This window comes from Carcharhinus amblyrhynchos, unplaced genomic scaffold, assembly GCF_965287045.1.
Source record: "Carcharhinus amblyrhynchos unplaced genomic scaffold, sCarAmb.v2.hapA chromosome_152, whole genome shotgun sequence".
In the NCBI taxonomy this organism is placed as follows: Eukaryota; Metazoa; Chordata; class Chondrichthyes; order Carcharhiniformes; family Carcharhinidae; genus Carcharhinus; species Carcharhinus amblyrhynchos.
Genome location: NW_027649892.1, coordinates 202985 through 307781, shown reverse-complemented (window position 1 = coordinate 307781; position 104797 = coordinate 202985). Strand labels below are relative to the sequence as shown.

The 104797-nt window shown below is 44.3% G+C and overlaps 1 protein-coding gene and 1 long non-coding RNA gene across 2 annotated transcripts; both read right to left on the bottom strand.

Moving 5' to 3' along the window:
• Positions 1-22290: 22290 nt before the first annotated feature.
• Positions 22291-33852, bottom strand: LOC145338709 (uncharacterized). Its single transcript, XR_013885863.1, has 3 exons — positions 33737-33852; positions 31989-32101; positions 22291-23650 (listed from the first exon to the last, which is right to left on the bottom strand). It is a non-coding gene; the product is annotated as an uncharacterized LOC145338709 (long non-coding RNA).
• A 3610-nt stretch (positions 33853-37462) lies between these two features.
• LOC145338712 (lamin-B3-like) lies at positions 37463-79372 on the bottom strand. The gene is made up of 7 exons (XM_080183111.1): positions 79272-79372; positions 74207-74377; positions 53785-53910; positions 48844-49064; positions 46442-46655; positions 41736-41843; positions 37463-37792 (listed from the first exon to the last, which is right to left on the bottom strand). Exons 2-7 carry the CDS (start codon positions 74330-74332, stop codon positions 37463-37465), a joined length of 1125 nt encoding a protein of 374 aa, XP_080039237.1. The 5' UTR covers positions 74333-74377; positions 79272-79372.
• Positions 79373-104797: the final 25425 nt, after the last annotated feature.

Below are 104797 nucleotides of genomic sequence, written 5' to 3'. Positions count from 1 at the left end.
CATCAGTCACCTCAAAAGCCATAGAATTGGTATGGAAGAAAGCCATCTCAATCCTGAGGGACTGCCTTAGCAGAATAATAGATTGAGAGAAAAGCTTCTCTAATACATATTTTTTAAATTTGCTTTCTGCACCCAATTAGACATTCAATTAAATATTCGAACTGACATTTCCTGGTTCAGAGTCTGCGCTGCTCGTTATCAATTCTTTATTCAGTTGGCTCAAGGAGCGACACTGCTGTCTGCCCTGTTGAGGCAGGTCGGAGATCTCCAGTAGAGGGTGCTGCACGGCTGCTACTCTTTATAATTTACTGCAAGCTCTAATGCAAAAATTCCAAAGCAGGTCAGTGAGCAAGCGTTAAAGTGTAATGAATAACTGATGCCATTCATTCACTGCAGGGAGTAACATCCAGCCTCCAATATGAAATCGTTCAAAATGCACCCCACAAAGAGTTACAACAGTAAAAACATACTTGCCTACCGCAAAACATCCATTCCCAAAGGAGACTTTAAAAAAATACTAATTTTTTAAAGAGTTAGAGCTGTTAATAATTAGTGTTGTGACATTTTTGTCGCAAATAAATATATACAAATTCTGGACACAGTTTCACCACCTTGGAAAAAAATGGATAAATCTCTATCCAAAAATATCTACTTCCGGTCTCAGTGGTGCTGAGCCTCTCTTTCTTGAACCAATACAGTCCATCCTCATCCAAGTACACCCACAGAGCTGTTACAAATGGGGTCCCAGAATTTTGAGCCAGCAATAGTGAGAGAACAGTGATATAATTGCAAGTCAGGGAACCTGGAGGAGACCTCATACAGGTGGCATTCCCATGCATCTGCTGCTCTTGCCCTTCTAGAGAGGTCACTGGTTTGGAAGGTGCTGTTTTAGGAGGAATGGTGGTGAGCTGCCACAGTGTATGCTGTAGGTGGTACACACTGCTGCCATTGTATGTTGTTAGTGCAGGGAGTGAATGTTTAAGATGACAGAAGGAGTGCCAGTCAAGTGAACTGCTTTATCCTGGATTGTGTTGAGCTTTTTGAGTGTTGTTGGAGCCACACTCATCCATGCAAGAGTATCCCATTGTGCTCCTGAACTGTGCCTTATAGATGGTGGATGGGCTTTGGGGAGTTTGGGATAACCCTGGTGATTATAGACCAGTGAGTTTGACATCGGTAGTAGGAAAATTATTGGAAAAAATTCTTAGGGGTCAGATGTATGAGCATTTGGAGCATTGCGATCTGATTAGGGATACGCAACATGGCTTTGTTCGGGGGAGGTCTTGCCTTACGAATCTGGTAAAATTCTTTGAGGAGGTGACAAAAACGGTTGACGATGGGCGAGCCGTTGATGTCATCTATATGGATTTCAGTAAGGCATTTGACAAAGTCCCTCATGGTAGGCTGGTAGAAAAGGTTAAGGCACATGGGATACAAGGACAGGTAGCTAGGTGGATTGAAAACTGGCTGGGCAATAGGAGGCAGAGAGTAGTTGTCAAGGGGACCTTTTCGGGCTGGAGGCCAGTCACCAGTGGTGTGCCGCAGGGCTCAGTACTGGGACCTCTCCTCTTTATAGTATATATAAACGACTTGGAAGAGAGCGTACGTGGTGTGATCAGCAAGTTTGCGGATGACACCAAGATGGCAGGATTGGCAGATACCGAGGAGGAATGCCAGGTGACACAGCAGGATATAGATAGGTTGGTATATTGGGCAGATAGGTGGCAGATGGAATTTAATCCTGACAAATGCGAGGTGATGCATTTTGGAAGGAATAATGCAGAGAGGAGCTACGTGATAAAAGGTAGACTGATTAGGAGTATAGAAATACAGAGGGACCTGGGAGTGCAGGTTCACAAGTCTATGAAGGTGGTGACACAAGTAGAGATGGTTGTGAGGAAAGCTTATGGAATGCTAGCCTTTATAGGAAGGGGTATAGAGTATAGGAGCTGCCGTCTAATGCTTCAGTTGTACAGAACGTTGGTTAGATCGCATTTGGAGTACTGCGTCCAGTTCTGGTCACCTTACTACCGGAAGGACGTGGAGACTCTGGAGAGAGTGCAGAGGAGGTTTACCAGGATGTTGCCTGGCATAGAAGGACTGAGTTACGAGGAAAGGTTGGAGAAACTGGGACTCTTCTCCTTGGAAAGACGGAGATTAAGGGGGGACATGATAGAGGCATATAAAATACTGAAGGGAATAGATAGAGTCAATAGTGGTAGGCTGTTCCCTAGATTGGGGACAATTACGGGAGGTCATGATCTAAGGGTGAGGGGGGAGAAGTATAATTTGGATATGAGAGGAAGGTTCTTCCCGCAGAGGGTTGTGGGGGTATGGAACGCGCTACCGAGTAGGGTGGTGGAGGCAGGCATGTTGGACTTGTTTAAGGTTTACTTAGATAGACACATGAGCGAAACAAGGATGGAGGGTTATAGTAGAGGGTATTAAATAGGGTCAGAGCCTCGGGACGACACCGGAAATGTAGAATTACATGTTAACGTTTTTGTCTTTTTATTCCGCAGGTGTCGGTCCACCTTGTTGTCAAACGAGGGGCATGCACACGGTGGGTCGTGCGTGGGCTGCTCTTCGAGGTTCCGGGAGTGGCCTAGTACTTCGTGTCGGTGTGTGTGCTTAATCCTGGACCAGTAGACAGGCGCCGCAACAGCTCAGTGACTATCACTGCTAGCTGTGCAGATACATGGATTTGGGCCTGTGTCTGTGGGAGTTTGCACATTCTCCCTGTGGTTGCATGGGTTTCCTCCGGGCGCTCCGGTTTCCTCCCACACCCCAAAGATGTGCTCTTAGGCTGTTTGGTACACCAAATTGACACTATTCTCCCCTGAATCTGGCTAAGTTAGGGGTTCCACTCACATACACACAGGGCTGGGTAGGTGTAGGAGGATGCGGCGGCGCGGGCTCGTTGGGCCGAAGGGCCTGTTTCCCGTGCTGGGCTGTTCTTTGAGTTGGGCAGTGAATTACTGACCTCAGAATTTCCAGCCTCTGACCCGCTTTTTAAAGACACAAGGTGGGATTTTGCAGCCGCACTCACTCCAAGGTGTTACAGCCAATACGTCACGTACGTATGCTTATTTAGCTCGATTATTCTGTCAAATCTTGTGAATAAACTCTTCAGAACAGCAACGGGTTTCACATATAGGGCAGCGGCTAAAGCTTCCCACAGCTCCCACTGCAGTTTAATCATGACACATATTGACACAATTATAGGTCCTTTCCTTTCCATTCCTTTCACACTGTGGATTTACCTTTCTGATTGCCCCAATATTGAGCCTCCAATGGCCAGCATCTGAATGGACCACCAAAACCCCACCGTCAAAGTAGACTGACTTTATTTGATGTCGGGGAGCAGCTCAAATAGCCTGTTCTGGTTCTGAGGCAAAAATCAGGTTACGCGTGACACAAAATAACTGCGTACCAACCTATAACTCAGATCTTTTTATTCAATAAAGTTTAATTATTAGTGCCACAAGTAGGCTTATATTGACATTGCAATGAAAATCCCTTAGTCGCCACACTCTGGCACCTGTTTGGGTACACTGAGGGAGAATTTAGCATGGCCAGTGCACTTAACCAGCACGTCTTTTGGACCGTGGGATGAAGCTGGAGAACCTGGAGGAAACCCTCACAGACATGGGGAGAACGTACAGACTCCACACAGTAACCCAAACCGGGAATCGAACCTGGGTCCCTGGTATAAAATCCCTGGTCCTCAGTATAAAAGAAAGATACATTTCTATAGCACCTTTTCAAATAGGAGAATATCCCAAAGCACTTTACAGCCAAATAAGTACTTGCAGATGCTGTCATAAGGCAGGAAGTTCTCACAATATACAATCTGGTGATTCTGTTACAGTGACATTACTTCAATGATAACTATTGGTCTGGGAAGTACTGGAAGGGAACTTGCACCTATCACCTTCTGATACAGAGATAACAATGCTACTAAAAGGAACCACATGTACCTTGAAGTTGTTATTTGTGAATATGTGGTTATCACAATACATTCATTTGTATTATAGTTCAAAAGACACATGCATACGCAGAGGGATTGGGGTGGGGGTGGAATTTCGAACTGAAACACTAGGCTCCAGACAGCAGCAAGAGGTCTACATGGAAAGGAAATCTCACAGGCATTTCTCATGTTAAAGAAATATTTTATTGGCAAGTCTCACGATATTCTAGTATGTAAATTGTACGTATCGGTCATGTTGCTTTCAGTTGTATAAGCTAGTGTTGACACTTCATAAGCCTTTCCCCCAACACTTCATCAAACTTTGTCAGTAAAGCCTTCTCGTTCTTTCTTCCTTAATTCTAACTTCAGATTTGGAGTTTAGATTTCAGAAAGAATGTTCCCCTTGGTGGCGGATTCAGAATTAGGGGTCATAGTTTGAGAAGAAAGGGGAAAACCTTTTATGATTGAGGTGAGGAGAAATTTCTTCACCCAGAGGGTGATGAATTGTGGGGAATTCACGACCACAGAATTCAGCATTGTGAGATTTCAAGAAGAAATTAGACGTGGCTCTTGGGACTAAAGGGATCAAAGGATATGGGGATGGGGGTGGGGGTGGAGGAAGGATATTGAATTTGATGATCAAAATGAATGGTGGAGCAGGCTTGAAGGGCCGATTGGCCTACTCCTGCTTCTAGTTTCTATGAATGATTCTAGGTTTCCACTTAAATGTGTCGACGCAATTCACCTCGACTATTCCTGTTGAGTGAGTTTGACATGCTAACCTCTCTGCACAATAATGTTCATTTGCTGAGCTCATGTTATGACATTTATTCATTTATAGAGTTAAGTAAATTGAGGGATCCAACTTGCTGCTGGCTCTTTATTCCTATTTGATAATATTTTGCTCTTTGAAGTGTACAGATGTTAATTTTAAATAAAATTGTGGCAACGCCGCCCTCACAGCAGGCAGTTATGTTTGGAGGAGCTAAAAGAATCACAACTGCAACTCCAGCCCCTACTCAGTGAGAGCACCGGATCCTGTAAGGGGCATCAAATCATCGAATTGCCGCTTTCCTTGTAAGTGACAAAATCTATAAACTAAAGGAAGACCTGACTGCAGTTTCAATCTCCAAATCCTCGTCATGTTACTATGTGTGTTAGTGCAGAATTAAATGCTTATCACTGTTCACAGTGTAGTCTAAAACTGGGCAAACATCGCAAGCTCAATTCAAAAAGATAACTTCACGCTCACTTAAGCTTCCATCTATTGGAATACTATATCATTCCAAATAAAGCTAACGCTTTTAAAAACTGTTGGACTTTACATTTGAACATCAATAAAGAACAAACAAGATAATTGATCATTGATTAGAATTATTAAAAGGTATCAGCCTGGATTCTGATAACACTCAACAAGGGTTCAAACTCCCACTTCAGAGATAAGCACCATAACCTATGCCGGCAATTTAAGTTTAAAGTTGATTTATTAGTATCACAAGTAGGCTTGCAGCAACACTGCAATGAAGTTGTGCGAAAATCCCCTAGTTGCAACACTGTTCGCATATACTGAGGGAGAACTTAGCATGACCTATGCACCTAACCTGCACATCTTTCGGACTGTGGGAGGAAACCAGAGCAGCCGAAGGAAACCCACGCAGACATGGGCAGAATGAGCAGACTCCACATAGGCAGTGACCCAAGCTGGGGATCGAACCCAGGTCCCTGGTGTTGTGAGGCTGCAGTGCTAATCACTGTGCTACTTCAGTGCAGATCTGAAGAAGAGTTCCACTGTCTTAGAGCTGGTATCTTTTGAACCTTGAAAGCTTACATTGAAAGTGACCGCACATCGGTGAAAACCTCATTGGCTGTAAAGTGGTTTTCATAACATCTCCAAGCCCTGAATAAAAACTATCTCTTTCTGAAAAAAAACCTAACACCACCGGATGGAGCTGTGCATATATACTTAAGTACACATGTGGAAAGTTATGCGGGCAACCATAAAACAGTGTGCAGCCAGTAGCGTAAGCTAGTGCTGTCAGTTCGGTATAAGTGCCAAAAGATGGACAAAACAGTAAGCAGCAGTATACAACGATTATCACTTCTAATTTTATCACAATTAAATGCAATACTGTCACTGCTTTTAAGACAATTACCAACAAGGTCTCCCAGTTCATCTGGGCATTCAACATAAGCCTCAACACGGTGACACAGTGGTCAGCACTGCTGCCTCACAGCATGAGGGATCCGGGTTTGATTCCTAGCTTGGGTCACTGTCTGTGCGGAGTCTGCACGTTCTCCCCGAGTTTGTGTGGGTTTCCTCCGGGTGCTCTGGTTTCCTCCCACTGCTGGAAGGTGTGCTGGTTAGGTACAATGACCATGCTAAATTCTCCCTCGGTGTACCCGAACAGGCAGCGCAGTGCGGCGACTGGGGCATTTACACAGAATCTCCAGTGCAGTGTTAAATGTTAGTCTACTCGTGACACTAATGAAACAAACAAAAACACGTCTTAACTCAACATTGAGAAAAAAAGATATGTTTTCTGCACCGCCCATTCCAAGTAAGATTGTCAAATAATCCTGATTTGGAGAAATCAAATTCTAATTCAACAACATCGTAAAAAAAATTAACTTCTTAACATCACCGCTGGCATTGAGTTTTTTTTTAAATTCACTTGTGTTAACATTTGTTTCCCAGCCCCAAAAAAGTTTTATCTTTAAAACACAGTCAAGACCAGTCGCTGTTCAAGCTTCTATTCTGTGGGTGCAGCGTCCTGCCCAAAGTGACAAGACTTGAGTCTGCTTTCCAACCACCGCAAGCTGATGAGGAAGCAACAGTCCCGCTGGTAAATCCGAAGCTTGCAACCCGGCCCTGCCATTTTAAAACAGAAAGGCGTTCATCGCAGGCAAGGCAACACTGAATTTGCAGATAGCGTTCCCCATAAAAGGGAGAGCAGCGCTTTAGGTTGAGAAGCCGTACCTGTACACAGTGAAACACACACGCCAGGGCATATATGGCTATTTGCTCGCTTATCCTCATTTCCAGAGCTCGGGTTTCAGCCTGTGATTGAAATTAGAGAGAAAAGAAAAACCCACATCAATACATATTTTATCCTTTGGCCAAGGTACAGTCAGAATGTGAAGTTTCCAGTCGTAAGTTGGAATTACTCGACACACATATAGCAGTGGGCTGAAGATATTGGGGAGAAGCCGGGCGAGGGAGACTATCAGTGCTCCCCTTTCGCTTTCAGAAGGTGCTTCGCTTCACTGTCCAAAGAAATCAGATAAGTTGTAAAGCATCAGCGCCCTGAACGAGCCCCTTCATGCCCGGTGCACTGTCCAGTTCATTTCCCATTTAAACTTGCCCACACTCACTCACACACAAATATCATAGGATCGACCCGGCGCTGCTAATAAATCTCATGTCAAACAGTCCGTGCAACCAAATAAATGTTCACCACCACCCCCCCCAAAAAAAACAGAAACATGGCAAAATAAAAAACTTTCTTCTTTCACTGTAACCGGGAGCTTTTCAAAGCAATGCATTGATTTATCCAGGCTTTCTTCCCCCTACAGTTTAAGGCTACAGACTGGCAGCTGCAGGCGAAATTATCTCAAGTGCAGTTTAGGACAAGGGGGGTGGGGGGGCAAGGAATTCCTTCCAGGGTTCACTGTCACTTTCCCATTCTACCCTCTGCTGCACCGAAACCACTCAAAGTGCAAACCAGCGACCCCTCCCTCACTAACCCAGCTACTCACTAACTAACCCACCCCAGCCAGCCTCTCACTCAGTGCCTGCAGATTCTGAAATTGGCTGGGTGGGTGTTACAGCCACAGACCCGTCCTCTTTCTGCCTGCCGCCAACAACCCCCCCTGAGGTTCTGGGCAGAGTGCAGCTCCAAATCCAACCGAGGAGTTATCTAAAACGACTACACAACTGGAAATATATTCCGCCCAGAAACAGCAAGAGGAGAGCGGATCACCCGGCGTTCACACTGCAACAGCAAGGTTCGGAGGAATGTTGATTTCAGAAGGAGAAAATAACAAGTCATTTCACTCCCCTTGTTGTGGAAATCCAGCCCACTGCCCCGCTATTGTTTTTTTTGCAGCCACAATAAACACCCAACCTGCCCCTCAGCAAATGATTCATTCCTCCAGGGGAGGTTCATTATAGGGAACTCAGTGGATTGATATAAATCTTTGGAAAAGTTGCCTGCAGTAACTGATTCTTCCAGGAGTTTATTCCTCTCTTAGCCCTGACGCTTTCTGCCACTCAGCCCAAGCAGCATCTTGGCATGAAAAATGTTGGGAATACTTAGCGAGTCAGACAGCCTCTGCAGAGAGAAAGAGAGATAGAAACCGAGTTTACCGCTCATTTTCCGGTCTCCTGATGGCCGGAAACGGCGTGAACGACGGATCAGGGTTTGACCCCATGGCCTTTTCCACCCGGGCAATTCTCCTGAACCCGCCAATGGCTCCGACTCTTGAGTTAGAGACAGAGATTTTTGGACAGATCCAACTTCCAGTTACACAAGAAAAGTTCAATGAAAAGCCTGACGCTAAATGCTGGGGAATTAAACAACTGACCCCCACCCCCACACTGACAACCCCTCCCACACCCTGGCTGAGTGCTACCTCAAACCACTTCCTCCTTCCCTCACTCCTGTACACCAATTTCAAACCACCTCCCCCCCCCCAGCACTGCCACCCAGACTCCCACTTGAAAGCACTCCCCCCCACCCTCCACTGTGATTCCCCCCCACCACCCACCGTGACTCCCTCTTCAGAGCTCTGGCCAACTTCCCGAATCCCCACCCATTCTGACCCATCTACACACTCAAACCTGCCCACTTACAGGCTCACCCATTCACCATCACTCACTCACCAACGATAACTCACCCACGCTCACTCACTTACTTCCTGGTGCATGGTCCCTAAATCCCTTCCCCCCTCCCCCAGCACTCACTCATCACCCCCTAGAACCCTCACTGTCCCCTCCCCCCCCAGCACTCATTGACTTGCACACCCACCTGCCCCCCTGCTCTCTGGCACAACCACTCTCCTGCATGCACTGGTACACACATTCCCTGGCACAGTCACTCCTTGGCACAGTCCTTTCAACCCAGGAGCACCAAGGCTAATATCTTAGCACCTCTTCTTGCCACCTTGCTTAGCGAAGCAAACAGCACAAGCAAATAATCCAGCCTGTCTTATTCTAGAGTTCCATGCTAACTTCCTCAATCACCTCATGAGTGAGCTGAATAAACCCTCTTAACAAAATTCTCCTGTAATAAGCAAGTGATGGTATCATTATGAGGAACGATTAGACAGACTAGGTTCATATTGAGTTTAGAAGAGTAAGAGGTGACTTGATTGAAACATGTAAGATTCTAAAGGGTGTTCTCAGGCTGGATGTGGAGAGAAAGTTTCCTCTGATGGTAGAATCTTGAACTAGGGGTCACTGTTTAAAAATAAGGGGTTGTCCACTTAAACCAGAGATGAGGACAATTTCTTCTCACCTCGGGCCATGAGTCTTTGAGACTCTCTTCCTGAAAAGACAGAGGAAGCAGAGTCTTTGAATATTTTTAATGCAGGACTAGATGTACTTGGTAAGCAAGGGGGTGATAGGTTATCAGAGGTAGGCAGATTTGAGATTATGAGATCAATCACGGCTCGAGGGGTTGAATGACCCACTCCTGTTCCTTGTTCAGATATTTCTGTAAGTGATGTCCACCTCGCAATTTTCCCCTTCAAAACCCTTGGTCACTTCAGAAAATTATGACAACATGTTTTTCGAATATTAGTAAATTGCAACATTTTGAGCTGTCAATTCCAAGTAGGTATTGCTGGCCCAATACTGCCCATAGTTCAGGGCCAATTTCACAAGCTCACGAGAATTGTTGTGAAAATTGACACACTTACATTTAGAATGCCCCGCATTGATAATGATGCTGAAACATACAGGTTAAGTTGAGAGGAACAAGTGGAAAATATTCCTTTCCCCAGCAATAACTTGCCATTCCTAAAAAATACATTTAAGCATTCATGATGCATGTTATTGGAAATCCAATCAATCCACCGACCCCTTTTTCTCTAAGCCATTTTCATTATCTCGAAAAGCAAATACATCCACAGAGGTATGTGTTTTAATAACAATGGATGGCCATAATTCTCCCATCTCACATGCCTCGTTACCGCTGCCAGCGAGAACAGAGAATTTGGCACTCAGCCAAATCTTCGTTCATTGCAGCAGGACCAGAGAATCCCAGCTGCAGACAAGGTCGGAGAACTCCAGCCGCGTAGAAACTAGAAGCAGGAGGAGGACATTTAGCCTTTTGAGCCTGTTCCACCATTCATTTTGATCATGGTTGATCATTGAATTCAATATCCTGATTCCCTCCCCCTTCCTTCCATATCCCTTGATCCCTTTCGCCCCAAGAGCTGTATCTAATTTCTTCTTGAAATCACACAACATTTTGGCCTCAATTACATTCTGGAGTAGTGAATTCCATACATTCACCACTCTCTGGACGAAAAAGTTTCTTCTCACCTCAGTTCTAAAAGGTTGATCTCTTACCCTCAAACTATGACCTCTAGTTCTGGACTCCCCCACCACTGGGAACATGCTTTCTGTATCCACTCTGTCTAATCCTGTTAGAATTTTATGCGTTTCTGTGAGATTCCCTCTCACTCTTCGAAACACCCGGGAATACAATCCTAACTGATTTAGTCTCTCCCCATGTAACAGACCTGCCATCCCAGGAATCAGCCTGGTAAACGTTTGCTGTACTCCCTTTATAGCAAGGACATCCTTCCTCAGATAAGGACACCAAAACTGCACGCAATATTCCAGATATACCTTCAACATGGTCAGCTAATTTTATAATTGAGTCACACAAAAAGAATTGCAGATGTTGGAAAGCTGAAATAAAACACGGAAAGTGCTCAAACACTCAACAGGTTGTCTCTGGGGAGAGAAGCAAAATCGAGGGGCTGAATTTCACCAGCCCCTAGGAGGCAAGGTTGGAGTTAGGGAGACCGAAAAACTAGTTTTCCCCCTACCTGCTGTAAGCTCCAGGCCTTCTGCCTACCTTCTGATTGGACCAGCACCTCAGGGGGCAGCAGCCATCTTTAATTGGATGGTTGCCCCGGCAACAGAGACTGAATTGACTCCCATCATAAAATATGGCCATGGCTTTCACTGTCCATCAAAAGCAGGGTCATTGCCTCCATAGACCACCCCCACCCCAAACTGCCCCACTGCCCATCCCAATTTTGCTGACTCTCTTGGCAGAATCCCTACTGCCCCCAAGAAAATCACTAACAATTTTTCAGCTCAATTGACTTTCAAAATTGGGGAATCCTTAACAGAGGCCAAACAATGACGCCACAGTCCTCTCGTTGGGGAAAATTATATCACTGAACAATAATCATGTAGTACTTCTTTTCATCACAAATCGGTGACTGATGGAGGACATATTAGAATCATAGAATCGCCACAGTGCAGAAGCAGGCTATTCGGCCCATCAAGACTGCACCAACAACAATCCCGCCCAGACCCGATCCCCGTAACCCCACATATTTAACCCATTAATTCCGCTAACCTACATTTCCCGGGACATTAGCATGGCCAGTGCATCTAACCTGCATATCTTGGGACTGTATGAGGAAATCGGGGCACCTGGAGGAAACCCTTGCAGACATGGGGAGAATGTGCAATCTCCACAAAAAATGTTGCTGCCAACAGAATAGCAATAAATTAGATTATCATCACCACAGTTTCTTCATACTTAACAATGGGCTAAATATATTTTATAAAAACATTAATGCACTGCACTAGTACTGTACAGAAAACAATTAACATTTTTGGATTGAAAACAGGAGTGCTGGAAGAGCTCAGCAGTATCTGTGGAGAGAAAAGCAGCATTAATGCTTCAAGTCCAATATGACTCTTCCTCAGAACTACTTGCGGAGTCACTGGACTCGAAACATTTACTTTGTTTCTCTTTTGCAGATACAGCTGGAGCTACTGAGCTTTTCCAGCACTTCCTGTTTTTATTCCAGATTTCCAACATCCGCAGTAATTTGCTTTTACTTATTTTGAATGTTGTTTTTATTTTAAACGATAATTTCAACTTTTAACTTTCTTTCCTATTTTCTTAAAGAGATGTTGGGAATGAGCATTTATCCTTCAAAATCTAGAAGAAAATAAGTGTGAACCTTTCATCTGGTTATACTTCTGGCCAGAGGTGAACGATGTAAAACTATTAGAAAAACAGAAAGTGCTGGGAAATTTCAGCAGGTCTGACAGCATCAGTGGAGAGAATAGAGTTTATTTTCTTTATTCGCATCACAAGTAAGTTTACATTAACACTGCAATGAAGTTCTTGTGAAAATCCCCGAGTCGTCACACTCTGACGCCTGTTTGGGTGCACTGAGGGAGAATTTAGCACGGCCAATGCACCGTAACCAGCACGTCTTTCAGATTGTGGGAGGAAATCGGAGCGTCCGGAGGAAACCCACGCAGACACAGAGAGAAGGTTCAAACCGCAACAAATGTGGTGGAGGCAAGGAACTGAGAGAATGGGATGGAGACCTTACAGGATATGGGCTGTGAAGTGCTGTAGTCAAGGTAGCTATGGGAGTCGGTGGGCTTCTAATATTAAACTGTTTATTCTTTCTTGGGGGTCTGCTGATGTCTTGTGAGTACCAAATGTTTTCTGTTTTATTTCATTTTTTTCAGCACTTAAATTCTGTTTACTGTTTCATATCTTTTGGTTCACTGCAGGCAACTTCCACCTGTTTTCAATATTTATCCAGTTTTTCAATAAAGCCAATTTAACCCATTATCTCCCCATCCTCCATACAACCTCTTGAAATGTACACAAAAACAGCCAAGTTCTATCCACGATTAGTAACTCCAACCTCATTGTTTTCGATCTTACAGTAATTCTCCTGTTCAGAATACATGGAGTAAATAACTTCTGGATTATAGAAGGACGTTAGCATGTCTAATCACAAGTGTGAGAACCAGAAAACATCGCAGCAAAAAATATTTACCTGATGTATAAAAATGAGAAAACATTATAAAGCAGTGATTAACTATGTGTCACTTAACCAAATAACGGATCTTCCTTGTTATTGTTGCACTGCTTCTTGATGTTGTAAATTGTTAAGACACCCATACCATACACCTCACATTTTCTTCAGTGAAAAACCTTCATTTAGTTTCTTTATGATTTTCATCTTTCACTTTGGCAATCCTTGGGTCTACTTAGAAGCAGCACTGGGAAGAGAGAGGAGTGGGGAGGAGAGAGAGAGAAAACAAGAGAGAAAGAAGGAGAGATAGATTGGTAGACAGAGACCATCAGAAAGAGAGAGAGGGAGAGTGAGGAGAAATAAATTGAGTGGCTTTGCAACCTCACACTGCATTTTTCTACATTACATATTCATCACTTCAGATGAGTTGTTGCCTTCTGTATTTGTTTCAGCGTCCAAATGGTCAAGTGATGAGTCGCTATGTTAACTCCAAATATTTGTGGGAAACTGGTGTTTCTGGACCGGAGCCATCTTGGTGTCCTGAGTTTGCAAAGCCGTGTTATTAGGATTCTTGTAGCTAAAATTGGTAGCTAAAATCATAAACTAGAAAACGAGTATAATCCGGGCACAGATTAAATTTACTGGTAGAAGAAGTAAAAGCGATGTGAGGAAATCTTTTTCACCCACTGAGTGATTAAGGTCCGGAGTGCACTGCCTGAGAGTGTAGTGGAGACAGGTTCAATTGAAGCATTCAAAAAGGAATTAGACTGTTCTTTGAGAATGAAGAATGTGTTGGTTACAACAAGAAGGCAGGAGAATGGCACTAAGTGAATTATTCATTCAGGGAGCCAGTGCAGACACAATGGGCCGAATGGCCTCCTTCAGCACTGTAACAATGTGATTGAGAGAATATAAATGATATTGAGTGAGATGCAAGAACAGAGAAACTCGATGGTATATGTTTACAAAGCTTTGGAGGAGGCAGGGCAGGTTGATATGGCAGCTAAGAAAACCTGAGAGATACTTGGCTTTGTAAATAGGGACATTGCACAGAAAGGGAAAGAAATTATGCTAAACCTTTACAAATCTCGAGTTAAATCTCAACTAGAGATTTTTGTTTTATTCATTCATGAGATGTTGGTGCCGTTGGCTGGGCCAGCATTAGTTGCCCATCCTTAATTGCCCTTGAACTGAGTGGTTTGCTAAGCCTTTTCAAAGGGGCATTTAACATTCAACTACATTGGTGTGGATCTGAACTCACATGTAGGTCGCACTAGAATTTCCTTCCCTAAAGGACATTAGATGGGGGTTTTACAAAATTCGAATTTCACCATGGGATTTGAACCCAGGTCCCCAGAGCGTTACCCTAGGTCCTCTGGATTACTGACCAGTGACAATACCACAACACCACCACCACATCCCCCAAAAATTGTGTACAATTCTGAGTGCCACACTTTAAGAATGGTATCAGGGCCCTAGAGAATGTACAAAGGAGATTTACTAAAATTACAGCCAATGATATGAAACCTTGCTTCATATCAAAAAAAGCACTTTTGAATTCACTGGCTGGAAACTCCTAGTTAATTTTTTTTAATACTAAACCCACATTCCAGTTCCTTAGGATCACAGTCAAAGATAGCTGCACATTTGCATCTCTGTATTTTCTACATTCCAAAACCTTGTGTGCAAAGCCACACCTGGAACAATGGCCTTGGAGGACTGAGAATAGGGACCATCTCCTAATCCATTGAAAAAGCATCCAGACAATCACATGGGCACTCAGCTGGAAACAAACCATTAGTTGTAATAACTTTTACAATAAAACTGTGACTGAGAGAGCAATTTCAAGTCATGACCCACTTAAGGTAATCGGAATACACTAGCTATGACCATATTTATATCACTGGACAGTTGGCGGAGAGAGCATCATCTTGACAAATGGGCTCTTTTGTGTTTAAGTAACTGTTTTATTTCTAAAGCGAATGACCAACAACTAAGATACTGAAGGAATGAATCCTGAGTGAGTTCCCTCTCTCTCCCTCTCTAGCTTGCAAGTTTTGAACACTGCCTGATGATTTTGACTGTCCAGGTGCCACAATGCATGATTTTAAGAAGAATTCAAACCAGTGCTGCTGTCTCCAGAAGAACATATATCTGATCCACCCATAATCCTAAACCACCTCAACACTGAAAGCAGTAGGATCATCAAGTTTAGCTTGAAGTCAGCTGTGTTACCAACCTTCAGAATCTGCAAACCTCTTGTATTTTACTGAAGACTAAATTACTTAAACTTTCACTGTAATCTATTTCAACTTCAAATGTGTGTGTGTGAAAGTCAGTGTATTTTACTAAATTATTTTTCTTAGGCTGGGTTACGTACAACAAAAATCCCTTAATTTTCAAAAAAACTCCAGAAAACCTGTCTGTTCATTTCTTTTATGGTCATGGCATGTAAACAGTTAAAGACTCACAGAATTGGCAAGTGTATCCTTTTTAAGCCACCCTGTGGCAGTCAAAAGAGGAGTGGGAAAAGAGGGCCATTCCTCATCTGGTCGCAGAGTTTTGTTACACAGAGAGTTTGGAGAGGCAGAGGTTACTCTTCCTGGAGCAGAGAAGGTTACAGGAGACCTAATGGATGTATTCAAAATTATGAAAGGTTTTGACTGCAAGTAGGGAGAAGCTATTTCTTTGTGCAACCAGGTTGGTAGCCAGAGGTCGTAACTTTAAAATAATTGGCAAAAAGATCTAGGAGGATAATGAAGAGAAATGTATTCACACAGAGGTCGTAAATCTGGAATGGACGACTGAAAGGTTGGTGGAACTTTAAAAAGCAATTGGAAATGTATTTGAAGAGGACTAATCTGAAGTATTATGCTGGAGAGTGAGATTAAATTGGACAGCACTTTCAAAGAGCTAGCACGGACATGACGGCCCAAATAGTCTCCTGTAAGATTCTATGATCTGTTGGTATTCCCAATTTAAAGCATATCAATTAATGGGAAAATATACCTAAACATTGTATTCATCTACTCACTTCACAGAAGGAAACAATTAAGTAGCTCTGGATACAGGGCATTTACAGATGATGAGTTCTTTCTTCAATAATCCAATTCCCAATCTTCAACAACCAATGAATCCCAAATTGCATGCCAGCCAAACATGTAGTATTGCAGGCCAGCACAGTGGCACAATGGTTATCACACCAGCCTCACAGTGCTAGGGATCTGGATTCAATTCCAGCCTTGGATCACTGTCTGTGTGGAGTTTGCACATTCTCCCCGTGTCTGCGTGAGTTTTCTCTGGGTGTTCTAGTTTTCTCCCATACTCCAAAGGTGTGTGGGTCAGGTTGATTGGCCATACTAAATTGCCCCTTAGTTTCAGGGAGATTAGAGGGTAAATATAGGATTATAGCAATGGGATAGTCTGTTGGAGAGTTGGCGCAGACTTGATGGGCTGAATGGCCTCCTTTCGCACTGCAGAGCTTCTACAATACAAGTATATAAAGTTATGAGAAGCAATAAAGTATGAAATCATTTTTAAAAAAATCATTCTAGGGATGTGGGTGTAGGTGAGGTGGATGAGCACTTATAGCTCATCCCTTATTAACCTCAAGAGACTGATAGTGAGTCGCTTTCTTGAACCGCTGCAGTCACTGAGGTGTAGGTGCACCCACAGTGCTGTTAGGGAGAGTGTTCATAACGTTGACTCAGTGAAGGAACAGCAGTGTGTTCCTCATTCTGTAATCAGATCAATTTATCAAACTATCTCTGGATCAAATTATTTGACTTGAAATATTTAAGGCTTTAATCAACAATTAAAACGGGGGAGGGAGAAGTTCTGGGGATTATTTTGGATACAGTGTCACACTAAAACAACACGATCAGGAAAATATGCTGTTGGTTTAGTTTTTTTAAACTTATTCTTGCCTGACAATGATGCACAAATCAAGACAAGATCAGTTGCAAAGTTGTTTTTAAACAAAGGACTTTAAAATTGCGAATGCCTCCAACCAACATTGGAGCTTGTCGAGACATTGAACGAAAGTGACCAAGAGATTTTGTCGGGTTTCAACACCTAAAGGGTCAATCAACTTTAACTGATCTTCTCCCCACCCTATCAAGCGAAGGGAGATGTGGCCACAAATTTCTCGAGCACAAAATCTTTTAACATGGTGTTTAACTTCCCCATCATTACATTGAGAAATGTTAGTCCATTCTATTATAGAAGCTATATATAAAACGGGCAGTAATTCCTGCACCGACCGTGCAAAATGCTTTACCCATTATAAAAAAAATGAATTGGTTAAAAAAATACAATCTTACCAGGTGGCTTTCGAAGAATGGAAAATGCGAAATCTGAACGGTGTTTGACAGAAGCTAATGATTAATGAGCTACTTCAAAATAGAGAAAACAGCTCTAACTTTGTTTGGGATAAGAGATATTCACTTCACAGCTTCCATTTCACAACAAGTTCAACACAAAACGAGAGGAGAGTGAGTACGATTGTCACACTTTTTAATTACATGTCATTGCCTTACATTTAAAAGCACATTGACCTTCAGCCGAATTCCTGTAATGTTCAGGATTTGGGTCGACGTTTCTGAGCTGCCTGTCCTCTGAGCGCCCTCTGCCGCTGAAATCCACCAAACTCTGGAAGGAATCTTATTAATTCTATTCAATAAGGTACAGTTTTGTCCGGTGGGCACACGAGGAACTATTTCTGTTTAATCCACCTGCCTATTATTTGGGAAAAGATGGCAGGAGGATGTGTCTAGGGCGGTGGATAGAGGAGAGCCGGTGGATGTGGTCTTTCTTGATTTTCAGAAGGCGTTTGATCAGGTGCTGCACAAGAGATAATTACAGAAGGTTAGGGGGCATGGAGTTGGGGGTAGGGTGTTAGCGTGGATGGGGGATTGGCTGTAAAATAGGAGGCAGAGAGTGGGGGTCAACGGGTACTTATCTTATTGGCGGTTGGTGACTAGCGGGGTGCCCCAGGGGTCGGTGCTGGGGCCTCAGCTATTTACCATTTATACAGATGATCTGGAGGAGGGAACCGAGTGTATGGTGTCGAAATTTGCTGATGACACCAAGATTGGTGGAACGGCAAATTGTGCGGAGGGTGTGGAAAGTCTGCAGAAGGATCTAGATAGGCTGGGCGAATGGGCCAGGAATGGCAAATGGAATTTAATGTTGGCAAGTGTGAAGTTGTCCATTTTGGTAGGAATAATGGTAGGAAGGACTATTACTTACATGGCGAAAAACTGCAGCATGCGACGGTGCAGAGGGACCTTGGGGTCCTTGTGCATGAGTCGCAAAAACCCAGCCTGCAGGTGCAGCAGGTGGTCAGGAAGGCGAATGGGATGCTGGCCTTCATAGCGAGGGAGATTGAATATAAAAGTAGGGAGGTCTTGCTGCAACTGTACAGGGCACTGGTGAGGCCACAGCTGGAGTACTGTGTGCAGTTTTGGTCGCCGCACTTACGCAAGGATATTTTGGCCTTGGAGGGAGTGCAGAGGAGGTTTACTAGGCTGATACCGGAGTTGAGGGGGTTGAACTATGAGGAGAGGCTGAATAAACTAGGCTTGTACTCGTTAGAGTTTAGGAGAATGAGGGGAGATCTCATTGAGACATATAAGATGATGAATGGGATGGATAGGATAGAGGTGGAGAGGCTCTTCCCGCTCAGAAAGGACAGTAGGACTAGAGGGCACAGCCTCAAGATAAAGGGGGGGGGCGGTTAAGAACGGAGTTGAGGAGGAACTTCTTCACTCAAAGGGTGGTGAATCTCTGGAATTCTCTGCCCGTTAAAGTGGTGGAGGCTACCTCGCTAAATATATTTAAGACGCGGGTTGATGGGTTTTTGATAAGAGAGGGGATTAAGGGTTATGGGGAGAGGGCGGGAAAGTGGAACTGAGCCATGACAGATCAGCCATGATCTTATTGAATGGCGGGGCAGACTCGAGGGGCTAGATGGCCTACTCCTGCTCCTATTTCTTATGTTCTTATGTTGTTCTTATGTTCCCATTGCATAAGGATCAGGGGCAGTCAAAGTTTGGCACTAAATCACACAAAGAGCGATTGGAGCAGATGACCAGAAGTTTGGGAAAGATGTAGATTTAAGGGATGTCTCTTCAGGAAGAGAAGGAAGTAAAGAAACTAAGGGAGGGAATGAAAGAATGGAGGCTAGAATGGAGGAATGCAAACATCACAGAGGAACCATGATGTGGAGATGCCGGCGTTGGACTGGGGTGGGCACAGTAAGAAGTCTCACAACACCAGGTTAAAGTCCAATAAGTTTATTTGCTAGCACAAGGTTTTGGAGGGCTGCCCCTTCATCAGGTGAGTGGAGGATTGGGCTCACAAACAGGGCATATATAGATACAGACTCAATTTATAAGATAATGGTTGGAACGTGTTCCTCCACTCGCCTGATGAAGGGGCAGTGCTCCGAAAGCTCGTGCGACCAAATAAACTTGTTGGACTTTAACCTGGTGTTGTAGACTTCTTGCTTTACCACTAAGGAGATGTAGTAGATCCCACAATTCATACATAGCATTTTTCGTCCTTTTAAATTCACTTCTGGGAGAGGGTATCACTGGTTAGGCCACCATTTGTTGCCCATCCCTAATTGCCCTTGAGAAGGTGGTGGTAAGCTGCCATCTTGAACCATTGCAGTCCATGTGGTGAAGGTACACTCACAGTGCTGTTAGGGAAGGAGTTCCAGAACTTTGGCCCAGTGACAGTGAAGGAATGGCCAACATATTCCCAAGTTACAATGGTAAGAGGCTTGGAAGGGAACTTCCAGGTGGTGGTGTTCCCATGTATCAGTTATCCTTGTCCTATACGGTAATATTTGTGGGTTAAGAAGTTTCTGCCTAAGGAGTCTTGCTAAGTTCCTTTCGTGCATCTTGTAGATGGTACATGCCGCTGCCACTGTACGTCAGCGGTGGAGTGAGTGAATGTTTAAGATGGGGGATGGGGTGCCAATCAAGTGGGTTGCTTTCTCCTGAATGGTGTTGGCCTTCTTGAGTGTTTGAGCTACACTCATCCAGGCAAGTGGAGAGTTTTCCATCACAGTCTTGACTTGTGCCTTGTAGACGGTTGACAGGCTTTGGGGAGTCGAGAAGTAAATTACTCACTGCAAGATTTCTAGCCTCTGAAGCATTTTTATAGTTACAGTATTTATATGGCTGGTACGGTTCAGTTTATGGTCAATGATTTATCCCAGGATGTTGATAGGTCTATCCTGAGGCCTATCCTTATGTGGTAATTTTCAGCCTGTTGGCCTTCAGTAGATGGGAAGTATAACAGAGAGTTCTGATATTTCTCTTGCTTTGGTCTGGATCAACATGGACTTCTGTTTTTCTTCTTCCTCATCCTTGAAGTTGTTCAGAAAGTGGGACTTGTCGACTTATCCATGCTACTGTGTAGATTGAAATAACAGAGTTTATCTTCCAGAATCTCATTGTATTTGTTAATGAAGTTAGGACTTTATGGGAAGGAGGTTATCGGAGATAAGGAAGGATCTGAGCACTTTAAACCATAGCTGAACATTTAATTTTTAGAATTGAAAGGTCACTTGCCAATGCCTTGTAACAGCAGGGCATTCATTAATGAGATGTGGGCATCACTGGCATGGGGCATCATTGCTGTGGATCTGGAATCAAACCAGTTCAGGACACCAGGTTTCTTTCCCTAAGGATTATTAGTGAACAAGATGGGTTTTTAATGATCATCATTAGACTTTTAGTTCCAGAATTTTATTGAATTCAAATTTCACCAGTGGCAGGTCCCCAGAGCATTGCCCTGGGTTTCTGGATTACTAGTCCAGGAACAATGCCAATATGCCACCATCTCCTCATTGACACTGTTTCACACTGTTTCTGGGGGCATTCTGTTCCAGTTTAACGCAATCTTCATAACGAATGTCATTGAAGTTATGTGGCATTGAAGACAAACACGGGCAGATTTGTGTGTTTGCTTCAATTATTGCGAAGCAAAATCTTACCATGACTAAACTAAACGTTAATACTGCATCTGCGTGTGAACCTGCATTCAGCTACAATACACCCTGGAAGAATTTTAGGAACACAGAGAACAATTATTATTATTGACAAATAAGATTGTGGCTGGAATTCTCCCAGCCTGCCCACCACTGGAATTCGGGGCGGGGGTGCGGCACTTGTCGGGGGGCGGGGGGGGCGCGGCACTTGTGGGGGGGCGCGCGGCACTTGTGGGGGGGTGGGGGCGCTCGGCGGGGGCGGCACCTTGAAATATTGCAGTCCATGTGCAAATCGGTGGGTGGGGGTTGGCACTTGGAGGGGGCGTCCCCCCCAAGTCACAGGGGTAGAAGAAACACAGTGCCTTGTCTCACACCTCTTTCTATATATTAATTGTCTGTAGATTAGTGCTTTGACAGCAATGTTCAATTCCCAGAGATACTGCAAGACATTCAGCTCCTCATCTATGTAACCAGTTCTTTGAACTGTTGCAATTCATACCATGTGGGAGCTTTCAGCTTTTGTTGTGATCTATGAATCACATGTCCTCATACTGGTATTTGGTGTTGCCCTGTATTTAAATGATAGATGGCAACACGACAGCTCAGTGACTAGCACTGTTTGCTGTGCAGATACATGGATTTGGGCCAGTGTCTGCAGGAGTTTGCACATTCTCCCCGTGATTGCGTGGGTTTTCTCTGGGTGCTCTGGTTTCCTACCACACCCCAAAAACGTGCTCTTCGGCTGATTGGTGTAACAAATTACCCCTAAATTAGTCTTCCTTCAATCTTCCCCAATAGGCGTAGACAAAGGTCATAGGTAGAGGAGGGCACTCAGAATGTTAAAATGGTGGTGCAGGCTCGTTGGGCCAAAGGGCTTGTTTCCCGTGCTGTTTTGTTCTTTGTTATCGGTACAGAACAAAGAAAATTTGACTACTATCCAATAGATAAATGCTGGACATCAGATGTAACTGTAAACTGTACAAGGGTATGAATCTCTAGATTAATTTGAGCTTGGTGCATAAGGTTTGATTTTTGTATTGAAATTGGTTTTGTCAACACCTCTGTCTAATGGAATGAACCCACCAGCTCCAGTGCTCCACATTGTCACAGGAGGTTTAACCCTTCATCTCCTATGGTATGCTTGGATGCATAAATAGATGGATGTGGGAATATCAATCTGGACATAGCTGAACCATTTGTATCATTTTTACCAAGTTGGAGCTACACGTAATTAAAAAGGAAAACAGAATCAAAACACAGTATAATCATAAAAGCTATTTATTTTAGAATACTGATTGTTCAATTAAATTATTCAAATTTGTTTACCATAAATCAATTTTCATATAAATTTATTCATAAAGGTTATAGAAATAAGACATTCTAATCTTAAAGCAATGACAATGTGCAAGTAGCAGTACAAGTGGATTTGTACAATCAAGGCTCTTTCTGTTTATTTCATTGACAAATGAGGAGAAACAAAGACAGAAGAGGAGATTGGGAAGCTGGGGTTTTGGTAAAGAGTAGGCATCAAACAAGTGGACAAGCAAATACAAATCAGGAGCTGGGCAAAAATTGAAATATCTGATTGCTGGTGGACACTCATGAAGCTGTATTTAAGAGTTGATTGATTGGTTATGATTACAGCTTGATGAATCTGGAGATTTTAGCCAAATGATGACAGGATTAAAGAACCAAAAAGTGTTCGGCGCACAACTTCTAAAATTTTGATAGCTGATAGATGGAAGCTGTGTGTCAGGGTGGGAGAAAGAGTAAAGAAAACAGACCCAAATGAGAATAAAATTACAGGTTTGACATAATTGGAGTGGCCTTCAAAAGTGTATGTCAAAATTCACATCATTTCCCCACAGTTGATCACATCACTATTGGAGCACATTAACATTTTATGGCACTTGCATATCATTTCTGTTTGATCAGACATCCCAATGAATCATAAGCCAAAAGTTTAAAAACTTTCTGAATTTTACAACGCAGCAGTATTTTGACAAAAGTGTGCAATGAGAGGCTACTTAAAGGGACCCCATTACTGAGAACATCTATCTAAAGGAATGTTTACTTGGAAGGATTCATGTCCTTCGTATCTGAGGTGGAAAGTTTAACGGTTTACATTGAGATGTTAGAACTCGACTCCAAATCTGATTGTAATTGATTCAATGTTAGATTGCATTACCTGCTAAACAAAACTTTCAACTGGAGATGTCCAAAGATCAGTGCTGTTTTGCTCTAGAATAAGCCAGTGCTAAGTAGAGTTCTCAGAAGCTGGAATTACAATTATTGAAGCAGATTCTTGTTTTTAAGAAAAAATTGTTTCTGAACATATTAAATAACTAGATGAATACAAGTTCTTGTCGTGCTTACAGAACACTTCACACAAGGAAGTACTTTGTTAACAAACCTTTTGATGGCAAGATTACTTCACAAGGTAAACAGTCCCAGTAAGCAGTCTCTCGTTTTCAAAAAAAGAAACATTCCCTCAAAACATTTTATGGTCCCAAGATTAGTGTCACATTCGGTCATTAAAAAAGATAATGAAATATATTCATCTGTTGAAGAATTCAGTTGATCATCTGAGGTTTACACTGTGTCATTATTGTGCAGCCTGGGTCTTCATTCTCAATATGATTCTGAAAATCAAATCCACAGCACATAGTTACATATTTACAACTGACAATACCGACCACGGAACACTGGATTGAATTCGGGTAGCACAGTGGGTTAGCACTGCTGCTTCACAGCTCCAGGGACCCGGGTTCGAATCCCGGCTTGGGTCGCTGTCTGTGTGGAGTTTGCACATTCTCCTTGTGTCTGCATGGGTTTCCTCCCACAGTCCAAAGATGTGCGGGTTAGGTTGATTGGCCATGCTAAAATTGCCTCTTAGCGTCCTGGGGTGTGTAGGTTAGAGGAATCAGCGGGTAAATATGTAGGGATATGGGGATAGGACCTCGGCAGGATTATGATTGATGCAGACTCGATGGGCCGAATGGCCTCTTTCTGCACCATAGGATTCTATGAATTGAGTTAACTGATCAGAGCAGGAGTAGAATGAAAGGCTCATTCGTCTCAGTGGCCCGAATTTTAGCGCCCCACCTGCGATGGCAATCGGAGCGGGTGAGAGGTGGGACATAGAAATGTCTGTTGACCTCGGGTGGGATTTTACAGTTTTGGGACAAGCGAGGCCATAAAATCCCACCCGTACCTGGGCGGCACGGTAGCACATGGTTACCACTGCTGCCTCACAGCAGCCGGGACCCAGGTTCGATTCCTGGCTTGGGTCACTGATGTATGGAGTTTGCACATTCTCCCCATGTCTGCATGGGTTTCTTCCGGGTGCTCCGGTTTTCTCCCAAAGTCCAAAGATGCGTGGGTTAGGTGGATTGGCTGTGCTAAATTGCCCCTTAGTTTCAGGAGGATTAGCTAGAGTAAATGCATGGGGTTATGGGGATAGGGCCTGGATGGGATTTTGGTCAGTGCAGACTAGATGGGCCAAATAGCCTCCTTCTACAGTGTAAGGATTCTATGATTCGTATCTCTGGATCAGAGAAAGGCAGGAATCAGCTCAATTTGCAGCTCTGGGTGACCCCTGCTGGCCAGCACGCAACTTAACATAAGAACATAAGAAATAGGAGCAGGAGTAGGCCATCGAGCCCCTCGAGCGTGCCCCGTCATTCAATAAGATCATGGCTGATCTGTCGTGTCTCAGTTCCACATTCCCGCCCTCTCCCCATAACCCTTAATCCCCTCGCCTATCAAAAACCTATCAACCTGCGTCTTAAATTAGCGAGGCAGCCTCCACCACTTCAACGGGCAGAGAATTCCAGAGATTCACCACCCTTTGAGTGAAGAAGTTCCTCCTCAACTCCGTTCTAAACCGCCCCCCACTTTATCTTGAGGCTGTGCCCCCTAGTCCTACTGTCCTTTCTGAGCGGTAAGACCCTCTCCACCTCTATCCTATCCATCCCATTCATCATCTTATATGTCTCAATGAGATCTCCCCTCATTCTTCTAAACTCTAACGAGTACAAGCCTAGTTTATTCAGCCTCTCCTCATAGCTCAACCCCCTCAACTCCGGTATCAGCCTATAAACCTCCTCTTCACTCCCTCCAGGGCCAAAATATCCTTGCGTATGTGCGGCGACCAAATCTGCACACAGTACTCCAGCTGCAGCCTCACCAGTGCCTTATACAGCTGCAGCAAGACCTCCCTACTTTTATATTCAATCCCCCTCACTATGAAGGCCAGCATCCCATTTGCCTTCCTGACCACCTGCTGCACCTGCGGGCTGGGTTTTTGCGACTCATGCACAAGGACCCCGAGGTCCCTCTGCACCGTCGCCTGCTGCAGTTTTTCGCCACGTAAGTAATAGTCCTTCCTACCATTATTCCTACCAAAGTGGACCACCTCACACTTGCCAACATTAAATTCCATTTGCCATTTCCTGGCCCATTCGCCCAGCCTATCCAGATCCTTCTGCAGGCTCTCCACACCCTCCGCGCAATTTGCAGTTCCACCAATCTTGGTGTCATCAGCAAATTTCGACACCCTACACTCGGTTCCCTCCTCCAGATCATCTATATAAATGGTAAATAGCTGAGGCCCCAGCACCGACCCCTGGGGCACTCCACTAGTCACCAACCGCCAATCCGAATAGCACCCATTGACCCCCACTCTCTGCCTCCTATTTGACAGCCAATCCTCTATCCACGCTAACACCCTAATCCCAACTCCATGCCCCCTGATCTTTTGTAATAACCTCCTGTGAGGCACCTTGTCAAACGCCTTCTGAAAATCAAGAAAGACCACATCCACCGGCTCTCCTCTATCCACCGCCCTAGACACATCCTCATAGAACGCCAATAAATTTGTCAGACACGACTTCCCCTGAACGAAACCGTGCTGCGTCTGCTCTATCAAGCAATTCTCCTCAAGATGCCTCGCTATTTCCTCCTTGATCACGGATTCTAACATTTTACCTACAACAGACGTTAAACTAACCGGCCTATAATTCCCTGCCTTTTTCCTGCCACCCTTCTTAAACAATGGCGTAACATTAGCCGTTTTCCAATCTTCCGGCACTTGCCCGGAATCCAGCGACGTTTGGAAAATAACCACCAAGGCATCCACTATCACCTCCGCCATTTCTTTCAGAACCCTTGGATGCATTCCATCCGGTCCTGGGGACTTGTCCACAATCAGTCCCTCCAGTCTTTCGAGCACCGCCTCTCTAGTAACAATAATGTCATTCAGGCCCTCCAGTCCTACCATCTTTCCATCACTAACACCTGGCAAATTATTCACGTCCTCCTCTGTGAAGACCAAAACAAAAATGTTATTCAAGGCCTCAGCCATTTCCCCTTCCCCTACCACTAAGTCCCCCCTCTCATCCTTTAAGGGTCCAACGTTCACTCTAGCCAGCCTCTTCCTTTTTATATAATTTATAAAAACTCTTGCTATCCTTTTTTATATTAAGCACTAACCCAGCTTCATAGTTAATCCTACCCTTCTTTATCAACTTCTTTGTCATTCTTTGTTGACATTTAAACCTCTCCCAATCCTCTTCTCGCCCACTACTCTTAGCTACTCTAAATGCCTCTGCTTTTAATTTAACACTTTCCTTCACCTCCTTCGTTATCCACAGCTGATTACCTCTCCTCCTACGATCCTTTTTAACCATCGGAATAAATTTCTGCTGAGCACCAAGAAAGATCTCCTTCAAGATCCTCCACTGCTCCTCAGCAGACCTACCTTCCAAAGCACCCCCCCAGTCAACATTTGCCAATTCTTCTCTCATCCTACCGTACTCCCCTCCATTCAAACAAAGGACACATGTCCGGGAACCCACTTTCTCCTCCTCCATCTGCACCAGAAACTCCACCATACAATGATCACTCTCCCCAAGAGGATCCTTCACCGCAAGGTCCCTAATTCTACCCGCCTCATTACATAACACCAGATCCAAGATAGCTCGCTCCCTCGTCGGCTCCAACACACACTGTTCAAGGAAACTATCCCGGCAGCATTCCAAGAACTCCTCCTCGAGCCCACCGCGTCCAACATGGGTCGACCAATCAATATGTAGATTGAAATCCCCCATAATTATTGCCGTCCCATTCCTGCACGCCGCACTTATTTGTGCGTTAACAGCCCGCCCCACCTCCAGATCATTATTCGGGGGCCTATAGACGACACCCACCAGCGTCTTCCTCCCTTTGCTGTTCCTAATCTCCACCCACAACGATTCCACTTTCTGCTCTTTGATTCCTATGTCATCCCTTGCTACCACCCTGATGCTATCCTTAATCAGCAGAGCTACGCCCCCCCCTTTTTCCTCCCGCCTATCCTTCCTAAACACTTGATACCCCTGGACATTCAGCTCCCAGTCCCTGTCACCTTGCAGCCACGTCTCTGTAATGGCCACCAGATCATATCCATTTGTGCTGATCTGCGCCACCAGCTCATCCACTTTATTCCGAATGCTTCGTGCATTCAGATAAGTGCCTTCATCCCAGCCTTCACTTGGACCCTATTTGCCGGAACGCCACCAACCATACTCACGCCCACTACTCCCTTTATTATTGGGACATCCTCGGCCTCTTCCCTTACCTGTACCCCTCTCCTTAACTTTAGACCCCGTAATGTCACCTACCCTCGCGCCCTCCCCCCCGCCAATTAGTTTAAAGCCCTATCTACAGTCCTATTTACACGATTCGCCAGGACTCTGGTCCCAGCACGGTTCAGACCAACCCCATCCCACCTGAACAGGTCCCACCTACCCCAATACTGTTGCCAATGCCCCATAAATTCAAACCCATTCCTCCCACACCAATCCCTGAGCCACCCATTCACTTCCTTAATCTTATCAACCTTGCGCCCGTCTGCACTCGGTTCAGGCAGTAGTCCGGAGATAACCACCCTGTCAGTTCTACTTTTTAATTCCATTCCCAGCTTTTCATACTCCCTCCCCAGATCCTCAGTTCGCATTTTGCCTACGTCGTTGGCACCCACATGTACCACAACGACCAGATTCTTACCCTCCCACTCCAGGTTCCTCTGCAGCCCAGATGTGACATCCTGGACCCGAGCACCAGACAGACAACACACCCTTCTGTGCACTTTGTCATTGTGACACAGGACAGTGTCAATACCCTTAACCACACTGTCCCCAATTACTACTATGTTCCTTTTCACCTTCTCTTTGCCTATGTCCTGTGTCTGCATCACTGTACCGTGTGCAGTTTGCTCACCAACCTCACAGCAACTTGCAGCTGACTCTATCCTTTGCAGCAATTTGGTAAAAAAAGTGCCCAGGAAAATACCACTAGCTGAGAATGTGGGTCAGAGTAAGAAAGAGCACATAAACAGCATGACATAAACCATGCAACTTCAGAAAAATACGCAGAAACGTAAACACAAACAAAGTTACGTACAGTTCCCAGATCAGCCCTCCCACCACCCATTTTAATGAGTAGTTCAGAAATATCACCGCAGTCTCTAACAGCAGAAAACCCAATGAGAATTGAACTTCGAGTGGCGTTTTCTCTTTTTTTTTGCAGAGTGGCACAGTGAGTAGGAAAAACTTGGAAGCCACCACAGAATCACAGAAACCATACAGTGCAGGAGGCCATTCAGTCCTTTGAGTCTACATTGACCACAATCCCACCCCAGGCCCTATCCCCACACATTTACCTCGCTAATCCCTCTGACCTACACATCCCAGGACACTAAGAGGCAATCTAGCATGGCCAATCAACCTAACCAGCACATCTCTCATACTGAGAGAGGAAACTGGAGCACCCGGAGGAAACCCTCGCAGTGACCCAAGCCGGGAATCGAACCTGGGTCCCTGGCGCTGTGGGGCAGCAGTGCTAACCACTGTGCCACTGTGCCGCACCAGCACCAAGGGCAGCTTCCTCTGCCCAGTTTTTAAGATCACGGAGTAAAGTTAGGGGGTGTGTCCATCCCACAACGTCATGCTCGCAAAGTAGCAGCTTAGTCTGTGAAATGTCAGGTGTTGACATGGATTGACAATCTTACAGCGGGAAGAGGGTGGGGGTGGTTAAAGCCTGATAATAAATGCATTCAAATAAAAGCAACCATTTTGCTGGAAAGCAGGATTCTCATTACACCATTGGTGGGCTGGCAATGACAACTGAATCATTGAACCCTACAGTGCAGAAAGAGGCCCTTCGGCCCTTCGAGTCTGCACTGTCCACAATCCTACCCAGGCCCTATCCCCATATCCCTACATATCTTACCCACTAATCCCTCTAACCTACGCATCGCACGACACCGAGGGGCAATTTTTTTAGCATAGCCAATCAACCTAACCTGCACATCTTTGGACTGTGGGAGGAATCCGGAGCACCTGGAGGAAACCCACGCAGGCACGAGGAGAATGTGCAAACTCCACACAGACAGTGACCCGAGCCGGGGATCAAACCCAGGACCCTGGAGCTGTGAAGCAGCAGTGCTAACCACTGCGCTACTGTGCTGCCCCCGTGTCTGCGTGGGTTTCCTCCAGGTGCTCCGGTTTCCTCCCACAGTCTGAAAGACATGCTGGTTAGGTGCATTGGCCACGCTAAATTCTCCGTCAGTGTCCCCAGACAGGCGTTGGAGTGTGGTGACTAGGGGATTTTTGCAGTAACTTCATTGCAGCGTTAATGTAAGCCAACTTGTGACTAATAAGTGAACTTTAGCTTTAGTTGGGCAAGGTACAGGTGGTGAAGAACATCTGTTTGACCATAGTCCAGCATGAGCTGGTGTTAGAAAATGAGTTCATAATGACAAATAAAGTTAATATTCATTTAAACTATTTTGACGGTGATTTTGTGAGAACTTTAGTGGGGCTTTGATTTAATTGTCTCTCTTCTGACTGTTATCCACAGAAGACTAGAAAAACACGATTCTGCAGCAAAATGTCACGCTCAGCTTTCAACTCTGTCTCCAGAGCAACTTACTCAGTAGAAAAAGAAATCTAATGTCAACAATTCAGGGAATGCTTTTTGTGATAACCTTGGAATAAATAGGCCAAACATCAGAGCAGAAAATGAAAACGATTTAGTCGATTCTATTTCATACATGATGAGGGTAACAATGTCTAATTGATTTTTAATTTCAATGGCTCCAAAGTTCTCTGAGAACCACAGATGCTGTCAGACCTGCTGAGATTTTCCAGCATTTTCTGGTTTTGCTTCCTCGGCGGTGCAGTGGTTAGCACTGCTGCCTCGCAGCTCCAGGGACTCGGGTTCAATTCCGGCCTCAGGTGACTGTGTGGATTTTGCACATTCTCCCCGTGTCTGCGTGGGTTTCCTCCGGGTGCTCTGGTTTCCTCACACAGTCCAAAGCTGTGCAGGTTAGGTTGACTGGCCACACTAAATTGACCCTAATGTCAGGGGGATTAGCAGATAGGGTTATGGGGATAGGGTGTGGGGAGGACTGTTATCAGTGCTGGCCTGATGGGCCAAATTCTTTCTGGTTGTGTCACAGCTTGGTATGGCTCCTGCTCTACCCAAGACCGCAAGGATCTACAAAAAGTTGTGAATGCAGCCCAATCCATCAGGCAAACCAGCCTCCCATCCATTGACTCTGTCTACACTTCCCGCTGCCTCGGCAAAGTAGCCAGCATAATTAAGGACCCCACGCACCCCGGACATTCTCTCTTCCACCTTCTTCTGTCAGGAAAAAGATACAAAAGTCTGAGGTCATGTACCAATTGACTCAAGAACAGCTTCTTCCCTGCTGCCATCAGACTTTTGAATGGGCTTACTTCTCATTAAGTTGATCTTTCTCTATATCCTAGCTATGACTATAACACTACATTCTGCACTTTCTCGTTTCCTTCTCTATGAATGGTATGCCTTGTATGTGCAGCACACAAGAAACAATATTTTTCACTGTATGTTAATACGTGACAATAATAAATCAAATCAAATGGCCCCCTTCTGCTCTATAGAGATTGTACGATCTCATCTTTGGCTCTTTTGCCAATGATCTTACATCTGTATCCACAAGTTTCTGATGCTTTGCCAATTGAAATGGTTTCTCCATTTATCTTATCAATAGCCTTGGTGATTTTGTACAGCTTCATTAAATCATTCCTCAATATCTCAGATTCAAAGAGAAAAATCCTTTCTTATCTGATTTTGTCACATAACTGAAGCATCCAGACCTAGTACCATTCTAGTCAATCTCTACCACACCCTCTCCAAAGTCTCAAAATCCTTCCAAAAGTGCAATGCTTGGTGTGTTTGTGACCTCGTACGATAGGCCTTGATGACTAAAGGAAGAGCTCGAGTTTCCAATCCTCCACATCTGGCTCTACCCAGGAGGTACCCATCCTCCACATCTGGCTCTACACAGCCTACGCCCAGGCATTGGTGTATCATTTGAACTTTGGGGATGTTGGGAGGAATGTTCCCATAATTTTCAGGCCAAATCTTCAGCCACTCTGGTAACAAGCAACCAGTCCAGGGGCATAGGGCCTGATAGAGCTAGTAAGGCCAGCTCCACAGAAATTGGGACGCCATCTTAAAGGATCCCCAAACAGCACTGAACTTGATCTCCCCCACCCTATCAAGGCATGGAGGACCCCACCGCCACCACAAGCAGAGGGGTGACACCCCTAACCACCACCACGAATGTATTGGGGGCTTCCCCTTTGACCACTCAAGATATCCAGGGATTTTCCACCTCCTCCCTTCTCCCACCCAGAATTATTCCATATCTAAACGGGAATGTACATAACACTTGGAATGTAAATATAAGGTACATAAGTATTTGATGCTCACCCGCTTTGATCATGGCTAATTAGGATTACTATTTCAAACTTATTCTTTCTTTTGGTTACACATGGTCTTATACTTCACTGCATTTCAGAATAGCAGAACAGAAAGATCCACTCCATATACCTGCATATTAAAACTGGGTCATATTATCAAATTTGTTTTGTATTACATTTTATATACCTGATGATAGACAGCTTTCGTTTGAACCTTCAAACTGTTGGACTGTCGTCGTCATTGCCTCTTCGAGATCTACTTCCCAATACTCCGCGCACAAGAGTCCGTCTGGCCATCTCCTGTGAAATCAGCAGCGTTAGCTGAAGCAGGGTATTTTGGCCAAAAAAGTCAGGCATTCCACAGAGCTATGAACAGGTTAAAGGCAGTCCCTAAAGATGCTATTACACAGGATCTTGTTAAATTATCCTCACGGAATTCTTGTCTGTTTTATACCTAAAAAAGGGATTTGTAGCTTACCCAAGCCCAGAAATGAATTCCAGGCTTTCAATAACTCTAGTCACTGTAAATTTCTAATACAATTTTACTTTGGCCTTGAACAATTAATTCTCGTGGCAGAATTATTCCCCACAGACATCAAATTACGTGAAAAGGTTAGTCAGTGGAGACACACGTTTCAAATATTTGCTTCTTATATTAGAGATTTTGCAGGGAATCTTAAACTGATACAACGTCATGGTAAATTACACACAATTTTGTAATCCTCACTCAACCAGTTACATATTTATCTCAACTGATTCTTCCCTGCCTTAAATCTTGCACCTTTGGTCACTGGCTCGTCTAGGTTGCGTGACACAGCGGCAACATTTTGTTTGATAATGCTTCTGCAATGTTCCTTGGGCCACTATACTGTATTTGTGTAGTTAAATGCTGCAATATCTACCTCTGTTGATATAGTGTGAAGCTATTTGTATGAGAATCAGGAAAATAGTGCATTGATTGAAGTAAACCAGAAAACCATCAAAGAAATCAAAATTCAACTCGACTGCTGACCCCACACCAACAACTTGTCAGGAATGGGTAGCCAAAAATAAAACCAGCCGCCCAGCTTATTTCTATATTCAGTCCGTAGACCTCAAGATTACTGCTCTTGAGATGCGTATCCACATACCCTTTCAAATGTTTTGAATATTCTGCCCCTAAGACTCTTTCAGGCAATTTCAGACCATGATCATTCCCTAGGCAGATTTTGTTCCCTCATCTCTTCCCTAATCTAATCTTACTAATCCACCTCTTTAAATCAATGCCCCCTAGCTACAGACCTCTCTGCTAATGTAAATCGGTCCTTCACATCCACTGTATCCAGGCCCCTCGCAATTTTGTACATGTTTCTATAACAGGAGGAATGGTTTCATACATTTTATTAAATCAGGCCTATTAAGCTCTTAGGGTTTATAGTAATTGAGAATTTGCATTGGAAAATAGGAGCAACAAATTTCAGGTTAAAAACGCAAGTTTTCCCCGTTAAACCTTTCTCGGAATTTAGAATTGATAATTTCTCAATCTCTTGCTAAAAAAAAGTTACTCATAGATTCTTGTACAATCTCACTACCAACTCGGAAAACTAGAGGATACAAATATTTCTTTTATCACTTTATTTTGACTGAAGGTACCAATAATCTGCTCTGGTACCAATTCAGTTATGCTCTCCTCTGCTATATTCCTATTACTGGTTGTTCATTGCATTCTGTAAAGATATTATTAGCAGACTGTAGAATCTCCTTTTTCAAAGTGCCACTGAAAGGTTTGCTGGTTGCGGTGGTACATCAGACTGGATATAAAATGAATGCTGTGTCTCTTAAAAACAGATTAAGAAAGCAAAATAGGGCGGTAATGTTTGAGACCGAGTTACTGCAAGCAGTGCATTTATATCAATACATGTTGCTTTGCATTAATGCACCATTTATTGCACACACCTCTCCACTGGAACTGAGGAGAGTCACACGGATATCATCTCCTGTTCCCCAGGATCTCTGATCGCTCCACACCAAATCAGTCGGGGAACGTTGGGAAGCACGAGCACTTCCAGCCCAGATCTAAAAAAGAAAGATAATAAATTAAACAATGTTACTTCAAGATCCGCACTGTTAAATTTGCGCTGCTAACGAAAAGCACAATTCTAACAAAATGTCAAAGCCATTGTATTTTTCTGTCACAAGTAGGCTCACATTAATGCTGCAATGAAGTTACTGTGAAAATCCCCTGGTTGCCACACTCTGGCTCCTGTTCGGGTACATTGACGGAGAATTTAACATGGCCAGTGCAGCTAACCAGCACATCGTTCAGACAGTTAGAGGAAACCAGAGCACCCAGAGGAAACCCATGCAGACACAGAGAGAATGTACAGACTGTGCCCAAGCGTCCCTGGCACTGAGAGGCTGCAGTGCTAACCACTGTGCCACTGTGTAAAGTACATTCGAATCCCCATCCAACAAGTCAAGGAGTTCACAAGGTGAGTGTAGGTGACTTGCACTGCACTTCTACCTATACACAAATTCAAAAGTGTCCATTTACATGAGGTGGCTTAAAAGCAGGTTAACTTGAAAATTTACCAGCATGGTGCATTCAGACAGATCCTACAGGTTAAACCAGCCACATCAGCAGTAATGGAAATTGAATGTTATGTTAAACTCATTGATTTCTCATGGTAGAGATTCTTGAGATTGCAAGTCTTCTTCTTCCCTTTCATCCACTTGTTCTAGTGCTTATTCACACTGTCCCCTCCTAGCCCAAACACAGCTTTCCCTATGAATGTCACAATGCAGTCTCTTCTTCTGACTCTGTCTCACACTTGGATTGAGAGCAGCAAACGTTGCAATATAATTGGAGTGAAGATAAAATTAATTAACTTTAGATCAGCAAGTTTAGTCGGAGAATGGGTCGAACCATTATTCCCACAAAGTACAAGCTCTTCAGAGAGTGTAAACATGGTTTTGGGAAAAGGTAACAGATATCTAATTAACCCAAGAGCATCCATAGAACTCTGAGTAGGATCAGCTGTTGGTATATGGCAATGATGTCTGATATGGCTTCATACAGTGATCAATATGTGACATTACAGCATATGGACCACATTGCATGAACACAAAGAGGATACAAGGTGAAGATTATAAGAGGATCACTCGCAAAAAGTGATACCTAGGGAGAGAGTCACAATAAATTACCTAGATTTAGGATTAGACAGGAGAATATCCACATCACAGAAAAGTTTCTGTGAGAAAGTACAGTGAACTGCAAAAAGTAGAATATTACAAAATAGGTTAAGCAGATTCATGGCTGATGCAGATTAAGGCAGGCCATTCTAGGATACAGATGGCACGGGGTTACAGTTGAAATGATAAAGGGCTAGAGTATAAAGCAAATAACAGCGATGGTGAACAGCAGAAGGTAAAATAAAATATTAATAGTTATATCGAGCACATTCATATCATCCTCAGGATACGGGGTTCAGTTTTGGGTTCCCTATCTTAGAACAAAAATACACTGTCCTTGGAGGGAGTTTAATGACCACAAGGAGAATACCTGGGAAGGAAGTGCTCAACTATGAGAAACCTGTGATCTGATTAGTTTTTAAATGAATGAAGAGAATTACCTGAGTGATAGACTGAGAATCGTCCAAAATAGTAATTTCATTAAAATTAAAACCACGCCAATTGTAAGTGAATTTCCCAGAAAAAAATCCAACCTTACAGGTCTCAAAAAAAAGGGTGGCACTAGCACAGTGGTTAGCACTGCTGCTTCACAGCTCCAGCGACCTGGGTTCAATTCCCGGCTTGGGTCACTGTCTGTGTGGAGTTTGCACATTCTCCCTGTGTCTGCATGGGTTTCCTCTGGGTGCTCTGGTTTCCTCCCACAGTCCAAAAATGTGCGGAATAGGTTGATTGGCCATGCTAAAATTGCCCCTTAGTGTCCTGCGATGTGTAGGTTAGAGGGATTAGTGGATAAAATATGTAGGGATATGGGGGTAGGGCCTGGGTGGGATTGTGGTCGGTGCAGGCTCGATGGGCTGAATGGCCTCTTTCTGCACTGTAGGGATTCTATGATCTATGAAAAAAACATGAATTATGCTCCAGAGGTCGGAGAACCATTTGGTGATAGTTAAAAGGGAAGATTGATCTTATTTCCAACTAATCTCCAATGTGAGATATGAAAATGAGCGGGGAACTGCAGTAACAACTAATTTGCCAAGATGAACAAAATGCAGAGTAGATATTGTTGGCGAAACTCTCGTTCACAGAGTTCTGAAAAAAAAATTCTCCTGCTTCCCATCTCCTGGTTTCACCAAATGACTCTGACTGGTTTCATTTTTTTTTAAACCTGAAGTTCCTGGAGTTTGATAAAACCAATGTGCCCCAAATAGGGGATAGATACTCACTGAGATGGTGCGGGAATAAACTGCCCAAAAGTCACAAGATCACATGCACACAAGGGGCTGGGACTCAAGTCTGGAAAGAGTAAAGGACTTCATATAGGAGAAAGTGTGTGGGTTATTGGCATGGGATGAGCAGAGGGAGCGCAGCACACTTTATGTTGGTAGATGCAAATGGTGAGGGTGCTTTTATGAATGCAAGTATTCCAATGGAGCCTGAGTCCACAGAGAGAACAGGAAAATGTTGAAAACATTTCAGGACTGAGTTCAAGAGCTTGTACATCTTGCACAGAAACTCAGAATAGGCTTTAAAGTACACAAACCATATACATGCATGGAAAAGCTTAAATGCAGCATAGGCAATAGGTGATGTACAAGGAAAGGAGGCACATGCAGTGAAAAATTGGTGCAAGACATTTGAACATTAAAACTCAGTGCATTTTAAATGAACTGCCTTGATTTTACATTAGAAAATTGGTTTTTAGAGAGAGATATATATTGGAGCAGGTGGAAATTCAAAAGGAGGTTAAATTCTCTCTCTGGCCTGACCAGTCCATTCTGGTGGCTTATGACTGGCTAATAGTAATCCTGTTCAGTACGAGAGGAACCGCAGGTTCAGACATTTGGTGTCTGCCTCACCACTTAAAGTTAGGTGAGGAAGTATCGTCAACAAACTTGGATACATTACACTCATCCCGACTAATCTGTAAATAGCAGAGTCCCAGGCTCAGAGCATTGTGGTAACCAGTTATTATAGTGTACCACCCCAAAAATGTCAACCTAATCATTCCTACTCTGCTTACTATCCATTAACCAATCCATACTCATGTATTACCTCCAATCCAATGCATTGTAATTTTGTGTCATAAAGATGAGGACTTCATTGGGGCAGTCTTCATTAGGGGAGGTGGTGGCATTGTGGTATTGCCAATGGACTAATAATCCAGAGACCCAGGGTAATGTTCTGGGGGACCCGGGTTCAAATCCTGACACAGCAGATGGTTAAATTTGAACTCAATAGAAATCGGGAATGAAAAGTCTAATGATGGCCATGAAACCATTGTCAATTATCACTAACGCAAGGTTCACTAATGTTTAGGGAAGAAAATCTGCCATCTTTACCTGGTCTGGATTACATGTGACTTCAGATTCACAGCAAACCCCCTCTGAAATGGCTGATCAAGCCACTCAGTTCAAGGGAAATTAGGAGTGGACAACAAATGCTAGCCCAGCCAGGGACACCCAAATCCTGTGACCGAATTAAAAAAAAAACCTACAGAAGTAAGTTGATGGATAGGCACATCAAAATTTCTTGACAGATATTGGGAAGCCTGGCAGAAAGACGGTAGTCAGAGTAGCACAGAGCTCGTGAGCCCTTCCTGTTAGAATGGAAATAGTAGTCAGTATTTTTTGCACACTGGTGGAACCAATCATGACACAGCTTCTGTTGCAGCGTCAGCAGAAACCACAAAAGGCCTGAATGTTGCCTGGGAGCTGGTGCAAGCTCCGATGGATTGTACTGTGCCTGTAGATCGATGTGCAAACGGTCGTCAGAGCACTCCAGCAGTCCGTCTTTCAGCAGATTACTTGGATAGCTGACGTCCTGGGGAAATGGCAGTGACTCTACGGAGAATCATAGAAACCTACAGTGCAGAAAGAGGCCCTTTGGCCCATCGAGTCCGCACTGAACACAATCCCACCTACGCCCATATCCCTATATATTATACCCACTAATCTCTCCAACCTCTGCTACCCTGGACACTAAGGGGCAATTTCTTATCATGGCCAATCAACCTAACCCTCATATCTTTGGACTGTGGAAGGAAACCAGAGGAAACTCACGCAGACATGAGGAGAACGTGGAGATTTTCAGAAGGCGTTTGATAAGGTGCCTCACAAGAGATTATTACAGAAGGTCAGGGGGCATGGAGTTGGGGGTAGGGTGTTAGCGTGGATAGAGGATGGGCTGTCAAATAGGAGGCAGAGAGTGGGGGTCAATGGGTGCTATTCGGATTGGTGGTTGGTGACTAGTGGAGTGCCCCAGGGGTCGGTGCTGGGGCCTCAGCTATTTACCATTTATATAGATGATCTGGAGGAGGGAACCGAGTGTATGGTGTCGAAATTTGCTGATGACACCAAGATTGGTGGAACGGCAAATTGTGCGGAGGGTGTGGAGAGTCTGCAGAGGGATCTAGATAGGCTGGGCGAATGGGCCAGGAACTGGCAAAAGGAATTTAATGTTGGCAAATGTGAAGTTGTCCACCTTGGTAGGAATAATGGTAGGAAGGACTATTACTTACATGGCGAAAAACTGCAGCATGCGACGGTGCAGAGGGACCTTGGGGTCCTTGTGCGTGAGTCGCAAAAACCCAGCCTGCAGGTGCAGCAGGTGGTCAGGAAGGCAAATGGGATGCTGGCCTTCATAGCGAGGGGGATTGAATATAAAAGTAGGGAGGTCTTGCTGCAGCTGTTTAGGGCACTGGTGAGGCCGCAGCTGGAGTACTGTGTGCAGTTTTGGTCGCCGCACCTGCGCAAGGATATTTTGGCCTTGGAGGGAGTGCAGAGGAGGTTTACTAGACTGATACCGGAGTTGAGGGGATTGAACTATGAGGAGAGGCTGAATAAACTAGGCTTGTACTCGTTAGAGTTTAGAAGAATGAGGGGAGATCTCATTGAGACGTATAAGATGATGAATGGGATGGATAGGATAGAGGTGGAGAGGCTCTTCCCACTCAGAAAGGATAATAGGACTAGGGGGCACAGCTGCAAGATAAAGGGGGAGCAGTTTAGAACGGAGTTGAGGAGGAACTTCTTCACTCAAAGGGTGGTGAATCTCTGGAATTCTCTGCCCGTTGAAGTGGTGGAGGCTGCCTCGCTAAGTATTTTTAAGATGCGGGTTGATAGGTTTTTGATAGGCAAGGGGATTAAGGGTTATGGGGAGAGGGCGGGAATGTGGAACTGAGACACGACAGATCAGCCATGATCTTATTGAATGGCGGGGCAGGCTCGAGGGGCTAGATGGCCTACTCCTGCTGAGAATCGAACCCAGGACCCTGAAGCTGTGAAGCAGCAGTGTTAACCACTTTGCTACCGTGCCGCCCAGAATGAACCAAAGGTCCTCTTTGAAGAAGAATGCGTGCACACTCTCACTCCATCAGTGCCTTACTATTGCCTGTCAGCCAGCCTAGGTTGGGCATGGAAGGACCACACCAAGGTGTCCAGGGCTTTTCTCCAAGGCCATGTGCATCCTCCCTCACTGAAAGTCAGTTTTTCATTAGCAATGCTACTGGGGTATAAATGTAACAGTGTTAGGATAGGAAAGGGCTGACACCAAGGGAACCAGTTGATAATTAGTTGACTTATTCCTGAAATACAGCATGATTTCATTTACAAATGTGGTTCAATATCTCTGTCTGGTAGAAACATTTATTTTTTGCATTGTGCTGATGATGTGATGGTCATTGATGGAGGAGTTTGGAGTTATGGGACTTCTAATGAATGAGGATTGTAGTTCTTGATATCGCACTCAGATGGACAGCCCAGACACAGAGGCACGTTCTACGTTCCCACCCACCTCCCTTTACCTTGCTCCAGCAGTTTGCCTACTCTACACATCCTCTGTTTCATTCTAGTGCGCTAGTCTGTTATGCACCCATATCTGGGAGTAACTGGCTTGTGCTTTGAAGTAGGAATTGAATTCCTGCAGCACTTGCCACACTGCTTGCTCCAGATTTCAGCAACTTACAAAAAAAAAAATCAGAAAACACCAAACACTGTTAGAATGGTAACAACAAGCAAAAGAAAATTAACCAAGTAGTTGATGATCTGTTTAAATAGGTGAAGTCCCATTGTGACAATACTGTGCCTTTAAAAAAATGTATTCCTATCATGCTTCTGGTGGGGAGTAGGTTTAAAATTCAACTCTGTTTACGCAATGCTGCACCAATCAGCGCACATGTTGAGAATGCAGGCTTATAATTGATCTTAGTTGATAGGGTTTTTGTTTTAATCTGAGTCAATGCATTTTTATTTTTTTTTCCTGCCTGGGGTTTCAAAGTCAGGTTCAGTTAGGCTGCTTAAAAAGAGACAGATGTGCTGACGGCCTACAGGGAAAAGGAGGCAGTTTCGACTTGGTTCTAAAAGAACCAAGTGGTTTTTCACTCTTTCTCTCTCTATGTCTGGTGGCTACTGATTTGGAGCTGTCAGAAGACAGGTGTCTCTCTCTCTCTGGGTTTGGGGGAAGAAAACATAAACCTGTTTTGTTTGTCAACTGATTTTGAAGAGGAATTTAAGTCTCTGTGGGGAACACTGTTTAAGTTGGAACTAATAGAGATAGATTAGTAGTTTAAAAAAATGTATGTTGTCATGTTTTAGTATTTCAATTGATAAAAGTTAAGCTGAGATTTCATAGAATCCCGAATGCAGAAAGAGGCCATTTGGCCCATTGAGTCAGCACAGACAACAATCCCACCCAGGCCCTATACTGTAACCCCACATGATAACCCCTGTAACCTACACATCCTGGGATACTAAGGGGCAATTTAGCATGGCCAATGTGCCTAACCTGTGCATCTTTGGACAGTGGGAGGAAACCCCCACGCAGACACAGGGAGAATGTGCAAACTCCACATAGACAGTGACCCAAGCCAGAAATCATCCCCAGCACCGTGAGGCAACAGTGCTAACCACTCTGCCACTGTGCCGCCCCTAATTCATTCATTATAATTCAACTCTATCGTTAAAAAAAGTTGATTTCATAAAGCTTCCTAGTGTGTCAATAGGATCATACTTGGAGTGAAACACCTTATCTTCAACTAGTGCCAAGATAAAAAAAAGTTTTAGGTAAAGTCAGGCTTCAGAACATACTTTGAGGTTTCTGCTCAGATAGCCGAACCCCACCCTGCTGCTGAATATCTGGCATGTAAAAAAAAGTCAGCATTTAATCAAATGTACATGCAATGGAAAGGAAAGGACCTCTTTTCTGTGCTGTAAAACGGAGTCAGCATGCTTTACATGCTACAGACCTTTCCTGGATCAACAAACGTATTTTCATTAGAGATCTCTCTTTTTTAAACACATTTTCTGGGTGGGTAGTCACTGCAGAAGCACTAATGCCCACACACGTGCCACTTTGGAGCTTTAAGGACACTTGCAGCACACAAAAGAATGGGTGCCAACAAGTCCAATCCACTGCTATTTGATTTTTGTAAAAGGTAACAATTTTTGACGAAATTCCCACGTTACAATCTTTTTTACAATTACAAACCCCCTTTCTCATGTTAGGCAGCTACTGGGGAAAAAAAAAGGCTAGGAAAAAAGATGCAAGGAAATTATTACAAGATGAATCCATCTAAATTCAGTTGATAGTTGGAAACTCAGGGAAATTCATCAGTTACCCTGATACCTACATTACTCACAGCATTCTTGGAGCGTGGAGTTTCCATGCAATTGAACAAGTGATTGCTCTCACGTTTCCATTAAAGTACATTGTATACTGCTAAAAACTGTTTGCATTGAAAGCATTACAGCTCTCGGTGAATACTTACTTTTACTGCTTGGCCAGCTTTAAGTGTAAAATGTGGAGGAAACCTGTATGTAAGCGCGGGCACATCGTCGAATTGTCTTACTATGGTCCATCCACTTAATGACTGATCCTACAAGGATATAACAAAATTTGGAAGTTTAATGTTTATTAAAACAATAACAATTTCAAAGAATTCTTCCAGTGAAGGAGGAGGCCATTCAGCCCATCTAGACTGCACCAACTCTCCAACAGAGCATCTCACCCGTGTCCTGTCCCTGTAACTCTCCATATTTATCCCGCTAATTCCTCCAGCCTATACATCTTGGGACACTAATTTCTGCGCAAGACTAATTTTTCACACAGTTTTCAGAGAATATAAAATACCTTTCATTAAAACTTGTAATGTGTTCTAATTTTTTAAAAAAATAACTCAATTAGAGCAGGCATGTTACCTTTGTTACATGTAATGTGTAATAGTTACTTTACAATACTCAAAAAACAGTATAGCTTCTGCCATTGTACTAGATAGCAGTGTTCAAGACACAAGTTATTGGCAAAAGCTCATTTCACCCCAATCCCATAAGAACATAAGAAGTAGGAGCAGGAGTAGGCCATCTAGCCCTTCGAGCCTGCCCTGCCATTCAATAAGATCATGGCTGATCTGAAGTGGCTCAGTTCCACTTTCCCGCTTTCTCCCCATAACCCTTAATTCCGTTGTTGACCAAAAACCTATTGACCCGTGGCCTAAATATATTTAGCGAGGTAGCCTCCACCACTTCAACGGGCAGAGAATTCCAGAGATTCACCACCCTTTGAGTGAAGAAGTTTCTCCTCAACTCCGATCTAAACTGCCCCCGCCTTATCTTGAGGCTGTGCCCTCTAGTCCTGCTGTCCTTTCTGAGCGGGAAGAATCTCTCTACCTCTACCGTATCGATCCCTTTCATTATCTTGTACGTCTCTGTAAGTTACCCCCTCATCCTTCTGAACTCCAACGAGTACAGACCCAGTCTATTTAGTCTCTCTTCATAGTCTAACCCTCTCAACTCCAATATCAGCCTAGTGAACCTCCTCTGCACGCCCTCCAAGGCCAAAATATCCTTGCGCAAGTGTGGCGACCAAAACTGCACACAGTACTCCAGCTGCGGCCTCACCAATGCCCTGTACAGTTGCAGCAAGCCCTCCCTGCTTTTATATTCTATCCCCCTCGCTATAAAGGCCAGCATCCCATTTGCCTTCTTGATCACCTGCTGCACCTGCAGACTGGGATTTTGCGAGTCATGCACAAGGACCCCCAGGTCCCTCTGCACCGTAGCATGCTGCAGCTTTTCGCCCTTTAAATAGTAATCCCTCCTACTATTATTCCTGCCAAAGTGGATAACCTCACACTTGCAACATTGTACTCCATCTGCCAGGTCCTCACCCACTCGCTCAGCCTATCTAGATCCCTCTGCAGACTTTCCACACCCTCCGCACAATTTGCTTTTCCACTCATCTTTGTGTCATCAGCAAATTTCGTCACCCTACACTCAGCCCTCTCCTCCAGTTCATCTTTATAGATGGTAAATAGCTGAGGCCCCAGCACCAATCCCTGCGGCACTCCACTAGTCACCAACCGCCAACCAGAATAGCACCCGTTGATACCAACTCTCTGCTTCCTATTAGACAACCAATCCTCTATCTACGCTAACACCTAACCCCCAACTCCATGCCCCCTAACCTTCTGAAGCAACCTTTTGTGTGGCACCTTATCAAACACCTTTTGAAAATCGAGAAACACCATATCCACCGGTTCCCCTCTGTCTACTGCACTAGTCACATCCTCATAGAAATCCAATAAATTTGTCAAACACGACTTCCCCTTAACGAATCTGTGCTGCGTCTGCTCTATCAAACAATTCTTCTCAAGGTGCCTTGCTATTTCTTCTTTGATGGCGGATTCAAGCATTTTTCCAACAACAAACGTTAAACTAACCAGCCTATAATTCCCTGCCTTTTGCCTGCTACCTTTTTTAACCAGCGGCGTAACATTAGCCGTTTTCCAATCTTCCGACACTTCCCTGGCGTGAGCAAGTGGGAAGGGGACAGAGAGAGAGGCAATGGCCGAGAGCAGAGAGGGGGAACAGCGAGCACCAACCGACTGAGTTTTAAAAAAATTGTCCAGTGAAGTTTGGTAAATAATCACTAAGGCATCTACTATCACCTCTGCCATTTCCTTCAGAACCCTGGGATGCATTCCATCCGGTCCTGGGGACTTGTCCACCATCAGTCCCGCTAGTCGATCAAGCACTACCTCTCTAGTGATAGTGATCGCATTCAGGCCCTCAACTCCTACCATCCTTCTATCTTTAATACCCGGCAAACTATTCGCATCCTCCTCCGTGAAGACCGAGGCAAAAAAATTATTTAAGGCCTCAGCCATTTCCTCATCCCCCACCACTAAATTTCCCCTCTCATCTTCTAAGGGTCCAACATTCACTCCAGCCAGCCTCCTCCTCTTTATATATTTATAAAAACTCTTACTGTCCTTTTTTATATTTAGTGCTAGTTTAGCTTCATAGTCTATCCTTCCTTTCTTTATCAACTTCTTCGTCAATCTTTGTTGATTTTTAAACCTCTCCCAATCTTCTACTCGCCCACTACTTTTAGCCACTCTAAATGCATCAGCTTTTAATTTAATACTCTCCTTTATTTCCTTCGATAACCACAGCTGATTATCCCTTCTCCTACCATCCTTCTTTACCATTGGAATATATTTCTGCTGAGCACCAAAAAAGATCTCCTTAAAGATCCTCCACTGTTCCTCAGCAGTCCTACCGACCAATCTGCGCCCCCAATCTACTTTCGCCAATTCCTCTCTCATCCCATTGTACTCCCCTCTGTTCAAACAGAGGACACAGGTCCGGGATCCTACTTTCTCATCCTCCACCTGCATCAAAAACTCAACCATACAATGATCGCTCTTCCCAAGAGGATCCCTCACAACAAGATCCCAAATTCTTCCTACCTCGTTACACAACACTAGATCTAAGATAGCTCGCTCCCTCATCAGTTCCATTACATACCGTTCAAGGAAACTATCCCGGCAGCATTCCAAGAACTCTTCCTTAAGCCCACCGCGTCCGACATGGGTCAACCAATCAATATGTAGATAATTATCGCTGTTCCATTTCTGCACACATCATTTATTTGCTTGTTTATAGCCCGCCCCATCTCCAAATTATTATTTGGGGGCCTATAGACCACACCCACCAGCGTCTTCCTCTCCTTACTGTTCCTTATCTCCACCCACAACGATTCCACGTTTTGCTCTTTGGAGCCTATATCTTCCCTTACTATCGCCCTGATATTATCCTTAATCAGCAGAGCTACCCCTCCCCTTTTTTCCTCCCTTCTATCCTTCCTAAACACTTGATACCCCTGGACATTCAGCTCCCAGTCCCTGTCACCCTGCAACCACGTTTCCGTAACGGCCACCAGATCATATCCATTTGTGCCGATCTGCGGCACTAGCTCATTCACTTTGTCCCGAATGCTTCGTGCATTCAGATAAAGTGTCTTTATCCTAGCCTTTATCTGTACCCTATTTGAAGGAACGCTACCAACCTTTCTCATGCCCCCTTCTCCCTTTATTATTGGGTCATCCTAAACATTTTCCCGTGCCCGTACCCTCTCTTTTACTTTAGACATTGTAATTTCTCCTACCCCTGCACCCTCCCCCCCCACTAATTAGTTTAAAACCCTATCTACAGTCCTAGTTGTACGATTCACCAGGACTCTGGTCCCAGCACGGTTCAGACCAAGACCATCCCATCTGCCCCAACCCTTGTTCTGTTCCTTGTGCACAAAGACCAAATTGGTCTAAACATCCTGGCCCACCCTAAAGACCAATAAAGCAACAGCTCTTTTCTGATATAAACAGAAATCTGCAGAGGATTTAAGCAAATTACTGCAGATGCTGGAATCTGAAACCAAAAGAGAAAATGCTGGAAAATCTTAGCAGGTCTGGCAGCATCTGTAAGGAGAGAAAACAGCTGATGTTTTGAGTCCAGACAACCCTTTGTAAGGTGGCTTTGACTAAGGGCCATCTGGACTCGAAACATTAACTCTTTTTCTCCTTACAGATATTGCCAGACCTGCTGAGATTTTCCTCTAGTCTTAGTCTGCAGAGAATTTGTACATCTCGAGTCTCAGTAAGTCAAAGAATCCATACAGTGCAGATTAGGCCATTCAGCCAATCGAGTATGCACCAACAACAATCCCACCCAGGCCCTATCCCTGTAACCCCACGTGTGCGCCAATTTAACGTGGTCAGTCCGCCTAACCCGAAGGAAACTGGAGCACCCGGAGGAAAGCCAGGCAAACTCGGGGAGAACATAGACTTCACACAGACAGTCACTTGGGGCTGTAATCGAACCCGAGTCCCTGGCACTGTGAGCCAGCAGTGCTAACCACAGTGCCACCCTATACTGTGCTGGACAAAAAATCCAACATGCTTACTATTTCGTCTTGAAGGAATAAAGAAACAACGAAGAAGTCATTCTACTGCACACGTCAACAGCATCAGGTGATGACGCAAAGCCAATTAATTTGGTGGAAGGATAAGATGATACGCGCCATTCAGAGATCTTACGCTTAAAGCACTGACTTAGTTAACAAATCACCAATGGCTACATACAATTGCATTTCAGATGTCCCTAAAAAGGCATCAAACTCTAGATGGGCCTTTACCCTATCAGAAGTATTCTTCACTTTGACAAATTTTCCTTCACCATCAACTTCTTCCAAGGTAATTTTTCCGACAGTAATCACATGTTCGTGCATTCCATAATCATTGCCGGCACTTTCGTCAAGGTACAGCCTCCGCTTTGTTCCTCGGTTTGAAGTGATGCGCCTCGGAGTGGATGGCACATTGCGTGAAGACGGGCCGGGAGTCAAGTCAAGTCTGTAATATTGGACAGTGTGGAAGGTGTTAATAAATGTTTGATTCAACATGGAAATTTACCAATTTCATTTTCTCACATCTGCACTGTGTAAACACAGAAGCGCTCAATAAAAACAAACCACACTGCAGTGTGAATAACCTTTCCCTGCACCTCCGACACAATGAGGTTGGACACCCATTCCTTAACAGCAGAGGGACTTTTACACTTTTCATTTTTCTGTTTTGAAGGAAATTTTGATCCAGTCTAAGAATATGCTGGCCCCACTGCCACCCCCCACCACTGGAGTTAAATACTTGATCCCACTTCTCTCCACTTTCCATACATCTTTTCATAGTTATCAGTGATTTCCTTATAAAGAACACAGAACAACACAGCACGGGAAACAGGCCCTTCGACCCAACGAGCCCGCGTCGCCATTTCAACATTGAGAGTCCCCTCTCCACCCATGACCCTTGTCTATGCTTATGGCATTCCACATTGGAAACCAGATTGGCAGGGACACTAATTTAGGGACAATTTGTTACACCAATCAGGCTAAGAGCACATCTTTGGGGTGTGGGAGGAAACCGGAGCACCTGGAGAAAACCCACGCAAGCACGGGGAGAATGTGCAAATTCCCACAGACACTGGCCCAAATCCATGTATCTGCACAGCAAACAGTGATAGTCACTGAGCTGTCGTGTTGCCCAGCATCTGGTCCAGTTTAAGCGTACACTAACGATGTGAAGCACTGGGCTACTCTTGAAACATCCAAGAACAGCCCACGCACGACCCACAGCGTGTATGCCCCTTGTTGGACAACAAGGCAGACCGAATCACCTGTGGATTAAAAGAGAAAAACATCCCACTTAAATGTTATCACTGACTCAAAGATGTGAAGGTTAGGCGGACTGGCCATGCTAAATTGTCCCTTAGTGTCAGGGGGATTAGCAGGGTAAATACGTGAAGTTGTGGAGATACATTTATTTATTAGGGTCACAAGTGGGCTGATATTAACATTGCAATGAAGTTACTGTGAAAATCCCCTCATCAACACACCCCGGTGCCTGTTCGGATACACGGAGGGAGAATTTAGCATGGCCAATGCACCTAACCAGCACGTCTTTCAGACTGTGGGAGGAAACCAAAGCACCGAGAGGAAATACACACAGACATGGGAGAATGTGCAAAATCTGCACAAACACTGACTCAAGCTGGGAACTGAGCCTGCATCCTTAGCGCTGTGAGGTAGCAGTGCTAACCACTGTGCCACCGTGCCGCCCACAAACTGTTCATAATCTCACTTAGTGATTACAATATGGATGAGTGAAAAAGTAAGGCAGAGTTCTGATGAGAATACGACAGTCCATGATTTGAGGGTGGGGATATATTGACTGATACAAGTATATTGTGGATAACATGGTGGCAACAGTGGTTAGCACTGCTGCCTCACAGCGTCATGGAGCTCGGTTCAATTCTGGCCTTGGGTCATTCTCTGTGTGGAGTTTGCATGTTCTCCCCATGTCTGTGTGGGTTTCCTCTGGGTGCTCTGGTTTCCTCCCACAGTTCAAAGATGTGTGGGTCATGTGGATTGGCCATGCTAAAATTGCCCTTTAGTGTCAAGGGGACTAGCAGGGTAAATATGAGGTGTTACAGGATAGGGTGGAGGTTGTCGTTTGTACAGTTCAATGACCTGAATGGCCTCCTTCTGCACTGTAGGGATTCTACGAAAACCTGATTATTGGGCTGGAAAAACTGGATCATCTTATATGTTGAGTTGACTTATACATCACAACTGATTTGATTTATTGTCACGTGTTAACATAAAAGTATTGTTTCTTGCGCTCTATACAGACAAAGCATATTGTTCATAGAGAAGGAAATGAGAGATTGTAGAATGTAGTGTCACAGTAATAGCTAGTGTGTAGAGAAAGATCAACTTAATGCAAAGTAAGTCCATTCAGAAGTCTGACAGCAGCAAAGAAGAAGTTGTTTTTGAGTCAGTTGGCATGTGACCCCAGACTTTTGTATGTTTTTCCTGACAGAAGGTGATGGAAGAGAGAATGTCTGAGGTGCGCGCCGTCCTTAATTATGCCAGCTGCTTTTCCGAGGCAGCAGCAAATGTAGACAGAGTCAACGGATGGGAGGCTGGTTTATACCGAACAATGCAATTTAAGGTGAACAAAGCAGAAATCGCAAAGAACTTGCCTTTGTTCCTCTCCTTCCACCATCTTCCGGTAAGCAGCTAGCTCCATATCCAATGCCAGGTTCACGCCAACTAGGTCATTGTACTCTTCCGTCTGTTTCTGCAACTTCTCACGAATTTCAGCGATTTCATCGATTTTCTCCTCCATCTGCCGTTGGTTCTTTGCCTTCTCACGATCTAACATCGCCTCTAGATCCTGAGTGTCCCTTTGCAGAACAGAATTCTGAGCAAATAAAAGAAAGAAAAGGGAGAATAACAAAGAGAACAAAAACAACAGTGAAAATGCCTCGAAAACGAAGCTTCCCTCTTGTGGTCATATTCAAGCCCCAACTGAATCTTTTTGAGAAATGCATCTGGAGAAGCAAAAACTATTCCAACTAGGTTTTTTTCATTTTTAACTCAATTTGAGAAAATATCTTGGGAAAGTGCAGCAGTGTTAAGCAATAATAAAGTGCTTTCATAAATGTGAAAAAACCCATATAGTTTCTGAATTTGGTCAAAATGAGGAAGATTATCCCAAACACATACATTTCTTACTTTTATTTATTACAGAGGATTCAAAATCCAATCATACATTCACTCCATCCCTTTGACAATCAGAAATTGGATGCAATTTTATTTTCCCACAAGTGTCAGAGACACATTAACAGAGGATGTGACTTAAACCAGACCTTAAACACCAAGACTAAAGGCACCCCATCAACGAAAGAGTGTAAAGAGCTAGTTCTCCTATAGTTACTGGTTATTTATTCAAATCTTACTTAATGAGTTGAAGAATTAGCTCTCTGCTGTTGATAACCCCAATGAACTCCCTCTTATTGCAAACCCAGCACAAGATCAACCTGATATGTTTTTCACTTGTGCAACAAGGGCGTCACTATCTGGCCAGTTTTCATTTCCCACCCACAGTTGCCCAAGGGCAACGGTTTCATGATCATTAGAGACTGTCCAGATTTTTATCGAGTTAAAATTTTACCATCTGCTGTGGTGGGATTCGAACCCAGGTCCCCAGAAAAATTAAGCTGGGTCTCTGGGTTACTGGTCCTGGTGACAGTACCACTATACCACTGCCTCCCCCATTGTGAGGCACAGTGACATCCCCCACCCCACCAGTGATCACTAACCAGCACCACACATCCAAAGCACTGATAAATCAGATAACAAGATTGGCCAGATTCAACTCAGCAATCTGAGAGACACAAAAAGCACACAATAGGTGGCAGACTGAGATGATGCATTAAAAAAATGCTTCAATTTGTTAGTTCTTGTAGCCGCCTTGAAAGCTTCTTACGGACCAGTAGATAGCTGTCACCCTCAGTTGAGAATTCCTACATCATTTTGTCCAATTTATTGCAGTACATTCAAAACTCAAGCATATCTGGTTATCAAAATGTTCATTCACAGAATCTCCACAGTGCAGAAGGAGGCCATTCAGCCCAATGAGCCTGTATCAACTCTCCAATAAAGCATCTTAGCCAGGCCCAATCCCCATAACCCCATGTATTTACCCTCACTGATCCCCTAACCAACATGTCTTTGGGACAATATGGGGCAACTCCGCGGGACAATTTAGCACGGCCAATCCACCAAACCCACACATCTTTGGATTAAGAGAGGAAACCATAGCACCTGGAGGAAACACACGCAGACATGGGGAGATTGTGTAAACTCCACAGAGACACCCAAGACAGGAATCGAACCTGGGTCCTTGCTGCTGCGAGAGTGCAGTGCTAACCACCATGTCACCCAATTAATATCCAAAGAGAATTTATCCTCTGCTCAGAATAAGTAACTATACAGATTTCAAAAGAATCAAGGGCAAGCAAAGAAACGAAATTTAAGCAATAGATAATGGGCTGTTAACGCGCAAATAAGTGCGGCGTGTAGGAATGGGACGGCAGTAGTTATGGGGGATTTCAATCTGCATATTGATTGGTCGACCCATGTTGGACGAGGTGGGCTCGAGGAGGAGTTCTTGGAATGCTGCCGGGATAGTTTCCTGGAACAGTGTGTGTTGGAGCCGACGAGGGAGCGAGCTATCTTGGATCTGGTGCTATGTAATGAGGCGGGTAGAATTAGGGACCTTGAGGTGAAGGATCCTCTTGGAGAGAGTGATCATTGTATGGTGGAGTTTCTGTTGCAGATGGAGGAGGAGAAAGTGGGTTCCCGGACACGTGTCCTTTGTTTGAATAGAGGGGAGTATGGTAGGATGAGAGAAGAATTGGCGAATGTGGACTGGGGGAGTGCGTTGGAAGGTAGGTCTGCTGAGGAGCAGTGGAGGATCTTTAAGGAGATCTTTCTTGGTGCTCAGCAGAAATTTATTCCGATGGTCAAAAAGGACAGTAGGAAGAGAGGTAATAAGCCGTGGATAACGAAGGAGGTGAAGGAAAGTGTTAAATTAAAAGCGGAGGAATTTAGAGTAGCTAAGAGCAGTGGGCGAGAAGAGGATTGGGAAAGGTTTAAATGTCAACAAAGATTGACAAAAAAGTTGATAAAGGAGGGTAGAAGAAGCTATGAAGCTGGGCTAGCACTTAATATAAAAAAGGATAGCAAGAGTTTTTATAAATATATAAAAAGGAAGAGGCTGGCTAGGGTGAACGTTGGTCCCTTAGCGGATGAGAAAGGGGACCTAGTGGTAGGGGATGGGGATATGGCTAAGGTCTTGAATAACTTTTTTGTTTCTGTCTTCACGGAGGAGGACGTGAATAATTTGCCGGGTGTTAGCGATGGAAAGGTGGTAGGACTGGAGGGTCTTAATGACATTACTGTTACTAGAGAGGTGGTGCGCGACAGACTGGAGGGGCTGATTGTGGACAAGTCCCCAGGACCGGATGGAATGCATCCGAGGGTTCTGAAAGAAATGGCGGAGGTGATAGTGGATGCCTTGGTGGTTATTTTCCAGACGTCGCTGGATTCCGGGGAAGTGCCGGAGGATTGGAAAACGGCTAATGTTACGCCGTTGTTTAAGAAGGGTGCCAGGCAAAAGGCGGGGAATTACAGGCCGGTTAGTTTAACGTCTGTGGTAGGTAAAATGTTAGAATCCGTCATTAAGGAGGAAATTGCGAGGCATCTTGAAGGGAATTGCTTGATAGAGCAGACGCAACACGGTTTCATTAAAGGGAAGTCGTGTCTGACAAATTTACTGGAGTTCTATGAGGATGTGTCTAGGGCGGTGGATAGAGGAGAGCCGGTGGATGTGGTCTTTCTGGATTTTCAGAAGGCGTTTGATAAGGTACCTCACAAGAGGTTACTGCAGAAGGTCAGAGGACATGGAGTTGGGGGTAGGGTGTTAGCGTGGATAGAGGATTGGTTGTCAAATAGGAGGCAGAGAGTGGGGGTCAATGGGTGCTATTCGGATTGGCGGTTGGTGACTAGTGGAGTGCCCCAGGGGTCGGTGCTGGGGCCTCAGCTATTTACCATTTATATAGATGATCTGGAGGAGGGAACCGAGTGTAGGGTGTCGAAATTTGCTGATGACACCAAGATTGGGGGAAAGGCAAATTGTGCGGAGGGTGTGGAGAGTCTGCAGAAGGATCTAGATAGGCTGGGCGAATGGGCCAGGAAATGGCAAATGGAATTTAATGTTGGCAAGTGTGAGGTGGTCCACTTTGGTAGGAAGAATGGTAGGAAGGACTATTACTTACGTGGCGAAAAACTGCAGCAGGCGACAGTGCAGAGGGACCTCGGGGTCCTTGTGCATGAGTCGCAAAAACCCAGCCTGCAGGTGCAGCAGGTGGTCAGGAAGGCGAATGGGATGCTGGCCTTCATAGCGAGGGGGATTGAATATAAAAGTAGGGAGGTCTTGCTGCAGCTGTATAGGGCATTGGTGAGGCCGCAGCTGGAGTACTGTGTGCAGTTTTGGGCGCCGCACCTGCGCAAGGATATTTTGGCCTTGGAGGGAGTGCAGAGGAGGTTTACTAGGCTGATACCGGAGTTGAGGGGGTTGAGCTATGAGGAGAGGCTGAATAAACTAGGCTTGTACTCGTTAGAGTTTAGAAGAATGAGGGGAGATCTCATTGAGACGTATAAGATGATGAATGGGATGGATAGGATAGAGGTGGAAAGACTCTTCCCGCTCAAAAAAGACAGTAGGACTAGGGGGCACAGCCTCAAGATAAAGGGGGGGCAGTTCAGAACGGAGTTGAGGAGGAACTTCTTCACTCAAAGGGTGGTGAATCTCTGGAATTCTCTGCCCGTTGAAGTGGTGGAGGCTGCCTCGCTAAATATTTTTAAGAAGCGGGTTGATGGGTTTTTGATAAGAGAGGGGATTAAGGGTTATGGGGAGAGGGCGGGAAAGTGGAACTGAGCCACGACAGATCAGCCATGATCTTATTGAATGGCGGGGCAGGCTCGAAGGGCCAGATGGCCTACTCCTGCTCCTATTTCTTATGTTCTTATTATGTTCTTATAATGAACTGGAAATCAGGCCCTAAGGGATCTTAAAAGCAAGTTAAAAAGTAACTCTCAAATTAAATATATAAAAGTGATACTTCCAGGGATCTGGGGAAGGGCAGGAACATAGGAATAGGATTAGACCATTCAGCCCATATTCTCACTTAGTGAGACCATGGCTGATTTGTGGCATAACTCCAAATATCTGCCCCCGGCCCATATCCCTCAATAACTTTTTGGTAAGCAAAGGTATCTGTCGCAGATTTAAAATTAGCAACTGATCTAGCATTGACAGCCGTTTGTAGAAAGGATTTCCAAACCTCCGGCACCCTGTACATGTAGAAATACTTCCTAACATCTCTCCTGAATGACTGTTCCTAATTTCTAGACAATGTCTCCTAGTTCTGGGATTGCTAACTCTTCCCAAAGAGCTGATACTGGCAAAATAGGCCAAATAGCTTCCTTCTGTGCTGCATGATCACTCTATTGTTCTAAGTTTCCACCCCACAAGTTCTGGTTGCTTGCTCGTTTTGAATAGACGGAGGTTTTACCTTACTGCGACATTCACGCAGCTCCGATAATACAGAATCCACCCTTCCTCTTGCCGCTGTCGTTTCTCCCCTTGCAGTTTCAGCCAGCTCCCTGTTCCTTGCAGCAGACTGTTGGCAACTCTCCAGCTGTTATACAGAGAGAAAGAAAGAGATCAGTGAGAATGAGGGGGAAGAAAATAAATTGCTGGTTCCAAATTGTGCATGATGTTCCGACAATACACTCTACAACAGTACTATGTTTCAAACACGTCCAATGTGCAACAACTTGGGATTTCCTGAGGGCACAAAAAACGCGATATGTTGCATGTTTTTTTGAAATACCTCTGCTTTAGCTTATAAGCTGTAGCTCAGTTGGCTGTACTCTCAGAGTCTCAAGTCTGTGTGTTCAAGTTTCATTCCAAGACTCCAGCACAAAAATCAGGGCTTACATTCCAGTGCAACACTGAGGGAATGCTGCCCTGCCAGAGGGGCTGTTTTTCAGCTGCGACATTAAGTCAAGGTCCAACGTATTCTCTCATTTGACAGAAAAGATGTTAAGGTGCTCTTGTTCTGAGCCCAATTGATTTAATACTGGACAGATCCCAGAACAAAACCTGGCCTGATAGATCCTAACTTTTTGCTTTTGAAACTTTGTAGGAAAGTTACTGAACAAGTTCACAAGAGTCTGCTGATGGACTTTTAACATAGAGGATAAAAGATTTATGAAGGAAATTGAACGTTACATCAGATAGAATGGTTGGAAAGATCTCAACACAAACATAAGATCAGAGAATCCCTACAGTGCTGAAGAAGGCCATTCAACCCATCGAGTCTGCACCAAACACAATCCTATTCAGGCTCAAGACCTGTAACCTCACATATTTACCCTGCTAATCCCTTGACATTGGGGTCAATTTAGCATGGCCAATTGTCCTAACGTGCACATCTTTGGAGTGTGGGAGGAAACCGGAGCACCTGGAGGAAACCCAAGCAGACATGGGGGGAAAGTGCAAATGCCACACAGATAGTGACCCGAGGCCACAAACGAATCCGGGTCCCTTGCGCTGTAAGGCAGCAGTGCTAACGACTGTGCCATCATGCCACCCTAAAGATGATGATTCAATTTTCCAATATTCCTGCACCCAACAATGGCTGGAATTCTACAATTATTCACACAGACAGGATTCTCGGACATGACCAGAGAATCTCAATGCTAGCAAGCAATGCTCCACCTCCCACTGGTGGGAAACACGTAACTAGGAGGCCAGAGAATCTCACCCAATCTCTTTACAGGCACAGAAACCAGTGAAGGGCTACCAACATCTTGACACAAATGCTTGGGACTGGCGCACATGCAAATGGCTCTCTTTTGGCGAGTTCCTGAGCTGACACACACCCAACTCACATCTCTCCCCAGGTGACACCCAAAATCAACTGCAGTTTAAGCTCACTCTTTCAGCAGCAGCACTGTTAAATTGATCACCTTAGCGAGTCCTATAACTGATTATCCAGTTAACTACTGGCCCACTAGCCTTGTACTTTTCCCTTCTAAAGAGCTGAGAAATCCAAGTCTTCACTCTCTAACACACATGGAACTCTTCCCCATCTCTGTCGCGTGATACTGTCACTAGGCAAGGCCAGTTTTTCCGACTTTGCTTTTTTCCCCCCAAATCATTAAATTTCTGAAGCCTTTTAACCCATCCCTTTCACTTCAGAGATTGAAAGACCTCGTATAGATTTATCATATACACATGCATTTACCATATATAATAAAGATTAGCATATGTATTAATATACATTTATCATATGTTTTTAATAACCAAACCCAAAAACTGATCTTTCAACATAAATCCATTTTCTAGGAACCTAAGCCCTTAAATCACCTCCATGGAACTGAAATCCACCTGCCTTCCTTAACATAAAAGCACATATACAAAAGCATATATATGAAATTATATATTGTTCACACTCTTTCAGAAAACAGGAGATTTTCCCAACGTTCTGGCCAATAATTATCCCTCAATCAACATCACAAATACAAACTGTGCATTCATTATTACATTGCTGTTTGAGAGAGCTTGCTGTGTATAAATTGACTGCCATATTTCTGATGTTACGACAGTGCTACACCTAAAGAGTAGGTCATTTACTGTAACGTACTTTGAGATGTTCAGCAATCACCCCATAAATATGCAAGTCTTTCTTTCTTTTAATTATATGCCAGGATTGACATGGGACAGGATAGAAAGAGCTTGCAACTTTAACAAACGCATGGTGCGGCAAGGCTTGAGTCACCGTCTGTGTGGAGTTTGCACATTCTCCCAGTCTCTGTGTGGGTTTCCTCCAGGTGCTTTGATTTCTTCCCACATTCCAAAGATGTGTGGGTTAGGTAGATAGGCCATGCTAAAATTGCCCCTTAGTGTCAGGGGGACTAGCTAGGGTAAATGCATGGGGTTATGGGGATAGGGCCTGGGGCGGGGATTATGGTTGGTGCAGACTCGATGGGTCAAATGGCCTACTTATGCACTGTAGGATTCTATAATTAACTTTACAGTTAATGATGTATTTTTGTTGTAGTATCACAACCATAAAGTAGTAAAGGAAACAATTTGCATACAAAGTCCCACAAATTACAATGATGTAATAATGGGCTATTTTATTGATCGTAGAGTAAATACCTGGGGCCAGTGATCACCTTTGTTTTTTAAAGCTCACTAAAAGCAGACTATGATTATCTAAACTGGGACAATCAAAGTAAGTAAACACACACACACACCTTTTAGATACAAACCTCATTCATCACGGGCAGGGAAAGAACACAAATTCTGTCGGTGAAATTGTCCTTTGAGTTTCACTAGTTTGTTGCTATATGATAGATGTGTTTTTATTGCAGTGATAGATTATAGCACTTTGTCTCTACAAATCAATAACTTAGCCAATCGTAAAAGCATTGCAACTTATGGGACCATGTGTGCAAACTGATTGTTAGATTACTTCACTTCATGGTTGTGATAATCACAACAAAAATACAACATTAACTGTAAAGTTCCTTGAATTTGTCTAAGTTGCAAGTTCTTTCTACCCTCAGATACCAAAGCAGTTTATATCCAAATATAGAAGACTTGGACTATATCCAGGCTTGGGTTAACAAGAGGGAAGTAACATTTCCACACAATGACCATCTCCAACAAGAGACAATCCAACTATTCCCCCCACTCTTTCACATTCAATTGCACTATTATCGCTGAACCCTCCCTGCCTTTTATCAACATCCTGGGGATTATCATGGACTAGAAATTGAACCGTACTAAATGCTGTGGCTCCAAGAGTACCTTAAAGGCTGAGAATCCAGCAGTTGTAACTCATCTCCTAACTCCCCAAACCCTGTTCACCATCTACAAGGTTCAAGTCAGGAACGTGATGGACAATGCTCCACTTGCTTGGATGAGTGCAGCTCGAGAGGCAGCTGGACATGACCCTTGCAGCTAAAGGGATCAAGGGGTTTGGAGAGAAAGTGGAAGTGGTGATGAATGGTGATGCAGGCTCAAAGGGCTGAATGGCCTACTCCTGCACCTAATTTCTATGTTTCCAGCAACACTCAAGAAGCTCAACACCATCCAGGGCAAATAAACCGATTTGGTTGACACCTCATCCAACACCTTCTGCATTCACTCCCTCCACCAATAACACTCAATGGCAGCAGTGTGCACCATCTACAAGATGCTCTACAGGAATTCAAAGCCCCTTCAACAGTGCCAATCAAACCTGCCACGTCTATCAGCTAGCAGTCATTGACAACAGATACAGCAGAACCCCACCACCTGCACCCCTCCAAACCACTCACCATCCTGACTTCGAATATATCACTGTTCCTTTACTGTAGCTGGGTCAAAATCCTGAAACTCCAGAAGCTCATCAGCACCTTCTCAAGGACAATTAGTGATGAGCATTAAATCCTGGCCTAGGCACTGCCTCAACAATATTTTAAGTTTGGTCAGCTGCAATGTATCTTGCAACCACATTTCCAGGAAGGTAATTCTCTAGTGAGCTTGAACTTGGAACAGATTGGGGGCATCCCTTCTCCTACTGTCAAGATATTGCTATATATTATCTTGACTTTTTAGATAAAGGGCAGCTGGCTCGATGGAACTGTAAATCATAGAATCCCTGCTGTGCAGAAGGTGACCATTTGGCCCATCACATCTGCACCAATTCTGCAACACTTCATCCCACCCAGGCCATTTCCCCATAGCCCTACATGTTTACCCCAGCAATTCCCCTAACCTTGGGACAATTTAGCATAGCCAATCTAACCCACGCAAAACAGCTTCTTGCTGTTATTTTAAAAGCTGGCAACAAAATGACTTCCTCGCTACATGACTTGCACAAGCTTAAAGTTATTTTTCCAAAAAGGGGTGGAGGATTGATTCCACATCTTGCCTTGTCCTTTGATGTCTTGAAATTCACACAGCCACATTTGAATCGGGGACCCCCGTAATGTATGTTGATGGGATCCATTCACATTCATTTAACAAAGAGTTTCAATGTTTCACAATGGACAAAAGAAATAATACCACTGGCTCAGATGCTACAATTCATTGTCCATCCTCAAACAAAGGATGTGTGAATTCCCCAATAGCTGTGGCATATTTATTTAGGTATTCACTGGAGAACGAGGACAATCTGGAGCTTGAAATGCCAAAGATCAAATGATTTCCAATGGCCATTTTAATCGTGTGTGTTCAAAATTGATTGAAAGTCCAATTTACAAGAGCACAAAGTTTACTTTTATTGAGAAAAATAATTTTAGGAGCAGGTGGATGGTATTTCCAAACCGACCCCCCTCCCCCCTCCCCCCTACACCATATTTCACGTGGTATAATGAACCACATTGCCTATCCAAACGGGCTCAGCAACATAGAAAAACAGTAGGAAAGTTCCAAAATTCCCACCCCAGCAATGAATCCTGCATGCAGGCTAACGACCCACACTCTTATCCCGGGATCATAACAGTCCCATATCACAGGAGTGGGGATGGGAGTCCCAGAGTCAGATCCCATTCACCATTTTTAAGTCCTCCCCCACCTCCGGCCTCTGGACAGATATATTAAAACCTGGTAACATTCTGATAAATCTTTACTGGACATCTCCAAATCTACTATAATCTCCTCAAGGTGTGCTGCCCAGAACTGACCACATACTGCCATTGAGGTCTAACCAGAATTTTATACATTGACCACGTAGTGTAACAGCCACCCCACTGTACAACAATTCCTTCGAAAAAGGGGCAAACACATTGCTTTTTGTACCCGTTCACTAGTTTCTATTGATTTTTGTACATGGAGCTCTAGATGTCTCTGCTCCTCCACAGTTCCTAGATTTTTTACTGTCTAGAAAATACCTTATGAATGCGAACATGTTGAAGCAAAAATACTGTTGATGCTCTAAACCCAAGATACAAACAAAATGTTGGAAATATGGAGCGGGTCCGATATTTTTGGCGATAGAAACAGCATCAGTGTTGGAGGGCGATAGTCTCTGATCAAATCTGGGCATTGTCTCAGCAGTCACATGTACAAACATGAACACTCTGTTTGCTGTTTACAGAGTTTCCATTGTATGATTCATTTCCTTTCGCTATAACTATTACATGATGTGATTCAGCAACTGTGCACATAGAATATCCAGTAGAGTAGAAATGTTATATTCCTGCTTGGGAGTTTTAAGAGCTGTAAGATCAGAGGATATGAACTGCAGGTGGAGGAGAATAGAAACCCCACAGTACAGAAGGAGGCCATTCAGCCCATTGAGTCTGCACCAACCACAATCCCACCCAGGCCCTACTCCCATATCCCTACATATCTACCCACTGATCCCTCTAACCTACGCATCCCAGAACACTAAGAGGCAATTTCAGCATGGCCAATCAACCTAACCCGCACATCTCTGGACTGTGGGAGGAAACCAGAGTACCCGGAGGAAACCCACGCAGACACGAGGAGAATGTGCAAACTCCACACAGACAGGGACCCAAGTCGGGAATCGAACCCAGGTCCCTGGAGCTGTGAAGCAGCAGTGCTAACCACTGTGCTATCGCGCTGCCCGAGAATAAATTAAACATGAAACATTATTTCAGCGGGGGCATGTTAAATCGATAATAAAGTCCCGAGGAAGATAATGGACACGCTCCATTATCAGCTATATGGACATACGGCTGATTTTGCCTCAGGCGGGTTAAAGGTAAATCGCGATGTGTGTCGGTTTGCCTGACATGCTGCCGCTTGCATGTCACTTTTCCCAAAAGGTGGCTTCTTGGGAAAGAATACCATCCGCTCCGCAGTGACCCATAGCAACAACAGGCCATCAGTCCCGTTGAGAGGGGAGAGCACTGCAGAGACAAGTAGAAGAGTACGAGGGCACCTCAACATGGAACTGCCCTCAGGAAGAGATAAATACAAGAGACCCAAAGCTGGTATGGCCATCGGATTGGAGGGAAAACTCCCCATGGGAAGAATCAGCAGGTTGGGGGAGGGGGAAGGTTGGGGGGTGGTGCAGCCTTTCACCCCACATGGCCCGACCATCTTTTTTTTTTAAACTCATTGATTTGTGGGACATGGGCGTCGCTGGCTGGCCAGCATTTATTGCCCATCCCTCGTTGCCCGAGGGCAGTTGAGAGTCACATTGCTGTGGCTCGAGAGTCACATGTAGGCCAAACCAGGTAAGGACGGCAGATTTCCTTCCCCAAAGGGCATTAGTGAACCAGATGGGTTTTTCTGATAATCGACAATGGTTTCACGGTCATCAGTAGATTCTTAATTCCAGACTTTAAAAAAAAAATCAAATTCCACCATTTGCCATGGTGGGATTTGAACCCGGGTTCCCAAAACATTAGCTGAGTTTCTGAATTAGTCGTCTAACAACAATATCATTAGGCCATCGCCTCCCCAATGGGATTCTGGCCTTTGCCCCAGGAGAGCGGCCTCTGCTCACCACAGATACCACTCTGTCATACAACACTGCCACACAATGCCCCCTAAGTGGGGCTTCAATTGTCCCAACTCGCTGATCCCTTCCACAAACAGCCAGCTGGCCTGTATTCCAGCCCACACCAAGGAAGTCTGCCGGAATACGTCACGGAGATGTCCCCATGTGGCGTCCTGCCTCTCCAAAGGGAAATACAGCCCTAGGATTACAGAGACCAACAGCAGGGCAAATAATAATGGAAAATGTTGGAAATAGTCAGCAGGTCTCGCAGCACTTGCGGCGAAAGAATCAGAATTTACGCATTTACATCGGGGTGGGGTGAGACACAGATTTCGGGACTTTCGGGGTCGGTCAGTCACTCATTGGGACGTTCATCAAACCATCTTGCATGGAGATAGGTTTCCTTTCCAATTGAAAATGTCAGTGACTTGGTTTAGTCACGTATTAATATACAGTGAAAAGTGTTGTTTTCTTGCATGCTATAAAGATAAAGCATACAGTTCATAGAGAAGGAGAGAGTGCAGAGCGTAGTGTTACAGTCATAGCTAGGACGGAGAGCTAAGTGTGAGGTAGTTCCATTCAAAAGTGGCTTCTTGCAGCTGAAATACCAATCAAAAGCCTTCCAACTTGGAAAGATCGTCAAGCCACGATGATGGGCAAATAACAAGCAGCATAAGGTGCCCACTCACCAACATTTTCAAAACTTTAAAAAAAGGCACTTATCAACATTCCTGATGAACCCACCTGCTACACAGGGGTTGGTAGTCCTGCCACTCTGAACCCACCTCCTCTAATAAGAATGGCATTGGGAAACTGGCATGCCAACCTGCACCAACCAGTGTTTCCAGGTCCCTGTCTACATCCACTCTCGCACCCAAAAATTCAGTTCATACTTTCCATCGGAACTGGGAGAAGTTAGAAATGTTAGAAAAGGGGAATTTCACAGTAACTTCATTGCAGTGTTAATGTAAGCCTTACTTATAAATAAATAAGATGAACTGTATTAGGCTTTGAATGAGTGCAAAGGGAGATGATGGACAAGCAACAGAAAGGAGGCTCTGCGATTGGGTGCAGGGCAATAAAGATTAAATGACAGCAGAGTTCATGGTGTTGAGGATTGGTAATGAGTCAAGTAGTGTTAACTTTATTTCTCTTTCCAGAAATATTGCCAGATCTGCTGGGCATTTCCAGCATTTTCTGTTTTATTGCCACCATTTAGTTTCTCACCAATTGAAAAATATTCCAACTGCAGTACATAAACTCACATTCACCGACATCATGCTGCAGATTTGCCACATTCTTGCCTACTTGCGTAATCTGTCATATTCCTTTGCAGACTCTGTGTCTAGAGGTGGTGTGAATGGCAGAATCTTGAACAGCTGCCATCAGAAAACCAAAGTGAAAAGGAAATAAAGAGAAACAAGAGAAAAACAAACCCACTGATGGAAAGGAAGCAAAATGTGTCAGAGGTTATGATTCAAAATTGTTGGGCCCTAGAAGGCCATGAAGTGCCCAGTCAAGAGGTGCACTGCCACTGAGCTGTGTTGGAACATGGTAGCAGGTCAAGGCAGGAAGGTCCGAGTGGGAGCAAGGTAGAGAATTGAAATGACCTGCTCAAAGGAAGCTCACACTTGTGGACTGAGCAGAAGTGTTCTGCAAAGTGGTCGCTCACTTTGTGCTTAGTCTCCCCAGGGTAGAGGAGGCCACATTGTAATCAGAGAATACAGTCTGCTAAGTGGCCAAAAGTACAATCAAATGACTGTTTCACTTGAAAAGAGTGTTTGAGATCTTGGATGAAGAAAAAGGAGAAAGTCAAATCGGATGTGTTACACCTCTACCACTTGCATGGAAAGGGCACAGAGAGGTGACTGAGGAGTTGACCAGATTGCCGTAGATGGAATGGTCCCCCTTCAGGATGCTAAAAACGAAAGGGGAAGACTGTAATGTCTTAGTTACATCAGCAGTTGTGTGTTTTAACAAAACAAAAAGACGTGGTTTACACACGTACATTCAAACTAATAGGTTTTACTGAAGGATGTTCACTGCACCACAGAATACAAACCTAGCAGCCTCTGCAAGCAGCCGAATAATATCACCATCAAATGATATGATCAGCTCTTGAAGCAATCTGCAACCCTTTTAAAAATGTAACTAAGGGGCAGCACAGTAGTTAGCACTGCTGCCTCACAGCGCCAGAGACCCAGGGTTCGATTCCCGGCTTGGGTCACTGTCTGTGTGGAGTTTGCACATTCTCCCCATGTCTGCGTGGGTTTCTTCCGGGTGTTCTGGTTTCTTCCCACAGTCCAAAAGACATGCTGGTTAGGTGCATTGGCCATGCTAAATTCTCACTCAGTGTACCCAAACAGGCGCTGGAATGTGGCGACTAGGGAATTTTCACAATTACTGCACTGCAGTGTGAATGTAAGCTTACACTAATAAATAAACTTTAAAACGTGGTGGGGGCATCACCTTGGTGATGGAAAAATGGCAGATGATGATCCATTGAAAATGGAGGCTGGTGGAGTGGATTGAGAGGTCAAGGGGAACCCTATCATGCTTTTGGGAAAGAGTGATTCCCACACTAACTGCTTTTCAATTACAATGGTTATGGAAGTGGGGAGGTTGGATTGGAGTCCTCCACATTTCTCATTGCTGTTGACCTGAAACATTAAAATTACTCCTCACTTCAGACTCTGCCAAACCTGTTGGGTAATTTTTGTTTTTTGATCAACATTTAACAGTTTCTCACAATTTAGAAGATATCCTGTTTTTCTACGCTTCCTACTGAAGTGAATAACCTCACATTTCCCGACATTACAATCCATCTGCTGCCTTCTTGCCAATTTGTGTAATCTATCACTACTGTTTTCCAAACACTGTCTCCATCTTACTTTGTCACTAGCTTTACATCTTCAGCAATCTTGGATAAGTTACACATAGTTCTTTCATCAAATGCATTAATGCAGAGAGTGAAGTAGCCGAGACCCCAGTTATTGAAAATAAAGCTTCTATAGGGCCACTCAGGAGTTACGGATATAGGTGAGGCAACCATATTTTTGAACCAGTAGTGGCAGAAGCCCTGGAACAACCCTATTAATGATGCCCTCCCAGTGATCACAGTATAAAATTCATTGCAACCTAATTTTTTTTAGGGTGGAGTGGGGGGTGGGTTGGAGGAGGTTGAAGAGTAAAGGGTTAAATTAAGGGGAGAAAAAGAATCTGGACACATGGTTTCCAAACCAATGGAAATCACCGAGTTTCCACCTTCATTAGATGGGGCAGCAGTTAACACTGCTGCCTCACAGCGCTGGAGTCCCAGATTCAATACCCAGCTTGGGTCACTGTCTGTGTGGAGTTTGCATGTTCTCCTAGTGTCTGCGTGGGTTTCCTCACACAGTCCAAAGATGTGTGGGTGAGATAGATTGGCAATACTTTGTGTCAGGGGGACTAACTAAGGTAAATACATGGGGCTATGGGGATACGGTCTGGGTGGGATTGCGATTGGTGCAGAATCAATGGGCCAAATGGCCTCCTTCACTGTCAGGTTCTATGATATTTAAATTTTTGACAATCTCTTCCAGATCATTTAAAATGTTTGAATACAGTATGGAAACACCAAAACAATTTATTCTTTTTTCCTGCTGCCTGATAATAGTGAAGCATCAATGGAAAGGTTGCCTTACAACATAGATATTGATATAAACAAGGCCCTGAAAGAAATCACTCCTATCACCATCAGGTGGAGTATATGGAAACTTGCCTCTACGGGGCTACGTAACAAGTTTGCCAATTAATAATGACAGGAAGAATTGACAGGGCCAGCAATCTCCCGACAGCACAGCTGATGTCACTGCAAGGTCAACCCAGTCCATAATGTGCCAAGACAGTTAGCACTATCGCATCAAGATTGATTCTGCTCCAAGCACATCTTGATGACTTGACAGTAAAAGAAATCAGCGACAAGTAACGCAGGAATTTCAGAATCAATTCAAATGGCTTTGCTTCTTATCCTATCCCTTCAGTCATTGCTCTCTCGGAGTGACTTGGTGCTTCTGTTCTTGGCATCTCTGCATTTCTACATCTGATAGTCTTTACAAAGTTGGATTTATTCCCCTCAGGCTTTTCCAATTCTATAAGGTACCTCTTTCTACAGTAGAGGTGACAAACACACAACTGTGCTCATGCATCCGAGAATGGGAGAAGAGTATTCTGCTATGAGTGAACCACAGTGAGGACAGCAGTATGACAGAGCATACATCATGAGACAATATTTACCTCCCTCTTTGTAAGGAATTAACAGTCTGACAATATTGAAAATGATTGTCCTGTGACAAAGGCCTAGGGTACATTAACGCCATCATCAATGTTTTCCGACAATCCACCCATGATCTCAACTCGAGAGTAAATCACTGTTCCTTCACTGTCACTTGGTCAGAGCTCCCTAACTAATAGCATTTTGGAACAACCTTCACCGTATAGACTGCCGAGGTTCACGAAGGTGTGGTTTACTTCTAAAGGGCAACTAGGCACAGGCAATGAACAGCAGCTCTGCTGACCCTGTCTGCATGTTGATGGTTTGCACGGTGGCAGTGGTTTGCACTGCTGCCTCACAGCACCAGACACCAGGATTCGATTCCAGGCTTGGGTCACTGTCTGTGTGGAGTTTGCACATTGTCCCCGTGTCTGTGTGGGTTTCGTCCGGGTGGTCCAGTTTCCTCCCACAGTCCAAAATTGTGCAGGTTAGGTGCATTGGCCATGCTAGATTGACCCCAGTTTTGGAGGCGGGGGGGGTGTTGTTTAACAGGGTAAACAGGTGGGGTTACAGGACACAGGACCTGGGTGAGGTTGCTGTCAGTACAGGCTCAATGGGCTGAATGTTCTGTAGGGATTCTATGATTAAAAGAAAACAACAAACTGAAACAATTTTAATGTAATTTTCTGATTACACACACATTGATTTTCACAAATAAAGAATCAAATTTGCTATATCTATAACGAAAGCCTTTTACAATACTCCAGTCAAAGGTGACCTTTCTTGAAAAAGCAGTGGGCGCCACTGCTCCATGTCTGCACTAGTTTGCTGAGTAGTGGCTCCCACACCTATGCAAAATAAGTCATATTCAAGTGGACTGAATGAACCAATGCCGTTTACTAATCGATTGAAAGTTGCACACAACGTGGTGAAATGCTTTATACTGCAGCTACATTTGCGTTGGACGTCCCGAAAGAGGGAGCATGCAGAGTTCACGAGCATCACCGAGGTCTTTGGTAGGGACTAGGGTGTATTACTGACCCTTTTAGTTTGATGTTTAAGTTTCATTTGTGATTTGTTTTTGTTGAAGGCAGTTGCCCTTTAAGGGGCTGACCCTTCTTAACTATATCCCTCAGTTTATTTTAGTTTAGTTTAGTGGGAATGCTTCGCACTAATGTTTTTAAGTTAAAAATATTGATCTTTAACATGGCAGAGAAAAGGAAAAAATTATGTGACAACCAAACTTATGGTGACAGAAGTTTCTGAAAACTAAAGGACAGCAGCAACAGAAGATAAAAGCAATATACTGCAGATGCTGGAAAACAGAAAATTCTGGAAAATTTCAGCAGGTCTGACAGCATCTGTGGAGAGAGAATAGAGCCAATGTTAAGTTTGGATGACCCTTCATCAGAGCTCAGTAGAAGATGTTTTGTAAATTTTGATTTGATTCGTCACTTGTTTTGGTACACAGTGAAAAGTATTGTTTCTTGCGCACTATACAGACAAAGCATACCATTCATAGAGCACATGTGGGGTAAGGAATGGAGAGGGTGCAGAATGTAGTGTTACACTCATAGCTAGAGTGTAGAGGAAGGTCAGCTTAAAAGAAGGTAGGTCCACTCAAAAGTGTGGCAGCAGCAGGGGAGAAACTGTTCTTCAGTCAGTTGGTATGTGACCTCGGACTTTTGTATTTTTTTTGAGGACAGTGACTCAGCCTCAATATAGTTACGTAAATGCAACAACGCTCTTAAAACTCAAGTTTATAATTGCTAAAAATGAATGAAAGTTCTCCTTTTTACCTTCATTAATTAAAATAAATACCATTGAAGTGCAGCATTTCCAAAGTAGGCATTATTGTCCCCAATGTGTCTGGAAAAGATGTTCTTAAACAGCTCCGTAATTTTGATCCAATGCCACGTATTACAGGCACAAGATGAATTCGAACCAACTCCTAGATATATGTTTCAAGAAAAATAGTGTATTCAGGAGATCACAGGAGGTTTCACTGCATGGAATTTCCTCAAGACATTTTCCTGATCAGGTGCCATAATGTTGTCCTAAAATTGAGAGAAATCCCATTTACACAAGTGTTTCCACCAAAGTTAACAGCGATCAATCAGAAGAATGCTCAAGGAAATTCCAGGCACGTAACTTTAATCCCAAGGAAACTGGCCAATGTAAGCATTCAGTTGTGGCATAAAGTTATAGACACAAGAGCAAATGAGCTGCAGGGAGGGATTTCTTTTGTTAAATAGCGCAGAAGAGCATAACAAGGGAGGTAAAGTTTATTCAAAACCTGGTGCAAGTGCATCTACACAGTATAGGCTAATATTATGGAGCAGAATCAGCCTTGGATTCAGGCCAGACATTAGCTGTGCTATGTCTGACTCACCACCGTGCTCACTGGAGAACAGGTGATGGCCTAGTGGTATTATTGCTCGACTATTAATCCAGAAACTCAGCTAATATTCTGGGGACCCGGGTTCGAATCCCGCCAGGGCAGATGGTGGAATTTGAGTTCAGTAAAAGGACATCTGTAATTAAGAATCTACTGATGACCACAAAACCGTTGCCGATTGTTGGAAAAACTCATCTGGTTCACAAATGTCCTTTCGGGAAGGAAATCTGCCATCTTTACTTGGGTGTGGCCTACATGTGACTCCAGAGCCACAGCAATGTGGTTGACTCTGAAATGGCCTAACAAGCCACTCAGCGTCAAGGGCAACCAAGGATGGGCAATAAATGCTGGTCAGCCAATGACACCCACGTCCCACGAATGAATAAAAAAAAGCAATGATATAGTGAATTCTCCACCAAATCTCCGTTTAATAACGAGCTCCATGGTGTAATAGACGGCATTCTTTGACGAGATTGCCAAAGCGGTGAATTCCAGACCACTGACTCAAAGAGAAGTCTTTGTGGAAAGGCGAGACTCCCAGAATCATCACAATACAGCTTAAAAAGTCAAAGCAACGCAAAACTACAAGAGCCTCGCTCAGACAAGCCCTGATGGGACAACTGCAAAGCCCACAGATTGGAAATGTGTCTGAAGGGCTGATCAACATGCTAGTTATTGCCAACATGTGGGCGGACTCTCGTGTTTAATGTCTTTGTGGAAGGGAAGGAACATGAAGGGCTCTTAAATCAAACATGCAGTCACTTCATCAATCACTGCTACTTTTCCTGGGCAGGATGGGGGCTAACTACATCACTCAATACCAGTACATGTTAGACATTGTGAATCGGTCTTGGGTATTTTGTGTTGCCTGTCACTCCTATGATGGCACCATTTCCCTCAGGAATTATACTTCTTGAGTGTTGTTGGAGATGCATTCATCTGGGCAAGTGGATAGTATTCCAAAATACTCTTGACTTTTGCCTTGTCGATGGTGGACAAGCTTTGGGAAGTTATGGGGAAGAGTCACTCGTGACAGGGTTACTAGCCTCTGGACTGTTCCTGTAGCCATAATGTTTATATGGCGAGTCTAGTTCAGTTTCTGGTCAATGGCAAACCCCAAGATACTGATAGTGTGTGGTTCAATGATGCTAAAGTTATCGAATGTCAAGAGCCAGTAGTTAGATTCTCTCTTGTTGGAGATGTCATTGAATGTTACTTGCCACTTGTCAGCCCAAGCCTGGATATTATCCAGGTCTTGTTGCAATTGGATATAGACTCCTTCAGTACGAGGAGTTGCTAATGGTGCTGAACACTGTGCAATCATCAGTGAACAACTCGACTTCTGACCTCATGATGGAAGAAAGGTCATTGATCAAGCAGCTGAAGATGGTTGGGCCTTGGACACTACAGGGATTCCTGCAATGAAGCCATGGAACTGAGCTGATCGACCTCCAATCACCGCAACCATTTTCCTTTGTGCCAGATATGACTCCAACCAGTGGAGAATCCCCTTGCCGCCCCGATTCCCATTGATTCTGGTTATGCCAGGGCTCCTTGATACCACACTTGATCAAACGCTACCTTGATGTCAGGGCAGTCACTTGCACCTCACTGCTGGAATTGAGCTCTTTCGTCCATGTTTGGACCAAGGCTGCAATGAGTGATCCTGCCAGAACACAAATTGAGTATTAGTGAGCAGTGTATTGCTAAGCAAGTATCCCTTAATAGCAGGGGAATGTCAAGGGCCAGTAGTTAGATCCTCTCTTGTTGGAGATGGTCATTGAATGTTACTTGCCATTTGTCAGCCCAAGCCTGAATATTGTCCAGGTCTTGTTGCATTTGGACAGAGACTCCTTCAGTATTTGAGGAGTTGCCAATGGTGCTGACCTAACCCTAACCCAACACTTTACTGATGATCAAAAATAGACTTATGAGGTAGTCAGTGGCCAGGTTTGTCCTGAAACAAACTTCAGCCAGAAGCGTCAAGTGGATGATCCACCTTGGCCACCTCTGGAGGTCCCAAGGATCAGAGGTGCCAGTCTTCAGCCAATTCAATTCACTCTTTTGATATCAAGAAATGGCTGAAGCCACTGGATACTGCAGAGGCTATGGGACCTGGCAATATTCAGGCAGTAGTACTGAAAATTTGTGCTCCAGAACTTGCTGTACCCCTAGCCGTGCTATTCCAGTACAGGTACCACGTTGGTGTCTACCAGACAATGTGGAAAATTGTACAGGACATACCTGTGGTATCTGTAAAGGTGATTATCGACTAGCACCATCAAATAGAATTACAGTTTAATAAAGTTTTATAGACCTGATTTTAGTGTTGGGGAAAAGTGGTAAATGACATGTGTTTAATGATAGGATTGCAGCAGGTGGGAGAGGGCGCCTTATTTGTTTTGCGCAATTGGAACAGAGTCCAAATTGAGCACACGGCAGCTGTGTCTTTGCTACTGAGAGACACGGCACTCGCCCATTGCGGTCAATCCCTGTCTCCCACCCATTGCTTTGGTGCAATTTAACAAAACCAAACATGCTGCTGGCTGCGGTGCCTTCACTTTCCTGACCAGACCTCCACAGTTGGACTTCCAGAGATTCCGATTTCTGGTAATGCAGAAATGAACTGGCAACTGAATTGGCACAGCCAATCACAACCTTAACCAAACTGAGAGTGGTCTTTAGACTACACGGTGCCCATGCTTCATGAGGCCTTTACATAGCATGTGCCAAAGGGATGGTTCTGTAAAGGGCCACAACATTCTGACTGAGTAACTTGGCACATCATAACATTCAGGGCTATGGGCTAAGTGCTGGTAGATGGGGTTAGGTGGGAGTTCAGGTGTTTCTGATGTGTTGGCATGGACTCAATGGGCCGAAAGGCCTCCTGCGCTGTATGATTCTACGAAAAGCTCCTGGAAAAGTCGTCCCCACACTCCTCACACACAAAAAAAGGAGCCATTCAGTTTTTCAATTGCTGAAACTTCCATCCAGGCAAGTAGCAGTGATAAAGAGACAAAACCAATTTTGAAAACCTATCAATCATTGTTTGCGAGATGAGTATCACGTAGAGAGCTAAAAAACCATGTCCAAAAAACTGGTGCGAATTGAGGGAGGGCGACAGGGATGAATGTCGGAAAGCAAGATCAAACAAAATAAAACCATGTCAATAAAGAGGCAGATTTGACCATAAGTGTTATATACAGGGGATTAAATATATGCTCCTTATTCATATGTATCCAAGTAACATCCACTTTGCATATTCATATCCCATAATTTGTGAAATCACTTCCTCAAAGTTGGGAGGCACCCAAAATAATATTTTTAACATTAGGAATTTTGACAGATTCTCTGTCAGGAATCCATAATTTTTAATGATCCTTCCTTTGGAATAATGCAATTCATAACTGGCTGGGATTATCCACTTACACTGACACGCTCTGGTAGAACAAAGGGTTGGGTTTGAAAAGGCAGAGAAGGAAGGTTTGCTGGGATGAAGTTCTGCTGAGTTTGAAAGGGAACCATATTGAAATTATTAATGAATGAGTGGAGTTTTCTAGACTGTTATTAAACAGCTGCTGAGGGAACTTTCAGACAAAGTTACCATTAGAGAATAGATTCTGGGCCAGATGAATAAATAAATAGTGTTAATTATTTGTCTGACTAGGGTAGCTAGGGACATTGATAGGCAATTAGGTTTTTGGGAAGGTGGTTAAATTATAATGCCATCGCTGATAATATTCAATTAACCTCCAGGGCAAAAATGCACAATTTTACAACTTTGCTATTTAATTAGACTCAGCACAATTAATCAAAAACAAACACATTTCTAGTAAATTGCAGGCGCAAAGGAGACAGGGGGCATTGCGGTTTAAATTGTAATGAAATTATTCAACATTGGAACCAGACTTTACTGTGTCGGTGGCACAGTGGTTAGCGTTGCTACTTCACAACGCCAAGGACCCGGGTTCGATTCCCAGCTTGGGTCACTGTCTGTGTGGGGTTTACAGTGTTTTTCCCGTGTCTGAGTGGGTTTCCTCCGGGTGCTCCAGTTTTCTCCCACAGTTTGAAAGACGTGCTGGTTAGGTGTATTGGCCATGCTAAATTCTCCCTCAGTATACCCGGACAGGTGCTGGAGCGTGGTGACTGGGGGGGCTTTCCACAGTAACTTCACTACAGTGTTACTGTAAGCCTAATAAAAAACTGTGACACTAATAAATTGACATTTTAAAAGGGTAAAGCAATGCAAAATTGTTGAACTCCGATTCAGGAGGATTTAATCATTTCCTTTGTTGCAACATCAAGGTGAACTGAAAATCTTTTATGTCCGCCTGCAAGTGTGGAATGTTGTCAAACAGGAGGCAGAGAATGGGGGTTAATGGGTGCTATTCGGATTGGCGGTTCGTGACTAGTGGAGTGCCCCAGGGGTCGGTGCTGGGGCCTCAGCTATTTACCATTTATATAGATGATCTGGAGGAGGGAACCGAGTGTATGGTGTTGAAATTTGCTGATGACACCAAGATTGGCGGAACGGCAAATTGCGCGGAGGGTGTGGAGAGCCTGCAGAAGGATCTAGATAGGCTGGGCGAATCGGCCAGGAACTGGCAAAAGGAATTTAATGTTGGCAAGTGCGAGGTGGTCCACTTTGGTAGGAAGAATGGTAGGAAGGACTATTACTTACGTGGCGAAAAACTGCAGCAGGCGACGATGCAGAGGGACCTCGGGGTCCTTGTGCATGAGTCGCAAAAACCCAGCCTGCAGGTGGTCAGGAAGGCGAATGGGATGCTGGCCTTCATAGCGAGGGGGATTGAATATAAAGGTAGGGAGGTCTTGCTGCAGCTGTATAGGGCACTGGTGAGGCCGCAGCTGGAGTACTGTGTGCAGTTTTGGTCGCCGCACTTATGCAAGGATATTTTGGCCTTGGAGGGAGTGCAGAGGAGGTTTACGAGGCTGATACCGGAATTGAGGGGGTTGAGCTATGAGGAGAGGCTGAATAAACTAGGCTTGTACTCGTTAGAGTTTAGAAGAATGAGGGGAGATCTCATTGAGACGTATAAGATGATGAATGGGATGGATAGGATAGAGGTGAAGAGACTCTTCCCGCTCAGAAAGGACAGTAGGACTATGGGGCACAGCCTCAAGATAAAGGGGGGGCGGTTTAGAACGTAGTTGAGGAAGAACTTCTTCACTCAAAGGGTGGTGAATCTCTGGAATTCTCTGCCCGTTGAAGTGGTGGAGGCTGCCTCACTCAATATTTTTAAGACGCGGGTTGATAGGTTTTTGATAGGCAAGGAGATTAAGGGTTATGGGGAGAGGGCGGGAATGTGGAACTGAGCCACGACAAATCAGCCATGATCTTATTGAATGGCGAGGCAGGCTTGAGGGGCTAGATGGCCTACTCCTGCTCCTATTTCTTATGTTCTTATGTTCTTAAGGTCTGAGGCAAAAAGGATGGGGGTGGGGAGGCGTTGGAATGGAGGTGCTAAAATGAAGCTGTACCACTAATTAAGGGGTGAACATTTACTGGAATGTTTTGAATATATGTGAATATATTAGTTTCCATCACAAAATAAGGTAGCTCATTGGCTCCCCTGCAAACTCATTGACGTACTCTTTGTCTCCAACCCTTCGAAAGTGAAATGATACTGGATTTTGATAAAACAACATTTAAAGATAAAAAGGCAATTAAAGATAAACCAGCATTTAAAGATAAACCAGCATTTAAAGATAAACCAGCATTTAAAGATAAACCAGCATTTAAAGATAAACCAGCATTTAAAGATAAACCAGCATTTAAAGATAAACATAAACAGGAATCAGCTGTTCTCACTACGAAACACCCTCATAAACTTAATATTTTCTTCGAAAGTGAAAGAATGAAAGGATAAAGCAGAAACTTGAATCAGCTGTTCTGAACACAAAACTCCCCCATCCTTGTACTTTGTACTTGCCACGTTTTGATTATTTATATGTTAACTAGTTTTTATGGTAGCACAGTGAGCCTGATAACAAAGTTATCTTGAGGACTGGCTTGTATTAAGGATGCAGATAAATGAGTTCAAATTCCACCATGGCACCTGAGATGTTTTAATTCAGCTTTAGCTTCTTATTCCACATTTACTCAAAACAAATCAGTGATCACGGAACTGCTGCAAATAGCCAACTTTTTCTTAAGCCTTTCATGTTATGTGGAAGGCTTTGGGCCCATTCCTAACTGCATGTGAATGGATGGGTTTGTTAGGCCACTTCAGAGTGGGTTAAGAAGAGCATTGCTGTGGGTCTGGAGTCATCAGTAGGCCAGATCAGGCAGATTTCCTTCCCTAAAGGGCATTAATGAATCAGATGTGTTTTTACAACAGTTGATGATAGCTTTGTGGTCATCACCACTGAGACTAGCTTTTATACTCCAGATTTTCATTGAATCTAAATTTTACCGGCTTCTGTGGTGAGATTTGAACTGTGTCCGCAGAGCATCAGCGCTGGGCTTCTGGTGACCATTATCAGCATGCCTTGTCTTACAATTATCACGCAGGGAAAGAAATCGGCTGTGCCCGGACAAGGCATCAATTCATAGCATTCTGTCGGATTCAAAATTGGCCTAGCAAATCACTCTCACAATGACCACATACTAGTGGGCAATTAAGAATGATGAGTACTTGCTATTAATAAATAAAAAGTGAATACATTTCTCATCACATGATGGTCATTTTCTCCACATCGCTTTAAACAATAACTCCATCCGGTTGGAATATGATTAGTATTTTCAGTGTTAGAATATTCGACAGAACTTTTGAGACAGTACACGTTACCTGGTCTTTATAGCTTCTTTCCAGGTTCTCTCTGTACTCTTTGAGTTTTTCATGATGTTCTTCTCTCAGCTGTTCAAGTGCCTCAGTTAGTTTGCTATCGTATTTCTGACGATTAACACACTCCATGTTTTCCAGTCTATCTTCATACTTCTTCTTAAGATCGTCAATTTCCTAGGTGAGCAAACGTTAGCACAAAGTTAGAGAATATTAAACAGTTCACTGGGTCCAGCATAAATGTTCCAAATACGCACTTTTAAAACAGGATTTTAAACATAAGAACGTACGAGGAATCTGTCAGCCAAACAGGAAACATTCAGGCCTCAGAGCAGCATGGGGGCACAGTGGCTAGCACTGCTCCCTCACAGCGCCAGGCACCCAGGTTTGACTTCCGACTTGGGTCACTGCAGATTCTGCACGTTCACACCGTGTCTGCGTGGGTTTCCTCCGGGAGCTCCGGTTTCCTCACTAAAGTTTATTTATTAGTCACAATAGGCTTACATTAACACTACAATGAAGTTACTGTGAAAATCCCCACAGTAGGGCCTGTTTCCATTCAGTAAGCCTCCATGACTCTACCACTCACCTGTGACCCCTGGGACTCAGCTGAATGCAATACTAACGGTAGCCACTGCCTCCCCAGTGGTGCTACTGAGCAATGAAGTGGTGCCGGCCTCTGATTGGCCATCTCTTCGAGACAGGACTTCCACCCATGGGGTCCTTTGTCCCAGGGAGGCCCCATCATTGTCCTAACTGTCTGACTGGCAGCTGGCCATTTTGAAAGAGGTGACAAGGAGCTCAGGCCCTCATCCCGTACATTAAATTCTTCCTCAACTTCTCAATATCTACCCTATCAAATTAGTTCCTAATCATCTGTTTCCTGGAGGAGAGCACTCCAGTCTATTCAAACTGATTTGGAATTTGGGTCCATCACACATTCCCATTCATTGCTTTTCTGAAGTGTAGATGGAGTCAAACAGCATAATCAAGGACCCTATGCATGCCAGGCATTCTCTCTTCCATCAGGAAAAAGATACAAAAGTCTGACATTACGTCCCAACTGACTCAAGAACAGCTTCTTCCTCGCTGCCAGACATTTGAATGGTCCTATTAAATAGTAAGCTGATCTTTCCCTTCCCTGCATTGTAACTCTAACATTATATTCTGTACACTCTCCTTTCCTCCGCTATAAACATTTTGCCTGTATATCATGCAAGAAACAATACTTTTCACTGTATCTCAATAGATGTGAGAATAATAAATCAACTCAATTCAATGATTGAGCGAACCTCTGCTCAGAAACTTCATTTTGTTAATCATACCCCCCTCCCAGCCCTTACACTTTAGGCAAGGATGTTCTGTACATTGCTATGCAAAAATTTTTTAATAAGTTTTATTGATGATGTAGCATTTTGTTATTGCTTCTGATAACAACTTCTGATCCGGGAATACACACTTTATTACCATAAATGTTGATCTTTGCTCTCTCCCATTTGTATCGTTAGAACAAAAGAACAGAGAAAACTACAGCACAGGAACAGGTCCTTCTGCCCTCCAAACATGCACTGACCTTGCTGCCTGTCTGAATTAAAACCCCCTATCCTCCTGGGGACTATTTCCCTCTATTCCCATTCTACTCGTGTATTTATCAAGATGCCCCATAAAAGTCACTTTTGTATCTGCTTTACTACCTCCCCCGGCAGTGAGTTTCTGCATAAAAAAACTTGCCTCATACATCTCCTTTAAACCTTGTCCCTCGCACCTTAAATCTATGCCTCCTAGTAATTGACCCTTCCACCCTGGGAAAAAGCTTCTGACTATCCACTCTGCCCCTCGTAATCTTGTGGGCTTTCATCAGGTCACCCCTCAACCTCCGTCATTCCAGTGAGAACAAACCAAGTTTCTCCAATCTCTCCTCACACCTAATGCCGTCCATACAGGCAACATCCTGGTAAATCTTGTCTGTACCTCTCCAAAGCCTCCAAATCCTTCTGGTAGTGTTGCAACCAGAACTGAACACTACATTCCAAGTGTGGCCTAACTAAGGATCTGTAAGGTTGCAACACGGCTTGCCAATTTTTAAACTCAATGTCTCGGCCAATGAAGGCAAGCACGCTGTATGCCTTTTTGACTACCTTCTCCACCTACAAAACCACTTTCAGTGACCTGTATACTTGTGTACACAGATTCCTTTGCCTATCAATACTCTTAAGGGTTCTGCCATTTACTGTATATTTCCCCATCTGTATTAGACCTTCCAAAATGCATCACCTCACATTTGCCTGGATTAAACACCATCTGCCATCTCTCCGCCCAAATCTCCAACCGATCTATATCTGCTGTATCCTCTGACGGGCCTCATCGCCATCTGCAATTCTACCAACCTTTGTGTCATCCACAAACTTACTAATCAAATCAGTTACATTTTCATCTAAATTATTTATATATATTACAAACAGCAAAGGTCCCAGCACTGATCCCTGAGTTGCGCCACTTGTCACAGCCCTCCATTCACAAACGCACCCTTCCACTGCTACCCTCTGTCTTCCAAGTCATAGCCAGTTCTGTATCCATCTTGTCAGCTCACCTCTGATCCCATGCGACTTCACCTTCTGTACCAGTCTGCCATGGACCTTGTCAAAGGCTTACTGAAGTCCATATAGACAACATCCACTGCCCTACCCTCATTCATCTTTATCACTTCTTCGAAAAACTCAATCAAGTTAGTGAGACATGACCTCCCCTTCACAAAACCATGTTGCTTCTCGCTAATACATCCACTTATTTCCAAGTGGGAATAAATCCTGTCTCGAAGAATCCTCTCCAATAATTTCCCTACCACTGACGTAAGGCTCACTGGCTTGTAATTACCTGGATTATCCTTGCCATCCTTCTTAAACTAAAGGAGCAACATTGACTTTTCCCCAATCTTCTGGGACCTCCCCTGTAGCCAGTGAGGATGCAAAGATTTCTTTCAAGGCCCCAGCAATTTCCTCCCTTGCCTCTCTTAGTATTCTGGGATATATCCCATAAGCCTTGGGGACTTGTCTACCTTAATGTTTCTCAAGACCCTGGAAACCACTTCCTTTTTGATCTCAACATGACCCAAACTATCTGCACGTACTTTCCCAGACTCATCATCCGGCAAGTCCTTCTCTTTGGTGAGTACTGATGCAAAGTACTCAATTAATACCTCACCAATTCCTCTGGCTCCACGCATAGATTCCCTCCCTTGTCCTTGAGTGGGCCAACCCTCTTTATACATGTAGAAAAAGCCTTGGGATTTTCCTTAATCCTGCTGGCCAATGACTTTTTGTGACCCTTTTAGCCCTCCTAACTCTTTGCTTAAGTTTCTGTCTACTTTCCCTGTATACCACACTTGCTTCATGTGCTCCCAGCCTTGGCAAATGCCTCCTTCTTCTTTTTGACTAGGCTCACAATATCTCTCATTATCCAAGGTTCCCTAAACTTGTCATACCTATCCTTCATCCTTCCAGGAAATTGTTCGTCCTGAATTCTTGTCAATTTACAATTGAAAGTCCCTTGCATTGTTTATTTTCCCTCATACAGCTAAGCTCAATCTGCATTCTTCAATTCTTGCCTAATATTTAATTAGCCTTTCCCCAATTTAGCACCTCCACCCGAGCACTGTATTTATTTTTATCCATCAGTACCTTGAAGCTTACTGAATCGCGGTCACTGTTCTCAAACTGCTCCCCTACTGAAACATTGACCACCTGGCCGGGCTCATTCCCCAATACCAGGTCCAGTTTGGATCCTTGCCTCGTTGGATTATCTGCAGACTGTTTCAAGAAGCCCTCCTGGATGCTCCTTACAAACTCTGCCCCATCCACACCCCTCGCACTAAGTGAATCCCACACAATATAGGGGAAGTTAAAATCTCCCATCACAACAACCCTGTTACTTTTACATCTTGTCAAAAATCTGCCTGCACGTCTGTTCCTCTATCTCCCTCTGGCTGTTGGGAGGCCTATATTAAGCCCCCAACATTGTAACTACACCCTTCCTATTCCTGAGCTCTACCCATATTGCCTCGCTCCATGAGCCCTCCAAGATGTCTTCCCGCAGTGCAGCTGTGATATTCTCCTTGACCAGTGCAACTCCCCTACCCATTTTACATTCCCCTCTATCACACCTGAAACATCTGCATCCTGGAACATTAAGCTATCCTCCTCTAAACCAAGTCTCTGTAATGGCAATAACATTATAGTTCCAAGTACAGATCCAAACTTTAAGTTTATTTGCCTTGCTTGTTACATTTCTCACATTAAAACAAATGCACTTTAGTCCTCTAGACTGTCTTTGATCAGTAACCACATCCTGACTGCTCTTCCTCTGAGTCTTACTGGCTTTATTCTCTAGTTCCCCTTCAGTTAATTCACCTTTGCTTTGGTTATCACCCTCTGCCAAACTGTTTAAATTTATGATCACCAAAACCCAACTCTGCCCTTTGTCCTCACCAACTCTGTGCCCTTTCCTTGGCTTGAATTCCTTTATATGGGCTAATCACTTCTACTAAATGTTATCTCTGTGATCTACATGATTAGCTTTCACTGACATGGCAGTTTTATTCTTACGAAATGTTCCTTTTAGGGCGACATAGGACAGAGAATAGCATTGAGGCAGAAATGTTGCCATCAGATGCACGAGGACCTTCCTCACAAAGAGGCTTCATGAGCTGTGTTGACCATCTGGCTGCTAGTCAACAAGAGCAACAGACGGGGCAAATAAAAAATTGTCACACATCCGGCTGCAAGTTTGTCAGGCATTCACGGTCTGTGCAGATACCCATCTGTTACTGGAAACATCCTATCCGATTTTTAAAAAAGAAATCTGTTCCCAGTTTTGGACTGGCTGCGCATGTTTGAATGTAAAAGGGACATGGATGAACTCTGGCTACGGTGCTTCTGTAGCATTTTAGAACGAGGCAATTCTAGCCAACTGAGCTACTCTGGAATTTAGCATCACTTCCAGATCTTTAATCAATGAACAATGTGAGTTCATCCTGTCGACTGACCCAGCACAGTTGTAACGTTAGATGCCTTACCTTGTCTTGGAGGTCTTTCTGGAAATCCAGCTTTTCCTGCAACGTCCGGACTTGGTTGTCCAAGTTACGGCTTCGTAACGTTTCATCACGCAATTGCGCGTTGGTATCATTGACAGTCGAATTGGCCTGCAGGAAAACAGAACATATAGCAGATGGATCAACTTCTTTTTTTTGAGGTGGGGAAGGAATAAGGTTGCTGGCTTGCCATGCTTACGTTTGCAAGCTGAAGTTTGACATCGGTAAGCTTGTTCTCCAAGTTCCTCTTCTCACTCCGACATGTCGCCAGCTGAGCATCTTTGCAATGCAGAGAATTTTCCAAATCTCTTCCGTCGGCCAAAGCAGATCTCAAATCCGATTCTGCTTTGTTCTTCCTGAAGGAATATCACATTATTTGCAGCTTAATTGACGGTCATTTCAAAGATTTCTACTCGGACTGAAATTAATTTTTTCTACAGTTTGAACATGATATATTTAAATCAAAAACAACCTGATGGATTTATACTAACAAAATAATTAAGAAGGAATATTGATTGATTTATTATTGCCACATGCATTGGGATACAGTGAACGCATTATTTCTTGTACCCTATACAGACAAAATATAACAAAGAGTACCCAGGGGAGAAGGAAAGAAGAGGATGCAGAATATAGTGTTACAGTTCCTGATACTGTGAGGAGAAAGACGAACAAAGCAAAGGCACACTTCATTTTTTTTAAATAATGCTTGCCACAATTACATTAAAAAGCAATCAGCAGTCTAAGACCATTTCAATGTTACATCGAGAATTTGCTTCCATAAAGGAATATAGGCTCAATTAATTGCCAGGAACAATGATAACAGAATTGTTGGCAAATCATAGCAATCAATCTTGGTTGGTACGTGGCCTCAGACTTGTCTATCTTTTTCTGGAGAGATAAAGGTGGAAGAGAGTCCAGGGTGCAAAGGGTCCTTGATTATGCTGTCTGCAAGAAATCTGTCCAGTTTTCCTTTGAATTAATCTACGTTAACAGCTTCCAACATCTCCCTCAGGACCAATACACTGATTGGCACTCGATCACTGAAATATTGTTTCCACAAATTGGTTCTCAATGAAATGCACAATGTTCTCAGGTTCTACTATTTTGGGCAAGATAGACTAGCTTAGAACATAGAATCCTTAACGGTGCAAAAGATGACAACTTGGCCCATCGAGTCTATATTGGCTCTCCAAAAGAGCAAGTCCACCACCACTCACCCACAGCTGCCATCCTGTCCTATCCCCTTAAGCCCATGCATTTACCATGACTAATCCACTTAACCTCTTGGAACACTAAGGGACAACTTAGCATGGCCAATCCACCTAACCTGCACATCTTTGGACTGTGGGAGGAAACTGGAGCACCTGGAGGAAACCCATGCAAACATGGGGAAATTGTGCAAACTCCGCACAGTCACCCAAGCCCAGGATTGAATCAGGGTGCCTGGCGCTGTGAGGCAGCAGTACTATCTTGTTCCTACACAATTTTACCAACAGCAATCATATCATCTCCCAATCTTTGCTCTTTCCAGTCAGAATATTCCAATCTGAGATTCCTCCATCCTGTGATATCCTTTTTTTGCACTGTAATGATCTGAATTGTTAGTCCAGTCATGACAATACCTTATAAAGAGCGAGAGCTACCTCACAATTTCAGCTCCGTATCGAACTTTCACTGTATCCCATACAAGATGGTTCACTCATAGTTGTGATGGATTATCGTATCTGTGCCAACAACTGCCAGTGAAAATAACATGAGTAAATAGGATTTGCCATCCAAAAGATACACAAGATGCTTTATTTAAAAAAATACCTGTTTAAAAAAAGCTCAACAAACGGTATTTTATCTGCAAACATATGTTTAAACAGGAGCTGCCCTGGCAGTGGGGGGACTTGGAAAGAAGGAGATCAGACAAGCTTTCTACAAAATTATTTTGACTGCCTTCCCAGCAAAATGCCTGAAAGCATCAATTGTGATGAAATAATGAGTGCCACTGGATATTGTTGCATGCCCAAACCAACAGGGAGAGTATAAAGGTATTGCTCGGGGAGCTGTATTCTACATAGGTCACAAGTTACTTATGCAAATACAGGTTTATTCTTGTTAGTGCAACTGTAAAATCATATGGACGACAAAAATTCCCCATCAGCGACTGGAATGCTGAGCTGCCAAACCTGGATTTGCAAGCCCATGAACAGCTTAAGAATACTATGTCTACATGCATTTCCTGTCAACTTTCCCACCCCTACATTATAACTTCCCCATTTCCATATTTATACTGGTAGTGGTGTCTTCCCGCACAAGTGACATATTGGGTGGTACCTAATGGAGGCGACAGAGCCATGGCAAATGCGCTGGAATAGGGCAATGTTTGGGGCTGCACAAGATGCTCTTTCGAAGAGTGGGTGCAGATTCAATCGTGCTGAATGGTCTCCTTTGGGACCGTCAGGATTCTATGGTTGTCACCCATCTACTGGAAAGGGGCAAGGAGCCTTCATGGCTCTGATGAGAAAGGCCCACTACACTCAGTGTCAATGAGGCACTTAATTGGCAGAGTCATGTCAACCGAAAGCTGTAGGATAATCAGATTGGCAGCTGTGCTTTGCTCAGCAGTGCCACTCGGAGTTCACTGACCGCTGCTGGAAATGCATCTACCCAAGGCCCAGGGTTTCCAAGGGACCCAGGTGAGTGACGGTTGAGAAGGGTCAGCAATAAGGGCAAGAGAGTGGCGGGGGTGGGGACAACTCTGAGCAGGCCCTCCTTTCCAATGATGCTGGGTCCCTCAATTAGCCACAGAATATCTTTTAATGAGCAACCCCCACTCGGATAGCTCACCCAACCCAAGAGGGTTTGCTTCTTGGGCTTCCCATATGGCAGATCTCCCACCCACTGCTGGGTAAATCTCATTGGGACGAGATTCTTAAATGGACATTAATCACCCACCCAAGAGTCACGATCGGCAGCGGGTCAAGGAGGTCACCCTGGAGTCTTCCCATCCCGGGTATCAGGGCAGAGGTGAGGGCCCTACTCGTCTCCCTCCCACCAAATTGCCACAAGATAAAGATTAAATTTAACCTATTCCCCTATTGAAGGTGCTGCAGGCAGCATGTTGTAAATACAATGTGACATGCATACTTCATGCCAAGAAACTGTGATGTAATAAAACTCACCAGAGGACTGCTCTCAGATTTAATTTTCTGTGTGCAAAGTCAGTTAACAACGACCAGCAAATACGATATGAAAATCACAGGGTGACCAGAGAATACAAATGGAAGTGCTCATACTGACAGCTTAAGAAATGGAGAAAATAACCCCTGGCAACTCTGCACCACATTTTGGGAATGTGTAAAATGGGGATTCACAGAGTAGCTTGGGGTACATTCATAACATTGGGAAGCTTGTTCTCTAAACTCTGAAAACAAATCAAACAGAGAAAGTTACTGAAGGCTTTTGCTGTGCTGTAGGACAACTTTGGCTATCATATTACATGGAGTTTATCCAGTATCCTCTGTTTTTATTTCACATTAAGAAGTTTCACAACACCAGGTTAAAGTTGGTAATAAACGCCACTAGCTTTCAGAGCGCTGCTCCTTATGGCGTTTACTACCAAATAAACCTGCTGGGCTTTAACCTGGTGTTGTGAGGCTTCTTACAGTGTTTACCCAAGTCCAACACCGGTATCTCCACATCATTTATTTCACATTTCCAGCTTATGTAGAATTTTGCTTTTATATTTAAGTTTTGTGCTGTTTCAATATCAATTTTTTTTTTAAATTAAAATTATGTTTCATTTACACTGCATCGTCTCATTAGCACAGAACTCCAGCCTACAGAATGAGCAAAGAGTGATGAAATGGAAAGATGTCTAAATGAATCATTCCAACTCAGTTGCGGTGTATACGTTTTGTCAGGCGTTTGGGCATTTTGATTACATTGTACAAGTCAAAGTGGTTTGGTAAGCTTTCTTTGGAACGGTTGCATTTCCACCGGGAACAAAGCAAGTTTAAGATTGAAACAATTGCTTTGGTTCAGGTCCACGGAGTTCAGTTGGGCGAGAAACTGATCGGCCGAAATTGCTCACAGCTCTGGAGACAGATCTATAGCCAGCAAGTATTGAATGCACAAAATAATCCAAGTACAACCCAAATCTGGATCTATTGTTTCACTCCCTCATGCTCACAAGCAGCTGAATGAAAATTTCAGGAACTAACAAAGCAAGTTTATTTGAAACTTGAGTGACATTATTGCAACCCATTCCTTAAAAGAAGAAATATCAATGTAAGCTCTGGCTCAGTAGTAGATCCTCACCCAAATTAGAAGATTGTTGACTCAAATCCCAGTCCAGGAACTTGAGCACATTGGGAAATTTTGAGATTATGAAATGCACTATAAAGATGCAGGTTTGACTTTGGTCTCAGTGCATAGATGCCAACTTTAACTCAATGAGACAATCAATGTGTTAGGTTAGAACAATACCTGCAACCTACATACTTGCATGGAATATTCTGACTTGGACTAATTAGTATCTTGTGCAAATACAGAATTGCTTTATTGCCAATATTCAGAATTTTATATGCCTCTTCTGCCTACGTTTTTATACATCCATGAAGTAATAATGCTGCATTCTTGGCATTTGTCACCTAATCTGACTATTCCAGGAACCTATCGAACAACATATTAATCTGTCTTTTATGATCAGCTGTGCTATAATTCATAATCAGCAACTTTCAATATTCTTCTCCCCGAGATGGTGTCCAAATATTTAGCCAACTGGAATTTGGTTTATAACCACACTTTAAAAAATGGATGATTAACTGCTGTCTCACAGCACCAGGAACCTAGGTTCAATCCCTGGCTTGTGTCACTGTCTGTGTGGAGTTTGTGCATTCTCCCCGTGTCTGTGTGGGTTTTCTCTGGGTGCTCTGGTTACTTCCACAGTCCAAAGATGTGTGGGTTAGGTCGATTGCTCATGATGAATTGCACCTTAATATCAGGAGGACCAGGAGGGTAAACCTGTGGGGTTATGGGGATAGGACCTGGGTGGGATTGTTGTCAGTGCAGGCTCGATGGGCCAAATGGCCTCCTTCTGCACTGCTGATTCTATGATTTTATGAATTCTTTCTTGCACAAGAAAGCTGATTCTTGATGTAATTTGACAGAGTACAGCATCAAGGGCTCAAAATTTTCATAGCTAGCACAAAGGAAGATGTTGTGGTTGTTGGAGGGCGATTATCTCAGCAAAGGGATTTCGCTGCAAGAGTTCCTCAGGGTGGCATCCTAGGCCCAACCACTTTCAGCTCCAATGATCTTCCCTCCCTCCATAAGTCAGAAGTGGCGATATCGCTGATGATTGCAATAATGTGCCAGAACTTGCATTTATATAGCACCTTTCATGATGGCTCAAAGTCCTTCACAGTTAATGAAGTACTTCGTGAATATTGCAATAGTAAACATGGCAGCCAATATTCACTCAGTAAACTCACCCTCGGTGTCGCACTGGTGTATCAGCCTCGATTTTTTGCCCTCAAGTGCTGGAATGGGATGTGAACTGAGAGTTAAGTGATTCAGAGGCAAGTGTGTTACTAACATAGACACAGTTGACACAATGGCATTAACAACATTAAATCTGTCAAACATCAAACAGTCTAGGTGTTACCATTGACCAAAATCTGAACTGTTCAAGAGCAAGTCAGGAGCTGGGAGTCCCACGGTGAGTGACTCACTTTTAAGTCCTCAAAGTCCATCCATCAAGTCCAAGCCACAAGTCAGGAATATGGAATACGCGCACTTTTCTGGACGAGTACAGATTCAAGAACACTGAAGGTGCTTGATGCCATTCAGGACAAAGCAGTCTGCTTGATTGGCACCACATCCATCACCTTACAACAGTCACTCCTTCCATCACTGACATACAGTGGCACAAATGTCTACCATCTACAAGGTGCACTGCAGCAATTCACCAAGTTTGCTTCAATAGCAGCTTTCCAACCCACAACCTCTACCACCTGGAAGGACATGGGTACCAATTCTTTGGGAACAACAGCACATGCAAGTTCCACTTCAAGATACACAGTCCCCCGAGTTGGAATTAAATCAGCGTTCCTTCACTCTTGCTGGGTCAAAATCCATGAAGCCCCTCCCTAACAGCACCGTGGGTGTACCTACACCAAACGGACTGCAGACCTGCAAGATGGCAGCTCACTCACCACCTTCTCATGGATGATTAGTGATATGCAACAAATGTTGGCCTTGCCAGCGATGCTCACATCACAAGAACGGATTAAAAAAAAATTCAACAACCCTACTCCTTAATTTCCTATCATCTCTACAAGTTGGGCAGCACAGTGGTTAGCACTGCTGCTTCATAGCTTCAGGGAGCTGGGCTCGATTCCCGGCTTGGGTCACTGTCTGTGTGGAGTTTGCACATTCTCCTTGTGTCTGCATGGGCTTCCTCCGGGAGCTCCAGTTTCCTTCCAGGATTCAAAGATGTGCGGGTTAGTTGATTGGCCATGCTAAAAAAATGCCCTTAGTGTCCTGAGAATGCATAGGTTAGAGGGATTAGTGGGTAAATGTAGGGGGGTGGGGCCTGGGTGGGATCGTGGTCAGTGCAGACTTAATGGGCAGGAATGGCCTCTTTCTGTCCTGTAGGGTTTCTGTGATCCTAGTAGATGATACACTCAATATCATTTCAACATCCCTGCTGCAATGTCTATGTACAAAATGTGTCATATGCAATCAGTATTATTTTCTGAAATTCATATCAAACAATGTACCTTTGGGTTTTCAATAATTTCTATAGATTGTCTTTTTAAAATTAAAACTCCAAATAAAAGCTCCCAGATTTTGATTTACTATCAACTTAATTTTCAAAATGAGTTCAATTTTCTATTCAAATGTCATCATTTCTCCAAGTACTTTGACAAAACCTAAATTATCCAAAAAAAAGACTTGAAATTCTAAATGAATGATTTTGGTAGAAAGTATATTGCAATTAGTGAGTATCATCTCATTGTCTTGTGATTCTCAGGCAGATCAATGAGCAAATGACCACCACCCAAATCTGGATCATCACTCTCTCGTTGCTGAAGTTCATGCAAGCCACCAAATCTCCAGTCTTACACAGCCTGTAATGTCCCACACAAAAACATTAAGCCCACCAGGGCAGTCAGTACTCAATTTTTACATTTACAAAATTTGGACACCGGCACTGGCAACGATATACCAACTTACATACCTCACCTATTCTATAACATTACCACATCAGAATCCATCTCCTAAACTCTTGGCTTTGGTGTGCGATTGTTTCAAAACTAGCAACAGCTCCTACTTACTTTATGAGCACCATTTAAAAAGGGAAAGTTCCTTGGTGTTACTAGCCTAAATTAAGAGTACGTGCATACAGGTGGGGAGAAGGTGTGCACATAACCTAATGGATAGGTGCCTAACTTCACAATCCCACCCAGGCCGTATTCCCATAACCCCATGCATTTACCGTGCTAATCCCTTGAAACTAGAGTCAATTTAGCATGGCCAATCAACCTAACCTGCACATTTCTTGACCGTGGGCAGAAACCGGAGCACTCAGAGGAAAGCCATGCAAAAACAGGGATAACATGCAAACTCCACACAGTGATGCAAGGCCAGAATCGAACCCAGGTCTCTGGTGCTGTGAAGTAGCAGTGCTAACTACTGTGCCATGCCAAGTTCTTCAACAACAAAAAAAAAATCAGCTGGATGAATAAGGAGCCAGCCCAAACTGAAAATAATATTCACTTCTTGGGGAGCATCTTCTGAGATAAAATGGGTCATCATTTTAATGAAACAATGGATTGTAAAGAGATAGTATCCACATGTTGTGGGATTTTTGTTATAGTCTTTCAATGGGATGTGAGCAACACTGGCAAGGCCCATTGCCTACCCCTGGTTGCCCTTGAGAAGGTGGTGGTGAGCTGCTGCCTTGCACCATTGCAGTCCACATGTTGTAGGTACACCTGACGAAGGGGCAGAGCCCTGAAAGCTACTGGTGTTTGCTACCAAACAAACCTGTTGAACTTTAACCTAGTGTTGTGAGACTTCTTATCGTAGGTACACCTACAGTGCTATTAGGGAGTGAGTGCCAGGATTTTGTTTCCTATCAATGAATGAACGGTGACGTGGTTCCAAATCAGGACTGATGAGTGGTGTAGGCAGGAACCTGCAGGTGCCAATGTCCCATGTTCCCAATTTCCTTACAGGTGAAAAGTGTCACATGTTCGCAGCATGCTGTCAAAGGATTCTTGGTGATTTGCTGCAATGCGTCCTAGGACACACTTATGCCGCAGTGGTGGAAGGAGTGAACGTTTAAAGTGGTGAATAGGGTGCCAGTCAAGGGGGTTGTTTAGTCCTAGATATCAAGCTTCTTGAGTAGAACTGCACTCACCCAGACAAGTGGAAAGTACATATTTAAACAATTATACTCCTGCCTGGTACCTTGTAGATGATGGACAGGGTTTTGAGGAGTCAGAAGATGAGTTATTCACCACAGAATTCCAAGCCGCTGTCCCACTCTTGTAGACAAAATATTTACATGGCTGGAACAATGGAGTCTTAGGCAAATGGTAACTCGTAGCTTGTTGATGGTGGAGGGATTCAGCAATGGTAATGCCATTGAATGCCATGGGGAGATGACTATTCTCTCATCATTGCATGACACAAATGTGTATTTAGTATGTTATTTACATGTCAGCAAGGAATAGAAGAATAGTCCATTTTGGCTGACAGGGCTTGAAGAAAGGGAACATGCACACTCAACAGGGTGTTTAAATGTTTTGAACAAACAACTTCAGGCCATTCTCTTCAAGGACCACGTATAACCTGACCTAATTATGGACAATCTCCAACACACAGGATTCCCTGATAATCACAACCAACCAATACCTTCATGTGGAACTCTGTCAAACATTCCCAACATCTCGAGTAATCCCACCATACAAGTAAATCTTACAACTATAAACATGGGCTGCATAGCATCAACCGAGGTAAACTAATTTATCCCACAGAATATATTTGACACTGTGCAAATCCTTGTACTTCGAAATCCATTTCTAAAGTTTTTGTCCTTTCCTCTTCAAAATAAATGTATTAAACTACCAAAATATTTAACTGTGATGATGATTTCCTCGTTCTATACTCCTGGGGTGAAGGGCATGGGAATCCGTTTTCTAGTCTCCACTGTTATTTGAAGGTTGATAGTTTTGCATTTCTTCAGTTCATAAGACTGCCCAAGTTAACTAACATTTCTTTATCCAATCTTTCAATAATTTTTATCATACTTTAGAAACAAATTGGATCCCCAAATGAAATCCTCAGTTCTCCCACCCACTAACCAAGGTATCTATAATACACGAAGATTGGGGGAGTTGCAGATAGTGAGGAGGATTGCCAGAGGATACAGCAGGATATGGATAGGCTGGAGACTTGGATGGAGAAATGGCAGATGGAGTTTAATCCAGACAAATGCGGGTGATGCATTTTGGAAGGTCCAGTGCAGCAGGGAGGTATACAGTAAATGGCAGAGCCCTTCAAAGCATTAACATACAGAGGGATCCAGGTATACAGGTCCACAGATGACTTAAAGTCGCAATACAAGTGGATAAAGTGGTCAAGAAAGCATATGGTGTGCTTGCCTTCATCAGTCAGGACATAAAATCATTTTGCTAATTTTTATGTTCTAACAGAATTTTAGTAGGCCGTATTCAGAATATGGCCACACTCCCAGAAGGACGTGGAGGCTTCGGAGAGCACACAAAAAAGATTTACCAGGATGTTGACTGGCTCAATGGGTATTGGCTATGAGGAGAGACGAGACAAACTTGGCTTCTTTTCACTTAAACATTAGAGGTTGAGGGATGACATGATAGGAGTTTACAAAATTATGACAGGCATGGATAGAATAGATAGAGTCTTTTTCCCAGGGTAGAAATGTCAATTATTAGGGGACATAGGTTTAAGGTGAAAAAGGGGAAAGTTTAAAGGAGATATGAGAAGCATTTTTTTTAAACACAGAGGGTGGTAAGTAGGTAATAAGGCTCTGAAAATTTGATATCTGAGGATGGGCCACTTGTGGGGATTGGATTATTAAATATCCTCTAGATAAATCATTGTATGTGATCCCAATGACTTCCATTTTTGTCAACTGATTGACATGACAATTGTCCTTCTTTGGTAATTTGGGGGAAGGGGGACAAATGAAGGCTGCACACATTTGAATCCTAATTTGTCCCCCTAACAGTTCCAGCTCCAGACAAGCTTTTGTAGAATAATGCAATGTTGAATGTCATTGGGTTCCAAGCAACTGGCTTGGGTCCTCCATGTACACTCGCAATTCATATCAAATCTTAATCAGAGTGCAGAAAATAGACTGCAATTTTTGTTTGAGAGGTAACCAACCGCAGGAAGACAGTGATGGGGAGGGTGACTGAATGAGTTAGCAAAAGGAGGGAGGCAAAAGGAGGGGGAGGCTCCCTTCCAACTTCTTCTACTGGGAAAAAGATGCAAAGTCTGAAAACTCATATCAACTGACCCAAGAACAGCTTCTTCCCTGCTGCCATCAGGCTTTTCAATGGTCCTATCATATATTAGGCTGATCTTTCTCTTCACCCTATTGGTAACTGTGACACTATTTTTCTTTCTCCCCTATATACTCTATGAATGGTATGTTTTGTTTGCATAGCGTGCAAAAAACAATACTTCTCACTGTGTCTCAATACATGTGACAATAATAAATCAAATCAAAGGGGTGACAGAGGGTGGCAGTAAGGAGAGAAAGATGGACAGAGGGAGGGATGGATGGAGAGAATTAGTAGGGAGTGTGTGTTTAAACTGGACCAGATGCTGGGCAAGATGACTATCACTATATGACTATGACTATCAGTGACTATCACTGTTTGCTGGGCAGACACATGGATTTGGGCTGGTGTCTGTGGGCGTTTGCGTATTCTCCCTGTGCTTGCGTGGGTTTTTTCCGGGTGCTCCGGCTTCCGCCCATACCCCAAAGATGTGCTATTACGCTGATTGGAAGTAATAACTAGTCCCTAAGTTAGTTTCCCTCAATGTGGATGGCCATAAAACAATAGATAACGGTCGTGGGTGGAGGGGGGGACTGGTAGTGTTAAAATGGTGGCGTGGGCTCGTTGGGCTGAAGGGCCTGTTTCCCAGGCTGTATTTGTTCTTTGTTCTTTGTGGGGGGGGCGTGGGGGAAGAGACAGGGGGGGGGTGTGGGGGAAGAGACGGGGGGGGGGTGTGGGGGAAGAGACGGGGGTGTGGGGGAAGAGACGGGGGGGGGGGTGTGGGGGAAGAGACGGGGGGGGGTGTGGGGGAAGAGACGGGGGGGGTGTGGGGGAAGAGACGGGGGGGGGGTGTGGGGGAAGAGACGGGGGGGGTGTGGGGGAAGAGACGGGGGGGGTGTGGGGGAAGAGACGGGGGGGTGTGGGGGAAGAGACGGGGGGGGTGTGGGGGAAGAGACGGGGGGGGTGTGGGGGAAGAGACGGGGGGGGGTGTGGGGGAAGAGACGGGGGGGGGTGTGGGGGAAGAGACGGGGGGGGGTGTGGGGGAAGAGACGGGGGGGGGTGTGGGGGAAGAGACGGGGGGGGTGTGGGGGAAGAGACGGGGGGGTGTGGGGGAAGAGACGGGGGGGGTGTGGGGGAAGAGACGGGGGGGGTGTGGGGGAAGAGACGGGGGGGGTGTGGGGGAAGAGACGGGGGGGACGTGGGGAGACTGGGAGATGGGGGATTGGGGGGTGGGGGGAGACTGGGGGAAGGCGGGGCAGGCGGGGGTGCGCAGGGTGGGGGGGTGGGAGGGCGCGGGGTGGGGGGGGAGGGTGGGGGGTGGGCGGGGGGGGAGGGGGTGTGAGGGCGGGGGGTGTGGGGGGGGTGAGGGCGGGGGGTGTGGGGGGGGTGAGGGCGGGGGGTGTGAATTGGGGGTTGGGGTGGGGGGGTGAGGGTGACGCGGGGGGGGCGGTGGCGAGGATCAGGCGATGGGATGGACCGGGGGGGTGAGGTGCCTGGATCCCCCTCCTCACCTCTCCTTTAGCTCCCGGTTCTCGTCGTTGCGTTTATTCAGCTGCAGCTCCAGCCGATCCCGCTCCGTGTTCGCGCTGCGCAGCCGCTCCTGGATTTCTTCCAGCTTCTCCTCCAACAGGGAGCGGCTGGAGCTGTCCCCCTCCTGGCAATCCTTCAGCTGCCGCTCCAGATCCTCTCTCTCCCACTCCAGGCTGTGGTTGCGCTCGAAGACAGCGGCCAGGCGGCCATTCAGCTGCCGCAGCTCCTCCCTCTCCTCCTGGCAGCTCCGGCACAGCGAGCACCCGGAGCGCCGTTGCTGGCCGCTGGACCCTCGCTGCTCAGGCGGCGGGGAGTCGTCCCGCCTCGGGAGCCGGGAGCCGCGGCACTGCCTGCATCGCAGAGAGACGTCCCAGTCACACATCACTCACTCAGAAGTCAACAACTGCTCTCTCTGGAAGACTATTATCTGGGTCTGAAGCCACAAAAAGACATTTATCTGCCTCACAAAAGGCAATGAGTGAATTATCATTGGGGCAGGTTTTATATTCTTTTTGAGGGTTTTATTACCCCCAGAGCTATATCCTTTTTTAAAGTCCAATTCTAATGTGTAGGAACATTGCCAAGTTCAGGGAATGTGCTCACGTGGTTTAAAGGTCTCATTATTTAGGGCCAGCACATTGCTTTTTATTTTGGAGTGTGTCTATTTCTGACACAGGACCTGAGTCTCATACACACAGTAAAACTCCACTGGTGCCTGGGAGGCAGCCACATCTCTGCATACCTTTCCTCATCTCACTTAAGGAAGCTTAGGGGTGATCTCATAGAGGTCGATAAAATTGTGAGGGGTTTAGATCAGGTAGATAGTTAGCATCTTTTCCCAAAGGTAGGGAAGTCTAAAACTAAAGGGCATAGGTTTAAGGTGAGACAGGGGAGATACAAAAGGGTCCAGAGGGACAATTTGTCTTCACACAGAAGGTGGTGAATGGAACAAACTGCCAGAGGTAGTAGTAGAGGCGGGGACAATTTTATCTTTTAGAAAGCATTTAGATAGTTACGTGGGTTAGATGGGTTGGAGAGATATGGGCCAAATGCGGGCAATTGGTAAAGCTTAGTGGTTAAAAAAGGGCGTCATGGACAAGTTGGGCGAAGGGCTTGTTTCCGTGCTGTAAACTTCTATGAGCCGTGACTCTATAATTCATCAGGAGACATTGACTCCCCCTCTTCTCCAGCCTGATCCATTTTTAAATCCCCATTTCACTTATCACTTGTTCTGAAGTTTTGCTTTCACTGACCTTTGTTCTGCTATTAAGACATTCTGCTATTTATGCCAGTATCATCATTTTCTTTAGTCTTTGACACGAGTAAAGTCAAAACAAACTTGCTGTAGTTTCAACAATGAACGATTTATTATCAATATAATTTATGTACGAGATAAGCGTCTGAGAGAACTACAATTCACGTCTACTCTATTCTCCTCCCTGGCTCTAACCGAGCTTCCTTGCTGACTGAGGACACACACGTCCTTGCTCCCAATTGGCTCAGCTTCCCACATAGCCTTTCAAAAGAGTCCAAACCAATCACACAGCCATCAAAAGACATAAGGCTCTGTCCTCAGCCCCTTACTATACTCCTTATGCACTGTGTGGCCAAATTCCCTTCCAATTCCATTTACGAGTTTGCTGATAACACTATCGTAGTGGGTTAGATCTCAAACAATGATGAGGCGGAGTACAAGAAAGAGATAGAGAATCTGGCAAACTGGTGCGACAACAATAATCTCTCCTTCAATGTCAGCAAAACAAAGGAAATAGTCATCGACTTCAGGAAGCATAGTAGAGAACGTGCCCATGTCTACATCAATGGGGATAAAGTAGAAATGGTCAGGAGTTTCATGTTTTAAGGTGTCCAGATCACCCACAACTTGTCCTGTGCCTTCATGCTTATTCTACAGTTAAGAAAGGCCACCAACACCTCTACTTTCTTGGCAGACTAAGGAAATTTGGCATGTCCACGACAACTCTCACCAACTTATACAGATGCACCATAGAAAGCATTCTTTTCTGGCCGTATCACAGCCTGGTATGGCTCCTGCTCGGTCCAAGACCATAATAAACTACAAAGGGTTGTGAACGAAGCCCAGTCCATCACATAAACCAGCCTCCCATCCATTGACACTATTTATACTTAACACTGCTTTGAAAAAGCAGCCAGCCTAATTAAGGACGCCACACACCTAGACATTCTCTCTTCCACCTTCTTCCATAGGAAAAAAGAAACAAAAGTCTGAGGACACATACCAACCAACTCAACAACAGCTTCTTCCTTGCTACCATCAGACTTTTGAATGGACCTACCTCGCATTAAGTGGATCTTTCTCTACACCCTACCTACGACTGTAACACTACATTCTGCACTCTCTCCTTTCCTTCTCTATGTACGATATGTTTTGTCTGTATAGCACGCAAAAAACAATACTTTTCACTATATACCAATATGTGACAACAATAAATCAAGTCAAAAAAAATCAAAGGATCACCCCCTTAAAGGCTGCATTTATACGGGAGGTAATGGCCTAGTGGGATTATCGCTAGACTGTTGGTCCAGAAACTCAGCTAATGTTCTGAGGACTGGTTTTAAATCTCGCCACAGCTGATGGTAGAATTTGAATTGAATAAAAAATATCTGGAATTAAAACCTACTGATGACCATGAAATCATTGTTGATTGTTGGAAAAAAAACATCTGGTTCACTGGAGCTTTAACAAAGGGTCATCTGCATTTGAAATATCAGCTTTTTCTCTCCTTACAGATGCTGCCGGACCTGTTGAGATTTTCCAGCGTTTTCTCTTTTCCCATCTGGTTCACTAATGTCCTTCAGGAAAGGAAATCTGTAATCCTTACCTGGTCTGGCCGACATGTGACTCCAGAGCCACAGCAATATGGTTGAACAATGTTTCTCCAAAGACAACAAGAGAGGGACAATAAACGCTGGCCAGTGACGCCCATGTCTCATGAATGAATAAATAAACCCCACAAATATTGTCAGCCAGAATTCTCCGGCTGTTCCTCTTGCTTCCACCTTCAGTGCAATCCTGTCACAGATTTCCCAGCAGCATGTGATGGCTACAAGGGAAATCCCATTGACAGTGGCAGGACCAGAAGAACCCGCGCTAGCAAATGACACATCACCTCTCGCTGCCGAGAAACCTGCTGATGAGAGACTGGAAAATTGCAGCTCTCATTAATGCCTCCCCTCCCCCGCCTCCCCTTGTCTAGTTCTCACTCATTCCTGACCTACTCTGCTCCACCCCTTCTTAAACAGTATCAAATCAATCACTTTTCTCTCTCTGTTTAGCTGTGAAGAAGAATCACATGGACTGATTTGGGCAGCACGGTAGCACAGTGGTCAGCACTGCTGCTTCACAGCTCCAGGGACCTGGTTTCGATTCCTGGCTTGGGTCACTGTCTGTGTGGAGTTTGCACATTCTCCTTGTGTCTGTGTGGGTTTCCTCCGGGTGCTCCAGTTTCCTCCCACAGTCGAAAAGGTGTGCGGGTTAGGTTGACTGGCTGTGCTAAAGTTGCCCCTTAGTGTCCTGAGATGTGTAGATTAAAGGAATTAGTGGGTAAATATGTAGGGATATTGGATAGGTAGGGATTGTGGTCGGTGCAGACTTGATGGGCCAAATGGCCTCTTTCTGCGCTGTAGGGTTTCTATGTTTCTAGGACTCAAAACATTAACTCTGTGCTTCCCTCCACAGATGCTGTCAGGAGGTGATAAGTTGCCAATAAACATTGACCAGGACACTGCTCTTCTTTGTCTTTCACATCTACCTGAGTCAGTACAGCCTCGTTTTAACATATCATAGTCCAAAGATGTATAGGTTAGGTGATTAGCCATGGTAAATAAGCAGGGTTACGGGGATGGAGTGGGCCTGGGTAAGATATTCTTTCGGAGAGTTGGTGCAGACTCAATGGGCTGAATGGCCTTCCGCACTGTAGGGATTTTATGCATTGTTGGGATTCTATGGGAAGACAGCACTTCTATGAATGTAGGACTCCTCAGCACTGCACTGCAGTGTCAGTCTTGATTTTTGTACTTAAAATAACCTTTTGACATAGAACTGAGCAAGATTCTGAGTGATCTTTTCCATTATTTTTTTTTCATGGGATGTGGACTTGTGTTTATTGCCCATCCCTAATTGCTCTTGAGCTGAGTGGCATTGCTGGGGATCTGGAGTTTCATGTTGGCCAGACCTGATGGCAGAATTCCTTATGTAGAGGACATTAGTGACAGAATTGGATTATTACAGCAATCTATGATTTCATGGTCATCATTAGACTTTTAATTCCAAATTAATATTGAATTCAAACTTCACCATCTGCCATTGTGGGATTTGAACGTTGGTTCCCCAGAGCATTACCCTGGAATTACAAGGCCCGTGACAAAACCATCGTGCCACCACCTCCCCCATTTTGACGGAAAACCGATACCGTTTCATGCCAACATTAAACATGGAATGCAAATCAGGAGTGAAAGCTTCAACTTCCTTGAAGTGAAGCAGAGAGTTCCCTCCTTCAGGGAGTCTTGGTCTGCTTCATTTCACTGTTCCCTCAGGCTCTGACACCAACTTCCGGCTTCATGTAAACTCAAACTGCAGCGTTGGTGCATTATGAAATTTCTGTATGTTGTATTTTAAATACATTCCTGGTCTCAGCTCCTGATAACATTCCCTATTAGAAATTAAAAGTTCCTCCTTATGTCAACATTTGAATAAGTTAATCATTTTCCACTCAGGTGTTTTCGGCCATTAAGAATCCCACTTTCACAGTGCCCTGCCCAATCATTTGAATAAGTCTGGGATCGATTACTCCACATCATTGAGATTGATGGGCTGAATCTTTTTCCTATTCCATTAAACCAAATAGCAGGCATTCGATATAAATCTGACAGGGATGCAGCATCTGAAGGTCTATAACATTATGTGACTGATGCACACCATTCGCAACTCCTCAGGTACTGAAGCAATCCATGTCCAAGACATGCACAATATCTAGACTTGGGCTGACAAGTGGCGAGTAACATTCGTGCCATACAAGTGCCAGGCAATGTCCATCTCCACAAGAGAGAAATCTAACCATCACCCTTGACCCACAATACCATTATCATTGCTGACTCTCCCAGGACCAGAATTCTGGGGGTTTACAATTGACCAGAAACTGAACTGGACTAGCCATATAAATACTGTGGCTACAAGGGTAGTTTAGAGGCTGGGAATTCTGCGGAGAGTGACGCACGTCCTGACTCCCCAAAGCCTGTCATTCAACATATGAATTAGGAGCATGAGTAGTGCACTCTGCCCTTGAACGTTCTCTGCTATCCAGTAAGAATATGGCTGATTTGATTGTAACCTCAATCCCACCTTTCTGCCTACCCCAATAACCTATCGTCTCCTTGTTAATCAAGAACATAGCTAGCTCTGCCTTAAAAAGATTCAAAGATTCTGCTTCCACTGTCTTCTGAGGAAGAGAGTTCCAGAGACACATGACTTTCTCCCACATCTATAAGGCACGAGTCAGGTGTGTGATGGAACACTCTCCACTTGCCTGGATCGATGTAGCTCCAGCAACACTCAAGAAGCTTGACACTATCCTGGACAAAGCAACCCCTTTGATCTACAAACATCCACTCCCTCCATCACCAATGCACAGTGTGTTTTATCTATAAGATACCTTGCAGAAACTCACCGAGGCTCCTTAGGCAGCGCCTTCCTAACCCATAACTGCTACCATACGAAAGGACAAGGGCAGAAAATACACAGGAAAACCACCACCTTGTAGTTCCGCTCCAAATCACATGCCATTTTGGAATAAATCGCCACTTCTTTACTGTCTCTGGGTCAATATCAGCAACACCCCCGCCCACCCCATCAACACTGTGGGTGCACCCACACTGCATTGAATGCAGTGTTTCAAGAAGACAGCTCACCATCACCTCCTCCAGGATAATTAGGGATGAGACATTAATATTGGCTTTGCCAGTGACACTCACATCCCCCAAATAATCTGAAATTTCAAATTACATCTCTTTTACCAAACGTCATGCAGCGCTAATTTTCCTCAGCTAAGAAATGACTAAAATTCTCTATATTGTAAAACAATGCATTTTGTAGTATGTTAAATATATAAAGCAATGAAATACAATTCTGCATTAAAAAATAGTTTGTCAAGTATTGTGTGCAGTTTTGGTGTCTTTATCTGAGGAAGGATATTCTCGCAATAGAGGGACTAGAGTGAAGGTTTACCAGGCTGATTCCTGGGATGGCAGACCTGTCATATGAGAGAGACTAACTTGGTTACGATTTTATTCCATGGTGTTTAGAAGAGTGAGGGGGATCTCATAGAAACTTATAAAATTCTAACAGGGTTAGACAGGGTAGATTCAGCAAGAATGTTCCCAGTGGTGGGAGAATCCAGAAATAGGGGTCAGAGTTTGACGATAAGTGGTAAAAATTTTAGAACTTTTAGAATTCTTCCACACAGAGGATGGTGGTTGTCTGGAACAAGCTGACAGAGGTAGTTGTAGAGGTTGGTACAATTTTGTCTTTTAACAAGCATTTAGATAGTTACATGGGTGGGATGTATAGAGGGATATGGGCCAAATGCGGGCAATTGGGATTAGCTTAATGGTTAAGAAAAAAGGGTAGCATGGACAAGTTGGGCTGAAGGGCCTGGTTCATGCTGTGAACCTCTATGACTTTAAGACTCAATAACTAAGTGGGGAGAAATTTCTTCACCCAGAGGGTGGTGAATGTGTGGAATTCACTATCACAGAAAGTAGTTGAGGCCAAAACATTGTTTGATTCCAAGAAGAAATTAGATACAGCTCTTGGGGCTAAAGGGATCAAATGATATAGGAGGAAGGGGGGATCAGAATATTGAATTCGATGATCCGCCATGATCAAAATGAATGGTGGGGCAGGCTCGAAGGGCCGAGTGGCCTGGTCCTACTTCTAGTTGCTATGTTTGTATGTTCAAATCAGGATGCCGTTTTGATTCCTTTGGTGATTGCTATCAGGCCAGATACTTCTGTGATGAATAAAAGAGCTGCCACGTCAAAAAGCATATTTGAGACAGCAGGTAAAATATTTTCTATTTACTCAAGGAGTTAGGTTTTGTAACCATGCTGACCTTTGATTCTACTTTTATTTTGTTGCGGACTAAATTTGTTTGCTATTAAACTTTATATAAAGCCATATTTGAGACAGCAGGGAAAATGTTTTCTATTTACTCAAGGAGTTAGGTTTTGTAACCATGCTAATCTTTGATTCTACTTTTATTTTGTTGTGGACTAAATTTGTTTGCTATTAAACTTTATATAAAGCCATGCAATACAATATGCGCATTATAAATCAGTTGATCATTAAACTTGAGAACAATACTCAAAGGGTTTATGAATATCATTGTGAGAAAAATGAAGCAATTTTTCACATGGCTTAGAATGTTACCTCTTTAATTCTGTGATAGTACATTACAACCAAATAAGCCAGGAGAGATTCCATGATGCAAACCCTTTCCCCAGATCACCAGTTCACCTATTACATATATGAGGTGCATTGACCCAAACCGGCACCAGAGTGTGGTGATGGGGGAATTTTACAGTACTTCACTGCAGTGTTAATGTGAGCCTTATTTGTGACTAATAAATAAACTTAAATTTATTTATATACCTATATTCTGAATGTCCTCTAACAAGTGGAAAATAGGGAACATCTGGAATTCTATTCCACTATAAAGCTCAGGTCAGTTGAACATTTTGGAACTGAAATTGGTACATACAATTCCCTAAATTTCCATCCCCTTTATTGTGGAGTTCCACTGGAGGTAGACAAAAATGTCGATGAGCGACGAAAGACTTGAATAAGGCACTCACTGAGTGTTAAAATGGGCGGCGCGGGCTTGTAGGGCCGAAGGGCCTGTTTCCTGTGCTGTGCTGTTCTTTGTTCTTTGAAATTGATTGATTTTTGTTTAGCAAGGGTATTCAGGGATGTGGAGACACAGCATGTAAATAAAGTTATGGAACAATTCAGAACTGGCTTGAGGGGTTCAATGGCTTACTTCTACTCTTACATTCCTTCCTATGTACCTAACGCTACAATCTTGCTTAACTTGGTGCTCCCATAAACCATAAAACAAGCAAAACAAAATCCAATTTATGTCATATCATGCACATTGTCTAATTTACAACTTTCCTTTTCTCTGCATATTGAACTTAAACCATCCAAGCTTGTGCCTGCCAATGGAACCTTGACTTGTTCTAGTGCTCCTACAAAACCTTCACCCTGCTGTAGGAGCCAACAAATCTACTGGTTATTGCTGGAGCTGAACTTGACCATGCTCTGTGCTATTGCGTGCAAGCTTCCCGACAGGCTGCTTGGTACAGATAGAAGATGCTGTACGGGCACCTAGATGGATGGACGCAATGGTGGCACCGAGGTTAGCATTTCTGCCTCACAGAGCCAAGGTTCAATTCCAGGCTTGGGTCACTGCCTGTGTGGAATCTGCATGTTCTCCCCATGTCTGCGTGGGTTTCCTCTGGGAGTTCTGATTTCCTCTCATGGTGCATTGGCCATGCTAAATTCTCCCTCTGTGTACCCAAACAGGCGCAGGAATGTGGCAACTAGAGAATTTTCACAGTAACTTCATTGCAGTGTTAATCTAAGCCTACTTGTGACACTAATAAATAACTGAGATAAAAGTATAATGATCATAGAATTACATGGAATTTTATAGCATAGAAATGGGCTTTTGGTCGTGCCAGTGTTTTTATTCCACATGACTTTCCTCCCACCTTAATTCATCTCAACACTATCAACTTATCCTTCCAATCCTCTCTCCCTTGCATTCCTCAAACTTCCCCTTAAATTCCTCACAGTCACCTCAACTATTCCACATTCTCACCACTAACAAAGAGCTTTCTCCTAAAATGCTGTTTGAGTTTATTCAAAAATGTCACATTTACGCTCCTGCGGTTTTGGACTCCCCAACAAGTGGAAACATGTTTTCTTCAACTTAAAGTTGCCAACACACCAGGACCAGATGCATCCAAGGATATTGAAGGAAGTGTGAATGGAAATTGCAGGGCTGCTGAATCTAATCTTCCAGTCTTCTCTAGACTCAGGGGAGGTGTCAGAGGACTGGAGTATTGCAAATGTTACACACTTGTTCAAAAAAACTTTAAAGGTTGAAGGTTGAGGGATAGCCCCAGCAATTATAGACCAGTCAATTGAACACCAGTGGTGGGCAAGCTTCAAGAACAACAATTTGGGATAGAATAGTCATGTGGAAAAATGTGGTTTCATTAGGAAGATTTCTAAATCATGTTTAGCTAACTTGCTGGAGTTTTTGAGGAGGTAACAGAGAGGGCCAATGAGGGGAAAGCTGTTGATGTGTAGTACATGGACTTCAGAAGGCATTTGATACAGTGCTGCACAACAGACTAGTGAGAAAAGTTATAACTCATAGAATAAAAGGAACAGCAGAAAACTGGATACTGAACTGGCCGAATAATAGGAAGCAGAGAGTAGAAATAAAGTTTATTTATTAATCACAAGTAAGATTACATTATCACTGCAATGAATTTACTGTGAAAATCCCCTTGTTGCCATACTCTGGCACATGTTTGAGTACACTGAGGGAGAATTTAGCATGGCCAATCCACCTAACCGGCACGTCTCTTGGACTGTGGAAGGAAACCGGAGGACTCAGAGAAAAACCACACAGACATGGGAGAATGTGCAGACTCCACACAGACCGTGACCCAAGCCAGGAATCGAACCCTGGTCCCTGGCGCTGTGAAGCAGCAGTGCTAACCACCGTGCCACCATGTCACCCTAACAGTAATAGTCAATGTATATTTTTTGGGCCAGAGGAGGTTTGTAGTGGTGTTCCCCAAGGGGTCAGTATTGGGAATCTTGCTTTTCCTGATATATATTAATGATCTAGATCTTGGTGTGCAGGGAGACAATTTCAAAATTTATGAATGATACAAAAGTTGTAAATATTGTAAACTGTGAAGAGGGCAGTATAAACTTCAAAAGAACATAGACAAGTTGGTGGAGTGGGCAGATTGGTGGCAGATGAAGTTCAATGTGGAGAAGTGTGAGGTGATGCATTTTGGTAGGAAGAACATGGAGAGAAAATATAAAATAAGGGGTAAAATTCTGAACAGGGTGCAAGAGCAGAGGGAGCTGGGTATCCACGTGCTTAAATCATTGAAGGTAGTCAGACAGGTGGAGAGAGCAGTTAATAAAGCATATACTTTATCTGGATTTATTTATAGAATCATAGAGTACAAAGGCAAGGTAGTTATGTTGAATTTATACAAGGCTCTAGTTTGAACTCAGCTGGAATGTTGCGTACGGTCTGGGTGCCAACAGGAAGGATATGAACATATTGGAGAGAGTACAGATGAGGTTCATTCAAGGATGAGAAATTTCAGTTAGGAGGATGGATTGGAGAGGCTGGGACTGTTGTCCTTGGAGAGAGGAAGGCTGGGAGGAGATTTGAAAGAGCTGTTCAAAACCATGAGGGCCTGAGTCGATAAGGAGAAACTGACCCCGCTCTTAAAAGAACCAAGAATGAGAGGGCACAATTTGAATTGATTTGCAAAAGAAGTAAGTGTGATGTGAAAAACTTATTCACACAGTGAATGGTTTGGGTGTGGAACTGCTGGAAGTGTGATGGAACTTCCATTGAGGCATTTAAGAGGGCATTAGTTGGTTATTTAAATAGAAACAATATGGGGAAAGGCAACGGAGTGGCACTAAGTTGTGATGCTCATTTGGAGAGCCGGTGCAAGCACAAAGGGCAAAGGGCAAAGGGCAAATGGCCTCCTTCCTCCTTCCACCCTCCAGCCCCCCCACTCAAACACCCCCCACCCCCCCATTCCCCCTACCCCCACACCCTCCCACTCCCCCTACCCCCCCACCCCCCACCCCACTCCCCCACCACCCCCAAAATCCCACCCACCCGCCACACCCCACCCACCCCCCATACCCCACCCTCCCATCCCCCACCCCCCCATCCCCCACCCACAAACCCCACATCCCTCACCCACCCGATCCCCACACACCCCCACCACACCCACCTCCATTCCCCCACACCCCACCCACCTCCATTCCCCCACACCCCACACCCCAAACCCCCACCCCCCAAATCCCACCCATCCCCCATCTGCCACCCACCCCACACCACCCACTCCCACACCCCCCACCCGCCCTGCCCCACCCACCCCTCAACCCCCATCCCCCACACCCCCCCGCCCCACCCCCCAAACCCCCTCCCCCCACCCCACCCCCCCACACAACCCCTGAACCCCAACCACCCCACCCCCCCAACACCACCCACCTCACCCCCCCCCATACACCCCCCCCACACACCCCCCCAACACCACGCACCTCACCCCCCCCACACCCCCCCCCACACACCCCCCCCAACACCACCCACCTGACCCCCCCCACACACCCCCCCCACACACCCCCCCAACACCACCCACCTCACCCCCCCACACACCCCCCCAACACCACCCACCTCACCCCCCACACACCCCCCACACACACCCCCAGCCTCCCCACACCCCTCCAGCCCCACTGGCAGAGTTGGCAGGTCAGGCATTGGACCATCAGCCACCTCAAAAGCCATAGAATTGGTATGGAAGAAAGCCATCTCAATCCTGAGGGACTGCCTGAGCAGAATAATAGATTGAGAGAAAAGCTTCTCTAATACGTATTTTCTCAATTTGCTTTCTGCACCCAATTAGACATTCAATTATACATTCGAACTGACATTTCCTGGTTCAGAGTCTGCGCTGCTCGTTATCAATTCTTTCATCAGTTAGCTGAAGGAGCTACACTGCTGTCTGCCCTGTTTAGGCAGGTCGGAGATCTCCAGTAGAGGGTGCTGCACGGCTGCTACTCTTTATAATTTACTGCAAGCTCGAATGCAAAAATTCCAAAGCAGGTCAGTGAGCAAGCGTTAAAGTGTAATGAATAACTGATGCCATTCATTCACTGCAGGGAGTAACATCCAGCCTCCAATATGAAATCGTTCAAAATGCACCCCACAAAGAGTTACAACAGTAAAAACATACTTGCCTACCACAAAACATCCATTCCCAAAGGAGACTTTAAAAAAAACGAATTTTTTAAAGAGTTAGAGCTGTTAATAATTAGTGTTGTGACATTTTTGTCCCAAATAAATATATAATAATTCTGGACACAATTTCACCACCTTGGAAAAAAATGGATAAAGCTCTATCCAAAAATATCTACTTCCGGTCTCAGATTTTTCTAACTAGTGGATTTTGCTTTATGTACCTTGCATATATTATTCTCCTTTCTCGTGTTAGAAGATAGACCATAATATATAGGAGCAGAATTAGGCCATTCAGCCCATTGAGTCTGCTCCATCATTTGATCATGGCTGATGTTTAGATTGTTTTCTTATAATTTCACATGTATTTCTACAATCTTTTGCTCTGCAGTTTCACTTGTGACTTCACATAGCTATTGCTGCATTTCCTGAACAATTTTTTCATTTGTATTGATACGTTGTGATTAACACAACACCGTCCCATATACAAAACAATACAAATTAGTTCAGAGTCACTTCATGCAAACAGAGCATCAGTTATATCCCATTTTTGCCCCAGACCAACTCAGGATCATAAATTGATCTATTATTAACTACAATGGCCCGATGGTTAGCACTGCCGCCTCACAGCGCCAGGGACCCGGGTTCAATTCCAGCCTCAGGTGACTGTGTGTGGAGTTTGCACTGTCTCCCCATGCCTGTCTGGGTTTCCTCCCACAGTCCAAAGATGTGTGGGCTAGGTTGATTAGCTATGCTAAATTGTCCCTAGTGTCAGAGGGATTACCAGGGTAAATGAAGTTAGGGAATAGGTCTGGTGAAATTGCGGTTGGCGCAGACTTGATGAGCCAAATGGCCTCCTTCTGTATTGTAGGGATTCGATGAAAGCAAACATCCAAACTCCATATATCCCATTTCTCTCAAAGGAAGTACGCATCAGGGAACTGCTCCGACGAGCCTGAAGCAAAACCCAGATTCTCACTCGGAATATGGAATCCACACATCTGGAGCAAGAATCTTATGTTGCTCAAGGGTCTCTCCACCTATATTAGTGGAGAGCCAGCCTCCCATTCGGGCAGGTTACCCTACAGCCATTTAATACTCAGCAGGTCATCAATTGGCTTGAAGCGATACTTCCACCTCTCCCCCCACCCTCCCGCAGCAATTCTAAGGAGGGAGTCCTGCCCTGAGAAGACAACGGCCGAACAAATGGCCAGTCGCTCCCTGGTCCCAGGAGCAGTGGGACTGCGGCCAGCGCCCGTCAGTGACTATCACTGGACATGGACGGGGAGGTAAGTGGGGGCACACTAGCAGATCCTGACAA

Excerpts from the sequence above, each read along its gene's own strand:
- LOC145338712 (XM_080183111.1), bottom strand. The coding sequence starts at position 74,332 with ATGGAGTGTGTTAATCGTCAGAAATACGATAGCAAACTAACTGAGGCA. Across the intron at positions 46,656-48,843 it reads GTGGAAGGAGAGGAACAAAG|ACTTGACTTGACTCCCGGCC; the intron begins GCAAGTTCTTTG and ends CCAATATTACAG. Across the intron at positions 41,844-46,441 it reads TGAAGAATACTTCTGATAGG|GATCAGTCATTAAGTGGATG; the intron begins GTAAAGGCCCAT and ends ATATCCTTGTAG.